At 40.2% G+C, this 144,179-nt stretch overlaps 4 protein-coding genes across 15 annotated transcripts; 1 reads left to right on the plus strand and 3 right to left on the minus strand.

Annotated features, from left to right (window-relative positions):
- Positions 1-5,521: 5,521 nt before the first annotated feature.
- On the minus strand, positions 5,522-21,207 carry TMEM267 (transmembrane protein 267). 4 transcript variants are annotated; one of them, XM_033086248.2, is made up of 5 exons: positions 21,081-21,207; positions 19,353-19,473; positions 18,616-18,805; positions 15,220-15,607; positions 5,522-9,369 (listed from the first exon to the last, which is right to left on the minus strand). In XM_033086248.2, the coding sequence occupies exons 4-5, from the start codon at positions 15,541-15,543 to the stop codon at positions 9,034-9,036; spliced, it is 660 nt and encodes a 219-aa protein (XP_032942139.1). In that variant the 5' UTR covers positions 15,544-15,607; positions 18,616-18,805; positions 19,353-19,473; positions 21,081-21,207; the 3' UTR covers positions 5,522-9,033. The 4 variants fall into 4 exon arrangements, with proteins under 4 accessions (XP_032942139.1, XP_032942141.1, XP_032942140.1 ...); XM_033086250.2 differs by having other exon boundaries at positions 19,290-19,473; XM_033086249.2 differs by lacking the exon at positions 19,353-19,473.
- A 273-nt stretch (positions 21,208-21,480) lies between these two features.
- CZH5orf34 (chromosome Z C5orf34 homolog) lies at positions 21,481-34,528 on the minus strand. 3 transcript variants are annotated; one of them, XM_033086243.2, is made up of 12 exons: positions 34,403-34,528; positions 33,949-34,038; positions 31,153-31,796; positions 28,714-28,809; positions 27,484-27,607; positions 26,556-26,647; positions 25,448-25,517; positions 24,994-25,164; positions 24,471-24,559; positions 23,660-23,752; positions 22,807-22,847; positions 21,481-22,062 (listed from the first exon to the last, which is right to left on the minus strand). In XM_033086243.2, the coding sequence occupies exons 1-12, from the start codon at positions 34,448-34,450 to the stop codon at positions 21,869-21,871; spliced, it is 1,752 nt and encodes a 583-aa protein (XP_032942134.1). In that variant the 5' UTR covers positions 34,451-34,528; the 3' UTR covers positions 21,481-21,868. The 3 variants fall into 3 exon arrangements, with proteins under 3 accessions (XP_032942134.1, XP_032942133.1, XP_032942135.1); XM_033086242.2 differs by having other exon boundaries at positions 34,256-34,528; XM_033086244.2 differs by lacking the exon at positions 22,807-22,847 and having other exon boundaries at positions 21,973-22,189; positions 34,256-34,528.
- Positions 34,529-37,758: 3,230 nt separating this feature from the next.
- Positions 37,759-65,388, minus strand: PAIP1 (poly(A) binding protein interacting protein 1). Of its 3 annotated transcripts, none has more exons than XM_033086247.1 (12): positions 65,251-65,388; positions 63,876-63,993; positions 60,438-60,619; positions 54,992-55,180; positions 50,894-51,006; positions 47,669-47,780; positions 45,981-46,106; positions 43,732-43,838; positions 41,648-41,765; positions 41,458-41,512; positions 40,793-40,886; positions 37,759-39,170 (listed from the first exon to the last, which is right to left on the minus strand). In XM_033086247.1, the coding sequence occupies exons 2-12, from the start codon at positions 63,904-63,906 to the stop codon at positions 39,077-39,079; spliced, it is 1,221 nt and encodes a 406-aa protein (XP_032942138.1). In that variant the 5' UTR covers positions 63,907-63,993; positions 65,251-65,388; the 3' UTR covers positions 37,759-39,076. The 3 variants fall into 3 exon arrangements, with proteins under 3 accessions (XP_032942138.1, XP_032942137.1, XP_032942136.1); XM_033086246.1 differs by having other exon boundaries at positions 65,209-65,388; XM_033086245.1 differs by lacking the exons at positions 63,876-63,993; positions 65,251-65,388 and adding an exon at positions 61,994-62,201.
- Positions 65,389-65,441: 53 nt separating this feature from the next.
- NNT (nicotinamide nucleotide transhydrogenase) lies at positions 65,442-107,349 on the plus strand. Of its 5 annotated transcripts, none has more exons than XM_033085805.2 (23): positions 65,442-65,515; positions 66,470-66,664; positions 71,068-71,100; positions 73,622-73,851; positions 74,930-75,147; positions 76,594-76,681; positions 77,286-77,374; positions 78,004-78,191; positions 78,947-79,080; positions 80,809-81,000; positions 81,928-82,081; positions 82,930-83,091; positions 83,841-83,951; positions 84,713-84,858; positions 86,393-86,588; positions 87,181-87,414; positions 89,253-89,413; positions 90,275-90,454; positions 94,468-94,627; positions 95,959-96,040; positions 103,528-103,646; positions 104,381-104,496; positions 106,251-107,349. In XM_033085805.2, the coding sequence occupies exons 2-23, from the start codon at positions 66,514-66,516 to the stop codon at positions 106,398-106,400; spliced, it is 3,294 nt and encodes a 1,097-aa protein (XP_032941696.1). In that variant the 5' UTR covers positions 65,442-65,515; positions 66,470-66,513; the 3' UTR covers positions 106,401-107,349. The 5 variants fall into 5 exon arrangements, with proteins under 5 accessions (XP_032941696.1, XP_032941695.1, XP_032941699.1 ...); XM_033085804.2 differs by lacking the exon at positions 65,442-65,515 and adding an exon at positions 65,520-65,578; XM_033085807.2 differs by lacking the exon at positions 65,442-65,515 and adding an exon at positions 65,527-65,546.
- The last annotated feature ends 36,830 nt before the right edge of the window (positions 107,350-144,179 follow it).

A 144,179-nucleotide genomic window follows, 5' to 3' on the forward strand; every position in this document is an offset into this window, starting at 1 on the left:
TTTTTTTGCAGTGAAGATCTGTGCAGCACGCAACAAAGTAACGAGTTAGTAACGGAATCCCGCAATCGTGGAGTTTACTGGCAGGCGCTTGATTTGCAAACATTTTTCACAGATTGGCATAGCTTTTAAACACAGCCCCAAGCGCCCTCCCCGTGCATGGACCCTGGCACTCCCACCCGCCCCTGGTTGGTGAGGCAGGGCTTGGGGCTCGGGGCGGCCGCGGCTTGCTGCTGCTGTGACTCGGGGCAGCCACGGCTCACACCTCGGGGTTGCTGCAGTTGAGGGCGGCTTGGCACCACCTGTGGCTTGGGACCATCCGTGGCTCGGGGTGGCGCGGCGCTGCCCGCTCCCTCTTTCCTTGTGCAGCTCCTGCTGGCTGAGGGCAGGCCATTCTCGCCCCACCTCGTGGCTCGGCTCACAGTTCACACTTTTTTTTTGCAGCGAGGAGCTGCGCCGCGTGCAACAAAGTAACAAATTACTGGCAGGTGCTCAATTTTCACATTTTTCACAGATTGGCGTAGCCTTAAACGCAGCTCCAGGTGCCCTCCCCGTGCCACGGACCCCGGCACTCCCACCTGCCCCCGGTACCAGTTGGAGCGGCTCGCTGCTCCTGGCTACCACCACGCGGCCGTGGGTCCTGGCTTCCCCTGCCCAGCGGCCGCAGCGGCCGCAGGCCCAGGCACTCCCGCCCAGCACTGGCTGGCGCAGCTCGGTTCGTGGCTCAGCCGCCACGGCTGCCAGTGGCTCCATCCCCCCTCACCCAGGCTGCGGCCACCAGCAGCTCATTCCCCCCGCGCCCAGGCCGGGACTGGCGGCAGCTCCCTCCCTCCCCGCACTGCTCCTGCCAGTTGCGGCTGCCCGCTCCCACCCCCGCTCGCGACTCGGCGCTCCTGCGGCACTGCCCCCCCATTGCAGCTCACACTTCCGGGTTGGCAAATGTCGCAACTTTGTCCATTATATAAGGCGCACCAGACTACAAGGTGCACTTCTGGGTTCGGGAAAAAATTTTAGTCAAAAGGGTGTGCCTGATAGTCATGAAATTACTGTAACTCCTGCCAGGTTCCCTGAAATATCACCAAAGCCAGGGAAATAATGTGTTCTCTACTTTCAATCAAAAGAAACCCTTTTGAGCTGTGCTTCCCACACCCCTCTTTGTACCAACTACCACCAACCAAGGAACAGAGCACTCTCCTATAATCAGGCAACTCATCTTCACCTGTGCATTTGAAACCTCTCCCCTTTCAAATAAGCTTGGCATTCCTGCACACTGTGTAGCAATGAGAAAAACCTCATTCAAAGGCCAGTGCTCCGGCAAGGCAGGGAGGTAGGACAACTGGGTGAAGAAAAAAGCCAGAGCAATGCAATTCTCTTCAATGCTTTTAGATGCAATAGATTTTTTCACACTAACAGTTACTTTCTTGCAGAGGAGATTCACCTGGAATATGTTTCACAAGCAGTCTGGACACGTTCTGATTAAGTATTCAGTGCATGCCTAGTCCAAGGTATTTTCCATCTTCTGTTGAATACCTTTCATAATAACAGTGACAGGTGACTGCTTGTGAATATGTGCCAAAGGGGAAAAAACTGTCCTCAGCACTTCCAAAGCTTTGTATCTGTTCACTAAAAAGAGAGGAAAACATGTCCTTTTTCTGCAAAGCTAATCCAGGCAACAGAGAACTACAGAAATGTGCCAACATTCCTCACTTTGCAACAGACAGCAGGAATATACTTACTTGTAAATCAAGTCACTGCCAAACTGGTTTTCTTATCTGAAATGAGTTTTCAAGAAATTTGATCATTCAACCAGACTTTCAGTGGCTGAAATTAATTGGGGAAAACCCTTTCTTTTTTTGAAACTCATAATTTTCTTTGTAACAGAAGCAGGTTTTAACACTCAGAGAAACCACCGAAGCATGGAGCCCCATACAGCACATGCTGAAGCCATGGTTTCCCTTCACTGACACGACAGGACTCGTCCTTTGCACTGAGTCTGCAGACAGCAGCAGCAAATACAGCCCACACTTCCCTCTGCAGAGCAGAGCAGGGGCTTCTAATTGCAATAAATACATATCACGGCACTATCAGGTGGTGAGCTTTTCTATATAACCACAGAGACAAGTAAACTAGACTACAAAATGCAAGCCCTCCTTTAGGAAACTTAAAAAGAGCCTCTTCCCGGTCAGGTTTCAAGGTAGAAAAGGTGCAAACTTTTAACAGATTTCATGTTCCTAGTCTAAGTCTCCATACACCGAATCTAGAGCAAATAGTAAACTGAAGCAAAGATTTAGCACTGAAAACTTCAGCCACAATAAATATTTGCATTGAAATTGTGAAATCTTTCAAAGAGAAACTCCTGTGTTTGGACAGGTTTTGAGAAAATTGTCTAACTTTACAACAAATGCTTCACCTGCATTTTAAAAGTTAAAATTAATTTTTAAAAGCTGGTCATCCCTTCACTGAATTATGCCAGTCTAGAAGCAACTACAGCATCAGTGCCTCTTGAGAACTGTCTCAAGTCGTTTCACTTTTTTAATGTTTACATTATTACATTACATGTCAAAGAACCCCTGGATAAAATAGCCTTTGACAAGATAGTTTCCTTCTCCAGCAAGGGGAAATCATGTAAAGGACAGTAAGACAAGCCCAATCTGCAATCCCAATTATAGCAGTGTACCAGCTAGTAAGAACAATCTGTGATGACTGGAATGCAGTTCAGGTCACCAGGAGTGTACATCTCTCTTAGGAAGAGATAAATCACATTTTAAACACTACTGAATAGACTGATCAGTCACACACTGAATAGAAAGGGTCTCTGTGATTTTTTACTACTGGACAGATGTCTACTACTTACATTTGCTACACATAGCAGAGGAATCTGGTACACTGAGGCAGGAGGATCATGCTTACCATTGAATCTGAGTTAAGTCAAGCACCAGGAGAGCAAATGAAACACTAAGTGTCTCTGTAGCCCTATAAAATTACTAGAAATACCATTTGGTCAACATTTATATAGATATTTAAATGCAAGATGGATGATGCTAAAGCATGTGGAATTATTTTCACCATGGGGAAAAATTACAAATAAATCATATGCACACGTTTTTATAGTATAAAGTTCTGAATGCCTCTGCTTTGGTTATTTATGTTGTACAAGGCATACAGAACACTCACACGAAAGATGCTGGCAAAGTACCCAAACTTTCACCTTGAAAAAACATATTAAATAGAAGGGAAGGTCTATCTCTGCATGACTAATGAAACAAAAATTACTTGAGCTAAAAGGTCATGCTAGCTAGAGCATTTTGTACCAAAACTCCCCAAGCCACAACCATGTTCCCATAGTAAGACCAGGAAATAAGTGAGAGTTTGTATCTACATATTGTATACAGCTACACGAACGAGAGGATACAGATAATTTTGTTGGAAATACATGCATAAAGCCTTAATACTTGAATCTTGCAGTATTCACTTGGCCCAGAAACACCTTAAATTTTTAGAGCAGTCACTACAAACTTTGCCTCCAAATTGCTGGCAGTAATACAAAAAAATAAGGTCGTTTTGGTTATCAGCAATTTGAATGGAAATGTGAAACTAGAAGCATTCTACCTTCTAAATTCCTTATGCCGGTATTATGTCCATTACCTTTGATTTCATTTCTTTTGCAGTTACTGTGCAAATAGTTTGCACACAGACAACATACTTTTGTATTGAACTCCTTTGGCTCAATTGTAAAAACTGATGTGAGTGACTGGACAGCAGTTTAAGGAAATTACCCCACACCAGCCAAGGAGCCCTTGCTCAATGTAATTTATAAAGGGAAAAATGAGATCAAAGTAAGACTGAATTCCCTTGGTAACATGAGGAAAGCTCCAGGAATATTACTGATATTCCTAGGCCAAAGGAGTTGTTTCTGTGGTGGATATAGCAACAGCAACTTGGCCGATCATCCCTGCAACAATTTCATTATACAAATCCATTTTCATGCACATTGTTCACTCATGTTTACTAGGAGAAATATTTTCAGTCTGTTAGTTTTGATTAAACAAGTATGTTTTAAAAAACGTCCCAGAAACCTACAGAATGCTTCCATCTAAAGGACAGTATCATCTCTTGTTTTCAAGATTCTGAAGATTTCCTTGCACATAAATGTTTCTGTTAGTTGCCGCATGCCTGTTTCTCCCCAGTCACCGAGACAAACACTTCTCCTCGCTCCAGGAAAAATCAATACAAAATTAGCTAAACAAATGCAAAATTATTACATGAACATAGAAGGGAAGATCAGTGTGATACATATACATATACATATACATATACATATACATATACATATACATATACATATACATATACATATACATATACATATACCAAATACTATTTAATAGGGGGTTTAAATAACAGGAAACAGTTCTATAATACAGCATTCAAATATACAATTTGAAAATATAAACTAAAAAATTCAATGCAGACAGTGTAAAAATTTGGGAAATTTTAATTACAATTTTGAGGAAAAACATTACTACCATGTTTTTGTGATGACCACAAAAGGTACTTCAACTTGAGAACTCTTCCTTCACTTCAATGCAAGGTCCGCCTGCAGCAGGGAAACAAAACCTAGTTTGTGGGCTCAGAATTGCCAGCCAATAAAAGCTCACGATGTGAGAATACAAAATTTCTTCTGCCCTGAATAAATTTGCATAATTGACAGAATTTAGATTGGCTCAATTACTCAAACAGACATGCACTGTTCTGATGCATTTCATCACTTAGCTTCATACTGACAGTGACAGAACAAAAATGTACGTGTCCAAAATTAACTATGCAATAACATTTCCTTCAGACTGAATTTTAACCCCTTCTCTCTTTTTCTGCAACTTGACTTCCATTAGCAAAGGAAATGTTCTTCTCATAATAAGTCGATATCAGTGGTCTGCTGTAAAAATTACCTCACTCTAATTCAAATTTAGCATCATTTTCCTTGGGACATGGGACCAATTAAGAATAATTCACTTACCAATAGCTTATTAAGGGCACCTGACATAATATATACTGCACTGTAGTAAAAAGTGATACCAGTAGTCAGGTGAAAAGATAAAGAATACAAAGTTATAGGAAACATGTTCACACATTCTGTTAAGGCAACTAGGTAATTAGGAGAAATTTCATCTTATTTCTCCAGGACTGGGGAGAAGAAAGACTCTAACATTTTTCTTTTAACTTGGCTATTAGTATCTACTTTTTGCAGCAGCAATCCATCAAAGCGAGAAAAAAAGCAGCACAGTTCTAATAAAGTAAGTCAGAAAAACCCTACACTTTCTTCAAATTTTTGAGTTCAACATGAAAATATATGGAAAATGTTTAGATTGGCATATTAAAAGAATCACTGGAAGACCTAATACTTGAGTGAAATGCATCATACGTTATTAGCTTAACTTTCCAAGCCATGTTTTGTGTAATTCACATGCTTTTTGTGTTTTACATTTACCCTTTACAGTAATGCATGCAGTAAAGCACAAAGTCATTATATTTTTAGTATCTTGGTTTATTTTTGTTACGATTTTGTTACACATGGCAGGTATCAATGCATAGTTGGAAACATCAGTGATTTGAAATGCACAAGAAATACTGGTAAGGAATTGCTGGGCAATCCATCTGTAGCAGGCAGGTGTTGGGTGAGGAGGTGTAGAAGGATGCTCTGCTTGGACTGAGAAGAACAGCTCGAGTAATGCCCTGTTAGCAAAGCTATCAGTGGTGAATGGAGGAGGGGGCTGTCCTGGTGCTCTTGGTGCTGAACAATGCTGAAACCAGCCTGACTCATCAACCCCAGAGTTAAACATACCTGAGAGAAACGTGAAGCTGTGGCAGACCTGGTAAAGTACCGGATAAATCGACAAACAAATGGTAATACTTACTACTACTAACTTATCTAAAGATGCTGAGCTGACACAGCTGGCCTGGAATCAGAGGACCCACACCCAATTTTTAAAGAGTGGGGAGGATCTTCCATCAATCCCCTTTCTGGAGCTCGTGTGGAGATTCCTTCCTTGAGCTGGGATTTGCCTCAATGTTACCCCTCGAAGTTCAGAGAAAGAGATTCGACCGCAGTCATTGTTACAGGTGAGCAAAATAAATCTCTACTTCATAGTTTCTTTTGCTACCTTTGATATTATTGCTTCAATATTGCTACAAAAATAGGGTACTGAACTAGACTACTAGTTACAGGTACTTAGACTGTGTAGTAAATAATTCTGATTAAGATCTTTTAGTCTCATTATTATCATAACAATGAATTCATTTTCATATAAATATCTCTGTTTTGTCATCCTTAATGCTGTGGGACAAAGCTGTGAAGAGTTTCAATAACACCTATTTAATCCATTAACATAAACCATTGACAGAGCCCGGGGCTAAGGCTGGATCCAGCTGCACCCAGAGGCCTCTGTGAGGAGTTTAGAAATCAAGAGGGTCCTGTCTATGCTTTGTGACTCAACGGGAGGGGTTCTCTATAATCTCTGTAGCTCCCACTCTGCCCACAACACACAGGCTGAGACAAACACCTAACCTGCCCTTTGTGCCCTACTCTGGCTACCCACAAATTACAGCAGTACATGTCATGTGTAAATTTACCTTGAAAAGCTGCTGATGGCCTCAGCTAAAGCTGCCAAAATGTCAGGTTGAGGTGTGAGATTGCCATGTCTGTCTGGAAGGAAAGAAGCCATGGTACAAAGTACTTGCTACTTTCCTTAATGCGTGTCTGAGTGGGGTTCACCTATTGCTGTGGTAGAACTTGGTAAGAACGTGGCTGGAAAAAACAGTGTTTTGAAATACAGCTCAAAGTTACTGTGAAAGCTCAGACAGAAATATCTAGACATAAAGAGAATTAAATATGTAGTTTTAAACTACTGAAGATGTACCCCTTAATGGATCCTTAAACATAGCTAGAACAGTAAAGTACTGATCTTAAGGACTGTGGGTAGACATACAGTTACCAGAAACGCTACAGCTACAGTCTGAAAGTGAGAAAGTGTAATTCTACACTTTGTTCCTATATACATTTCCCTTTGCAAAAAATCTGGATAAAGCACAAAATTATACAAATATTATACCATGAAACAAGAATACAGAAAACTTTCTACTTGGGTTTCAGTGTTCACCCCTTGCAGAAAATGTATTCATTACTGGCACATCATAGCCTGTAGTTTAAAATACAGGATAGAAGTAAATTAATGAGCAATGCTCCTCTAATAAAACAACCTGCCTTTGGAGAAAAGACAGTTTTGATCTGAGGGCTCTAAAGCAAGACATTTCTTATGCTGTTTCTGGAAAACTCTGAAGGACAGAAATCCACAGCATGAGGATAACCCTCTAAGGAATGTTTTTCTCTTCCAATCTCCTTTCCAAGAAAGACTCTTTTATTCATTTTTATAATAAAGGCTAGACAGGCCCACTGTACTATCAGACAAGTTTGCATTGGTGCACATTTCTAACATGAAAACAGGATAGGGACTATACTTTTGGTGCAAAGACATATTTTAAAGAGGTGCAACACTATCTGTGATTAGCATAGTGTGCTGCAAAGAGCCTTAAGTATTCTGCAGCCACAAAGTTTCTGGTACTCATTAAGACAGGCATCCCAGTTAATATTTTTTTAAACTTTATTCTAATATACATTTAATAATGTAAATGTACACATCACATAAACTCTTATACCCCTTGGTAACCTAAGTTAAGCACATGCTACCTTATACATGCAGTTCCATAAAAATGATCCCCTTTGACAGCTATTCATCACAAGCTGGAGTAGTTAAGGCCCCATCTCTTTAATGGGATGTGAATAAAAAATTTAAAAATTATTAACAGACATTCTCAGCTTGCACATAATAAACTACACAAGTCTAAACTGTCTTGTCTAGCTAGACAAGACCAGACAACTTATAATTTGGGACTCTTTCTGAGAGATGTCTGTAAATGAAAACTGAATAGTCCATAGTGCAAATTACTACCTCATAAACTGCAGCATAATAACACTTTTCCTTATGGAATCTCTTTATGAGGAAATCTCTATTTCTGTATAATAATAATAATAATAATAATAATAATAATAACAATGCATTTTATTTCACAATTATGAGGATGATATTGCACTTACTGGAAAATGCTTTACTGGGTAGTAATGTCTTTAAGCAAACTTGTGGTACAAGTAATTTTTATTTTCTTGTATCTCCCTGAATCTTCACACAATTCTTAAATATTTAATAAAATTCCTTGGTTCCAAATTAAATAGTGTTCATAAATAGTGTATTTTTAAAAACTAAACAATTTGGCCAACACACCATAATACTATAACAAAATTGTCTACTCCTTTCTAATTTTGAAGCTAGTAATTTTCTGGAAATTTAGTACCAAGCAACTACAGGGGGATATAGAATTTAGTAAAACACTGTGATTACAGGTTCAAAGAAGTGTGGATAGACAGTGTGACATCCAGGCAATATTTCTTTTAAAATGGTTGAATACAAGAGTCCAGCAGGACTCCTAACATATAAATAAATTCAAAAAGCTAACTGAGGGATTTTTTAGAAATGCCATATACTGCTAAATCCCCAGTAATAACTAGTATTTATATAGAACTTCATATTTTTAAAGTGCTACACAAATACCATCTGGATGAAATGTATTCTTGAAAGGCAGAATACAAATCCCAAGTGAATGGTGACCAGATGAATGGCACTGTGACAGTGAAATGTAATGTAATTACTATAGAGAGGAACTAAGTACTTTATAATCAGCTCACTATGCATGAACTATCATGGAAGACCACACACTCTGCAAGGGAAATGTACAGATATAAAATTATTATCATTCATTAAATAAGTTCTATGACCACAAGGAATTGACACAAGAGCTGTAATTGGCTCCGCAACCTTAAAATGCCTAGCTCAGAAGGTGTAGGAAACATAAGGAAACCCTTCAGTGACAGACAGGCAGGTTATTTCAAGTGCTAGCACAAACCACCTTTAAAAGCCATTATTCCTATACATCAATGCGGATTCCATGTTTTATAGACATTAATTCTCTAGTGCCCGTTAAATACATAATAAATGAACATAGATGAGGTAAAGATGCTGTAATTGCCACATACAGCCAATATGGCAAGGGAGGAGTTTTTCCAAATGGGCAGATCCAGAGGCCATGACGAATCCCGTCACGGACATGATGAGAAGTCCAGGATATGAACAACATCCAGGGAAGAAAGCACCAAGAGTCCTTAAGCCTGAAAAGCTGCATGATGAACTTTAATGTCAGAGCCACCACAGGAATCACAGTAGAACAATGAAGAAGTGGTCTCCGTGGAAGAGTTAGAGCAGCCTGTGAAAGAGAAAACAAGTTTCATGAGAGTCTACAGGTGCATTGTTAGGTGACTAAGTGGAAGCAGAAAGAAAACATACTGCTTCTTTCCACTGCAATTAATCTAAAGCCAATTTTATGCATGAGACTTGTGTGCTGCCCTGTCTCTCTATTGTGCGATATGAATCATGCATCCTACTAAGTACTATCATCAGCAAAACAGGGAGGGAGAGGGATGAGGAATCCTGTTTGTCACATAGTCATGTGGTACATAGGAACTTGTATAATCTGCAGCACTGATTATATGTATTTAACTTCAAGGTAATTAAAAGGAAAACAGCAATGCAATACACTTGAAATATTAAATATGTTTTACTTACAGTAAATCATGTGCTTTAATGGCTTTTACTTCCAAAAATACATCCTGTATTTTATTACAATTGTCACTGTAAAGTTGGTTCAGTTGCGCAGTGCTTAAAACAGAACAACAATTTTCAATAGGACAAAAATATGATCAAAGTTACATGTATTTTGATCGCCTTGAGACAGTACTCTTCATGGACAGGCAAAACAAAGTTCATAAGCCAAGATCTAACATATTTGTGACTGAGCTTTTTGTATCAACAACTTGTTTGACAGTAACTCAGTTGAAAGCCTGATATTTAGTTTTAATAAGGTGAATGCCCAGTTAATGAGATTAGATTTAGCCATTTTAAGAAGTGATAATGTCATTTAATATACATGTTTAAGAAGATATTCTGTGGGTGTATTCAGTAGCAACAGCCACAACCATCACCACAAATTCAAACATGATAAAAAATTGTAATGATATTTTGGATTTTTATTTGACAAGTAAGTAGATTCTTGTGTCTGTAAGCACAGGAGAAACAACAGCACATTACTAAAAGGTCTACAGAAGTGCTGATATGATATTCCTTGGCTGAATTCTGATACTGGTGAACACTCAGAAAACCTGTGACGAGGCACCAGAGAAGTAGTGTGCTGGTGTATCTTTGCTTTGTTGAGCACATCCCTTCCTGCACCTACTGCAGAAGGCAAACAAAGCATGTCTAACCTGTTCCTTCTTCAGTTGTGTTAATCCTTGCAGGATTCAACGGTCAGACTACCTGCCAGTGGGACTCTGGAATAGGTTCATCAAGTTCATGCACAATTTAGATAACTGCATGGAAACTTTGAAGTAGCCTTACCCAGATGATACAGAGACGGGAAGTTACGGACCACCTTGAAATATTACAGCTCATGCTTTAAACCACAGCCAACATTAAAAGGCCTGCAGAAAGCTCTACTCTATTAGCTTCCCACCACATGCTTGTCAGTGACTCTCCTCATCAGGTAATGGGATTAAAGAGCTCACAAGCTGCCTCAAGCATTTTTAACTCTAGTGTTGTGGAACCAATTCCTTTAAGCTGGAGCAAAAGGTGTATCTTCTTCAACTTCAGTTCTGTTTCACACAAGCAGATTGTTCACGGATTGAAGTAGAAGAATCTTGGGATGATGAAATTATTTAACATCTGCCTTACAAAGAGTCAGATTTTTGTTACAAGAGCCTCAAAAATGAAAAAACCTGAACAGTGATACGTTTCAGTAGATAATCTATTGACTGGCCTCTATTTCTGCACTTCAAAAAGACAGTAGCAAAGTCTAAATTAGTCTTTTCCCTGTCACCTGTTAAGGTTAGGTGCCAACAGCAACACAGGGAAAAAGGAAAATTTTAATGTTACTTATGTACACAATTTATCAGAATTGGTGCCATGGTGATGCTTAAATTCTTTTCATGTAAATTTCAGATGGCAGGGTTGTTCATATAGCAAACCTGCATGTTCAATTTTAGCAAGAGAAGGTCCTATTCCGTAACTGCAGGATAGCCATCAAGCTTCTGAGATGCTGTTGCCCAAGGTCTGAGAGTAGAACAGTCTGTTTCCTCTTTTACATTCTGTGACTAACAATTATATCCTTGAGTTGCTAAGCCCTGGAGACAGGTAGCTTTGTTTGCTAATATAAGCTGCTCTACTCTCTTTCTCCTAATAGGCAAATTTGTTTGCCTTTAGAAAGCACCAGATCTTTAAAAAAAACCAAACCACCACAAAAAACCCCAAAAAATCAAGCTTTTTCCATATTAAACCTCCTGGAAAAAAATGACCTTTTCCACTTGCCTACATGTTCAACCAGATGCAAATCATCTTGCAGTTGCTGCTCCTCTGGCCTCTCTCTCTACAATGAGCAGCTGCAGATTGGAGAATAATTGAATGCAGGAGAACCCACGCAAATTACCTGCTTTAGTGCTCATGATGACACCATGGATGGTTATGTAACAACAGATGTTCCCTCACTGATACTCTGTGGTGCTTCACAAACCTGAAGTCTTTAGTTCATAGTAACATATTCAATGTAACATATAATAGTAACAATATAATAATATATTCAATGTTATATTAATTGTGCTTGTGCAAAGCTTATTCTCCAGTTGCAGAAATGCTCCTGTACAGCCCAGGTCAGTCATGGGCAGCACACTTCCCAGCAGCGCTATGTATGTTTGCCACCGACTGCATGTTCTACACTTTCAGAATTTGTTGAGTCTTTAGCAGCAAGACACCAATTTCCACATGTCTGCTCTGCAACATGAGTGTCTGGGCTACAGTCCTGGTGGAGTCTGGGAGCAGCCCATCATGTCCTACTCCTGACTGATGACAGGCTGCAGGAACTGCCACCTTTGGAGTTGTTAGTGAGACAGGTTTTTCTGTACTTGTGTGCACAGTTAAAACCACATGGAACACAAAGAACTACAAAGTCCAAGTAGTGAAGTCACTGTAAACTTCATACTTGTTGCAAAAATAATGTGGGCAAAAGGTCAGATCGCAAGGTACTTGGTACACAAGTATCTATCAGAGTAAACATATAAATACCACAAGTGACTATTTACCCTGAATACTGCAGAAAAATAATCATGAAAAACAGACCAATGGCCAAACAATCCCAGCGCTGAGTAGTGTCAGCAGGAACAGAAGTAGGTGACTACAGTAGTGTGAAGGTAGCAATTGGAGGTGGAAGGCAGGACTGCCTTGTGCTGCATAAAAAGTTTACTCCAGAAAAATCAACTCGTCATCAGATTTAAAAGCGGTGATGACGAGCCTCAAAGGTGATTGTGTACAGTAACGTGAAATATACTATCAGTACAAATTAGTGGCGTGGTTAGCTAATCACATGTATTAATTTATTAGCTATTTAGTAATGTGTTGCAAAAGCAGTAAACATGTTAGTTTCTTGAAGCAGTTACTGTCAACCAGGCAATTCAAAGACCAAGAATGGCACTGTAACTACCAAATATGTTGTAAAAAAGTATCTAACAAATACACAGTAAAAAGTATCCCATGAAATAATAAATTATATAGGTGACAGCCTGAAATTATGCCAAGAAGCTGAGAGGCACATCATATTAAGCCAAGGAAAGAAAAATTACATATTACAATCACATCTAGCTGGCCAGACAGCACACAGAAGAAAAGTTTATGGGGATTACGTTACATCACAAACCAAAGGGATTCTGATGGCACTGCAAGAAGACAAAACCTGTAACAGATTATTATTTTTTCTTTAAAGGACAGAATCATTGTAATTTTGTGGCACTGAAAGGAATTAAACTACAATGTTTGGCTCAAATGAAGTCTCACCTAAAATACTACTTATAGTTTTGGACAGGACCCTTTAGAGGTAATTGAGGCAAAAAAGCAATACAGAGGAGAGGAGAAAAATAGTATGAGGTTTACAAAACACAAATTTATTCCTTTAAGATTTTTTTTTAAAAGTTATTTAGTTGAGAAGAGAGTCTTTGTAAAGAATACTTGAAAGTTGTAATGATGTTTTTGCCCTAAGACTCATGAAACCGACACTGGATTATTTCCTTTATTAGTCCAGTTAACATATGGAAAGTAGTAGGCAAATCACTTTGAAAAAGCTTTTGGGCACCTTGTCTTCTCCTCACCTCAGCTAAACACATTTGGCTGCTGGAAGGGCTATGATTCTACCTGCTGTGTTTTGTGTTTCTGATTTGAAAAACACTTTGGGGGAAAGCACAGAAATCAGCTTTTGCAAAATAAACCTTAAAGAACAAGAGAACTTGATCTAACCATCATCGACAATACTTTAGGCTGGATTAGACAAAGAACTGCTATCTGCTCGGGAATTGAAGCAACACAGGAAGAAATTAAGTCACAAAATTACAAAAATTTACTTGGTAGTATATAGCAGAGATAGGCTAGGCTACACAAACGTTCCCCATCATGGAAGGTGCAGGTATACTTAACCTTGCCTCACTGCCAAGGGGCAGGTCCCTTCCCAACTCCATGAAACAATTCAATAGTCAACTTCTCAAACAAACATCAGTGAAGTGTGACATCTAGTGGTTGTAATTAAGAAAAATACTGGTAATCATCCCAAATGCATGAAAAAGCAGCAATAAAATTTTAATATTTTCTAATAGCTAGCCATTCATTTAGTTGCATTCACTGATTTTAAAATAAGAAAAACCAGATGAGAATAATTAGAGATTTAAATTCTATTCCATATTGTTATTCAGTAATAATATTGTATGACCCATTAATCAACCAAACTAACTTCCCTTTTCTTTACCTAGTTTTATAATTGTACAACATTTCCACATGAAAGAAATGCAGATAAGGGGAGAAGTAGGGACTACTCAGGGAAGAATAATGTCGGCCACCAGGACATGCTGGAGCCTGACTGTCCACGTGGCAAAATGGTAGTCAGTGATATCCTGGGATGCACTGGGAATGTGGCTAGTTTGAAGGGCTTGGTTCTTCTCTTTCCCCTCCGCAGTGGTAAACCCAATAGACGGAACTGACCAAATGCACAAATAAAAGGCAGCTCTTCTCTAGTGATACTGTACCTAATCAAAAATTACTTTTCCATTGTAAATCTGATTTTTACATCTCTACTATAAGCAATATTTGCCTCTTACACTTAGCTGACATCTAAATATTTTTCAAAAATTGGTAAACCATTGTTCTTCTTTACTTACACGAATTTAAAGAACAGGATTTCCTTCCTTCCTTCCTTCCTGCCTTTTAGTTATTTCCCTGTGAATAGTGTAACAGTATTATGAGTAAACTAGAGGAGGAAAACTACTGGAAAAGAGTGCCACAATCTGGTAGTACTGATACTATTGAGAAACTCTGTCCTAACAAGCAGTTCTGCATTAAGTTAAGCATCCACTGCTTAACAGGAGCCAATTCAATTCACCTTTTTACTTTTATTAATAAGCTGATGCTTGCTTTCCTACTTCTTTTTTTGTTTCTTTTTTTTTTTCAATGAACTATATTTAAATGCAACTCAGGCTGCCTTTTTAAAGTGTCAGCTCACATATAGCTTGTTTGTGGGAGAAATATTTAGGGCTGGCTAAAACCAATGTATTACTCATAAAGACTGAAATAAACAGAAGCTCTATCATCTACATTTCAGATATTTCTACCCCACATTTCAGGTATTTCTAACCCTTACTGTAAAGAGAAGTGGAATAATCCATTTCATCCATAGAATTGTGCAAAGGAGCACTTAACTCCTTAGGCTGGATAACAAAGCAACTATGTGATACATGTAGAATAGCACATACATGTGCAAAACTCTCTTTTTTTCCTTCTAAGTAGCAGAAACTGAACAGTAGATGTAAAATATTTTTATGGCTTTTAAAATCATAACAACTGCATATAAACAATTCCGGTGTATCTATTAAATGTATTTAATTAAATTATCAGTGAAATTTTTTGGTCTACAACACAGTAGAGAAACAACAATGTAAAAGTGATAAATCAACAAATCACTGATCTACTGACTTACCTTTAATGACAGAGATCCAGCAAGAAAGAAGTGGTCCACATCAATGACAGAGGCAAGGAAGCCAGCCAGGGTGACCTCAGTGAAGTCACTTTTCTTCCTGAGTCCAATCACTATTGCCCAGGACCACATCCCCAGTATACCATGCACCGCATTATCAGATAAGGCTCGGAGCCAGTCATTTTGCTGAATGAAGGAAAACTGCAGAAGTCTATCTGCTACAAAGCAGAATATCCCCAAACCTAGACTGGAAATAACTGATGCTGTGCTGAAAGTCTGGAGAAGAGCGTGGGCCTTTTCAGTCTCAGATGCCATGACAAAAACCATGTTGCAGTACACAAAATGTCATCAGGATACACACTGCGCATTGTCCTTTGGATCGTCAGTTGTTCTGTAAATGTCAGAGATCAGAAAGGAAACTATTAAACAAAGAAAATCCATTTGAACAAGACATTCGTTACCACAGCTGCAACTGGGCATTAAGACCCAAATTCAGTGTTTGCATTCAATATTCCCAGGGAATTTTAAATTTCAATTAGTTTATTGACTTAAAAACTACAACTCTGAATTAAAACACCTGCCCTGTTTTAATTAGAACCAGCACAAGTAACACGGAGAGCTCTCATTCCACTTGTCAAAATGTTAAATATTACAAGATAACTTGAAACACATATGATAATACACGGAATATGTTTCAAGACTCCTTCTGATCATAAATACATTATTTAATCCAATTAAATACTTTACACTGTAATAACAAAAGAAGATTCAGTTTAAAGGATTTTTAGGAGTGATTCTCAAAATCCCAGATTTCTCAAAATAACTGTTAAAACTGAGTTTTCAATCTATAATCCAAACCACTGCTTTAATTTACATTCTTTACTAACATATTTAGTATTCCCTGGTACCCTTTCCTGAGTCCTTTCCTTGTTTAGTTTGGAGACTGGAACATAAGAAAACCAAACCCACTAAAATATCTTCACTATTTGTAATAAAGACAGACAACAACCATTTAGACAAGCAAAGTAATCAAAACCACCTCCTTACAGATCAAAGTTACCTAAGCTTTATCTCAGCATATGCTCCAGCAGAGAAGTTGGCTGTTACTTTCAGGCCTTATCTATTGTCTGCCACACTACCTTCATAAGTTCTCTTTTTGCAAGAGAAGTTCTAACTGTCCTAGCTCTTATGCTAGTCTTTTTGGGGAGATGTAGGGACAGACCACAATTTTAAAGCCTATATGCTGCCTAAAAATGGATTCTTCCCATGAGTTCAGCATTTTTGTGCAATACATTAAATCTTGACAACCCTTCTTCATTAGGTAAATTCTTATTGTGAAGGGCCTTTTTGAGCGTATTAAACTTCTTAAGTTGACACATAACTATTTATGATTTTAAACATATTGTAAGTCTCACAAGATATAAATGTTTCTTGCAGATTATTAACATGCCTGCCTGTTTTAGAATTATCTGCAAGACTACTGGTATCTCTGTAGGAGAAGAAAAAATCCCACTGAACCATTTATTTAGAAAACATTTTAAAAAGTACAGTAATTTCACGACTATAAGGCGCACCCTTTTGACTAAAACTTTCCCCCGAACCCAGAAGTGCGCCTTATAGTCCGGTGCGCCTTATATATGGACAAAGTTGTGAAATTTGCCAACGCGGAAATGTGAGCCGTGAGCCGGGCTGCGAGGGGGGCGGTGCCATGGGAGCGCCGAGCTGCAAGAGGGGGCAGGATCGGGCGGCCACGGCCAGCAGGAGCCACACGGGGTGGGTGGGACGGGGCAGCCCCCAGCCAGCAGCAGCCCCACAGGGAAAGAGGTAGCGGGAGGCCCTGCGCCGCCATGAGCCGTGGGTGGTCCCGAGCTGCCCTGAGCCCAGTGGGGGGGCGGGGGGCCGATCCGAGCCTGCATGGCCTCAGTGGAGGGGGGGAACGGGGCCAATCTGAGCTTGCCCAGTCCCAGCAGGGGAAAGGCAGACCAATCTAAGCCTGCCCGGCCCCGAGGCGCCTTGAGTCGTCTGCGGTCCCAAGCCATGGTGGCCTTAAGCCACCCTGAACCACAGCAACCCCGAGGTGTGAGCCGTGGCTGCCCTGAGCCCTGCCCCGAGCCCCGCCTTGCCAGCCAGGGGCGAGTGGGAGTGCCGGGCCCCACACATGGGGAGGGCACTTGGGGCTGCATTTAAAGGCTACACCAATCTGTGAAAAATGTTTGCAAATCGAGCACCTGCCAGTAAACTCCACGATCTCGGGATTCCGTTACTAATTCGTTACTTTGTTGCGTGTGGCATGGATCTTCGCAGCAAAAAAAGAGTGCACCTTATAGTCTGGTGCACCTTATATAATTTACAAAGTTGTGAAATTTGCCGACTCCTGGAGGTGCACCTTATAACCCGATGCGCCTTATGGTCGTGAAATTACTGTAAAAGAGAAGAAATCATTAATAATACATGGGCATTACACAGAGATGAAAAAAGTGGGTAGAGTCTGTTAACCATGACTGTGCCTCTTCTGAATGAATGCATAGACAGAAAGTACAGTAATTTCATGACTATGAGGCGCACCCTTTTGACTAAAATGTTGGTCCAAACCCGGAAGTGCGCCTTATAGTCCGGTGCGCCTTATATAATGGACAAAGTTCGGAAATTTGCCAACCCAGAACTGAAAGCCATGAGCCAAGCCACGACGGGGGGCAGGAGCGGGCAGCCCCCGGCCAGCAGGAGCTGCACGGGGAGGGAGGAAGCGAGCGGCCCCGTGCTGCCTCGAGCTGTGGACAGTCCTGAGCCGGCCCGAGCCGGCCCGAGCCACAGGCGGCCCTGAGCCACCCTGAACCACAGCAACCCCGAGGTGTGAGCCGTGGCCACCCCGAACTGTGGCAGCCGTGGGAGCCGGGGGCGAGTGGGAGTGCTGGGCCCCACACACAGGGAGGGCGCTTGGGGCTGCGTTTAAAGGCTACACCAATCTGTGAAAAATGTTTGAAAATTGAGCACCTGCCAGTAAACTCCATGATCACGGGATTCCGTTACTAATTCATTACTTTGTTGTGCGCAGCATGGATCTTCGCTGCAAAAAAAAAGTGCGCCTTATAGTCCGGTGTGCCTTGTATAATGCACAAAGTTGTGAAATTTGCCGACTCCCGGAGGTGCGCCTTATAATCCGGTGCGCTTTATGGTCGTGAAAGTACTGTATTTCCCAAAACAATGGAAGTACTGTTTTCTATTGGGTGACCTCATGGTACACAGAACATTGCTAAATAAATCCCACTTTAAGGAAAAAAATGGCAGTCTCCTCACAAATGCTTCTTCTATATGGACATCATGTCAGATTGGATTTCATTTAAAATTATAATAACAGCTATGTAAGAATCCAATCTGTGAAGAGGTAACGTAGCAACATACCTTTATAAAGCACACTGGCATGCAGACTCAAACCTCTCCTGGGAGTAGGAAAACATTTTTTTTTCCATCACAGATGCCCGACTCCAGTATGAAAAGCCTACGGTCTATGCCTCAGTGTTGAGCCTCTGTGCTTTCTGAATCCAGTCTGCCCAGCCCAGTGCAGGAAATACCAAACACTGTTTGTTCCATCCTAAAGAAAAACCAACCAGGCACCAGTAAACACCAACATAAGACAAAACATATAAATAAGACGCATCCATGAAATATGAACAACAGCAAAAAAATCCAGAAAGAATAAACAAACATTTAATTAATTTGTAAACTAATATAATTGAGCTAAGAGCAACTTCAGCTAAGCTTTGAAGCTCTGTAAAAGAAAGCAGAAAAAAAACGTAAACCAAGAGCAGAAATAAAAATGCAGCATGGTAGTAACTAAAAGATAATAAAACACAAAGTCCAAAAAGTACAGTTCCAATCTTCTACGTAATTGCATTTCAAGGGATAGAATTCATTTTTACAGATTTCTTCTTGTGCCTGGAAGACTCCCACCTAACGAAACATTTATGAGTACCATTCAGGGCTCTCTTTCTAAATTCCACCCCATCATTTAGTGACCTTGGAATAGACAGAGATCTGGAAATTAATTTAGCAACAGAGGTCTGTGTTAGGCTTACACTTTTGCTATGGGAAGTATTAGCACGTGTTCTGCGGGCCAAAATGAAGAACAGGATGCAAACCTGGCTTCAGGTTGACCACAGTCAAGAGCTGTGTCCAGCAGTTCTTTTTAAACTGTTTCAGCCTCCTTCTAGACAAAAGTGAGTGCTGCCTTTGTAAAAATCAGAACTTCCCAGAAATACCCTGCAGATCAAGAGAGAAATCAAACCACAAAAAGCAAAACTTTGGTCAACCAAAATAATCTCTGAAGGGATAATTTTAATTATTTTTCCTCCCTGAAAAATGATGCTTTTCAGGGTCTTTACAAAATGTCACAATAAAGAGTCAGTTTTTCCAGCCTACAGATCCCAGAAAGCAGTTGTGCAGCTTACATTCTGCTAAAACAGAAAAGTGGGGAATAATTCACACATTTAAGAATGCTTAAAACCATTGTCAGTGCAGTTAACATCCTGAAGAAAAGTTCTAGGTTGATTTTACACACAACAGCTGATAGAGTAACCCAGCTTTGAGTTGGTTTCCCATGACGTTTTACATGAGATAAAGCACTAAGCATAATCTCTGTCTATAGTCTCAAAATGGAATTTTGCAGATATGCTTAATTTGGTGGAATTGCCAAAGTAATTTTTATGAATGCATAGTTAACACTTTAAATCATTGACACAAGAAGATATTTAGATCAAAACTGTAAATATACTTTTGGGAGAACAACTGACACTAAGAGGCCATGGTGTACAAGCAAAACAAAAAAACAATGGCTAAAATTACCACTTAGAAATATTGCTGTGTGTAATTTTTGGTCCAGTTTTGCATGATGCTATCAGATATGCGAATACATACAGGAATTTAATGCATGAAGTTACAGAATCACAGAAGCAATTAGGTTGGGCAAGACACCTGAGATCAAGACCAAGCTACAACTGAAAAACACCCTGCCAAGTAATAGAATTATGCATTCTACACAAGAAGTTTAACGACTGTAATCCCTTACAATTCTAAAATCTCTTAAATCCCTCATTATTTGATATCGGATGTTAAATTATATTAAATACTGCATGAAGCAGAATTAAGACACCACATCAAACCTTTAGTTACAATCGCGTGGAAAAGGAGATCCCAGCCTATCTGTGAAAGAACTGACAACGCCAGCATTTTTGGGTCAGACAATTGTAATACACTATTGGAGTGATCACGCAAATATTTTTGGGCCAGATAATTACAATGCATTATGATGGTGATCTAGCAAATATTTATTTTTGGGCCGGATAATTATAACGCATTTTTGGGGTTGAAGAGGGCAAAAGCCCAGAAGGAAGTGGTAGGATTTTACCAAGACGCTGAAGAACAAGCTAAATTAAACCGAGCAGGAAATCAGCGTGGAAACCCGAGAAGCAGCAGCGTGAGGGAGGCGCGGAGCCCGGGCGGTGTGAGGGGGGCGCGGGGCTCGGGCGGTGTGAGGGGGGCGCGGGGCCCGGGCGGTGTGAGGGACGCCGGAGCCTGGCGGTGTGAGGGAGGCGCGGGGCCCGGGCGGTGTGAGGGGGGCGCGGGGCTCGGGCGGTGTGAGAGAGGCGCGGGGCTCGGGCGGTGTGAGGGGGGCGCGGAGCCCGGGCGGTGTGAGGGAGGCGCGGGGCTCGGGCGGTGTGAGGGGGGCGCGGGGCCCGGGCGGTGTGAGGGACGCCGGAGCCTGGCGGGATGAGGGACGCCGGAGCCTGGCGGTGTGAGGGAGGCGCGGGGCCCGGGCGGTGTGAGGGGCGCTGGAGCCGCCGCCGCCGCCCGCCCGCCGCGGAGCCCACCTGGAGCGCGGCCGCCGCCAGTCGCCCTTCAGCCCATGGGGCTCGGCTCCGACCCCGGCCGGAGCGGGCTGTGCAGCCCTCAGCTGCGGCCGCAGGGCGCCTCGGTAGCCGCCAAGGAAGCATGCGTGGCCGCGGAGCAGCCTGGGACCCGTGCCCACCCCGTCTCCTCCCAGCCCCGCCCGGCCGCGCGTGGTCGTGAGGGAGAAATGTTTCCGGGATTATTAAATGCCGGGTTTGGGTGTTCGCGCTTGGGCTGCTTGAAGTGCTGGTAGGGATATCGATGATGAGAGTTTGGTGTTTTGTCACTAAGGACATGGTGCACCTCTCACAGACCAAAGAGCAGAGCAGTGTCTTCTGCCCTGAAATTTGTACTTCCGTACTCACAGACAGCACTATAGAAAGCATTTGGAAAACATTTTATTCGGTATTACGACTTCTTGGTGCAAACATCTGAATAAAAGCACGTTTTTACAGTGAAAACTTCCCGTGTCAATGACGCTGGTCATTTCAGCAGCAATCCATCAATCAAATTGGTTCGAACACACATACATTAAAGCAGCACTGTCTGGTCAGGCCTGATCCATTTATACAGCAGTGCCCTATTATCTCAACTGTTCTCTTTGCCTACACCAAATATAGCACTGGCGTTACTGATACAACACTGGCACCTGACAGACTTCATCAGGAATATACCGGCAGTTTGTCCCTCTGGTTTCAGCCTTCTTTGCTCTCTCCCCCGAGCCCTCTCAGACTGGGACAGCTCCCGTGAGGATATGGAACGCAGGGCTTCACCTCCCAGAGGCAGCAAGCAGAGACTCAATATCCCGAATGGCTTTAGAAGTTTTTTCCAAAGCCTCCAAGACGCAATCTTCACTAAGTTCTTCTGTCTCACTCCCGTTTTCTATTTTTCTGACAGGGATACCAGATGGACTGGGTTTTGCAGCAGATGTCCTTTTCAGAATGTTGCTATTGTCTAATAAAACTAGTGTTACTTTGTTAAGAAAAAAATTCAGACTCTTCCTCCTAAAGAGAAAAATCAGTCTCTGCATTTGTATTCATCACTGTGCCTTGCGAAGTCTCACATTTTGTAGCATGGTAATTACAGACAGCTAAAAAAAGAAAAATACTGTATTACCTAAAATGCTTACAACATTTATAGAAAAATCTCTTTTAGACTTCAATTTATCCAAAAGTTACTCAGAAAAGAAAATGGGTGTTACACTTCAGTTTAACAGCATACACTTTTCATACTGATAGAACTGAACGCTGACTTAAAGACAATTAGAGAGAGGCTTTAGGCAGATTCAGCACAGTGCACATTTTGAGCTGGCTAAACACAATAGAACAATACTAAGGTAGCTGATAAACAGAAAGATAGTGCACTGCAACAACAAGCCCAAAGGCAACTGTATCCTCTTTCAAGAACAGATGACTCTTAGCAAAACTGATGCAATACATATTAAAGGGCTTTGTTTCTGGTGACTTTTCATTTTAGTTTTGTACTTCGACACTGTTTTTGTTTTGTTTTGTTTTTGTTTTCAATCTTTGCTACAAAGTAAGTGATAAAAAAGAAGATAAGTAAGAAAATTAGGTTTTAACAAGTGAGACAGTAGAAGGTAAGATCAGGATAGAGAGCCTTTGATGATCTAAAGTGCAGATTTGAACATGCAGATAAACAGCAGAATATAAAAGTGAAAATAAATCTTTACAGCTTTTAAAAGGATACAATTAAATCTCTGTATTTTTTCAAGCTCAGCATCAGCAGACCTGTGCAAGAAAATAAGGTTATTACATGGATTTAGTATCATAAAAGGTTCTCAAGGATATTTTCTGCTTCAGATTTTAATTTTTAACAGTTTTCAGCAATACTGAGAATTAGATCAGCAAAATCCAAGTGGGGAAAAAAAGCATTTTCTCTGTCTTTGATACTGCTATTCAATGGCTGACATTTGTCAATCATTTGTGCTTCCAAAAATTTGGTCGCTAAGAATAGCCTCTTTGCTGTATGTATAAATATAGACCGAATTTTCATTTCATCAGCTATAAAATGTATCAGCTGCATCTGCTACAATTCAAGTAACAAGTGCAAGTGTAATTGATTCACTTAGCACATTTTAAATATCCCAATATGCTTGCAGATGATGTCAGTAGATTTTTGGTCAGTAGCATGTATTCAAATAGACAAATATGTCAGCAAGAGATACAAGTGTCATTAGGCAGTTCAAAGTACTGTTTTGGACTGCTTGATGTTCTGTTAAAAGCTATCTTTCTTAGTTTGGTATCTTTTCACAGCAATACACTATCTTTGTAACATTAATTGTCCTTTGACAAAGTCACCATAATTCTGATTTTTAAGTAAGACAGGCAAACCTCAATGAAACAATCTTCACCTGAAACTCACTGAATATTTTAAACACTGAATGAAAAATATGAACACATACAAAATAAACGGACTTTTAAAATAAACTTTCATTTTTGACCATCAGTAAATACAAGATATGAAATTCAAAGCTTATAATACTTTGGAGCTTTGCTTTAAACATTATTTATAAGCAATTATTTGGGATAAAGATGAATACCAATTTTCTTCAGTTATAGAGTGTGCAGTATATTCAGCAATCTCTTTCCCTTCATTCAAACTTCTGCACCATTCTATTGCTGTTCTGATGTACCTGTGTTAATATGAAAATTCAAAAAAGTAGTTATTTATATGAGAAATAAACTCAATTTTCAAGAAAGAAACTGAAGGCACTAAGGAATACACCTGAATCTAAAAGAAAAAGCTATGACTGAAAATCTAGCTTTTTCTGCTAGGTTGCCTTGCCATTTTTTGTCTAGAATCTTCTTCATATTTAGATCTATACAGTTATTGTAAATTACTACAATCCTGTATGATTTGTAATTAATAGTGTACAAGTGTTAATTTTTGTTTTTGTGAGTATCTGTTTGCTAAAATGCAGCACAAAAAACTTTTGATGATTCCCATAATGAGGCTGTAATTAGAGCAAGCAGATTAGAAAAAGCAATCTGCAGGCAGATGTGAATATCTGTAATAAAGCAAAAATTGGATAAAGTGCTGTTCAACTCTATATATCAGCTCTATATAGGCTTTTGGTTTGTTTTTTATAATCCACTGAAGTAACTGCAGCTCTAGTTATTTTTCTAAAAAGACATTGCCATAACAGATATAATGGAATCACAGAATGCAGTGGCCCTGAGTCACACAGGTCTTGATTCTTTGCCAGAAGTAAGATGGAGCTTTTATCATTACATATTTGGTCCATCACTACCAGTATATTGTTAGTAAATACTGTTTTTTCATATAAGAGGATTTATAGAGAATAATTTTTATATTTAAATTGTTTAAATTATACAATTAATTTAAATTACCTTTCATAGACTCCAGCATGACTTATTTGTATTAGCTGCTGTTGTCCATCAGGAGTAGTTAACTTACACCAGCCTATATCTTCATTTATCTTAGAAGAAAAAAACCCAAAAACCAAATATTAATTTCCTGCTGCAATGCAAAGAGGACAAAAAAAAAAAAGCAATATGCCAATTTAAGAATGAAATACCTATGAACAATCCACCTTAAAAACTCGCAATTCTGTGTTTTGCTAGAGGCAGAATCTGCTATAGTCTGCTATGGCAGACTATAAATGCAGGCCAAAAACACCTGGCAAAGCCCCAACTCTTGCTTTGTGCTACTCAAGAATAAATTACTTCAAGAAGTAAGTAAAAATGTTTCCAAATCCATAGAATTTTCAATTCTTTTTTGTTTTTGTATTTTATTGTATTTTGTGTTGTGTTGTATTTATCAGAACTTTTATTTGGTATTCTCATTAGTTTCCTAGTAACACTTTTTCATGGAGAGTTGTAGGAATAGTCCTTCCTCCAAGTCACACATTACCTGGATCTCAGTACAGGAAGAGCTGAAATCCCAAACCATAGTCAGGGTCATCCTATCCCAAAAAACAGCATGGACTTTATGATCTGAGTACACAACCAGTCTTCCTATGCCGGGAGCAACCTTTTCATGTAGCAAAATTGGCAACATTTCTTGTCCAGCAGTCTCAGATACCTAGAAGAAAACAAATACATTAAAAGCTTGAAGAAAAGCTATTTACATCCTTCAAACTGTCTATATCTGTTACAGATTTTTAGTTCACTTGTTTTTCCAGATCACAACCAGCTCTCTTCATCATGCAATTGCTTCTTAAATACAACTTTTAAATTCATGCTATCTGCCTTCCAATCTCTGTGGATACACTCACCATTCTTCCCTCTAGATTAAGTCCTATTCCCTATAGCCTGTATAATCATCCTTATAACACTGCAAGATTTATAAGTTTTCAGCTACATACCACTTTCCAACAGCAGAGATAATAGTTATGGCTTAATGACAGTTTTGTTTTGCAGCAGTACTGAAGCATTCTGAGGAGAGAAAAAAAAAGTATTTAGCATTTAATTCCTACTATGTCTTCTAAGCACTTGCAAATTTTGTTTTGTAAGTTTAGATATGTCCTCAGTGCAAAGGTAACTTCCTTTAATTTTGGAGTGATAATGATGATGACAATAATAATAATAATAATAATAATAATAATAATAATAATAATAATAATAATAATAATAATAATAATAATAATAATAATTTTTGTGTACAGTAATTTCACGACTATAAGGCGCACCCTTTTGACTAAAATTTTCCCCCGAACCCGGAAGTGCGCCTTATAGTCCAGTGTGCCTTATCTGATGGACAAAGTGGCAAAATTTGCCAACCCGGAAGTGCGAGCCATGATGGGGAGTGGCCCCGCAGCAGGGCTGGGCTGTGAGGGGAGAGGTGTCCCGCGGGGCTGTGCCTGGCTGTGAGGGGCAGTGCCCCCGCGGGGCTGTGCCTGGCTGTGAGGGGAGAGGTGTCCCGCAGCAGCGTCAGGATGTGAGGGGAGAGGGGCTCTGCGGGGGGGGCCTGCCGGCATCAGGGTGGCCGCCACGCCGGGTGGGAAAGCCTCTGGAATCAGGGCAGTGGCGGCGCGGGGCGAGCCCGCCGGCATCGGGGCACCCGGAGCACCAGGGAACTCCCAGAGCAGTGGGGCCCCGGGGACACCGCACGTAGCGGCGGCAGGCATTTTCCGGCCCCGGGGATGCCGCACAAAGTGGTGGCGGGCTTTCTCCGGCCCTGGGGACGCTGCATGGAGCGGCGGATACAGGTGGGCCCGGGGGCCGATGGCCGCCGGGTTGAGGCGGGGCCTCGGCCAGCAACCGCACAGGGGGAGCTGGGGGCAGAGCCTCGCTGCAAAAAAAAGTGCACCTTATAGTCCGGGGCGCCTTATCTGATCTACAAAGTTGCGAATTTTGCTGACTCCTGGGGGGTGCACCTTATAGTCCGGTGCGCCTTATGGTCGTGAAATTACTGTAATTTTAACTCCTGTCCTTTCTAAATCAGCAGAATTAATGTAACAAAGGTAAAGTTACTTGGTTGCCTGAGTAATTATGGAGGATATAGAGTATGGATGTCCTGGCACATCTGGAGGGAGGCTGCTCACTGAATACATCTTTTCTTCCACCTGAGTAAAGAGTAGAAAGAAGATCATTACAGATACCCTAGCATGAAAATAGAATTAAGAGCAAGTTATGAAATTTCTAACCTCCTAGAATCCAATTATAATGACGTTTAAATCTGCCATAGAACACCGACAAATATCTCATTGAAAAGTGTACCCTTAAACCTATGTCTGTGTGAAGAAATATTCTGTTCAGCTTCTTTACACTCAGTAAGAACCAGGAAGTTCTCTTGTCAGACAGCAGACTACAGGTCATTACTGAGTGGCAATGTTTGACTACAAGATAAAATCTGATCCTTAATTCTGCTCTAAAAATACAAGGTGCTGCATTAGCACTTGAGAGGACCTCTCCTCTGGGGGTACTTAACAGACAGACAGAGAGGCAAAATCCTTTTTCTAGCACTGAACAGCTGGTCCACAGCAAAGCCAGAACAAAAGCTGCATCTGCTTTCCTATTGCAGAAAACACTTCCAAGTACAGAGATTAAGCTCTAATCAACACATTAGCTTCAAGACTAAACTTCTAAATTAGTGAGAAATGGTTGTTGCAGAATCCTACTCTCGAGTTTGATAAAATTAATGTTACAATAAGGAAGAATTTTCTTATTGTGTAAAATTTACAAAAATACCTTCTGAAACAGACGGAATAATCGCATCTTTTTGTATGACTGATGGCTTGATTGAGGCATTATAGTAATTACCAGTGTAGGGACTTCACTACACACTGCACTGCCAAGTGTCTTAAGGAAGCTGCTAACTTTTGGAAGCTAACAAACTCCTTCCTAACAAGGAATTTGGAACATCCTTTTAAATAGCTCTAGTTTTAAAATAGTTTTGTACCTTTTTTGTTCCTTTTTGGATTGCATAACGTACGAAATATTTTCCCAAAAATGCTCCCTCTGACTTGAAAAATGAGTCATCACCAGGATAAATTTCTGTGATGTTTGTCCTACCATGGATAAATCTAAGAAAAATAACAAGATTTTTAGCCAGTGTTTAAAATGCTGTGTCCCTGGACAAGCAAAACAGATTACACCTGAAGAAAACAATAAACAGAGACACATTTTCAGCAATTCACATATGAAAAATTTCTACTATTTCACAAACAGCAGAATGTACCAATAACCTCTTTTAGCACAGAATATTAACATTACCAGGCTCTTTGTTTGCACATGTGCATGGGATGGGATTTAAATAAGCTAAGGAAAGCTTTTTTTTGTATCAAGGTAAATATCTCTCATGAGTTGCTCATTCCACTGACCACAAAACATAGAGATCCTGAAAAGAAAAATCCAACTTTCTTAGTACACCAGCCTTATCAAGTGCACACAGAAAACTGACAGATTGAACAATACCTGAAAAATCTGAAGGTCTTAATTGAGAAAAAAGCTCTGAAAAAACTCTGAAGTGCTGCTAAACATTTTGTTTCGATGAGATGAAAATTTAGGAATTACAATGAGGGAAAAATGAAGAACACTCAGCAGAAAGGTTGACGGTTTAAACACCAGTGATGCTTCTATCAAAGACTTTTAGGCGCTAATAGCAGTTGTAGCAATTTTGATTTGAAAGTCTTACTATTGGGGCTTTTTTGGGGGGAGGTTTGTTTGTTTTTTCTTTTGTTTGTTTGTCTGTTTTGGTATTTTGTTAACCATATGGACAAGGTGACTTGCCAGGAAAATCCACACCTGAACATGTGAATTATGTAGGTCACCAAGACAAACACTTCTAAACTATGATATCTTCAGCAGCAAAAGGAGAAAACTAATTTTCAAAGAAACCAAATGCCATTATTGTAAGCGAAATCTGTGGGAACTCCAGCTGTCTAGTAAACCTTCAAGAAATCAGATAATCAGATCACTTAAACATGATTTCAGATTCAGACCTGATAATATACCGTGCTAGAAAATGTGGAGTCCAATGAAAAAACAGCAGAAACAAAGAGACTCTGACATGAAGATTGTGTTCCATTTCTCAAAGAGTGAGAAAGGGACAAGGTAAGATATTTCATCTTAGATTTTAATTCCCATACAAATAAAGTCTTCCAGATAACACAGATGATCTCCTACATACCTGTAGAAAATACCCTGGCACCACACAACTTGAATTAGCTGAGGGAATGAATATTTCTCCATATCTTCATTCTGAAAGAAGTCACAGAATGTCCACCTGTGTGTGTAAAATACAATTAAAGCCTATCTAAGTCCTGTGTGTGTGTGTTTGCTCGTAATAATTTCTGTAACTAGAACTGATGCAAGCACACTTACAGTAATTTCACGAATACAAGCCGCACCAATTTGACCAAAATTTTGGTGGAAACCCGGAAGTGCGGCTAATATTCCGGGGCGGCTAATCTATTAACAAAATTCTAAAAGCTGCCAACACGGAAGTGAGAGCCCGCGGCAGCCCCAAGCCAAGCTGGAGCCCGGCCGGCCCCGGCAGAGGTGGGAAAGCCTGGCAGAGGCGGGGCCAGCAGTGTCGGGGGCGGGCGGCAGAGCCTGAGCCAGCAGGGCGGAGGAGCCCGGGAGAACTGGGGCTAGCAGTGCAGGGGAGCATGGCAGAAGCAGGAAGGCCGGCGGGTGGGGCTGCCTGGCAGCGGGGGAAGCCCAGCATAATCGGGGCCAGCAGCGTGGGGGAGCCCGGCGGTGCGGGGGCCTGCAGTGCCGGCCAGGGCGAGGAAACGCGGCGGCGGTGCAGACGGGAGGGGGCGGCCGGCGAGCGTGGTGGCGGCGGCGGCAGCCCTGCCGGCGGGGCGAGCGAAAGCGGCGCTCGCGAAAGCGCCGCGCGGCGAGCGAAAGCGCCGCCGCGAGCCGCGAACCGCGAGCCGCGAACCGCGAACCGCGAGCCGCGAACCGCGAGCCGCGAACCGCGAGCCGCGAACCGCGAGCCGCGAGCCGCGAGCCGCGAGCCGCGAACCGCGAGCCGCGAGCCGCGAGCCGCGAGCCGCGAGCCGCGAACCGCGAGCCGCGAGCCGCGAACCGCGAACCGCGAAAGCGCCGCCGGGAGCCGCGAACCGCGAGCCGCGAAAGCGCCGCCGGGAGCCGCGAACCGCGAGCCGCGAAAGCGCCGCCGGGAGCCGCGAACCGCGAGCCGCGAAAGCGCCGCCGGGAGCCGCGAACCGCGAGCCGCGAAAGCGCCGCCGGGAGCCGCGAACCGCGAGCCGCGAAAGCGCCGCCGGGAGCCGCGAACCGCGAGCCGCGAAAGCGCCGCCGGGAGCCGCGAACCGCGAGCCGCGAACCGCGAGCCGCGAGCCGCGAACCGCGAGCCGCGAGCCGCGAGCCGCGAACCGCGAGCCGCGAACCGCGAGCCGCGAGCCGCGAACCGCGAGCCGCGAGCCGCGAACCGCGAGCCGCGAACCGCGAAAGCGCCGCCGCGAGCCGCGAACCGCGAGCCGCGAACCGCGAGCCGCGAACCGCGAGCCGCGAACCGCGAGCCGCGAACCGCGAGCCGCGAGCCGCGAGCCGCGAGCCGCGAGCCGCGAGCCGCGAGCCGCGAGCCGCGAACCGCGAGCCGCGAACCGCGAGCCGCGAACCGCGAGCCGCGAACCGCGAGCCGCGAAAGCGCCGCCGCGAGCCGCGAAAGCGCCGCGGGTCGGGCGCGGCGCGGGGCGGGCGAAAGCGGCAGCGGGGCGGACGGCGAGCCCGGCGGCGGCGGCGGCAGCCCTGCCAGCCGGGCGAGCGAACGCGGCAGCGGGGCGGTGCTGACGGGAGAGGGGGGCCAGCGAGCCCGGCGGCGGCGGCAGCACCACCCGGCCAGCCCCGCCGAGCCGTGGCGCTGAGCTGGGCCACCCGGCCCCGTCGGCAACCATGAGCGGGCCGAGCCTGCCTGGCCCCGCCCCGAGCCAGTAAAGCCCGCTATGCCGCGATCCTGTTACTAATTGGCCAATTTGTGAAAGCTGCGCACGGATTCTCGCGACGAACGAAAGTGCGGCTAATATTCGGGGTGCGGCTTATCTATTGACAAAGACAGCAACATTGTCGAGGCACCGGGGGTGCGGCTTATAATCCGTGCGGCTTGTATTCGTGAAACTACTGTATTCAAAAGATGTGACACATATTTTCAGAGTCCTCCAAATCCTTAGTAATCTACTTTAGTAAACAATTTTTTTTTATTATTTTTAGTGATGCTGCCAGAAACATATGCTACTGGCCCACCTCAGCAATACTATCTTTTCAAAACTGAAGAGGAAAAACCAACCCACCCCAATACAAAACCTGTGTTCTTTTCTCAATATTCTTTTTTTCATTTACATATTCATACAGCATGTCAGAAATTTTTTTTTTAATCTAAACTAATTCCTGTAGTTTCATTACAGTAAGCTACAGGATGCTGGGTTACAGAATATTGGATTGGGTACAATGTCACGTTTCAAGAAGTTCCTAAAAAAACCAATAGTAGTTTTAAACTTTATCTTTTATAGCTAGGATTCAATTATTTCTCTAGAGTTGAAGTTTCAAACTGCAGAATTGTAAAGCATATGTTAACAACTAGAAAGTAAAACTTTTAAATTACCTGTGTAGATGTGGGGCTCCGCAGCTGAGTGGCAAAGCTGTAGGTAAACAAGAAACTGTTTCATGTGTTTCCAGATCTGCTAAAACATCCCCTTCAACAGTTGTACAGCTGTTTCTCTCAGACATCTTCATTACATTTTCCACAGTATGTAAGTTACAACATTTTAATGCCAAGGACAAAGGGTATTTCCATTCTTCGGGGCACAAGGAAACAGTCCAATGCTGTGTAACCCATGTGTATTCATAAGAACAATTTGTGTGGAAGAAAGGGACTCCATCTCTATCTCTTAGGTCCTTTGGTTTGGTTGGGTCCCTGTATTTACCTTCAGGACAGCCATGTTTATTCCTATTCTCTATTCTTTTTTGTTTTGATAATACTTCTGCAGCAGAATTTTTACTTGGTTTTCCATGTTGATCTCTGCTTTGATAGTTGCTGTTCTCTTCAGAGGAGCATGAGCACGCTGCAGATGACTGGCTGACTTTGCATAAAAACTCCACTGTAAACTCTTGCTGCAATTCTGACAAGTAAAGGTGAGCATAGCCATCTACAGATGAGATCTTCACACTGCCATTGTCTAAACATCTTGTCAGATCAGTGGTCACAGGGTCAGGCCATTTAATTTCTAAAATATCACTGAGAAGAATCTAATAAAATAAAAAGAATTAGAATGTTCAACAAGATAAAAATGACCAGCCTCCCAGAAACTGCAGTGGAGCATTTACACTTAAATTACATTTAAAATACACCTTCAGAAAGGTGATGTATGGCAAGAAATGTATTTATCTGTATCTATCTGCATGTATGAATTCAGAGGAAGCAAAACACATAATTTTCACATCTGCTTCCTCCTATACTGACAGAGTTCTATCTAGCAATAATGTTTTAATTTAATCCAGTCATAAATCATTAAAGTACATGGGCAACTGACCAGGCACAACTGTACATGTTTATATTTCCAATGACTTCTTCAGAAATAAGGGAGAGAATAGCCAAATTAATTTGTTCATAGCAATTATAAGTGAATTTGATAAAGAATTGCAAAAGGATACTAAAATATAATCAATACCAGACAACCAGGCTGCAGGTAAAACTTCAGTAGAGATAAACATAATGTGATCTCAATGGGGAAAGGCAATCTCAATGATATATAGTTATATACACACATTTGTATATTTATATATTTCAGTATAGGAGGATGGGTTCCAAGCTAACTGCCCACAACTAGGATCCTCGTGTTGCAATTCTCAGTCCCATGAAAACACACTCAATGCTCATCAGCAGTTTAATTAGTATGAAATGTTTGAAAGTTCTAGGAATGGAACAAGAGCAAACGGAACATACAGTGATACCACTGAATATATATTCACAGTTAACTTGCATTTTGAATACTAGCTGCAGCTCTGAACAGGCCAGACCATTGACAAGATCTCCCTCATGAAGCTGTCTAGACATGTGGGTGGTTGGAGCGGCCAAAAGAGAGCCTGAGCACATCACAGGAACCAGCTGTTTTGAACTCAAGCATAAGGCAAGTAATGCAGTTTTGGTGTTTTTGTGCCCATCAAAGTATTGTCACTGGTAGCAACAGGCCTCAGGCCTTAGGTTAACTCTGCAAGGCCTCAGGCTGGCCTGTCAGGCTGGTCAACAATTTGTTATGAGAGCTGAAGCTTAGTAACTCTTACTTTATTATGGTGGACTGCTGGAGTGTGGGAAACAGCAAGGGCCTTGAAAACATGGGCACTGTTTGGTAATGGGCCACAGAACAATGAAGTGACAGTAAACTGCTGGAGAAGGACAATCTCCAGAGTTCTAAAAAGACTATTTTGGCTTTAAGAAAAGCAGGAGTTATTCTCAAACTGTGGGGCAAGAAACCAAAGCAACAAAAAAAGGGTGTGACGGAGAAGACAACCAACATAAGATGCTTGCTGTGGCCTAGGAAAGTTATTCTTCAGCATCCTGAAGCAGGTAGGCACAAGGGATGCTCTAAGTTAAAACCAGCCTCCAAAAGATCTTTCACGGGGTGAGAGAAGGTGGAACATACTCCTCAGTGATCAGAACAGAGCATCAGCTCTTTGCTGCTGTACTTTGCACTGAATGCACAACTGGTAAGGAACAATGAGTTTTAATAAAGTATATAGTGACACTGAGTGACAGTGTTTTAGGCAGCTAAACATCACCATGAAGGGTGTTACTAACAATGGATCAGTCAAAAAGCTTTAAAACTCACCCGATTAATCAGTTGTCTTAAGATTCCCACCACACTCCGCAGACACTCCTAACCAGTGGGAACACCTAAAGAGATGCTGATCTGGAGCAAAGTTTCCAGAAATGCTAAATTGGTCTCTGCAAGGATGTTCAGTCTAACCTGGAGTGGCCATTCCCACAGAGAGACACTTGGCTCCTTTCCCCTCGCAGACCCTAGCAGCATTTTCACACGGGTACTTCAATGGGGAGATCTGACAGCTCAGAAAACACCGTCCTGCTGCACTGTTACTTCCCTGAAAAGTTTCTACGGCTAAAATGCAACAATGTACAAAATTCTAGGTTTTACCCTTGCAAGGAATAAATTAACATTAGAGTTTCTTTCAAAAAGAAAATGCATTAACAGAGGTCTAAGCAACAGTTACAACTGTAATTTAAAATGCCAGTCATTTAAGAAAGATCACAGGTCAACTAGCCAAACTGCACTAGATAGATCTCCGCTGCCTGTACTCACAGACACACGCATGTGAAATTATATTAAATCCGCTAGAGAAGTTTGTTTTACGAAAGCATTACATGCATCATGTGCAATCCCACCTTTTTTCTTTCTGGAGGTAGTACACGGGAAGGCAAGTACGGGCGAGAAGAAAACGCGTTCCGGAAATCTAGCGCTCGTAGAAGTCGTTCCTGTTGAAGTGCAGAGAAAAACAAACCCTATTATGAGTTCTTACATTCAGTGATAAAAATTTTATGCTGATGTCATCCTTTTTGTGGAGCTGAGGCTATGAAAGCCCCTCCTTTTTTCACAGAGAGAAACAAGAACTCCTGCTGGGGCCGTAACGCCCGGGCAGGGAGGCAGCCGAGGGACAGCGCTGCCGTCCCCAAGGCAGTGCCCTCCGCATACCCGGTAGGCGCTGACGGCGAAGGCGACCCGCTGGCGGGTGGTCTCCGCCGGCTGGAGCGGGTGGGCGGCCGCAGGCAGCGCCGCTTCGTACAGGTACTCGGAGCCGCAAGGAGACAGCAGCAAGCGGGACCCCCCCGCGTAGTGCACCTCCACCGAGTCGTCCCCGAACAGCACCATCAGCCTTTCCGCCGCCATCGCACCGGAGACCGAGCCACAGCACCGGGAGCTGCTTGGGCCGAGACGGCCGCGCCGCCGCACGGCGGGAACCGCGGGGCGGGGCGAGCGCCCGAACTGCGGCCGAGCTCCGCCCGAACTCTGCCCATGTCCGCCCGAACTGCGGCCGAGCTCCGCCCGAACTCTGCCCGTGTTCCGCCTGAGCTCCGGCCGAGCTCCGCCCCAGCTCTGCTCGTGTTCCCCTCGAGCTCCCGCCGAGCTCCGCCCGAACTCTGCCGAGCTCCGCCCGAACTGCGGCCGAGTTCCTCCCCGACTCACACCCGAGCTCCGCCCGAACTTCTCCTGAGCTGTTCCCGACCCGCTCTCGAGCTCCTCCCCAGCTCCATAGGTCGGTGAGGTAACCACGCCTTCCTGCTCTCTCACAGGTGGGCTCTTTCGATACATCTGTAAACTACACACGGTGTCTTTGTACTTTTTTTTTTAAAGTATGTTTTAACATAAGTGTTCATTTGCTGAAAACGGGAGAGAGTCTCTTTTTTTGCTGCTCCGGAAATAAAAGTTATCAGTACACAAAGGCCTCCGCCCCCCTTACCTGTAACTGAGCCTCTCCAAGAGACCTCGTTGAGCAGGTGCCCCTGGCAGGGCAGGGCTCCCCCCTGGAACTGCTCCTCCCGCATCCCTACGCCAGCCCACAGCTCAGCAACTGGGCAGTCATTCCTCCCCTCCCCTCTGCGGCACCTCTGGAAAACCGGGATGCAGACTGACCCTCTATAGCCCGGGGACAGACTACAGGTAAATAATTCTCTGGTGACAGCTCTTTTTCACGCACTCATTCACAGTGAAACACGCAGCTGCTTTGTACCTAGAACTGCAGCAGAATCCCTCTCTGAACAGAAAGATCAAGATGCTAAAGAATGATTTTATGATGCCTAGTTGCCTTTTTTTTTTTTTCCCACATTATATACACCCTCCACCAATACTTACAGTTTAATCACAGCTGTTTTAAGTAGATTGACAGGTCGCAGCTAAGTGACAATTATTACCACCCCCCACTCCCAGCACCTACAAAATACAGCTGATTTGCACTAGTCCATATGGTCTCTCTCAGCTGCAAGGATCATCCCTTCCCTTCTTAGGGAAGCACAGGTTTCTCTGATCAGCGCAATCATGGCCTGAGTGCATTCAGTTCAACTTTCCATTCTCCACAGGGAGTAGATCAACACCCAGTAAAAAGCTCCTGACACAGCCATGCATCAAAATAACCTGGTTCTATTCACAAAACCACTTTTAAATGAGTACTATTCTGTTCAATACTTGCCTGAAGCAAGTTTCAAAGTATATATTGGGATTATGAATGAGTTATGAATATTATATATGGATGATGCATAGTATTTTGCTGGCAATCTCACTGCTTTGCTTGGAACCCTCAGCACAGGAACTCTGGAAGCAGGTCACACAGGCTGAAGTAGAGGTGGCAAATCAGCAGTTCAGGGTATAGTGTAGTATCTTCCCTGAGTTTTGGTTGGAATGTAATTTTCTGTTCCTCTATCAACTAATGATCCACAGGCATGAACTGTATAATTAGAACTATAGTTCAGCCAGAGAGAAGTTGCAAACCTGAGCTGTCAGTAATTCAGTGAGTTGTGTGTAGTGGAAAGGGAAGGCAAAATATGATAAGGAAGTAATGTCCCGAGTATCACTAACATTCAGTGTCACAACAGATTATTCCACTTAAAAGAAAAATCCTAGCTATGTGCAGTTTGTGATACCTGTGATGCCTGATTGGGCCAGTCTTGCTTCTCTCTAGTGGTACAATTATTCTAAAACCCAACAGTTAAAACCCATTGACCTCATCTGTTTAAAATAAAAAGGCCAAAGGCCAGTAGCAAGAACTTCTTAGCAGATTTTAAAGGAAAATTCTGAGAACAAGATGACTTAATTTCTGGATATGAATGTCACTCAACAGCAAAGCACATGCAAAGCAGCAAGTCTTGCAGCCCATTTGGAAATTACTTTAAACATAGTGTTAATTTTCAAATACTAAACATTTTTGCTAAATCATAATTAATTTGTTAAAGAGTGGGAAATGACGTGCATACTTTTACTGATCTGCAAAGCCTGGGTCTCATGCTCAAATTTGGATGTGAAGCCTGTTTCTTTTCAGAACCAGAGCTAAAGAGCCTTGCTTCACATCTCCCCCAAGTTTTGCTTTCCATGCTTCTGTGCCTTCACTAATTTACCATTATGCCATTAAGAAAATACATCTTTTTAAAAGGTTTTACATTTTCAAGGCATTATTCAGAAATCTGTAGATGAGAAACTCTTTTGCGCAGTGCCTTTGAAATTCGTAAATGCTAAAATTGAGGTGAAATAACCTTTAAACCTCTCATGACTCGTCTCTATCATACACAGAACAATGGGGATCCTGACCCACCTGCTGCTTGCTTTTGCTCTCTTACATTCACTAGCTTGTATTGAAGTTCTGTGAGATTCAAGACAAGTGGGAAAGACAAGAATTTAACTAAAAGTTTATCCTGTTTTCCTTTTGCAGCAGGACAGAGTTAAAACCAATTTTCCCCTGCTGCAGTAAAGACTGAAAGCACTTACAAAGTTCATGTGTACAGACCATAAACTTCTACACTAGATTGAACATTTGAAGAGAAGTCTCACTTCATGATTTTTTAGTATTTTCAGAGGAGGAAAAAATGTATTGCAAACTTGACCTGAGCTGCTCTCTAGATATACAATTTCTAGTTCCTGATTTTTTTTACCCAATGATTTGGCATGCTTTATCTCCTCATAAAATTACTGTTTCTATAAGCTAACAGTACATCTGGAGGTGACAGCTACCTTACAGAAAGACTCACCACAAATCATGCAAAACTAAAACAGGTAAAGTGTAGTCCCTTTCAGTCACTGTTGCTTTACCGTAAAGCATAGATGAATGCTTTTTGCTTGCAACTTTAAGTTCTGAATAAATATAATTTCCACAAGACATCTGCTTGTAAAGCCAGCAGAAAGACTGACCTGTATTCAGATTAAAAGCTTTGTATGAAAATTATGCTCAACTTAGAGAATACATATGTGAAAGTAATTTAGTTTTCACATTTCTAGTGTCTGAATTTTAGTCTAAAGACTTTGGAATGCTAATACAGTCTTTATGAACATACTGCATTTTGATACATTTTATTTTCGCAGCAAGAATAAAAAAGATAACTGTCTCTGCAACTGCGTACTTTGAAGAAGACAAAGGAGTGCTCAGTGAAGGAGAGATAGAAGAAGATAAAAAAAAATCGTTTTTGTTTTAAAGCAAGAAGACAAGGTAGTGATATTGTACCAAAGGAAATTAAGCTAGTTAAATTTTATTTTCCAAAACTTCAACCTAAATAAGTATGTTAAATAAACATCCAGAAAACAATCACTGCTTACTCTACTAGCAGATGCACAACTTATTTAACCAAACAAATAACAGTGAAATATTATCAGAATTATTTACATGCATATTTACAATGCGTGTTCTTTAGAGTAGCTAAATGTTGGGAAATACTTGTGTTTGTTTTTGGTAAGGATTTCTACTGAAGTCTAACCAGCAACAGGTAACAGGAAACAGTTCAGCCGAGTTTGGCAACAACAACAGTGGAGTATCCTAGGAAAACTAACATGATTATATGGAGTCAAAAAAAAAACCAGTTGGCTTCAGAATGTGAACATTTATGAAATATGTGAATTTACTCCAACTACAAAATTAAATCAAACTACATAAAATTAGAAGAATAAAAGAAAGTTACAAGGGTTGCAAAAGATTAGACATGTTAGATACACTACTAGGAAAAAAAAGCAAAAAAAAAAAAGCACTGCACATACTCTTGAGAAGCATGGTTTAGAACATAACTGTATTACTATTACCTTGAAGAACACAACAAATTACAGAATAGCTTTTTCTTGTAGATTTGAAAATAAGCTTATCTGAACCAAAGATCTTGAAAGCACCTCACTTCCAAAATACTGCTTGCTTTTTCACATATCAACATGTAACATATTTATTCCAGGAAAAAAGAAAAGTCCCGACCTCACCCAAGTGTGTTTTGAAAGAAGAAAAAGGAAATGAACAAAACAAAAACTCACACACAAAACTTTCACAAGCCACTTTTCATGATTGTGATATACAGAAAAAAAATTTCTTTCTTATTTGGATCATACTCTTCTTGGGGGGGAAGTGGAGGAAGTAAATGCAAGATATATTGTATATGGTAAATAGGATGAGTAAATCCCAATATATACTAAAGCAAACAAGCAAGCAAATTCAGATCATTATTCTTTCCCTTTCTTCCTCAAGGGAAGTTTTATGGGACAGATCCCCATTAAGTTTTAATTTCGATTATAACTTTTAAATAATTTTTATTGCAGCCAAAACGTTGTTCAAAAAACATTTTTTCACAAAATAAACTATGATATATACACAACATTTTAAGTTACAGGGCATAAGTTTACAATTTTTGGCAGATTCTGTTAAACAAAATGGAAATTGTGTAACTTTTGTACTTGGGAGAAACTCAAGTTTCTCATTTTGGTACAAATGTTTTGTGTCCCCCTTCACTCTATGCATACCTAAAGTAGTTAAATAAACTAACATTAATACATAACATCTCACTGTTTTCTCTTATGTTCTGATTCTAGACAGAATTTTTCAAATGCTTCTTCAATTTCTGGATCCATCTCATCATCAATCTCATCAAAATACCTGCAGGGGAAAAAAAAAATAATCACCAAAGTTGTTAAGTTTACACACGGATTTTCAGAGCCAGCAGAGTTTTAGAATTTGTGTAGATGTCAAGAATAAAACAAAGCTTTATAAATGACTGTTATTTATAACATTTTCTTAAAGGGAGTAAAAAGTAAAAAATAATGAGTACTAGGAAAACAAATAAACAGAAACCTCAAAGCAGCACATGTATGTACAAATACCTACAGTGTTTGCCACCTTTTTAGATCATCTTACACTGCTCAGTTTAAAAGACAGAAATAGCTCCCAAGATGATAGAAAATATAATCATGAAATCCAAGCTTCCCAAAATTTAATAATGCATCTGTACTGATCTACTTACAAAAAAACATAACTGCTAACCTATTACTGTAATTTTGATTGGTCAACATCCTTGTTCAAAGACAGAATACATTAAATACAGAACTCCTGCATTCCTGTTTGTTGATATGTAAAAGAAGGCCATGGAAAATGTTTAAGAAAAGTTTTTTTGCTTCAAAGTGTTGTGCATTGAGGGAGCAAGCTATGTATTTCTCATTTATTCCTTTGTTCCTGTAAAAGTGTAGTTTTTAGAAGAAAGAGCCCTCACACAAACCCTCCTTCCTCATGTCAGTCATGAGAAACAGCTGACAGAATCAGCAGATATTTGTCTAAGCTTTTCTTAAGCCTTCAACAAAGAAGGTTACAGTCACCTTGCTTGAAGGTTGACTCAGTGTTCTACATGTCACTCTTAGGATTTGCTGTGTTTTTTTAGTTGCTGTCTGTCTCCAATTTGCATTTTTCTTCTAAACATGGGTCTATTTTTTTCCCTTCAGTATGAGCTTGTTGATTTCTGATGGCGTCTCTAATGTATCTTCCAAAGGTCTGACATTCCCCTCAGCTAGGTACAAACTGAAAGTTTTGTAATTTACTAAAAAAATACTTATTCAGGCCTGCACTCTTATCACACATAAAAACAAGAAAATGTTCTTGTGTGTCAAATCATGGTCCAAAAGTCGTCCTTTGTGAGCATAAAGCTCAAAACAATTTATATTAGACCATATTTCTTCTACTTATTTTACATATTTCTTATAAACTGGTGCCAAAAAGTTAGACTATATTCCCACCTATTGCTTTCCCTTTTGCTATTAGGTTGCTTTTCTTGCTCTACAGGAATACTGAGTATCCCTTTAATTGAAGGGAATAGTACTTAGGCTGAGGAGAGAAAGTTAACATTTACTCCTTTTGAAAGACACTGGAAATTCAGTAATCATCTTTTGCTGGGATGTTCATGCACATCAAACAAATTTAGGTTGCCTCACTACAAACACTTGAAGGCTTGGTGCTTCATACTGCTTGCAAATTTTTTTTAAAATGCAGAAGTATGTTTGTACATGTGCATAAACATCTGAAATGTAATTACCATACTCAGTAGAATAAGCATGAAATAGATTTCAAACTTGTGTGATTAAAAACCAATTTAGACCCAAATATATCCACTGTAGAACTATGTAATAATTACATTTAGTTTCATTTTTGTCAACATTGAAATCCTAAGTCTGCACTATCACAGTAAAAATAACTATTATTAAAAAATTACATCAGTAAAAAAGAAAACATACAGCTCTCCAGGTCCTGACAGTTCAGCTCCATTTTCTTCATAATATGGAAACAAATCCTCTCTTTCAAGCAGCTCTTGGTATTTTTCTTGATAATCTGGCAAAGTAAAAATGAGATTGAGTAACAGACTAGTCCTCCAAATTAAAAGAAATATATAAAGTCTGAAAATTGGCTGGTTAACGAAACCATAAAATGCAGAAAATATTAACAGAAAAAGCTCCTTCTGCAATGTTTTCTGTAAAGGTAGTGACAGATGTCTTTACCTCAAATGATGTTATGTCACGTTGTACTTCGATTACAGATAACGAAACCAAGGACTTTGATTTTTGTTACTAACAATGGACAAACTAAAGAAAACTTGAATATTTCTGGCTTTTGGGGAAGACCAAATGCTGTGGACTACCGAACAGTTCTTCTGATGTATATGAACTCAAATGCATATTCTCCATTTCAAATATTCTTTAACATATTTGATTTAAGTTATTCTTTAACACAGAATAAATCATGTGTTCCCCCATAAACCAGAAATTCAGGTGGAATTTTGTCTTTTAAGTTGCATAGGTTTTAGATTCTTGAAGAATAACATTTTATGTTCTTCAACAAGCTGTAAATTAATTAACTTTTTAAAGAATATTGAGAAGACAGGTAAGCTAAACTTGTGCCATACCTGGGTCTGCTGCAGTGAAAGGAACACCATCAGAAGTGTAAAATGTTGGTTCATTCTAAAAAAGAAATAATACAGAATTTTTTTTGTTTTCAGAGAGAAAGGGATTTGTATGTGTTGAGTAATGCAATTGTCTATGAGTCAAACCAAATTCACATTAAATTAAGGAACTGAAATCTCCATATATTCTTACCATAAAATAATTTGGGTCATTTTCAGGAGTAGCTTCTGCATGTGGAGTTGTTCCATGAACTCTACCCCAGTTGCTAGATCGCAGTTCTACTAGTTTCAGAAGCATGTGTTTCACATCTCTGAAATAGAGAAGCACCACAAAAGTTTGAATGTTTTGTGCCAAGCAAGAAACTTGGCTTCTCTTATTGTGCAAATACAAGATAGTTAAATCCATCCAAAAAACAAATTCAAGAAGGACAAAATTTGGTCCAGTGTGTAGATAATTTCGAATTCAAATTTACAACTGCAAGACTAGTTTTTATGTGTCAATTATGAGATATTCACTCTCTCCACTTCCTCTGTTGTTAAATAAGGAGCTCATATGAAAAAGGAAATTGCTGTAGTTTTTACTGAGCTACCACACCTTGTGGTACAAGTTGAAGAACAAATTCCTTTTTGATAAAAGGATAATACTGGGTAAAAAAGGGAGATGATCTTCAAATTTTATTTTAATTATCTGTTCTATGCTCCTAACTTAAGTCCTCTTCATCATACTGAAATGTTTTAGTCAAAAGTAAGAAGTAATGCCCACAGTACATCAGACACCAACACCCACTTCATCCCTAAAATAAGAGAAAATGCCTTCTTTTTTTAAGCTAGTCTATGGAGAGGAGTATCATTAAAGAATACATAAATAAATACCATTTTCAGTTGTTTTCCACTGAAATTGATGCCAAATTGATTTTTGTCTTTCTAAAAAATATATTTTCTATATTCTTTTCACATATATTTGTGGTTCTGTAGCCTCTTACAGTATTTGCAGCTAGCATTTTATCTACTCTATTAGACAGCAAAACAAAAAATTCCTGAGCGGCTCCAAGCTGATGGTCCAAGGTTAGATTCTCTGGGAAGCCAAGGTTGAAACTGGCTCTCCCAGACAATTTTTATAAACAAAGTTTAGTTCCTATCTAAGGCAGGGGAGGAATTCAGAAAGGGTTTCTCTGGGGGGGAAATGACCTCACCACTTATGTCTCTACCTGGGGATCCCTGTCAGTTATGCAAATTTGCTAAACATACAGAAATTGTATACATGTTATGCTGGGTGTTCACCTTCAGTGCTTTTCCATCTAGTGAGTTGTATACCTACGAATCCTTAGGATAACCCCTTTTTATCACCTGTGTTTGGCTTGTGATTTTGGGACCAGCAAAAAGGCATCAAAATTAGTTTGTTGTTCTATATTTTTGAAGCCTCAGCTTGTGCCAGCTATTTTGATTCCTGAAGCAAAAATTTCTTCATCCTCCTTGGGGGCAGCTCAATTATAATCCACAGATGTTATGAGCTGCTCTTGGCCTCCCTCCATATGGCAAGAGATCAGTGTCTGAGCCCTCTACAGGTTTTTAGTAAGTTTGCAAGAAGCTGAGGATGAAGCACAATCGGATAACCTCACACACACAAACAGTTTTATGACGATTTTATGATTAGTACCACTAATATATTAGTAATACATTAGTCAACCATTCATTTTTTTTTTTCCGGATTAAGGCTAAGACCTTGCCAAAAAGGTGTGCTCTCGAGAAAAAAACAAAACAAAAAACCAGAAATCAAACAACAAAGTATATTTAATTTTGCCTTTACATTTATAGCAATTTGTATGTATTTAATACTGCTACATATTTAGTACTGTTTATATGTCCTTAATCCTGTTTGATTAAAAATTAAATGTATAAACTTTGAGATATTACCCCTATTTTCTCTTTGTATATACTTGCTTCAAGAGCCGAAAGCACTTATTGAAGATATCAAGGCATAATAGGTTAAAAAAACCCAGTCAAACAGTGGAATCTGAATCTCTATTAAAAACTAAAATACAAGAAAACCCACCCCAAAACAAAATCAACCCAACTGCCAAAAAAGGCACGTTACCTTTCAACTGAAAAACACCTTTCCTTTTTTTTTTTTACATGGAAAATTAACTACACATCACTTTAAAACTTTTATTTATGAAAATTAAAGATAATTTTTTGACCTGTTCAGTATAGTTGAAGATTTTTCAAGGTGTTCTTTTCGATGTAAACAAAACAGTACACATAAACTTATCTTCTCACCTGCTACAGTTGGCATCCAACACAATATTTTCAATTCTCTGAATAATTTCTTCCATATCATTCTTTCCTTTTTCTTTCCAGGCATCTTCTAAGACAGAACCTGTCAACTAAATGCAAGAGATTAGTATTTTTTTATAAAGAAAATTAGAAATCCTTAATAAATATTCCACTTAAGAGATTCTGTAACAATTCATGACACTTGGACTAACTAATGGCTGATGGTCCCAGCTGCCTGTTTCTCTTTGCTAGACAGATTAACAGACCTCATATATAGCTTATTTTAAACTACAGACAGTATAGGAGCTATATAGCCAATATTTTTGTTACCTAGAAGTTTACAGCCATTTGCTTCAGTTTTGAAATATGATTTCAAAACAACTCTTTAGTGACATTCGTTAGATCTTACTTGATTTAAGTACATGCTAGCATCCTTTATTTCCTTTAAATCTTATTTTTGCAGCTGTTTCTACCAGTTTACATGACAACAGTAAATACTTTATTTAACTTTAGAAACACTTTAGTCAACTTGGCCAGCATCATACATGCCAGAGAATTTTATCTGGGTATATATAAAGGAGATCAAAATAATCTGAAGAAGCCAACCTGAACTTTAATACTTGAAAGTCTATGAGGCTAAAGCTGCTGCTAGGAAAGCTTTAGCAGCAGTCAGTCTAGAGCAGCTATGCATGAAAGCCTTTTACTACAATAATAGGTACTTCATTGCCCAATAGTTGCACAGGAGGAGTTAAATCAGAAAAAAAATTAGTTTTCCACTAATAGCAATCTTCTCAGCATAAGTATTACATGATTTAAAAAAAAGCTTGTAATAGCACTAGATAATACAAAGAGATAAAAATCCCAAGAGAAAAGCAAGTATATTGGTCAGGATTTGCTTGGCATTCATAGTATTCCACAGTAGTCTTACCTTAATCCTGGATAATTAGGTAATAGCATCAAGATTAATTAAAAATAAACATATTGCACAGCAAACAGAGAAAATTCTGTATCTATCACTGTATTAAATGGAAAAGATAAAATGAGACATTTATTGCTTCAGTAGTGAAAACAATGTTTCATGAGGTAGCCCAGTGTAGCTACACATATACTCAACATTTGTAGATACTGTAAAACATTAGAAAACACTTGCATGACAAAACAAAGCATCTTTGTTTGTAAGACATTTTAGATATACCAGTGCATCATAAAATAATTTACATTTTCTTCTTTTCTTTTTACAGGTTTTCTTCTTTCTATTTTTACAGATTTTCTTCTTTACTGCACTGTAAAGCTTCCTGATCTGTGCACTGCTGCTTAAAAAGGTCCTTCAGTGGGCCTTGCCTCTGGGAAGAGCTGCCAACACAAGGACTGACCACAGAAGTGAATGTGCTCATTGAGCACAATCTCACACTTGCTGCGTGAGAAGCAACCTCCTTAAACATTCACACTTCAAATGAAGGTTTTAAATTACAAATCTCTCTTCCCTGCTCTCTATTCATGATATCAAAAGATGTGAGAAATTAAATTCAAGATAGAACAGTCTGAGAAGCAGGGGGATATGAGGAAGGGTAAAGAATGAGGAAAAACATAGAGGAAAATGAAAGCCAACCAAGAATCCTCAGAAAAAAATTGCTTAGCACTTAACCTTCATTTATAAATTAAACTGTTTTCTCGACTACAAGTATAATGATACCTAGTGAAGATAAGAGTTCCTCCTACATAGAGGCTAGTCATTTTACAAGAAAAGGTATGGGTTATGAGCAAAGAGGTTTATTTTCAACATGAAAGAGAAATCTATATATTTCTACAATAGTAATGACAGACAACACAGAATGAAGTAATGGATATTAAGAACCTTTTGCCACAAAATGTGGTGGACCTCAATGGCCAAGTGTCCTTCAGAACACAGAGTACACCTAAGATCTTACAATTCATTCAGGTTGGTTACAGTGGTTTACCAGTGGGAAGCAAAATGAGATCTAGAAGAAGCATTTACTCCTTTGCACCTTAACTTCTGCTCTATTGCTCATTTGTACACAAATGGCCTTGGATTTTTTTTGGAGCATCTTGTTACTTTTTTTGTTGGCTCAATTTCCTAATGGTACTAAGGAAAACAAAAAAAGTAGTTTGCTCTGCTAATGCTGTAATGCATAAACCCCTATAAATATTTACTCATTTGCAATTTACCCTACTATTCCCTATATTAAAGCTAAGGCAGTTTAACAAACTTGATTCTTTTAAAACTGTCTCACCTTCAGCAGTTTCACTGCACATATCAAATTACTGTCCACAGGATTAGAGAAGAGTGCATTCAGTAGTTCCCGAAGGCCTTCTTGAAGAATTTCTGCCCGTGTAACTTGTCCCTTTGTTCCTTTAATCTGCAAAACATATACAAAGCCCCCAACATTTAAAAGACTTAAGTTTTAGAAATTAACTTAGGTACAATTTCTCCCTTAAGTGCTGTATGATTTGGTTTGTGATCCACATAGTTGACTTCTATATGCCAAACACTGTAACCATTTTAAAACACAGACTTTAATGAAATAATAGAATGGTTTGGGTTGGAAGGAAACTTTAACATCATCTAGGTCATCATCTACCTCAATCTGCTGACCATACATCTTCTGCATGTTATGCTGAGGTCCTCATCCACCAACACACAAAAACCTTCCCAGCAGAGCTGCTCCTGACTGATTCTACACCCAGCCTGTACTTGCGCCTGGCCCAGATGAGTACCTTGCACTTGATCTTGTTTGCATGGTTCCACCTCCCAAGCCTGTCTGGGTCCCTCTGGATGGCATCCCTTCCCTCCAGCACATTGACTGCACCACACAGCTCAGTGTCAGCAGCAAACTGACTCTAAGTAATGTCCCTACTATTCTGGCATAACAATGCATGTCTAGAGTTTTGTTTCTCTGCTAACAAATTGCTGAGAAAAGCTACCAAAAGCCTGCCTAATGGTCAATAGATTCCCAGAACCTCATGCTCTTTTCCACACTGTGTTACATACTCTCTACAGCAGTGATAGCTTACTTTAGAAGACTGTTTATATTATTAAAAAAACTACAGAAAATTATTTAAAACCAAATGGTATACTCCAAGGACTATGGTATATTCCATAAATGGACAACTTCCCCTGTTCCAAAGTAACTGAAAATATTTTTTTCTTCTAGCAAGTGAAAAGCAGATTTCAAGGACCAATTATGGTCCACAAATGGAAGAGTCAGAGAAGGATTTTCCTCATGCCAGCAGAACATTTTTATAGTGTTTGTTTAAATCAAACCAGTGAAATAATCAAGTCAAACGTATATTTTTAACTACACTACAGCAGGAAGTAAACTTGGTGAATGCACAGGCATAAAAATAAAAAAAAGTCACATTTTTGTCCATATTACAGGTACAAAAAACAAATCTAAATCAAGATTGCATACTTCATGCATGAGCCAATGACCCAACCATCAGAAGAAATATCTTTCAAAGTATGCATTTTTAATTCCTTATTGTGAGGATTTTTACAGCTGCCTCAAGGGTTTGTTAACACCTCTTATTAGTACCTGAATACTGAATTACATGTGTTATTGATCCTGATCTGCTTCTGCTAGGCCTTTAATAACATTTAATATGTTGGTTAAGTATAGTCATCTGGAGGTTTTGCCAGTAAAAGAAAATGCCAAAAGCTTAATTTCAAAGATGTTTGTGGTTTATTCTTCCCACAAATCCTTACATTTCAATTTTATACATTTCTCTTCTAATGATCTTGTTGGTTTTTTTTTTTAATGTTTTTTGGACATGTGCATTATAATGAAACAGTTCTAAAGTTCTTTTACTTTACTACCCTCTGCCTTTAGAAAAACACCTCAAATTATAGTCCATTTCAGTGTTTACCTACACACAACAAAAAATTTATGAAAAAGCATGTGACACCCAACTTTCGTCTTACCTCTAGGTTAAGATAAAGTTCAGCTAAGAACAACACAAAGGCATGAAATTGTTTTCTAGTAGTCTCATCCCCTTTGGTAGCTTCATCTCTGTTTTCATACTCCGTTCGACACCTGTAAAAATTAAAACACAATTATACTACCTGTAGACATTCCAACATATGTAACATGCTACTCATATAGAACGCTGAGAACTTATGAACTGCATGAAAACTGTTACATGCTGAATGCTGGGATGTATGATTTCTGAAGGGAATGAGAGGTCTTCACAAAGAAACAGTGGATTTGCATCCTTTTAGAGGAACATGTATGATTTCATGATTATGTTTTTAAGCACTGAGATATCTGATGAAGCAAAATTAAACAGAACAACTTAGAACATGTAGAAATTAATGCAGTTACACAATTTATACAATTGAATATGGGTCCAGAATATGCAACAGTAACACAGGTAGCTAATGCCCAAAGAAATAAAGTAGATATGTTCCCCTCTTGAGGGTGCTTACCACGCTGTCTTAGATGCCTTTATGCTTATTTGATAAATTCTTTATCTTGCCATGTTAAGTGACAGTGATACATAATTCATGACACCGAGCTGGGCAGTATTACGTGACACTCGAGAGGGAAGGGACAGCACACAAGAGGGACACTGACAGGCTTGAGAGGTGGCCCTGTGCAACTCATGAAGTTCAGCAAGGCCTAGTGTAAGGTTCGGTATATGGATCAGGGCAATCCCAAGCATTAAGGATAGCTTAGGCAGGGAAGTGGTTGAGAACAGTCCTGCCAAGAAGGACTTAGGGTGTTGGTTGATGAGAAGATCAACGTGACAGTGCATGCTTGAAGCCCAGAAAGCCAGTTGTATTCTGCAACAGAGCAGTGTGGGCAGCAGGTGATGAGGGGATTCTGACCCTCTCTGCTTGGTGAGACCCACCTGGAGCACTGCATCCAGAGCTGGGGTCCTCTGAACAGGGAGAATACAGACTTTTTGAGTGAGACCAAAGGAGGCCACTAATGTGACCACAGGGCCTGAACACCTCTCCTATGGGCACAGGCTGTGAGAGCTGGGACTGCTCAGCTGGGAGAAGAGAAGGCATCAGTGACACCTTGTAGGCTCTTCCAGTACCTAAAAGGAGCCCACAAGAGGGTGGGAGAAGGACTTTTCACATGGGCAGGTACTGACAGGACAAAGGGGAATGGCTTCAAACTAACAGAGGACAGGTTTAGATTAGACATTAGGATGAAATTTTTAACTGTGAGTGTGGTAAGGCACTGAGACAGATTGCCCTTAGAAGCTGTGCATGCCCCATCCCTGTGTTTAGAGCCAGGCTGTATGGAGCTCTAAGCAATCTGGTCCAGCAGAAAGTCCCCTGCCCAGGGCAGAGGTATTTGAGACTAGATGATTCTTAAAGTCCCTTCCAACCCAAATAATTCTATGATTCTGTAATTTAAATATAAATACAAAAAACAGTATTAACATACTATAGCAGTGAAGTAATTTTTCTACTGTTTAGCAACTGTGCCAAAAATACACAAGTTTACATTACAGTACAAAACCAAAATTTAAAAATATTTGAGATAAAAAGAAACCCAGACAAATTTTAATGTATTCTGAATGATTGTGAAAAGGGTTGAGAAATAGTGGAGAAACTTAAAGACCGTAAGAACTGAAATACAAAATTTCAGGTAGAAACTTTGTTGAGAATCAGAAGAATGTGGTCACATTATTAGGTTGTTTATCTGCACACATGCTCCCCACTTCTAATTTTATCCATATTAGCAAGCAAAACATAAGCAACCTCAGGTTAATGGCTTCAGGGTATTAACACTAATGTTATGCATTGTATTTGCTTCAAAATCAAGAACCAGAAAATGTAACATTAACAGGAATTTCCTTTCATGTTCAAGTAACACACAGTTAAACAAAAATGCAATAACTTTGAAAGAAAAAAAACCCAACAAAACAACAACTACAACAAAAAACCTGAGATCAAAATGAGTATTTTCAGCTTCTGTATGCCCTGGTTTTAGCTGTCAATTCGCAGAGTTTGCACTACATTAAGGACTCTTCTGGTTCTCACCCCACCAGCGAGGAGGCTGGGGTGAAGATGAGAGACACAACTGACCCCAGGCTGACACACAGGTATTCCATCCCATGTGGCCTCATGCTCAGCATATAAACAGGGAGAAAGTGCCTGGGGGCCACTGCTCAGGAACTGTCTGGGCATCCTGAGTGGTGAGCAATTGCATGGTGTGTCCCTTGTTTTGTATATGCTAATTCTTTTATCACTGTTACTATTTTCCCATCCTTTTCTGTCCTAATAAGGTATCTTGATCTCAACCCATGAATTTTATTTTTTCTGTCCCCAGTTCTTCTGCCTATGTCATTGGTGGAGGAAGTGAGTGAGGGGCTGCAAACTGTTTAGCTGCCTGCCAAGTTAAACCACAACATTCCACTCATGATAAAAGATCATTGGAATGCACTACAGGAAAAGTTTACCACACTTCTGCTGGACTAGAGTAAAAACTTTTCAAGCAAGAGGCAAAGCAGACGCTTAGAAAGCCAAATGTCTTTAAACAAACAAAAAAAGAGGCAAATTTCAAAAGAATTCTGAAATGTCCAATTACAGCACTTCTTCAAATGTCATGCAGTAATATTTGAAAGGGTATATAACAATTTAAAAATGTCGCATTTTTGTCAACTACAAAGTCTAACAATTATTAAGCTAAGAAATCTCCAGTAACTTAAACTGAAGAAATTTATCCTTCTGGATTTAATACATCTATTTCATAGATACGAAGTCAGTTAGCCAATCAGTGAATAAACCTTACACAGCACTTCCAGGCAAAAAACAAAAGCCCTAAAGAAAAAAACACAATGAAGCAAGTGCAGGCAAGAGTCAAAGGACAAGGACAGTAACTATATGTTCATTTAGTAAACTTTTGAAGTAAATTAACTTTTCAATTTGCACTAATCTGGGGATCAGTTCTAATATACTCAGTTCAAAAGATCCCACAGAACTTCAAATGGAGCTCTATTTTTATATTTTAAAATATTAAAATATCTTAAAATGCATGTGTTTAATATACAGCATGTACCTGTGTTTTGATACTCTTCAATCTCTACTATTTTAAATTAATACCTCTTTGTAGGCAACAGAAAGAATTAACACACAAACCAGAAAAATGTAACTAAAGAGAATAACAGGCTTAAAGTAACTGATACCAACCTTTGAAGCAGAAGCTGTCGGAAGTTCCCACTTTGTGGACTAATGGTTAGATGGTGAGATAGATAGTTACACAACCGTGCTCCCATGTATGAAAAATTTGGGACAGATGTGGCCTTTTAAAATAAAAATGGAAAAATAAATTATTTCTAAAACTAATCAGGAAAAATTTTTAAAAGCTTTTTTGAAATCCATGCTTAATGTTGATCAGCCAACTCAAGAGCAGAACATTAATGATTAATAATTACTATTTGCCATGTTCACTTTTGTATTGCTCTGATTCTGTGGTTCTAAGAAAACAACCACCATTATGCCATGTATCTTCATTTAGCTCTACCTCTGCATTGTGATCTACAACTAAAGAGTGTCTCAAAGTCACTTACAGGCCGCTTATACAAAAAAATCAACAGTGGACATTAAGACACTTTTTCAAGAACAAATACTCGCTCAATGGACAATGAACACATTCAAACATCATAAAAAGTTGTCTTCTTTCAGTCTATAAGTTATTTATTCCATAATCTCTTTTTGCCATGGTTAATACCCAAGGAAAGAGTAAGAACATGGCAAGTAAAGAGAAATACTTTCTCCCATACAGGCTCCAGCAAGCTGCAGAAACACCACCATTACAATTAACAGCTCTTAATCCTTTTTTTTCAAAAACAAGTCCTGTTACTACTGAACATCTACACCTTTGTCATCTAAAAATGTGATGGGAATGATATTGTGTAAAAAAACCTTTTGTTTTAATCTGACAAAAATTCAAAATTTAAAGAGGTGGCAATTTTCAAGTCTCCTCTATCAACACCTGATTTTCAGATTGTTTCTAAAATGCAGTTTCAGTGAAAAGAGGTTCTGCTGCAAATAACTTCAGCAGCTCTGCTGGTAAAAAAGAAAATGAGGATAAGAACTCAGTAAACTTCTCCTTTGGCTTTATCATCTTTGAATTTTTTTTTTTTTACATCTTGATCATCTATCAGTGTTATACATATGTTTGCATGTTCCAACATATTTGAAAAAAAAAGTCCTGCTAATGCAATTATACCTAGCTACCTCTTACAGGTCAAGAAAAGTATGTACTTCTACTATGTGCATAGAGTTGCTGGGAAAAAAAATAAGTGTCTTTGGAAGATACAACAAGTTTAATTAATTAAGATAGACAAATGGAATTCACTTTCCAGTGAGAGGCACTACCCAAAAAGACTGGTGCTTTGGTTCAATCAGTTGCTCTAACTAGAAGAGGTATCCCTTTTTTATAAGGTGACCTTTTTTAATACTTTTTCCTAGCAAAAAAACCCCAACCCACTTTAACACTCAAACACCTACACAAATTCTTTAAACCTCATCTGTATTTTTAAAACATTCTCTTCCTTATTAGTTGGTCTGTAATTGTGGTCGCACCAAACATTGAAATAATTAAACTTTAGGTATTATGATCTGGTGTAGCACACACAGACCAAGAAAATACACCCTATAATCAATCATTACATTACCAAATCACATACCTGGAACAACTATTGCTGGTAACACCACTTCATCTCCAATTCAAAAAAGTCACAATCTAAGCATGAAGGCTAATCTACCAACACTTATCTTGAGAAACTCCAGTTGCTCTAACAGGAACAATCTGCTGCATTTACTAGACAGCAGTCAAAATTCTTAAACTATGAAGTCAGCATTCAACTTTTGGAAGACAAAAAGAACTCTCTTCAGACATAAATAAGAACATAAATACACAATTAGTATTTATAGATGGGCTAAGATACCTTATACAGAGGTGAAGGGAAGACCCCACAGAACTTGGGTCCATGTCATTTCACTATTTTTACAAATCTAACATCTGTAAAACTGCTTAGTTGGGTCAAATTTGTATCACTGAAGCAGATGCTTATAAATTTCAGCAATTTTAATTGTTTTGTGAGAAGCCAGGAGACAAATACTTGAGCATCTGCTCAAGACAGAGGAATAATAAGAGTGAAGTAATTTCACAATTACAAGCCGCAGCATTTTGACTAAAATTTTGCTCCCACCCCAGAAATGCAGCTTACACTCAGGGGCGCCTAATATGTGAATAATTTTCTGACATTTCCAACCCTGGAAGCGCAGTCGAGGTGCTGAGCGAGGCACCTGCCAGTAAAACCCAGCTTTACACGATTATTAAAAATTGGTTACTCTGTTGCACCGCAGGTGGAGCAGGGCTCCCAGCTGGCAGTGCAGGAGGGGGAGGGAAGCAGGGGAGCTCCCTCCTTCAGGCAGCGCAGCCCGGGGGAGGTGGGGGCTCTGTGCTGCCATCCCCACGGCTCAGGGGGAGGCAGAGGGCTCCCGTCCCCGCCTGCTGCCACCGCAGGAGCGGGAGGGCTCCTTCCCCTCCTGCCGCCACCGCCATGGGTGCCAGCAGGCTCCGTGCCCCCCTGCCAGCACGGGGCAGTGCTGGGCCAGGGTGAGCGAGCCCAGCAGCGGTGGCTGGCCCTGAGCGGCCCCGTCGAGCGGCAGCGCCGGGCTGGGCCACCTGGCCCCGTCGGCAGCCCCAGGTGGGCCGAGCCCTCACAGCCGGAGCCGAGCCAGTAAACCCCACCCCGATCCCGCGATTCTGTTACTATTTGGCAACTCTGTTGCACGCGGGTCCTCGCTGCGAACGACAGAGCGGCTTATACTCGGGTGCGGCTTGTGTATGGACAAAGAACAAAATGTTGCCGACACCCGGAGATGCGGCTTATAGTCAGTGTGGCTTGTAATCGTGAAATTACTGTAGTTGGCTTTGCTTAAATGCTATGCTAGCCTGACATACAACATATCTAAAATTAGGTGCTTTTGGATAGTAGCATAGTTTTTTGGCATTAAGCTTTATTTTTCATGTAATTTCAGACTAACACTGAACTTCTCAGTTGAGGAAGTCACAGTAAACCCTAATGCTGAACTTGCTTTTAAAGTGGAGCAGAGAGAAAGAGGAAACATTAAAGACTTCTGTTAAATGAGAATCAAAGTATTTAAAATACAGGAAGTTAAAAATAACGTAAAATCCTCTTTTTTTTTCCTTCCAATAAAGTTATGTGGAATATTTTAATCTCTTTGTAAACTATCCTCCATGGGTTCAAATAAAGAATGGGAAAATGATGCTGCCAAATGTAGCACAAGTGATCATCATGTCTAACTAAACTGGTCTCAATTAAATTTGCATTAATTCTGTATAATAATGAGAAACCTGAGACTCTACAGTACTGTACAATGACCAACCAGTCATTCCACTTTTACATACCAGATAAAAACATTCTGCAGGTATGTGCACTTGTGTAAAAGTCTGCATTCAAGGTAGAACTTGAAAGAACAAACCTGTGAAATGGTGAGACACCCAACATAATAAAGAGCAAGCCAGAAGCATGGCTTCATTCTCTGCAGCGAGCCCAAAAGACAGTAACAGCAGCTCATTTGCTAAGCAACACATATTAAGCTGTTCTTTCCAGTGGCTCCCCCAATTAGTGCAGAGTTCAGCTCAAGGTCTCTGTCCTCATTATCATGGCCATCAATGGGACTGGACCTAGTTACCCTTAGAAGAGCTTTCCTTTTCTCCAATTATGTTGTTCTGAAATAGGTATATTTCAAATAAAGAAGAAAAACTGGCAATAAAGAAGCATTTCCCAAAGGGTGGTGTGTATAGTAGGTATGAATTTAACTATTTTAAACACCTAGGAATTAAAATATCTTAGGACTATGAATAATTATTTTTTTCACAAGAGAATAAAAGTGTTCAACATTGTATAAGTTTCTTCAGTCTTTACTATATGAATACAGAAATTAAAATATTGCTTCCTTTAATTAAGTACCCTAATTTCAAAGGTAGTAAGTTACCCAGGAGATACAAACACACAACAAAGAAAACAGAGGAAACTGGGAAAATCTATACAAGTCAAGCATCCCAAATCTGAGCTACCATTTCAATTTACTGAGCAAAATCCTTCCCTATATATTTTAGCCTAAAAGGAAAAAAAATCCAAATAATTAAAATACAACATTGATACAATCATGTAACACATACTGGAATGCCTATCTTGGATACCAAGTAAGAGAAGCATAATGTCCATCTTGTAAGACAGAACATATTACCTGCTGATAGATGAGTTCAACAAGTTCTTGCAAAGCTTCATCTGCAATAACCCAGCCATTCAGTGTTTCAGCAAACTGCTCTATTTCCGTTTCAAAACAGCCTGGTTGCGCTGTGAGGTGATTTAGGAAGTCTTGTACATATTCTGCCAGAGTCAAATAGCCATCACATCTATCTTCAAAGGAGGAATCCTACAGAAGTAAAGAATACGCCAACTACTTAAAAACAACCTTGAATAATTGTTACACCTTCTGTGTTCAGAAATAACCACACAGCCCTTAGTTTTGAGTCTGAATTCTTCATAGAGATCTTTATTACACAGTTTACTGCAACATTTTTACAGAGCACAGCCTCAACACCTCCTGGAGTGTAGACCTCAGAAACCTCTGTAGTCCAACCACCTTAAGAACCAGGCAAAGTATTTTTACAAACACTAAGGGTCGCACAGTAAAATATGTAAAAAGAAATAAGTTTCCCAAGTTCATTGTCAAATTAACTAAAAAACAAAGTAAGCTTATCTGCTAAGAGTAGAACTACTAAACTGAGGCTCAACACCCATTCATAGTGTGGACACTAACCGTACTGTGGATTTATGAGCCGTAAAAGGAAAAATAATGGAAAATTTGAAACTGTATTTTGTGCTTAGACAGTGTGTATGGTGCTCTAAAAATACGCAGAAGGGAGAGTAATTAAGAAATAAAATAAATACATAGAATTGTTCCCATGTAAGAAGTATAATCAGAAAAAATGATATTTTAAAGTCAGTGTATTAGCATCTCTTCGCAAAATATGAAAGATTACAAGGCGTGAAATGAAACTATTCAAATGAAATTGCATTAATTTACAGACACTAAGGTTTAAAACCAGACAAGACAGTAAACACATTAGCTCTCTAAAGAGAGGAGGGGCTACCCAGTATCACTTAATTGATATTTATGCTCCCAACGATGGAACATAAGAGCACTGATTTTGTCCATTCAGAAATGAATCTATGTGAGAATATCTAAAGTCAATACTGTTCCAGATGATTATAATGCTGGTATATGAAGAGAATAGCAAAGAAAGCAGCATACTTTGTGATGCCACTAGTAGGAACACAGTACAAATAAATCACTTTGTCACACCACACAAAAGATTGTGTAAAGCACCTCATAGATTTCAGAAATGCAAGAAGGAGCCTGGAGAGGCACTTGTAAAAAAATTACCTATGATTAGCATTTCAAGACATAAGAGTAACAAAGAGAATCAGAATTCTCAACTGTTCTACCATTTAAAAATGTTTAAAGGATATCTACAGTAAAGCTAAGCTAAAATGATAAAGCACTTTTTCTTTACTTAGTGCACATAAATATATTGACAAGGATTATAACTATATTTTCCCCATCTCCCTTTGACTTCCTTAACAGGGATTTTTCATTACTTTGTCTTCAAAATGCCTGTCTCTCTATTGAGAGGCAACATGGATCTGTGAAAGTTTTCTAGCTGGGTATGGACTATGAGAAAGACAGATACACATTGTTGAAAATCACATCCTGATATTAATTTCATGACTTATGAAGAATCTATGGGTAAAAAAAGCAGACCTTCCAAAACCATTCAGACATGTCATAAGTTAGTGAGGTGGAACATAGATCAGTGTAACAGAAATAAAACTAGAAAGATTTCCTATGATATTTAATGAAGTAGAAGATATGCATGTTCATAACACTAAAGTCTAAATAACTCAACATTGCCCATCAGAAACAGAAATAGAGGCAAATTATTACTCCATAAAGCCTTTGACAGTTTGAGGATTGAAGAATGGGAACTTCAGGTCTTTTCTGACAAAGTTTTTTATGATTCTAATGGTTTGGAGCTTACAAATTGAAAAAATAAAGGTTAACAGGCCTATGTATGACTTGCTACATATTTTGCTTCACTAAAGGAAATTAACATTTATAAGGCAATAGCAAATGGCCGAGTAGGAGTTCTGTACAATAAATTTAAAACCAGTTTGTTTCACAGAGCTATTACATTACTGTGCAGCTACTGCAGCTTAATCACATACAGCTGAACTAGCATCTCTCCAAACAACCTGTCTGAAAACTCTCCAGCCAGGCTGCAGAGCACGCAACTGCTGTAGCTAGTAAAAGCTGCTCCTTCTGACAGCCATCAGATTGTTACAAGATCCTCCTGCAGCAGAGAGGAAGGTATCTTCCTCTCACACTCACTTGGCAAGAATCCAGTCTTAGAGAACATCCTTGTTTTGCAAGGGATTTGCAATTTAGTGTAATTTGGCAATTACACCATTTGGTGTACTGGTGCTCCTGTTGTGTACTCTTACTTCCAGTTTGTAATTAAGAGGCTAAACACAGAAGACTAAACTCTATACCATATTAATCTACCCATACTAAACATGCAACTTCAAAAGAAGTCTAGGTTTCAGTAAGTATGCCGGGAACTGAACAAATGGGAGAGAAAAATGCGTAATTTAAAAATTCAGAAATACACAACTTTATTAAAATTATTTATACTTGATACCTTAAAAACTAACTAAATTTAGCCCAATACTTTCTAGACATAAAGTACTTGCATATTTCATTGTCAGATTTTAAAATTTAACATAAAGGTAGAACCATGCAATGTACCAACCCAAGAAAAACAAAGTAAATGGTTCTTGATTATTTTTCAAGAGGAGTTGGCTAACAGAAGCCTGTAAGATTACACATCCCCACAAAGTTATAATTTAAAGCCACAAAAGTCAACTAGAAATTTTCTGTTAATTTCAATAATTACTCCAAGCCAGCGCTCCAATTTCTTTCTCTAACCTTTGACAGCCACAGGATGGGATCCTGGATTATTCACAACAGAAGAGTAACTGATGAAAAGATCATAGATTTGCCTCTCTTTTATTATATGTCAGTTCATGACTTTACATATATAAGAGTAGAAGGCTAAATAGGTACCAAAACTCCTCTGTTTTACATAATGATAAACCAGAACGTGTACAGCAAAGATTCACGAGACAAATCTGCTCTTAAGACTCAGTTTCTGTGTATGTACTGATAGCTGTTTTCCTTTATCTAGTAAATTCACATTTCCACTTATGAACATAGTCACTAATAACATCATTGATTTGATTTTTCTTCAGATTTCTTAGGAACAAGCTTTTTTTCCCTTCAGTTATATCAACTCAACAAGTTTTCAACGAAGTTATTGCAAATTCAAATACAAAAAGACTGTTGCATATACAAAACCACCTATGCGTGCTGAATGAGGTAAAGTGGCACTTTTCTTGCTTGGTTTTCTGATGGAAATTTCTGAAGTTGAAAGAGAAAAAAGCAGGAGCAAAGGATTATGGAACCCTAAAATAACAAAACTCTCACCTGTAAAGCTATGAAGTAAAAACATCATTATGCCCATCTGATGGAATTATGACCATATTACTATCACACAGCTTTTCCAAGGAACAAATCTGATGCTTCCTACCAGCAATTCAAACCTATCTAGTCACCAGTTCTGCTGCAGACATCTACAATTTCCCATGGGTTGGACTCTGTATGCAAACAGAGAATTCCATGAAGGCCTTTCTTCAATGTCCTGTAAAAGTTTTTCAGAAAAATTCTAGTAAACCTTGTAAGCTGTACTCCTTAAACCATCTTCACGGGTAATTGAGAGTTTTGAGCATCAAAAACTGGAAAGACTGGAAATTAACTGACGCAATATCAAATGTTACATGCACAGACAGTAATTATAATGGTGCACAAACAAACAAGAAATCAACACTACTTTTAAAATAATAAAGGTTTTTTGCTATTGCAAAACAACTGTATGTTTTATGAGAGAAATACAATATTTCAGAAGTAAAATTCAGGGATCTCAATAAATGAAAGCTGAAAAGTATTATTTTAAGTAAAAAAAAAGTTTCTCAAAATTTTTGTTTTGATTCAAATTTTAAAACTTATGGTCAAAATCAGTCTAACTGTAGAGTGTGCTAAATTTCTTATTTTTATTGCATGTGAGCCCTGTTTATAAAGTCCCTTCAGTTACTAAACTAAAAAAAAAACCAACAGATTTTGTAATAGTGAAGTATGAAAGAAAAATACCACTGTTTTATGTCTATAATATTCTGATTAGATTAAAGTCCCTGCAACATGTTTTCAGTGGTATTTTTATTAATAGCTGAGTCACATTCATAGCTTATTCCAACAACACAGCAACCAGGAACTCCCACGCGCTTATCTGTTTTTGCAAAACATCTGAAAAGCAACATTGTCTTGGCATTGAAACTTCGCAGTTTTAAGAGTGCACTATGTATGCTATTGGAAAGGTTGTTTGGGTTTTCTCTTTGTCTTGAAACTGAAACACTTTATTTATGGAAAACATGTAACCAGTGCTGGGGCAAAGTAGTTTTTTTCCCCCCCACTAGATTATCAATCTCCCAAAGCACGTTCATATTGGCATTGTTAACAGTTACATATTGGCTGTGGGCTTTACTATACAGGAGAATAATTACATTCGCTAAACAGGCAAAGCTAGTAACACTAAGGTAACATCAATTTTACTGGTGAGGGAAAGATTTCAAAATGCCAAACCACCACATTTAGCATTCTAATGAAGTATTTTTCTACCAGTTATTAAAAATCTATTTGATTCAGCATTGCTTTTTTTTTTTTAATCACTTGATTGTATTTGTAAAAGTTCACACCTGTTTAGATATAGTACCAGAGTCTGACTGCAGGCAAAACAAAAGGATATTCCAAGAATTCACAGAGATCTTCCCGGGAGTAGAATTACTGAAACAGTAACACGGAAGACAATGGAGCAGAAAATAAAAGTACCAGCTTTTATTACATGATGCATCTACAAATGGCTGGAAATATATTTCTTATTAGATGTGTGGGTGGTAACTACAAGGAATGAGTGTAACACTTTGGTGATACCATACCACTGAAGGAATTAAGACACATGATGGTACACTAGCTTAGGCAGTCATGACGAATAGTACCTGTGGCACAGGAAATTCAGGAAAGGCAAAGCCTGTGCTCAGAAAAGCTAAAGTTCAAGCTGTCTCCCATGCTTTCTTAAAAAACCTGTGAATTTTGCATAAAAGTGAAGCTACACTTTCACTTAAAATACAATATAGATGTAGCTGTAACAGGGATAGTCACCAAAAAACCAGCTTACTCTCATGTTGGATGTAACCAATGCCTGGTGTAGTCAAAAAGAAATTATCTGCTGCAAGCTTTGGCCAAATATCCCGCAGCAGAGGCTCTCATGTACATCATAATATTCATCCATTACCACTTAACATCCTGGCTGCAACTCTGGAGGTTATCATCAGAATTTTTGCATCTTTTCAGCAAATACAGAATTCAAATTATCTGACATAAAAGATATCAAGAAAATATTATTAATTTGAATACAAGTAAATTGGCACATACTAAGGAATAAAGTTAAAACACTCACCGTAAAATTCTGATTGAAGTTCTGGTTGTATCCTGGTGGATAAAATTCAGGTGCTTTAACAGACAAGTTTGACTTTGCTACAGGATCCACAACTGACTGTGGCTCAGCCATTTCTGGTCCAGAATCAAGAACTGAAACTTTTTCTTGAGATCCAGATGGAATTCCTGTCTTTTGCAGGTGATCTGAAAAATTTTTGTCAACAGCTTGTCTTAGAAATCACTAAATTAGTATGTACTCACACAAAGTAAACACAAAATATATATATGTATATGTTTTTATTCTTTTACTTAAACTATGTTTTACTATAAATATACTTACTTGAAATACATAGGCTTACTTTAAATACATAGGTTTTATTGTTTATCCTTAGGTATGGATATTCATTTAAGCACACTCTAGATGTCTTTCTACATGATAGAAAATAAACAGTGTGCCTGTGCAGGTGAGCAAAAAAATGGAAGAAGGGTAAAACACTTCTTTTCCATGTAAATACATTTTCTAAGAGTTAACTTAAGTAACTAGTACATCTGCTTATAGAACATTTGATTATCAAGTGATTTTTCACAGATTTTGGATACAAATACAAGACACATTTGGAAGGTCAATAAATGACAGACATCACTCATGTTTTACCAACACTTATTTTCAAAAAAATGCTCATAGATAGTTGGATATCGTTGTTCTTACATACTATTTGCCAAAACATCCAGTTGAAGTGTTTTTAAAACACTATTTTCCAAACTTCTCTTTATAGACTAGCTCACAAGTTTATTGAAAACAGAACCCGATACCTACCTGAAAAGCTGACCAACAAACATTGCTTTGTGTAACTGTTGGGTTAGATTTTTTTTTTTTTTTTTGCAAATAGGCTTGAATTCTTCAGTAGGGGAAAGGCTGAGACCATCTGCAGTCAGATTAACAGATGGATAAAAAGCATACTCAGATGTGCGGGCACAAAAGGGGAGAAAAGACCAAGAGTATTGCAAGCAGCCGCAATATAACATCACACCTTTACCTGGTCCAGGCCCACAACCCTGTATGCTGATTTCAGCTGGGATAGAGTTAATGTTCTTCTTGCTAGCTGGTACAGCACTATGTTTTGGATTCACTATGAGGCAAGTGCTGCTAACATGGGTTTCCCCATGCTCTGATGGTGAGCAGATGCACAAGAAGCAGAGAGGCAACAAAGACTGGACAGCTGACCCGAACCGGCCAAAAGGATAATCCATACGGTAGAACGCAATATATATATATATACTGGGGGGAGTTGGCCAGGAGTTGACAATTGTTGCTGGAGGACAGGCTGGGCATCGGTCAGCAGGTGGTGAGCGACTGCACGGCGCATCACATGATTCTCTTTGGTTTTCCTCCTCTTACCCCTCCCTAGTCCCCCAGGTGTCCGCGGCCCCCAGGGCTCGCCACGCGGACCCGGCCCCAGCGCGGCGCCCAACCCGCACAGCCGGGGACGGCACCGCGCTCCCGAGGGCAGCTGCGGGGGGCGCGGGGAGCCGGGCAGGGGCTCCGCGGAAAGAAAGAGCGGCGAGAGCAGCCCGTACCTGCCATCCCGGTGCCCAGCGGCGCCGTCTTGGGAGGCCGCAATGGTTCCTGCTGCGGGAAGAGGCCGCCCGGCTGGTGCTGCTGCTCCTCGGCCGAGCCCGAGCCGCGGGACGCGCTCCCCGCGGGGCAGGCCCCGCCGCCGCTCTCCGGCGCGCCGCACCCGCGGCCCCGACCGGCACCCGGCGTTCGGTCGAAACTCTCCGACATGCTGAGGCCGGGCGGCTCGGGCGCTCATGGGAGGGAGGAGCGGGGCGGAGCGGGGCGGGCGGGCCGCGGGGGGCGGGCGGAGCGCGGGCCCGCCCCAGCCCCGCACTTTCGGTTTCACCCCCGCGCCCGCCCCGATGGCCGCGCCCGCCCCGAGCCCGCGGCAACCTGGAAACGGCGTTTCCAAAGGCACCGTATTCCCTGCGCCTGCATCTCCACGGAAACCAGCGGGGCGAGATGACCGTGGCAGGGCCAAGGCTTCAGCCACAATGGAAGAGCTGCAGCCACAGGTGCATCGCGCCACGCTGTGCATACACAGCTGTTTCCACCAGAAAGGGATGGAAAAGCTGCACGCGAAATTCTAAATGTAACCCCATAAAGTTAAGCCTCCATATTATTGTACAGTTAGGGCTACCTAATAAAAATGTATTTGTTCAGAGTGATATATTTTCATGTATAATTTACGCGTGATTTGACAACCAATGCTCTTGTCCTTCAATGTTTAACAATCACCTTCCATGCCAATAGGAACCAACTGTAGAACATGGTCGTGTAATGCCTAATATTATCACATAAACTGTGAATGGTTCAACTCACATGTCCATTTACAATTGAATTCATCTATTCTTCCTCAATTTCAGTCCAAAGTCTTGCTCTACTTGTTTTGCAAACTCTGTGTCACAATCAGCTTTCGAGATGAGGAGGGCAAGTGTGATTTGGTGAGGAAGTTTATATTTTATCTCCCTGAACAGTCTGGTCTGTGCTGCCCTCGCCACTTATTCCTGCCACAGACAAAATCAAAAGATTGTATGGCATTGGGCCAATGTTCACCACTCATGAAGGGGTGAAAAAAGTATGTATGAAGCATTATTAAAAAAAATCAGAATAGTGCTGTCTTATATTTAAAAAAAAATCCAATTGGATTGTAAAATGGTGCCTTTAGAAGTCAAGTTCCTATTGGGTTTATTATTACATGTTACCATTTTCAATTATTAACAGGGAAGGGGCAGGGTATAAAATATTTGTTAGTTCCCCAAGGCATGAATTGGACAGATTTTTGGCAAGATAAAAAGGTGGCCAGACATTAAAGGTGTCACAAGTTAAAATTAATGAGGCTCATGGGGAAACTGTTCCTAGGCAACCCTTCTGGAAATATAGAATGGTAAACTAATAAATCTATACAACTGGAATGAGAGCTGATGCAGGATGTTTTGAATGAGTCTTTTAAAAAATTATAATACTTCACTTTGTGTAAACCATTGTCAAAACTATTTTAAGCAGTATTACCAATTCTTTAAAGATCACAAATTAGCGACTAAATTTCTACACTAAAAATACTCAGTGTTCTTGTGTTATTTCAGCTCCAGTGCCAATGCCTATATTGTGACCTCTGTCCACATTTGTAGACTTTGCCTTCCCAGGAGGAGAATGGAAAGCTCACATTAATGTAAAGATGAAAGATGAAATTCTCTATCATTATATACTGGGACCACTTTTGAATATGCCAATCTTTCAAGTTAGTATATGTCATTCTTTAAGGTATACATCTAAGAGGAACTGAGTGCCTTAAGTTACTGAACAGGACAAGTTTTCACCTTAGGACATAAATGTGAATTCTTTTCACTTTGCAGACATTTTATATTATATTAATTTAATGACTGTTTGGCAACTACTTACCATTTAAAGTGGAATGTGATCCCAAATCCATATTTTTCTTACAAACGCACTACTTAAATTTGCATGAACGCCGTTGTGTTTGGTTGGGAACCCAGTTTCCTCTCCCTAGTGTAGACACCTAAAACAAAATTAAGAAAAATAATCAGGTAGTTAATTCCAAAATGACAATCCCCAAATACTACCTACAACAGTACACCCCTTTACAATGCTTAATATTTTGCTTAAATATTTTGGCCTGAGTAGCTGAATCCTGTGAATTACTTCAAGCTTCTGAGACGACACAGCAGAACCCCTGAGATCACTAAACTAGACAGACCTATCCTAAGCACACAATGAATGAATGGATTAAAACTTTCACCAGTCACAATTACGAACACTTCTGGGCAGCCACTAGGAGATATCTGCTTTGTCCTAAGCAAATAACCTAAAATAATCTAAAACTTAGTTCAGAACCAAATCCACACACACCTTTGGTGCCTCGTGCTGAGAAGTCACACAGCCTAACCTTGTCACTATTCAGAACACGACATTTTCACATGCTCTATTTTTTTTAAAATGCTGATAAGGTATTTCTAATTAGAAAAAAATGAGATGGCTGGTTCTAGCTTTTGAAGTGGAATTTATTGTTAATAGCTGGAGTTATTCCAATTGCTACCATACTGATGTGGCATGTTGTTGTAGGAGTCAATGGTTATTGAGCCTATTTAAATGCACTGTAATGAACATTTAGTAGTAGAGTATCCCATTAATTACTCTCAGGGTAACTCTGATGTTTTCAGTGCTTAATTTTACTTGCTAAGTCACCATTTACAAGTGTGGAAGCTGTGTGACACCTCCAGCAACACGTAGTTTGCATGAGCAGCTACACAGACTTAAGTAAATTAAAAAAAAAAACAAATCAAAATGTGCCTAACTCGTACATGGAACCCACAGATTATGTGAAGTAAGACAAAATCTGCAGGAACGTGTGAAGACAATATATGGAGGCAATGGGCAGTGCAGCTGCTGTCCTCTGGAACAGCCTCTCCAACCCCATGCGCTCTTCATCCAGCCATGCATTATCTCAGCAGCTAAGCAATCACAGAAGCACAGAATCGATTAAGTTGGAAAAGACCGCTGAGATCATCGAGTCCAGCCTATGAGGGAACATCACCACGACAACCAGACCATGATGGCACTGAGTGCCACGTTCAGTCTTTCCTTAAAAACCGCCAGGGACGGTGACTCCGCCACCTCCCGGGACAGCCCATCCCAATTTCTTTCTGCCAAGAAATTCTTCCCAACGCCCAAAGTTGACACAGCTCCCCATTTTCTGATCCCGTACTGCACCTACCACTCCGACAGAAGTAACAATAACGAAGAGGACACCACCTACGCGCTATGGCGCTAGCCCCACGTCCAACACGCACGTTTCGGCACGTCTCCTCGCCGGCCCCGACCTTCTGCTCCCCGCCGAGCCAGCCAGGGGCGGTGCGGGGCGGTCACCGCGCTCTGCCGCTGCCGGCGCCGCGGGCTCGGCCGGGACCGCGCACCGCGCGCCGCCGCCCCTCAGACGCCGCGTGACGCGGCCGCCCGACCCCCGCGTGCCCCTCAGTCCTTCCGGGTTGGCGGGCGCGGGCCCACCCCCTCCCCGCCCCAAGGTCGGTCGGAGCCGCGGCGGCGGCACCGCGGGTGGGAGCGCGGCGTCGTGTGGGGTTGCGGCGGTGCGTGTGCGGGGCTGTGTGCGGGACTCCGTGCAGGGCTGTGTGCGGGCTCGGCGCGGGGCTGCGGGAGGAGCGTGTGAGGGACTCCGTGTGGGGTTGTACCCCGCGTCGTGTAGGGCTGCACCGGCTCCGCCTCGTTCTCCCGGTGCGCGCGGGGGCCAGCCGCTGGTGGGGAGCAGGCAGCGGTGTCCCGCTGTCGGGGGAGGGGAGGGAGGGAAGGAGCGTGGCAGCACGGAAGCGCGGGAGGAGGCAGGGGGCTCGGGAAGGGGCGCGGAGCGGGGAGGGGGCGGCTGCGGGGTGTCCCCCGAGCGGGACAGTGTGTGGCGGGGGACGGGCCGCCCGCCCAAGGTCATTCGGTGGCCGCGGGCTGTAAATAGCGGCGGGAGAGAGAAGGGGCCGCTGCCTCGGGGGCTCGACGGGATTCCGGGCGAGGAGCACATTCCCAGCTCCTCTTCCCGCTGCCCAGCGTGTCCTGCCCCGAGTGCGTGCTCTGCTGAGCCTCCGGGGCGCCTGCAAGCTGTGTCCCACCCAGGGTGACTCCCGAAGGAATTGTGGCAGCGATTGGAGTCGTTTGTTTGGTGCCTTGGGGCGCCGCGGTTTTCCCGTACTACAGTTCCTGTTTTAAAGCAACGGTGTAAAGAGAAAATGGCCTTGAGTTGCAGAAATGCGATTCCTCAGGTCGGGTGGTCAAGCCAGTTGCTTTAGTTAAGAGCTATCTTGCTTAATTTGGAAAAAAAAAAGAGATTTTGTTTTCTAGCCAGAAAGATAAAGGTGGTGAGGAATGATTGTCTCGTGGCTATTGGCAGTCGTCTGGTTCTAAACCTGCTGCGTTTACATGCCTTCTGTGCCATGTCATTAATAACTCTTGATTTGTTTTCACATTTGCTGTAGGGGTTCCATACGTGGCAAGGAATTTGTTGTGAGGTCTGGGCGCAATGGCGAGCCTCCTGCGTGTTGCTGTCAATGGGTGCTCAGCTCCTGTTTTTGGCAATGTGTTCCCACCGAGGGTGCGTTCTGCAAAGATGCCGTGCTTGCAAATGTTCAGAACCCACCAAGTGCTTGGGTCTCAGGCGGCTCCAAAGCCAGGTAAATAGATTGAAGTACTGTAAATAATCTTTTATTTTAAAACATGAATATAAATGGTTTCTTTTTTCTTCTTTCTTTCAGATCTGCATTAGTACAGAAAAGACTTAAAATAGAACACTTAAATCATGTCTACGGCATACTTGAGTCAGTTGCAGCACAATTTTAGACTAACTTTATAGGGCAGAAGCTGTTTCTGTTTATTATGGATGCTGTGGATCCACACAGTTTTTGTGGCTAGAGGGTCTGAGCTCCTGCTAATACTTTCCTTGCTTGAAGAAAGTATTTAAATAAATGCTTTTCATAGTTAAAACCTGAGTTTTGGTAATGCAGATCTCTGTGTGCATGTGAGAAAAAATACAGACCTCACAAAGACACATCTACTAGCATATGTATATGTGGATATTATTATCCCATCTAAAAGAAAAAAGTCTTAACTTTTTTAGGAAACACATTGTATCACTTTGAAAAACTATTGATCTGTATCTTCATGTGTAGGGTTGGTTAGTAAATTTCCACAAACTGCATTTCAGCAGATAACGAACAAGTTCAGGTATTTTCAGGGGAAAGAGGGCACCTTGTTTCCAGTTTTTAATATGAGACTGTTATATGAGGATCAGAACTGACAATTTTTTTTCTCTATTCTATGCTGTATATAATCTGAGTGTTGGAAGACTAAAGAATACCTAATGCAGGTTTAACACTATTTTTTCCCATTATTACTGCATGGGTCATGTTTCCTTTGGAATTCAGAGACCCTGCTTCTGTGCAGATGTAGGGTCTTAGTCTGCAAAAAGATTAATGTGGAGAGTTGAACTGATTGCACACATGTTTAGGTCTTCCAAATGGTGATAGTAGGTAACTGCATTAGGTACTTGAGAGTGTTACGAAAATAGTGCTGTTGGAAACAGAAGTGTCTGATTGTGAAAACATGGGACACAAATTAGCATCTAATAGCTCTGAGAAGCCTGTGTTGCCTAGAATTTGTGGCAGTGCTAGCAAAGAATGGTGCATTTTGTGGTCCTTTCAACCTGGTGACTGAAGATTTTGGAACTTCCGAAGAAATGTCTGAGAGGAGGTTTCTTTACTCTGGGGGCTCCTGATAAATAACTATCACAGTTGTGTGATGAAACCAGAATTTCTTTGATAGATTTGAGATGCTCCAATTTTTTTTCCATGTTAAATATCTGAATGATAGAGACATCTGTCAGTCTTCATGTGGCAGATTGTCCCTTGGTTGGGAGCATAAACTGGAACACAGGAAATTAGGTTCAAAGTTCTTTCTCAAATATCCCAGGTAAGTGTCCTTGTTTGAGTTTGAATCAATTTTGTATTTGACTTTGACCACAAATTTCATCATGAAACTGAAGAATCTCTTCTGTTTTACTGAAATTGGTATCCTACTCTGTGTGTGTGAATTTTCTCATTTTTAAGAATAACTCTTGAAAAATCTTCCCACAGGGATGGAGAATTCTGATTAGTGTCATGTGTTTAGACGTTCATTGCTGCCCCTTGAAATCTGTTGTGTGGAAGCTCTTACTTAAGGATTAGTAGTATTCATGAAATGCAATTATTTGATATGGAGAATTACAAGTTTAGTAGTCTTTTGGTTGATAATTAAGCTGTCCTTGTGGTATGCTTTGGTAACATGTGATTTGTCATTCAGTAGAGGACAAGTCAAGGATAAAATAGCAATTTAATGACAAATTAGAAGCAGGGCTATTGCTTGTATTTTCTTTCTAAGTGTTCTTGGATCAAAATGTAACAGATACAGAATAACTGTGTTTTATTCTTTCAGAAATTAACTTTCATTATAGTAACACGTGGCAAAATCACTGTATCACTAAGAAGAGTAAGTTTTCTGAAGACTAATGTCACAGTTATTCCTCCTAAGGCTGTAGATATAATTTACCTTGTCTCAGTTTAGCTTTCATTCCATCCAGGCTACGTTATGTACCAGAGTTAATAGCTGTTTGAAAAGAAGAAATACAGAGTCAGCTGAAAAGTAAACTCAGAGCATGGATAATTTTCTTACTGCCGGCTATTATGCTACTGCTTGCTTATTAGAAACATAGAAACTTTCATTCAGGTGTAAACAAGTATTCTTATAATCTGTGCCAGATAGTCACTTAAGACTAGCTGCTTCAGAAAAAGATGTAAAACTTTCTGAAGCCCTGGGAAAGGTGCATATGGAGTGATGGACTCTGAGCTTCCCAATACACTTCCAGATTCGTTTGTCCTACAGCTCTGTGACTTTTACCCCTCCCTATTTTAGGATTTATATATCCTTTTTATTTCGATGCTTATTTCTTAAAATTTCCTGGGTTTTTTTCTAAACTTGTAGCAGTTTGTTTTCAATTAGTTCTCTAGGTAAGTTTTATTTTATTTCTAAACAAGAAATAGTCTCCTTTAATTTCCTTTTTAAATTTTTTAAAAAATTCCTTTTTTATATAATAGGAGGGATCAGGTGTTCCTTCAATATTCTGTACCATTTTTTTTTCTTTTTGCCAACATCATATTGCTGTTCTTCGGAATATGTCCTCATCTTCAGAACAGGTGAGATGGTTTGTTTAAAGGTTGTTAGAGTAACATAAAAAATAGGCATCCTGTTTTCAATCCCAGAACATGTGGCATATAGGCAAAACTTCTTTATCTTTTCCCTGAGTCACTGTCTATTGGTTGATACTATTTTGTTGCAGACTACTTCCCAAAGTCAGGTTAAGGAGATCAAAAATCTGTATTTTATGCTATAGTTTTGACTTAGAATCTCCTCTAAGATGCTTGTAGATAGAAGTTACATGGAGAAAGTCACTGTTATAGTTTTGTTTACTTGAAGTTTGAATATTTCTTCATTACAGAGTTAGGATTATGGTAAGAAAATGAGAGAGTGGCTTCTTACTAGCTTTTCAAAGTTCTAAGTTATGTATATGCCACAGCATTTCACTGGAATGTATATTCCATTCTAAGACCTGTGGAATCTAATGATTCTACTTCTGATAGTGGCAGAATCTAAGTACTGTGTATCTTAATATATTACAAAACCTCATTACTCAAAAAGGTGCTCCGGGTACATGTATGTCAGTCAGTATTTGGAAGACATCCATGATGTTGTAAAGCAGTTAGTCACTTTAACATACTCAAGGCAGTTCTTAAAGCGATTATTTGACATGAGGGATTAGAGAGACAGCTTGTAGGCTTCACACTCTCACATAACTTTAAACCCCTGGCGTGGATATAGATGAACTTCCTCAAAATAAAACCTAAATCAAAGTCCTAAATTTATAATCCTAGGTTTCAACCTTTTGAAACACTTGACTTTGATGAAATTGCTCAATTCAACAAACCAGATCTGTGTTAATTACACAGCATCCTCCAGCCAGAGCACAAATTGTACCCTGTTTTGTGTGTCAGCACAGACAGGCAGCTGGGACAGCCACAAACTCGTGTCTGGAATCCAAAGGGTAAATTTATTTCCATTACTTCGCTAACGAGGTATTGCTGAAGTGGCACCAGGGCAGAGGAAAACAAGTGGAGACACAGGCCAGTAAATCATCACAGACCTGCTGTTCACATGGGCTTATCAAGAGTTATTTCCAGCTGAAAGGGAGCTTTGCAATCCTCCTTGCCAGTATTTTGCTTTTTAACCCTTTCTTCCCAAGACTTGTTCTGCAGTTTTTCAGTAGACATCTGCTCAAGTTTGGTGCTGAATCATGTGGAGGCTCAGGGCAGACTACTTGAAGAATGTCCTATACCTACTCTAGCTAAAAGCTGGCAAGCTGGCAGTTTGCTTATGTATTCATTTGCTTTTGTATTTATTGCTTACTGGTGTTCTGATAGTGGGGCAGAGAAGAAAAGTAGATGAGGCAAATGAGACTTGTTGAATATTTATCTTGGATTTGATCTCCCAAAATTCTGGAGAGGAGCAGTTCCTCAGTGTTGGTCTGTGATCACTCTGTTTACTAAATAAGGTACAAATACTTTTTATCTGAAGAGGTTGTACTAATTTTTATTGCATGCAAGATATACCAATAAAGAAAGAAGTGAGGAATAAGGAAACACATCTGATATCTAGTGAATGTATACTTCTGTCCTATTACTCCTAACCATTTTTCTATTCTGGTACTCCACACAGAAGCAAGTGAGCTAAAGGAAATCAGGAGCATCTATTGTCATTTGAGCCTTAGGAGGTAAAAGAAGATTTGTTTGAGAAAAAGAAAAAATTTAGTCAGATATTTTTGTGCCTTTGAATTTGTAGTTATTTATTTCCTTTATACTATAATTTATTCCTTCCCCCTTTTGCTCCCTTTCTCCTCCCTTTTTTCTTCCTCATTTTCCCCTTGTTTTTTTCCCTTCCCCTCTTTTCCCCCATGTTTTCCCACCTCCTTTCTTCCCCTTCACCATTCTAGTGCTACAAAATCTTCCAAAAGGAGGAAGGGAAGGTAGGACTCTAGTTCTTAACTTTTCCCAGTGCTTTTTCAAAAGCTTTTTGCATCCTATCCCATGCTAGAGCTACTTCCTCTCTGAAATTCTGATTGGTCTCTGTTATCCTAACAAATTTCAATCTTCTAGGTTTCATTCCTGCTTCTGAAAGACAAGAGAACTCATTTCCACCGAGTTGATTTAGTGAAAATCAGAAGCAGGACTTTATTGTGTAGGAATTAGAAGAGATGGGGAGAAAAGTCTCTTCAAATGACAAGGTTAATTTGAGTGACAGCAACATTTACCACAGCTGGTAACAAGTGGTTAGTGCTGCTGTGGTAGGTATGGCCTGAGCTGCACGGTGATGTTTAGATTTGGTGTATGTTGGTGGAACAAATCATTGCAAAGCTCTTTGTGGGTCTGTTGTTCTAGATGTGCATTTTTGTTGTGACTTTATGTTCTATTAATGTTTTTCTGAATTTGAGTGTTGTCTTGTGTTTTAAAAATTTCAAGTGTTCTCCAACATATAGAACATCAAAACACTTCTATCTTCAAATTATTTTTTACCATTTCATTAGTCAAATTTTGAAGACAAAGCTAAAATAATAAAAGAAAAGTAAAAGTTAGAAGTAAAAGTTTTTCTAAAAAAATTAGAATCACAGAATCATTAAGGTTGGAGAAGACCTCTAAGATCAAATCCAAACTTTGACTGGACACCACCTTGTCAACTAAACCGTAGTACCAAGTGCCATATCCAGTAATTTCGTGAACAATTCCAGGGGTGGTGGCTTGACCATCTCCCTTTAGCAACCCATTCCAGTGCTAAACCATACTTTCAGTGAAGTTCTTTCTGGTGTCCAACCTGAACCTCCTGTGGCTCAATAAAACCTACCCTGGTGCAGCAATTAGTAATGAACTTCTTTGTCTGGTGAACTTTCATTCTGTCTTGTTGGATGCATTGTTTTTGGTTTTTTTTAATGAGTTAGTAGGCTGAGAAGTATAAGTGGGCATTTAAGTACCAGTTCTTAGCAGCTCTGTACTGTTTTTTCCAGAACATAATAAGTTGACAGTATCTTCAAAGTTTCTAGCTGAGAACATTTTCAGATTGTCAACTTTAAGCACATTGTAGTCCAGGCTCAATTCCATAGGTAATTTTGATATTTTAAATCTAAACCTAGTTCCTCAAAGCTCTTATATTGTAGTATGTTTTTAGCTTTTTTTTTTTTCTTGTTTCTTAAAGTCAAAAGGAGGCCTTTATAAAATTTGCCTTCTTTGCCTGGTACAATTTTTTGTAGCATAGTACATAGTATTGTTGGACAATTTAAAAAGAAATTTGTAATTTTAAATGAGCCTCTCATGCACTTCCTCCCCTTTTTTACCTTTGGGGTTTCTTTGGTGGGTTTTGTTGTTGGTGTTGTTGTTGCTTGATCATTAATATGAGTGACCGCTTAGACTGCTGAAATTATAGTTCATTAATAGTCACGTGATGTAAATGTCTTGCATAGTAATGTCACAATCCAGGTTTAAATTCTGGATAGAAGTCAGTGAAAGCTGGTAGAGGATTCAGCGTATGTGTTGAACTGCATGCTATCAGTGTAATTGAAGTAATATAATAATTTTATGTATGATTACTTTGCTTGAGCCTGTGTATTCATAAATAATGTATTTAAACACTTGTTTGGATCAGAGAAGTTTACCTTCCAGATATGAGACTGAAACCCCCCAAATTGTACTTAAATGAAGTTAGATGTTTGTAATTTGAAAACTTTAACTAAAACATAAATTTCAGCTTCTCGAGTTTCCTGGTGTTACTTAGTGGAGCTTTGAACAAGCTAAGACAAGAAAATAGCTTTGAAGAGAAATATTTTCAAAGAAACTAGTAGCTGGGTATTCCATTATTCTTCAACTACATCTGAATTCACATTTTTCATTTCTGTGGCAACTTTTAGCTTAGTTACTCCTTTCAATGTACTTTGTGGTGCGTATGTTGCATTCAGTAATAGTGATTTGCTATAATATGATATACATTACAAACTGTAATGTATATTACAGCTGTAATTTGATATATGTTACAAAGATATTCAGTTAAAATACAGTTCCACTGTTCAAGCTCATTTATTTCTTTCTTCACAATAACTTGGAAGTGTTATTGAAGAAAGCGGTTTAAATTCTGGCCTGAGGCAGAATGTGTTATCACCAGTACACCAGGTATTGTGTAAATCAGAATGCCAGTTACACAATCAGAACTATGTAAATGCCAATGGGTATGAACTGCACCAAACACTTGTTACTGCTTGTGTGGCTGATTGTGCTCACTTCCTGATTGCTGAGAGAACAAGGATCTCTAGGAAGATGGTGTAATTTAAGGAAGTGTAAATGATGTTCCTAGAAAATAGCATTCTGCTTCCTCCTCCCTTAGGAGGGAGAACTGCTAACTGTGACATATGTCTGCATGTGTCTGTACAACATTGAAGAGTGTCCCTTATATCAGTTAATTAGTGTTTAGTACAACTAATGCTGTCTTATCTGCCACTTTTACAGGAATTCCTTATAAACAGCTGACTGTAGGTGTCCCCAAGGAAATATTTGAGAATGAGAAGAGAGTGGCTCTGTCACCAGCTGGAGTTCAAGCCTTGGTTAAGCAAGGCTTCAATGTTGTGGTGGAATCTGGTGCTGGAGAAGCTTCCAAATTTTCTGATGACCATTACAGAGAAGTTGGAGCAAAGATCCAGGGGACTAAGGAAGTCCTGGCATCTGATTTGATTGTGAAAGTAATTGCTTTATTAGTATATTTCTGATTGCATTGTTTTTAGAGAAATGTTTTTCTGATAATCTATGGAAAGTTCAGTAAATAAGATCCTTTAAATTAGTGTTTTCCATTTTGAGTTCAAGTTCTGTGGGTTTTTTTAATAGCTCAAGTGTGCACCTGCATTAAAAAAATAGTAAATGACGGTGTTGAAAAAAATGTGTATAATTTCTTAGCAAGTTTTTAACTATCTAAGAATTGTGTTTTCTAGAGTGAGGTAGACTGTTCTGGAATCTAATCAGATGAGAACCCTGCTCTAAGAAATCTTTTATCCAAAATTGGTAACATATAACTCTAGTTACTCTTTATTAAAAGAGTGATTTTGGATTTTGAAAAGATGATTGTGTAATTTTTCTGAGTTCCACAGCAAAAGTGTGTTTAAAAATTTGAGAAACCAGCTAAAAGCAATCTTACTTGAGAGGTCTTAGGTTGCGCAGAATCTTAAAAAAAAAAAAGGAAAAAGACCTTTACGTTATTGAGGCTTCCTTCAGTTGCTCTATTTAAAATTATCCCATCAGCATTGAACATAGGATTTCTGTGAGATGCTTTGTGAACTACCCTTTTATGTAGGCTTTTCTTTGGAGAAAATTGAGAAACTCAGAAGTGAGTATAGATGAAGATCAGTATCTGCTGGACATCTGGCATGAAATGCTTTGTATGTAGTCATGCACTGCAACCTAGTTAGTGTTTCTTACTCTGTAGAGCTTATTGTCATATCTGTTGAGTAATCATTTTGCTTAAAATGGTGGGTTTGAGGGTGGCTGTTGTAAGAGCCAGTGACTGCTAGTTAGAAATCATCACATCTTTCTGAAGGTGTGTGCTGACAAGTTTTACCCTGTCACTAATCCACCTACAGCCAGTTTCATGTTGGGGAGTGCAGCTGAGAAGTGCAGTTACTCAGTACAGTTGTATAAATAACCTTTGATATACTTTCTTCCTTCCATACTTTTTGGATGGGAATGGACAGACTGCAACCTGGGAGAAAGGAAGTGAATGTGTTCTGATTTCTTTCCTCTGATTAACTTAGAAATTTCTCTTTTCAGGTGAGAGCTCCTATATATAACTCATCTCTAGGTGTACATGAGGCAGATCTTTTCAAGACGGCAGCAACCCTGATTAGCTTTATCTACCCAGCACAAAATCCCGACCTCCTGAAAAAACTTGCAGAAAAAAAAGCTACTGTCTTGGCTATGGATCAGGTTCCACGGGTCACCATTGCTCAGGGATATGATGCACTTAGTTCCATGGCCAACATTGCTGGGTATGTTTTGTGTTTTGTGGTTTTTTCAGCTTCAATAAGTGTAGCTGGTTTAAAATCATGTGCTTTGATATTAGATATATCTGAAATGATTCTACATCTCTATTTTACTGCAGAGCTGTTTCAAGCCAGGGTGGTATTAAAGTTTCTAATGGTTAGCTTTACAGCTCAAAACAATGCTTTTAAAATAAGCAAAACTGAACAGAATTCTTCTAATTCCTTGACTGTTTTGTCTAGTGCCTTTTCGCTCTGAACTAGATTATCTTGAACACAAATTGTCTGTCATGGGTATCTCATGTTGCTATGAGCTAACTAACCCAAACAACACTCAGCAATTGCCCTGGCAGTTACAAACAAAAGATCAAATATTGTCAGACCATCTCCATGCTTTGCAACTAGCATTTTAGGTATTGCAGTGAATGAAAATGTTGTTGTACAACATTTCTTTTATTGGCTTCCATTTTTTTTAATTTAAGGTTTTTATTTTTCAGACTTTTTACTTAGGTGATGTCTGAGGCATAATAAACCATTGTGAAGGCTGTCAGATTTTGTGCACACAAACATTGTACATCCACATGTTAACTTATTCCCCATGTTTTAATTTGGTGTAATTTTACTAAAATACAGAAATTCATAATGTATTTGAAGGTATAGAATATACAAGGTGTATTCCAAATTTGAGCTAATTTTATTGCATACAGACCTGTATATCCCTCTGCTAGAGATAGTAACAAGAGTGGAATGGGACTGTTGAACCACAACACTGTCAGTAAAAATGCAGGAAAATATGCCCTGTTGTTAAGAAAAGGCAAAATTACACATTTAATCTTTATTTTCAGGTAGCTCTAGTGGTGTTAACCTGGTGTTCAGCTACTGATTCTTGGATGGGGCAAATGAAGTAGCAAGGTTAAGCTGTTTGCCCTAGGCTGTTTAGCTCTGTGAATTTTGGGTCAGAGTATCTTTCCTGAATGTGCCGTTGCTGGCCTAAGTGAGCCCACTACAAAGTTACTCTGGATTTTGCAGTTACTTCTTCATGCTCCCTTCCACAACAAGTCTTAGGTTACAGCCTTGAAAAGTAGTTTTCTGGACTAGAGAGTTAAGTTTTGGCAAGTTAGGCATTTATTTTTCAGATAAAATTTTATTAGTGAGAGTGAATAATTGTAGATATCCAGTATGCTGCAGTACAAAAATTATGTCTGAAAATGCATTCTGTGATTTAAAAAACAAACAAACAAACAAACAAAAACAAACAAACAAACGAAAAAAACCCCCAAAAAAGAGGCATGAAATATGAACAAAGACTGTTAAGCTTGTGTTCAATGGTAAAATACTAAGCTCGCTTTATCATACACATGCTCTGGTCAAATGTTTGTCTTTTAGATTGATGTAATGAATGGAATTTTTCCAAATCTCAGAAAATACTAATGTATGTTCATCCTTGATTGACAGTTACAAGGCTGTGGTCCTGGCAGCAAATCACTTTGGTCGATTTTTCACGGGTCAAATCACAGCTGCTGGTAAAGTTCCTCCAGCGAAGGTATGTGCAATTAAACACATACTGTGGCAAAATAATATGTGGATTTCTAAGCAGACGTAGCTGTTGCTGAAACTGTGTTAAAAGACTTTTTCTGCCTTGGGCTGTTTCTAGAGATTTTAGAAATCACTATAATTATTCTCATAACCACTTTTTGTTAACATGTGTTCTGAGTTCTGGTTTGGTTTTGGAAATAATAGAATAATTTGAGCTTTGTTTAAGTTTGCTTAAACATCAGATTAGCTATATAGGGTTGGATTTATGTTTTTTCAAAATAGGAGAAGGTAAGGAAGTGGTTAAGAAAATTCGGAGATACTGGTATTTCTAGTGCATTGAGGAGTGCAATGGAAAGGTTTGCTTGATTGGAATTACAGGTGGATTGGATTGAAGGGAACAGTAGAATTAGGGAAGGGAAAAAGGAAGTTAAATTAAGGAGAAAACCTCTGTTTACTTAGCTAAACAATTAGCTAAGTGTAAACAATTAGATATGTGTAATTAGGAATTATGATTTTGAAACTGTTCGATGGGGCAACTCTGCCAAAGTAAATTTGGTTTTATCCTAAGGTATCTTGTTTAAACAACAGGTTAATGAGACTTATCATTCTAGGTACTGATCATTGGAGGAGGAGTTGCTGGCCTGGCTTCTGCAGGAGCAGCAAAATCAATGGGTGCAGTGGTTCGTGGATTTGATACTAGGTAATTCTCTTCTTAACACCGTAGATGCTTTTATCTTGAGATGCAAGAACATTTCTGTTTAATTCTCTGAATGTTGTGACTCTTCACCTAACACTGAAATTTAGTCTCATTATTTAATGTGATGTCATATGATGCAAAATAAATTACAGAATATTAACAGGCCATAACTCCAAACACCCACTCCCTGGCAATTTTCCCTGTGAAAATAAGAGTTACTAGTTCTTCTCATCCCACAGTTTAAAGACGAGGTCACAGGTTCTATGCTTATCTGCCATTTTAGGCACTTCAGTTTGGGCTGTAGATTTATAAAGTCATGACAACAGAAGTACATGAGGACAGTTAATCAGCAAACCTCAACTTTGAGACTTTTCTTTGAGTAACTCTGCTGACTGTTCAGGAAACCATAGGCTACCTTCATTCCTTAGTCAAATCTGTCTGGAACCTAAATTTATCAATGCAATTATTTTTTGCAGTGAGTACAGAAAGCTGAGGACTTTTGTTACAGTCCCCTTAATACTAGAATAAGTTTTACATCTCTTGTCTAAGGATTGGTGCTAAAACCACTGGTGAAGTAATGATGTATTTTTAAAGTAGTGATTTTTGTCTCACCTACAATTTTCTTTTTCTAGAGCTGCAGCCCTGGAACAGTTCAAGTCTCTTGGTGCTGAGCCTTTGGAAGTAGACTTAAAGGAATCTGGAGAGGGACAAGGTGGTTATGCTAAAGAAATGTCCAAAGAATTTATTGAAGCTGAAATGAAACTTTTTGCCAAACAGTGCCAGGATGTTGACATTATCATCACTACAGCACTTATTCCAGGTATGTTTTAAGTTAAAAATGCTAGTTTTCATTCTTCCAGGTAAGTTGTTATATTTTGAAGTTGCATCTGCATGAAAACAGAGGGGTTAGTGAATTATGTCTGTGTGAGCATGTACCCTTATACTTCTGTGATAAAGGCCTTTTTAAAGTGTGTCCTTTTTTTTTAAACAACTGTTGTTTTCATAGACTAGTATGACTCAAATACCATCATATTTTTCTTACTAAAAAAGGAGTACATAGTAATAAAGTAAGACTATATAATTCTCTTGCCTATCTATTGCATCACTGCTACTTCTGGTGTACAACTTGTACACTGGAACATGTCTGATTGAAATGGTACTGTGCTTTGTAATTGAAACATAGTGAGGTACAGCTTAGATTTTAGTGCTTCGTGTAGCACGTCTGCATTTTAATAACTTAAATGTGGTGGGGTTTTTTTTGTTATGACTGGAATTGTAACACTGGATGTTAAGACTTGGTTTGCTGTCAGAATTGAATTTACCTTTGGTAGATAACCATGCATAGCTTTCTTGTATGCTTTGGGATCAGAATGTTCTAGCACCTCTTCTGTCTTTATTAAAAAAAAAAAAACAACAAACTTTCATGGTTTTTTTTAATCCTAGGCACTGATTACTTGAAAATTTTGCTTACAAAATTCAAGCTTATATATGGAGCAAAGGAGAGAAGTCATCTCCTGAGCTCAAGAGATAGAAAACTGTATTTTGTGTTTAACTTGTTATACCTTGTTTTGTCAGGCAAAAAAGCTCCAATCTTGTTTAAGAAAGATATGATTGAATCAATGAAGGAAGGTTCAGTTGTTGTGGATTTAGCCGCAGAAGCGGGGGGAAATATTGAGACTACAAAGCCTGGAGAAATGTATGTTCATAAGGTGAGCATTTTAATCTGCAGTTCATTCTCAGTTTACCTGAACTTCCCCAGTGTTTTGTAAACTGCTGAAAATGAGCAGCTGAATTTTCAACAGTCTTTTAACTGCTTTAGGCTGAAGTAATCCTTTAGGTTTGCCTTTGGTCATATTTATATACATCAATTTGAATATTTTTACTAACATCTTTGTATAGTGTTAATTTGGTTGTTAATGGGTATTACAGATTTCTTGCTACTTCACCACACAAGTCTAGTGTTTGTCTCTTCTGAGTTGAAGCTGGGATTTGATATCTATTTCTTGGTCTATCTGAAAAACACAGCAGTAGCAATAGGTTCTTTGACTTGCTTATCACCTCCCGTGACTGGAGGTTTAACATTCCTGTCATTAAAGCTAAGCAAGTTCAGACTCTGTGTTTGCTTCAGTACAAAGTCTCTGGCTTTCTCAGTACTGTTTCAGCTTCAGGATGGTTCTGGCTTTGCTTGTCATTGTCTTCAGCAACATGAGTGTGTCTCCCATAAAGTGTATAAAGCACTTGAAACCCAAAGTAGATATAACATAAATTGTTCATTAAAGTAAGCAGTTTTGGTCTGGACTGAGCTACTTTGGTTTTGCTGCAATTGTCATTTGCTCAGTTGAGAACTCATCTTTCTGCTTTTTGGGTTTTGTTTTTGGTACTTTTGGGAAGTCTGCTAACAGTTGCAGAAATCTGAGTGATGAGATTTATAGTAGCAGATTTCTTAGGCTGTAATTTGGTAATGGATAGGATATAATATCTTTATTTGGGAAGCCTGTAGGACACTGCTGCCATGGTTATCATTGACTTAAGCAGAATTCTGTTTATATATCAAAGAATCACACGTTGCATTTGTCTTTGTAGCTTTCTAGGACTTTTAATGTCATTGCTTAAAACCTGAAACTAGAGAATGTAGAAGAGAAGTAAGCAGATACTTGCATGAAGAGTTTGTATGGAGCACTTTCAGTCAGAGGAGTATTACCCCTGGATTTAGTGTACTGGCTTGTGCTATGGAAAATAGCAGCAGTGCAGAACTACTAGGATTGTGCCAGAGCATTGCATTAGGAGGCCAGAGTTCTGGAAGCATGGAACTTAGCTGTAAGCTGTGGGAGCAGTGTTTTAACACAAGCCTGCTTTTGAACACCTAAGAGTATATGCCAGCCTCAGCTTCCTATCCCTTCCTAAAGCCTGATATGCTTTAGTTCTCATTAGTTCTTTAAGCAGTGAGGATATATTGGGTTACATTTTTGCATACTTGTGAACTCAGATGTATTACTTGCACAGCTCTGAGGAAGCTTCCTGCACTCCACTGGCATACAGAAACTTGTCTCCAGTTCTTGCCTTCCAGAAAAACTGAGAAGATGCCAAACATTAGTCAGATTAATCTTTTACCTGATTGCTTAAAGACGTTAGGTTCTGAGAGAATGTAGGATTTAGAGAAGACAAGCTCTTGCACCAATATGTTTTCTTCTCTGCTAAATATTGTTGCTGATAGAATTTAAGGTGTTGGATTTGATCATGTTGTATTCTATAGCTATTGTGAGTGATCTGTCCCTGACTCAGTAGTGTCAGAGCTGCAGGTAGCCAATTTAGTTGGGCTTATAAACAGAGATAAGTGAAACAGTTTAGATATCTATTTCCAGAAGGGTGTACTGGGAGAGATAATGCTTTTTCTGAGATTGTACAAATCCTTATTATTGTACTTGGATTTTTTTCAGGGTGTTACACACATTGGGTACACAGATTTGCCTAGCAGAATGGCTACTCAGGCCAGTACCCTGTATTCTAATAATATTATCAAACTTCTAAAGGCTATTAGTCCTGACAAAGAGAACTTCTACTTTGATCCAAAAGATGACTTTGACTATGGGACTCTGGATCATGTTATTAGAGGAACTGTAGTAATGAAGGTAAGCCAGTAAATACTCTTTTCTTCATTTGTGAGTACAGACCTAAAATTTATCATTTCTGTCTCTTCAAAATGTGTTCAGAGGTACTGCATGCCAACAGACTTCAGAGGTGGCTTGGTGGAGCATGTGGGTAACTGTGTGTTTATTCAGCTGAAAATTCCTCTGTCTCTTTTTAGTCTTGTCTTCTTGTCAAGGTTAAACCTAATGTGTTCACTAATGAAAAATAGGAAAAAGATAAAGTTTGCATGTTTCATGTGATAAAAACATAGCTACTTAAAACATATTTGAGGCATTACCAGACCAAAACATTCTTCCAGGAAAACATTCTTCCTTTAAAAAAATAAAAAGTGTTCTTTTTATAGTAAGAGAAAAAATGGTGAAACTGGAATATCTAATATGTTTAAAGTTTTTATCAGAAAATAATAAAATAAAAACTCAAGACTTCAGCTCTCCCAGGCCATTGAAGTGGCGTGTACAGCTCAGTGTGATAGCTCCATGGAGAAATGAAGAATAGCAAGAAATGTGGGATATCATTGTTACTTCCTATTTGAGGTCTGGAAAGGCTGTGATTACAGTTCACATCTGTAGCAGATTTTGTTATTTCCAACACTTTATTTTGCATGGATGTTTTTCAGTTAAGGATCTTTATTTCTTTGCTTTTCTCTTGTTTCTGCTCTGGAACCCTATGCTGTGTCTTCACCAGTTGTGCTTGGACACTACTACCAAATCTTGTCTGAAGAATGTGTAAACCAGTGTGATTAACTTGGTCGTACCTTGCAAACTTCTGCTGATGCAGAAAAGGAGCCCGTTCCTGGGCATGGGTGTAGGATGTTAGCACTTGCCTGAATTGCAGGATTAAGAAGAAAAGACTTCTCTAAGTAGTAAGCATCTGCCGTGTTAGGCATAACTGTAAATATCTCTTGTCAGGATGGCAAAGTGATTTTCCCAGCACCTCCACCAAATAACATTCCTCAAGGAGCACCAAAGAAGCAGAAGACTGTAGCAGAGCTGGAAGCAGAAAAAGCAGCTACTATTACACCTTTTAGAAAAACCATGACTACTGCATCTGTATACACAGCAGGTAGGCAACTTCCATAGCTGGAGAGTCAGTATAGAGTACTTCTCATTTGGCTAATACTTTTGAATGACCCATCATCTAGCTCATTCAACTGAATAACTGTTTGGGAGAGTAGTTTATTGGCTGGTGTATCGTGGTGCAAAAGCAGTGTATTGTAATAATTGCTTGAGAGGGAAAATAAAATTCTGAATTTTACCAAAAGTATTTGACATTTCAGCAAGTGCTGATTCATTCTCTGTGCATATATGTGTTTGGCTCTACTTAAATATTAGTAAAATGCTTAAAATTCTGAAGGACTCCTGCCAGGGACTGTGCCCATAATTTGCAGCAGAATCAGTTCAATGTCTGCTTTCTTCAGATTTTACTGTGTTTTGTGAGACTTAGGTGACCACAATCTACTGAAATACTGGAAACCAGACATTTGCTTGGACAAATAATGATTGCCTCTTCATTTCATTTGTTACTTTCAGTGCATCAGAACTTCTGCATGAAGTAATTAATGAATTCAGTAGTCTTAATTTTAATCCCTGTTCTTCATAAATATGCTTTGATACATCTAAGTAATATCTCAAGATCATTGTGACTTCTACAGTTTTTTCTGTGGAACAGGAGAGTGACAGCATAACAAATATTTGTGGATTATACTTATGGCTTTATTTTCTGTTACAAAAGAAACACTAGCACTGAAAGAACTTTGTGTATTTGACAAAATGATCTCCCTGATTTTGAAACCAGTCCATCCAGAGAACTCCATTTTCCTTTTATGTCAGTGCTAGGCTATAAACTGTTGTATAGAGTTTAACTGTAAGAAGTAATTGAAAAGTTACAGTTTTCCTGTGCTTTCTTCCTAGGTTTAGCTGGTATGTTAGGGCTGGGTATTGTAGCACCTAATGCTGCTTTCACACAAATGGTGACGACGTTTGGCCTCTCTGGAATAGTGGGGTACCACACAGTGTGGGGTGTGACTCCTGCTCTGCACTCCCCACTCATGTCTGTGACTAACGCTATCTCAGGTAAGTAGCCGTCACACAGCTGCTTGTTTTCTGCTTGAAGCAGGCACAACTCCTTTTACCTGAATTAGTACTGCTGTGCATATCGAAGTTTACTTTCATAAACAGCAAGGACATCTGAAATGTATTTCTGAGAGTATGATTTTTTTCAAAAGGAAGGCAAATTTGATGTTGTATCCTTTTAATTTTCAAAAGTAATTTTTTACACTTGACCTATTTTCTTCAAAGTTTGTTTTACTTGGAGTGCTACAGTCTTCTTTCATTGACCACATCTTTCCTCCCATCTCTCCAAAAGATTGCCCTGAAAATAACTTATCTTTTCTAGTTTTTGCATTATTTTATTCATCTCCTCAAACTGTGTCTTTTGAGAGGTGGGGGAAAAAGAAAATAAATCCTAAAATACCCATAAGATTCATAATGCTTATAAATAATATTTTAGGTATCTGCGTTTGGCTATGTGTGGCAGGTCACAAGTAATCTGCTTTGGTTGTTGAAAACAAAATTTCTTTAATTGGCTAAGTCTGTGCTTAAGGCACTGTTCTTCAAAACTACATTCATATGCTATTTTTTTTTCTTTTGAAACATATTTGTTTTCCTGAAGAAGACTCTGATAGTCTTCCTTTAAGCATTGATGTGTGCAATAGGAGTCAAAATTTGAGTTGACTGGTATTGTCCAGCAGTTGAAATGTAACTTCCTATAGGTATAGAATCTTTTAAGGTTACACAGTAACACTTTTTTCTCTTTTAAACAGGTCTGACTGCAGTTGGTGGGCTGGTTCTGATGGGAGGACACTATTTCCCTGGAAACATTTCCCAAAGCCTAGCAGTGCTTTCAGCTTTTATATCTTCAGTCAATATTGCAGGTATGAATGCTAGGTTTGCTCCCAACAATAGCTTCAAGTACTAGTGTAATTTAAAAATTTCTTCTATTTCTTTAATTGTATAATTCCAGAAATACTAGAGGAGTTCTACTCAGAAATACAGATTCTGAGAATAGAATCTGAGAGCACTTATCAATAAAAGCCCATCACCCCTCCAATTTTCACAGTAGTTATTGTAGGTATTTTACATATCCTGTGGAGTAACCTTTTTTAGGAAATATTTAAATGTGCATTTTTCTTTCATAGTATCCTTTGGGTGATGATTATATACAGTGTATTTTCCTGTATAACCCAAGAGGATAGTTGTGGAGAATTTGTACTTGTATTAATTTTCCTACTTGAAATATATACTAGTGACATAGAACAAAATTTTGTTTCCTTGAGTTTCAGATGTCCCAGCTTCAATAATGAAAAAGACAAGAAAGTGAGCAATGTGACTTAGAAATGCTGCCTTTTCTAGAATAGGTTGGGAAAAGAACACAGTCATAAACTAAGCTGTATCCTACAGTCATGTAGAGTATGGAACCAATGCAAGTCCTCCTTTTCTTCTGAATTTGTTCCAAGGCTAAAAGAGACATAGGATCTAACCCTGATGATACCTTTGTTTCCTGGTGGTTTTCTAGGTTACTAGCTTTATTGGTTGCTGAATTGTGTGGTAATGTGGTATTATTACATATTTCTCTTATAACTTGGCATGTGCTTGATTTCAGATTTTTTTATGATTGCTCCTTTACTTTGTCCAGGTGGCTTTTTAGTTACACAGAGAATGCTGGATATGTTCAAACGTCCCACAGACCCTCCTGAGTACAACTACTTGTACCTACTCCCTGGTGGTGTGTTTGTAGGAGGCTATGCAGCTGCTCTCAGCGGTGGCTATAACATTGAACAAGTAAGAAGATAACTTTATGGCTCTTAGCCCAGTGCTCAGTGTTGTGTTTCTTCATGCCTGTTCTGTTGAGGAGTAAATAACAAATAATCAAGGTCTTTCCATCAGCTGCATGTTCCCACAAGGCCAATCTGATGCTGATTAACTGTAAGCTTGCAGTCCCACAGCTAACATACTTTAAAAGCTCTTGTTTGGTTTTGTGTTAATGTAGCAGGTGCTTTATATTTATTAGACTGTTTTCCTAAATTGCAGTCTAAATAATTCAGTAGCTACAGAAATAAGCCTTTGTTTTAAATGTTTCTGAAAGTTCAGCTTGGCATGGCAGTTAAAAAAGGATGGGATCAGTTTTCATCATAGAGGGATATACAGGGATTTTACCTATAGCACCTTTTATGGTAAACTTTCATTTGCATTTGTTTTAATACTAAGAAATTCAATCTGTATTGCCTTGTGCATTTGGAAAAAGTGAATCCAAACATGACCCTGTTATGGCAGAGGCTTGTAATGTATTTGTGGTTTTCCAATTATCTGAACATACATAGCTCATATATATTTGTTTATACTTTTTGCAAACAACAGTTACAGAATGCCACAAACACATTAATGTAGGAAACGACCTTTAAGATCATCAAGTCCGGCTGTCAGCCTTGCACCACCACCATGGTCACCACTAGACCATGTCCTCAAGTACCACATCCACAAGGTGTTTTTGAACAATTCCAGGGATGGTGACTCCACCAATTTCCAGGGCAGCCTGTTCTAAAGTTCTGCCATGCTTCCTATGAAAAAAAGAAGTCTTAATATCTAATGTAACCTTCCCCAGGAGCAACCTGGGGCTATTTCCTCTTGTCCTCTCCTGTTACCTGGAAGATGAAACCAATTGTTACATGGCTGCAACCTCCTTTTGAGGAGTTGTAGGGAATTTCCTTTTCTCCAGACTGAACACTCCCAACTCCTTTCTCCCCAGCTCCAGATGCTTCACCAGCTCTGTTGCCCTTCTCTGGACTTGCTCCAGTGTCTTTATTGGAGTGAGGGATCCAAAACTGGACATAAGATTCAAGATGTGGCCTCTCCGGTGCTGACTACAGGGGCATGATTACAGTTTTACTCCTTCTGGCCACACTATTTCTGGTAGTTCAGAACTATCTAAACTATTTATTAGTTCAAATTTGCCATAAACAAATTCTGAAAATATTCCTGTAATGAACAGGACCCTATAGCTTTGGGTTTAAGAAACCCAAACCTTTAGCTTTGGGTGCTAAAGAAAAGGTTGCTTCTAAACTGATGAGGAAAATTGGTTTGGCTCTAGTTAATATTCATTCTGCAGATAAAAAAACGGTCATCAAGTGAGGGAGAAGATAGATATCACATTTTAATTGGCCAAAAACACATCCTGGATCACAGTTTCTCAACTCCAATTAAGCACTATGACTTAAACAGATTCTGGAGAAATCAGCCCATTTGTGTAATAATCAGATGTTTTTATAGCAATGCAATTTTTCACTACTTCATACTGATGGTTTTCTTATTTTTAAAGGTGATGTATCTGGGCTCAGGACTGTGCTGTGTTGGTGCTCTGGCTGGTTTGTCTACCCAAGGAACAGCTCGTCTTGGAAATGCGTTGGGTATGATTGGTGTTGCAGGAGGTTTAGCTGCAACCCTTGGAAGCCTTAATCCCTCACCTGAATTGTTGGCACAGATGTCAGGTGCAATGGCACTTGGTGGGACCATAGGTATGTATATGATGAACTAACAATCTGTGTTCCATGCTGCATATGTGCGACCTGTATATTCATAAAATACTGTTTGCAGGTGAATTGACTGACTGATATTTGTGGCTTGTGCAAAATAATTTTTCAAATGTGTGAACAAAATATCATAACTTTCAGGGCTTTTATTAATACTTCAGAATGTGATAAAGAATGGGCTGACTGGTGGAAAAACGGGAGCACATCAACTCTGATAGGGAAACTGTGTGTCCAGAGGTAAATGATCTTGCCCAACTTCATACTTCTGTTCAGTTCCTGACTGAATACTGCCAAATTCCCTCTTTCACACTGTGCCTTTGTCACAGAAAACAGTGAATTTCTCAATATTTAGTGATGCTTCTTAGCACGTGATATGCTTTAATCTTTCTATTTTTCATTATGTCCCCCTTGCACAAAATCAACATGTGCAGCCTTCTGTTCAATGCCATAGCAATTTCTAGCTGGAACAGGCTTGTGTGTGTGTAATCATGGCACACTGAACCATCCTGTACTAATTTCTAGCTGAAGAGGTGGGTTGTGTTTTCTAAGACTTCCCTTTGTCTTCAACTCTCAATAGGTTTGACAATCGCTAAACGCATCCAGATTACAGATCTGCCTCAGCTAGTGGCTGCTTTCCACAGTTTGGTTGGTTTGGCTGCTGTGCTCACCTGTGTAGCAGAGTACATGATTGAATATCCTCACTTTGCCACCGATCCTGCTGCAAACCTCACCAAGATTGTGGCATATCTTGGCACATACATTGGTGGAGTGACTTTCAGTGGCTCTCTTGTTGCATATGGAAAACTGCAAGGTGAGACCTTCTATTCAGAATTAAATCTTTGGTAAAAGGTTTTTCTTCCCCCAGGATTTAGCTCTGTTTTTAGACTGCTGTGTAATTGGAAGGGATCATTGTATTTTTGCACCAGGTAAAAGTTTAATTTTTATGAGTGTACTTTTTTGTTTCTAATTCTGTTTCATTTGTGTACAGCTTTAGTTATGAAAGGTTGTCTTCAGCGCGTGGGCATATTACTACTGTTCATCTTGTTCTAGAAATCAGTGTTGTTTTCGTATTAAGACACTACCTGATGCTTTTTCTCAAATTGATTGTATTGAACTTTTATAATGACAACTTTGTATTTCTGAGCAGACATTTTAATTGAAACTCTCATGTTGCTAGATTCACTGAGTAATCTTCTAGGATTTTGTTCTTAACACTGCAAACTTCATTAAGGTAGGCAGCTTGCAGTATTGAGGCTGCCTCACTTTAAACCATTCAGTTCACTGTTTAACTACTGTGCAAACTCTGTGCTCCATGCCTCTTGCTGTTTTAGCAAATATGCTTTCTAAGTTAAATACTCACTAATTCCTGATTCTTATGCATGTGAAGGTTTCTTTATTGCATTTATTTTTGGTTTTGTAAGTGCACGGCTTTTGAGAAGCTGAGGTAATACTTATACTAAGAATTTCAGGCTAAGAGCTTCCTATTACTAATCCTGTTGTTAACTTTGCAATAGTTCCTTTGGGAAACATCTGTTTGCTTTCTTCAGTGTTTGAGACACCAGCCAATGAAGGAGGAAATATGACAAGGATGGGAAGCTGTCTTCTCTAATAATCTTTTGAAGGATTTGTCAGTAGTATGTATTTCTCATGTATCTCTGCTAAGTTGTTATTCATTTATTTCTTCTTGGTTATATTTTCTCTCTCCATTGTACCCCCCTCAGTGATTTGTGCGCATGTCTCTGGTGAACTTCACTGCCTATTTGAGCCTGCTGTCCTATTTCTGTTTACGTTTTTCTCCCTTGCATTTTATATCATGATTTGAACGATGACGCTTGTCTATACCAGTGAACTACTGATCCTATGGTATGGAAAAGGGTAATAAGTCACACAGATTGACTTTCCTGCCTGAGACCATCAGTTCATTCTTTCCCTTGAATTCAGCTAAATTGAAATGAGACACTTCTATTTCTGATATAATTAATTACTGGGAAACTTGTATTGTTTGTCAGGTGGTTTGGAAAAAAAGAAACCCTAGTATAGAATAAATGTGACTGTCTTTTTAAACAGAATCACTCAAATACTGGACCCCCTTTTCCCCTCAGGTTCTGCAGGTGTGGGAAGCTGTGGGAGTTCTGGGTGATTGAGGGTAGTTGTGAAATTAATGCATTTGAAAACAGGAGTGTTTTGTACTTGGTGTTATTTGTATAGTCATATTTTTCTAAGCTCATAGTTTTTTGAGAGACTGAGATAATTCTTGTGTAGAAGTTCCAGCTAAAAGCTTCCTTCTACTGTGTGTCATATTCAACATACAAAGACCTGGAGACAAAGTGGAAGGACTGTCTTGAAGGAAAAATAAAAAGACTTTTCAAAAGGAAAAGAGATTTTTCTGACTATTCTGCAACACTTTAATGAAATTAGGAAGTAAACAGAGTTTAAACAAGAGTATTCGAGAATCTAGAAGAAGTTTGAATGTCTTGCAATTCTGAGTCAGCTGAAGATCTCAGCTTCAACTAACTTGTTTTATCTTCTGCCCCTCCCTTTTTCTTTTTTTAAATATTTCTTTTGCTGAGTTATTCAGTCTTCTCTGAAGGTAAGAAACAGGCTTCCCTAAACGTACATGTTCATGTCTGAAAATGCATTTGATTGCAGGCATCCTGAATTCTGCACCTCTGCTCTTGCCTGGTCGACATGCATTGAATGCAGGATTGCTGGCTGCCAGCATTGGTGGGATGATTCCCTACATGATGGATCCTTCTTATGCCACAGGAATTACTTGCCTGGGTTCTGTGTCAGCGCTCTCAGCCATAATGGTAAGCTGAGGAATTGTAGAAAGTGAAACACGTTACACAAGGAATTTATTCTCCAGTTTTGCAAGTTTCCACTTTATGGATTATATTTTACCTTGCAGTAGCAAACAACAACTGACTTTTCTAGATCTAGCAATAAACGAGAACTGTTCCAGAGAACTGGAATGCATTTTTATAGTTATGTTTTGCAGCTATTGATCAATGAAACTTTTTATATGACAAAGTGATTCTTGAGAAGACTTTTTGGAAAGGTAATCCCTAAAATATTTAAAAGAGCTCTGGATCTACAGATTATTATGATGACTTCTTAATATGACTTTCATGTGTAACTTCCCCCATTCACTTACAGCATTGTGTGCCAGTGTTGCAAAATTTACCTTGAATATTGCCATTCTGTAAACTAAGTCTTGCAAAGACTGCTCAATATGAATGCCTTAATGGTATGAATAGTTCCATTGGGGTGGTAGGATAATTTTGCAAGTTAAAAAATAAGAGCTTGATTATGGTGTGATACCTTTCTGTCCTCTCTGAAAAGGCTGGTTTGGTAGGACCAATCCTCAGGCCATAGCCTAAATACCTGAAAATACTTGAATAGGTTCTAAGTAACTTGATAGTTGCCTGGAAAGATTGTGGATACCCCATTCCTGGAAGTGTCCCTGATCAGGTTGGATGGGGCCTTGAGCAACATGTTTTAGTGGGTAGCATCCCTGCCCAAGGCAGGGCAATTGGAGCTGGCTGATCTTTAAGGTCCCTTCCAACACAAACCATTCCATGATTCTATATTTATTTTTCAGTGCTGAGTGTCTTCTGTGGGTGTTCTCCTTAGTCATGGCTGTCACTGAAGTATTTTCTTTCCCTCTCCAGGGTGTCACTTTAACAGCAGCTATTGGAGGTGCTGACATGCCTGTAGTTATTACTGTCCTGAACAGTTACTCTGGATGGGCTCTGTGTGCCGAGGGCTTTCTTCTGAACAACAACTTGCTGACCATTGTTGGTGCACTCATTGGCTCCTCTGGGGCCATCCTCTCTTACATCATGTGTGTGGTAAGAAGTCAACAGAAACTGTGCTTGTTTGCTGAGTAATTAAAAAACTTTTTTAACCATGTTTTCTTGGAAAGTAAGCCGTTGGATCTCAAACTGTTAGATGTTTACAGACTAGAAAATTCTCGATTGAAACTGTTGGACTAGATGTCCAGTCATTTTTCTTTAGTTTGGTGACAGACTTATCTCAAAACTGAGGAAAGCCCTTGCATTGACTTAAGCATTAAGTTTGAATCTGGCCTTAAAGAAGAATGATTACTTGTGGTCAGCTACTTATGTTTTAGTCATACAGCTTTTGAAATGTGGTTAAATTTAAGCTAGATTTAATATGTAGCAGGAGATACTTAAACTAGTGCGTTCATTTAAAAGCTATTGGTTAGGCAGTGATTTACATTTTGGTTTTTGGAGTGCAGAAAGGTGTGCTCTTTTCTTCAGAGCAGTTCCTTTGGAGTACCACGGGGTGGCAGCAGGCCTGCACGAGTTCAGTGCTGATGTCCCTGTGTGTCAGCAAACTTGAGCATCAGCTCGGTGTGAGAGTTGTATGCCATCATTAGTAATGACCTCCTTTTCTCTGGAACATTTGTATAAAAGTATTGTATTCAAAGATGGAGAGGCAATGGTTTAAAGAAAACTGTTTGCAGTGAAAAAGCTGCCAACCTCCTCATTCTCTGTTGTGGTAATTCTACTTAATTTCTGTCCTTGTGCTCTTGTGTGATCAGTGCCACTGTTCTCCTGTCTGATGTTTTCCTCTAGTCAGCTCTGGCAATTATCTTTTACTTCATCTCCACTGATAAATAATGTTGTTACTGTGTTAGGAATGTTCAGTATAATTCTTTTTCATCATTCTTGAGGAAGAATTTCAGAAAAGCTTAAAAAGGTATTCTTGTGTAGCTACATGAAAGTGAGTTCAAGTAAACAACTTCAGGTATGAATTTCAAAGAATCTTGTTCTTTCTTGAACGATTTCTGTCTCCTTATCAAATTATGTAGCTCATATATTTAGTTTATAAATTCAGGAATTTAGTCCATATCAGTGGAAAAATGGTGCTTATGGGTAACATAGGTATGAAAACTCTGTTCTTTAAGGATCAAATTCTTGTAAACCTTAGTGAAGATGTGAACTGCTTGGTATGTATTTAACAATAATCTATCTATACCTTCATTTTTCTTCTGTGGTCTCCTTCCTTACTTACTATTGCTCACTCACAAGAGAGTTTTGAAATACTTAGAGAGTTGGTTGAAAGAACCCAGGTAAATAGGAAGCCTGGGGGAGTAGTTAGCAAAATAGTTAGGCAGTGACAGAGTGACTTTCCTCTGTGCTTCTCTGATTACAGGAAATTTAGTTTTTGAGGTAGTGTCTATAAATCTCGTGCTGCTTTGTATAAGCTTAGACAACTGAAGTTCATCAACCAGTAAAATGAAAATTGTTTTGTATGATTTCTGCACAATAAGCATAGTAACACGCTCTTAGCCCAGAATTTTTCTTTTCTGTTTTACTTTCTTTTATAGAAATCATTACTTTATAACACATTGTTATAATCAGGGGATTCAGTATCATTGTCTTGAAGCTGCATTTCAGGAGAAGGAAATGCTGAAGAGTTTCAATAAATTCTGCTTTTGGTGTTTTAACCTGTGCTAATGAAGCAAGAGTTTTCCCTTCCCCTTTTTTTGTCCTTTTTTGGGTATTGTTTTAGTTTTTTTGTTTACTTGTTTGTTTTGTTTTGTTTTTCCCCCTACTCTTTAGTATGATTTCTGTCAAAACCAGTGTATTTATTGATACTCACCTGGTACAGATGAGAAGGTATTTGTGGAAACATCTTAATAGTTGAAACCTTATTTTTACCACATTTTTCAATTAATTTTTGTGATAAAACTGTGGCTTAATCATCCAAAGGCATTTCAGCTATCTCTCAAAGCTTCAGTTGATAACTGAGATAAGGACAGAGAATTTAACTTCAAAAAGCAAAGGCCTGTACTGTTTGCTTATCCTGTGAATTGTGACTCTTCTAAGCACCAACAGAGTACATCTTCTTCAAAACATTTGATTGTTAGCATGTCCTTGTCCCTCCTTTTTTCCCCCAGAGGGAATACTTGATGATTGCAATTCTGGTATTAGAATCATTATGGGATGCAGAGGATACTTAAGGTTGAAGAGGGACCACTAATTGGGTTGATGAGAGGGGACAAACTGTGTTAGGCTTACAAATTGTATACTGGCCACTCATGTGTACTAGCTGTGTAATTACTATGGGCACAGTGGGAGCACTTGCAGTTCTCAGGATTCAGGTATTTGATTTTCCCTGGACTGTGAGCTCTTGACCATTGTTACTCGTCTATGCACAGCACAGAGGGCTTTTTACCCGTTGTTATGTTATCAGTGAGTGATGAAGTCTGCACTTTATAGCTCTGTATTTGTGGTCTGTGGTGGTAAAGAAGGTGGAAGAAGCTATAGAAGAGTTTTCACACTGTCCCAGCTATGTTGGTGAACCATTACTTGATAAGGTCTTGGCTCTTCTGTGCCTTCCACATTTTCTCAAGAAAGGGAAGTTCTTCTTGGCTCTTTGCAGTGGAGCTAGGCAAAGTTGCTTCAATCTCATGGCTGCTTTTAGCTGACTCTTGGATTTCTAATAATATTTTATTTCTTTTTTTCTTTCCCTTTGATGTGGTCTAACTGTTGTTTTTTTGGTTTAGCTATGTGTAGAAACTGCTCTGCTTCCTGTAAGCTTGTCATGTGCAACATCTTAGGAGGATATTCTTCTGTCTAGGCTCTCTTACCTGACACAACTGCTGTAGTGTTGAGATAGATGCCAAAGGCATTGTGTTCTTAGGACATGCGAACTACTGGGTGCTGCAGATAGTAAAAGACATTGATTTCACTGTGGATTTGTGTATCCCTTACAGTATCTGAAAAAGTGATGACTTACCAGGAAAAACAAAAGTTCTAACATCATTGTTCTACTTATCTGCTAGGTGATAAATTTCAAAGATGGCACATCTTCTGAGGCTATAGCAAAAAACCTGTGGAACTGCGTGATTTGAAATGTCAGTGGAGAATGAACATCTGGAAGCATAATTTTGTGGGGGTGATACCTCCAACTTATATGTGTATCTCTCCAGATCCATTCCTAAATTTTGTCGTAGTTTCTCAGCTAGTACAAAAGATGTATGTAATCAAAGAAGCATTTTATCCTCTTCCCTTCCTGCTTCTAAAGTTTTTTTATCCCCTGCAGTTACAAGTTTTGCCTATTTCTACTTATAGACAGATATTGCTTTGGGACCACAGTCACAAGTAGATGTGCCAAAAAAAGCATTTAGCCAATGGCTTTTCCTGGCTATGTGTCTAATGGAGCCAGATTTTCAGGGTGTGTTTTTCTCTTAAACCTTCTATTTAAAATCTCTTGTTTTGCTTTGGTGGTCAGCCAGTAAGTTAATGGCCCCCTTCAGTTCTTTACAATGTGACTGGTTTTGTGTGGCTGATTAGCTGCTTTTGTGTTTTCCTGTCTTGTTTCTGTAGGAGTTTTGCTGCAGTACTACCTGTAAGAGCTTTGTGGATTCCATGCTGTCATGGAGCAGTGCTATGTTTACATGTTGAATTGCTTAAAAACTATGGAAAGTATCTTTCAAATATGTGTGTGTGTTTACACCAATGTAAAAACATTTTTAGAAACTTTGTCATCAAACATGCATTCTTTCATATTCCTCCCTTTTAAGAACAAAAAGAGACCAATATTTGCTATTTGTGTAGTTTTGTTTGTTTTGGAGAAATATTGGTGCTCTCTCACTACATGTGTAATGCAATGTGTTTGAAGATAATATTTGGTGATTGCTGTAGTAAACTGTTTTAAAGAGCCTGTTTTAAAAGTCTTTGAGTTATAAGAAGGCAAAACCAGCTTATAAAGTCTATTATCAGGAAACCTTTAATATTTTCAGAAAAAATTTTCAGACATTTCCTTTGTGATCTGTCACGTTTATTTTTAGATTTCATCTTCATATGATCCAAACCATCCTGTCTTTCAGGCTATGAACCGTTCCCTTGCAAATGTGATCCTTGGGGGCTATGGCACTGCATCAACAGCTGGTGGGAAACCCATGGAAATTACTGGAACTCACACAGAAATCAATGTGGACAATGCAGTTGAAATGATAAAAGAAGCCAATAGTATTATTATTACTCCAGGTAAGACTCTCTTGACTTATACAGCAAGATGTTCAGAGGATGTAATTTAAAAATAAAGACCCCAACCAAACAAAAACACAAAACAATCCAAAAAAATGTAGCCTGAGGTTGCAGCATGGCAGCAGCATATCAAATGTTGACTGGGTCCATGTGATTTGTTTTTGTTCTCTGGTCAGGTATCATTCCCCAGTGCAGAGATGTGTGCCACTTCATTTTTCTTTGTGTAATGTGTCTTTAAAGTTTGTCCTTTTTGTTTGCATTTTAAATTCTTCAGAACAAAGACTTATCTTTGTAAATTAAGCTTACACCAGAACAGCTCTACACAAAATTAACTGAATTTCCAAGCACAACTGCAGTACCAGTGGTACCAATATATCTGTCTGTTAAATCCTGAAAGACAGGATTTTATTTGCACTTCTCATATACTTGCTCAATTCTGCATTGGTTTACCCAAAAAAAGGCCAAAAACACGCATCCAAAATGTAAGTTATTATAAATACTGTAAATAAAGTAAAAAAACCTAACCTGAAAATCAAAACCTGAATTGTCTGAAATGATTATGTTGACTGTTCATGTTGTTCAGTAGCATGTTCTCTGAAAGGAAAACTCAGGCAGGGGACAGTCCAAGACTACTTCTTCAACTGAAACTCATTTCAGCACTGGAATGTGAAAAATGCTAACATACAAAGTCATCTTTCATTTTGCTTCAACTTTAATGAGATCATCAATGAGGCAGGGTTCCAATTTGGGAAGCTACCTTTGTTTCTAATGAAAGGTTGCAATCATCTTCAAGGAGTTTGTCTCTTTCTCCTGTGGTCCAACCTTGAGGACACCATTAATAACCATATGCTTTTTGTTTTGCTCCGAGGTATAGTTGCTCTGATAAATGAGCTCAGAGAGACCGAAAACATTATTTGCAGTTAAAAGTCATCTCCAGCTGTTAGATTTGCATTATGCAGATTGAAATTCTATTGAGGATAATAGTTGTGAAGTAACCTGGCAATTGTCCTTTTATCAATTTTTCGAAGTACCTGTCTGAAACATGCTTTCTTGATAAGAGAAAGGAACATGTCTTTTTGTGAAGGCGAAATAAGTGCTTTTGTAGTTTGACTGTCAAGTCAGTGCACTATAAGTGGTCAGGAGAACAAAAAAGAGATTAATTGCAATAGTCAGGCTGGGAATAGATGAGGATCTGTAGTGTGTGTTTTTATTTCTTTCATATATTTTTAATTATGAGACCATCTCTTTGTGTGGAATGTACACTTACTGTTTGCAACTAGTCTTTCTGCACTAAAACATGAAAATAGGTTAAAATTTTGAAATTCTTTCAGGTTATGGTTTGTGTGCAGCGAAAGCTCAGTACCCAATAGCTGATCTGGTGAAGATGTTGAGAGAACAAGGGAAAAATGTCAGGTAAGTCCTTTCTTGATGAAAAGTATTACAGCTGGTTTGGTTTGGTTTTTTCATTCCATCAAAAAACCTAAAAAGTCTTAGTTAACATCTTTTTCAGCATTGACAGAGGCACAGAATAGCAAAGTTAAAGAGATCTCTGGAGATTGTCTAGCTCATCCAGCCCTCTTTCTCAGACCAGAATTAACTGGAGAACTTGCCTAGAATCTTGTCCAATTGGATTTTGAATATCATGTCTCCAGAGATGGAGACTGACAGCCTCTTTGGGTAGTTTCTTATGATGTTCAGTCATCCTTAGAGTAAAAACAGTTTTTTCTGTGTTGCAATTTGCAGCTGTTGCCTCTTGCCCATTCCCTGGATACCCCTGAGAAGAATCTGGCTCTCTTTTTACAGCCCACCATCTCTATTTATACACAATGATAAGATTCTCTTGATCCTACTCTTCTGCAGGCAGAAGAATCCCAGTTTTCAGCCTCTCCTCTTAGGGGAGATACTCCAAACCATTAAGCAACTTAGATCTACGCTTAGGAGGTTCCTGTAAGATTTTGCTGTTTCAGGCAAGACTTCTATTACAGTTCGAGTATCTTATGAAAGGATTACGGGACTGCGTGTCTCTAGTCTCACGAATTTATTCTGCTGGAGTACTGCTCCAAAAAGCAGAGATAATTCTTAGGTTGCCAGTATTGCCCTCAAGTCCTTTCCTCCTTCAGTTTTTCTGTAAACCTTACAGATTCTGAAAGTACTGGAAGGCAGACATTATGTCTTTCTTGCTGATTGTTTGAAACTTTGCTTGTTTTCTAATTATGACAACTTAATATTTTAAAATCAATTGAGGCTCAGGTTTCATTTCAAACAAAGTATTTTGGCAGATGCTGATTAGCCAAACTCATTCTCTGATTTCCATATGTTTATTTCAGTTAGATGGTGACTGCCCTTTGGAATCAGTCCTCTAGTAATTCATGTTTTTTGGTTTTCTTTTTCTTCTTCCACTACTTTTCCAACCTTATTAAAAAGTTGCATGTAAGCTTTTGCAGCATATTACAGCATTGTTTTGGATAACAGCAGAGTTCTAGGGTTTAGCAGCAGTAACTTGCTAGTGTTTAAGCAGGATTTTGCAATTTTGCATATAAAATTGCTTTATGGATGTATTTGTTTGTGCATACATGAGAAATAAGTGTGTGTGGTGATGTATTTGCTTCCTGAAGCAGTCTTCACACCTTGTTTCTCCATGTTTAGCAACATCTCTGTGTGTGTCCAGATTGCATTAAAACATTTGAAGATGCCTTAGTTGTGCAACAAAAAAACCCTTTCATGGCTAATGTGATGACAGTCTTGTATACTTCTGGCTTTCCCTTCAGTGCTTCTGTGGGGGGTTAGCAATTTTTTTGACCAACCTTGGTGAAATTAAAAAAAATATTGTTTTTGCCTTTTATGTTGGCTTTGCAGGGGAGAAAAGTGAATGAGTCTTGGAAATAAATGGCTTATACTTGAAATGAGTCAATTTCAGGAAGGGATCACTGCAGTGGTTACCTAGTATTTTAATGAAATAAATCTGTATTTACAGTTTGTGGTAATTCAGGCCTTTCATCACTTTGCTGAGCTCCCATGGTGTTCATTGAGTGCAGCTGTTGTCCTCTGGTTTCAGTAGGCCTGCAGTGCCTCGGGACCCTAATGCACTCACCATCCAGATGTAGTGACACTCTCACACACACGCTGTGGAGGGCTGCCAGCATGGACACAGGATTGCATCAGTCTGTAATGCCCATCGTGTGCCAAGAAAAATTGTGACTGTCATATGGTCTGGTTTTTTGCTTCATGGCTCACCACTGATCCAGAGAAGCTGTTGTTTTAATTTGTTTTGCCTATAGCCATAACATTCTCAGTGAAGACCGCAGATTATATAACATGATGCATAACCTTTGACTAGGATATAAATTTAGAAATACAGGAGAGGTTTTGGAAACTTTAGACCGTTTTAGTTACTCAGTTGCATAGCGAACATCATTGCTCACTTGAGATGGTCTTGCAGCAGATCACATCTTTAACGCATTAGTAAAGTCACGGAGAAAGTTGGATATTACTGAGCCTTGAGTATAGCTTTCCCTTGTCATGGATGGATAAACAACAAAACTTTTATAGGCTAAATCCCATAGCCCCCAGAATCTATTGGCCTTGGAGAGGAAATGGCTGTTCTACAACTGGTGTTGTATTTCTGCAAAGTTAGAAGTAAGTAAATTGTTGAAAGTTCTTGTCTTACTAAAGTTCATCAGCCACAAGTTATGTTGGTTGTAGAACCCTGGTTGTGAAATTCTGATTTTTTTCTAGATAATAAAATTATATTCTGTAGTAATTTTGTATATAGAGACATAATTACAGTCTAAAACTGTATGTTCTCATATATACAAGGATTGTTGATGCTCTCCATATTCACATCCAGTTAACTGTCCTAGTTTTTACCACAGTGTGAACTTTTCTGAGACATTTTCTATCAGTATATTTTGTTCTCCTGCCTAGTGAAATATTCTTGATAAGAAAAATGCATTTTGGTGTGGAAGGACTCTTAAAATTGTGCTTCGCGTAGAGTTTCTAAATAGTTACATAGTTAATAAGTTGACTTTCTGGGAATTCGTAGTGGAGAGACATGCACATCACCTCTTTAACAGCCTTTCAAAAATAGTTGCTGCTAAGTGTTCTGGTTTGGTTTTTTTAACCTTTTTATAGATAGATATCTTGGAGGACTTGGATTTCTGTCTTTTGATGCTGGAGAATTGTAATTGTAATTTTGAACACATGAAAACAAGAGTTGTCTACATTTTTGAAAATATGATAGTACTGATTTAGTTGTACCGGTGTTTTAAATCTTTTTTTTGATACCTCAATGGTTGAACTCTAATCAAATGTGCTTAGTGTGCTGATTTTTTCCTCCACACTTTAATTCTTTCAAGTAATAGAACACATGCATGAGCATCAGTTACGTATTTATCTGCAAAATAACAAATAGGACTGATTGCCTATAACTGTTCATGGTATCGCTTTAAAGCCATCATCTCTTGTGGCTTTACAAGAAAATCTAGAAGAATTTTAAAGGAGCTGTTAAGATGCTGTCCCAAGCAGCCTTAACACACTGTGTAGCTCACACGTACAAGATGGAAATCACTCTCACTGATGAGTGGCAGCATAAGAACAATGTGTATAAGGTGCAGGTTTCTGGGAAGCTGAGTTCTACACAGCAGGAAAACACGAAGTGTGTATTTGTGTGTCAGTTCTTGGTTTGTCGTAATCAACTGTAGTGTGTGGATTCTGAGTTATTAATGCTGCAGATGAAGGGACAGCTGGAGTCCAACAGGTCTGTTTAGCTCCAGTGCTTTATTGCTATAGTTAGAACTTGCAAACCCTGCAATGCCTTATGGCTTCTGCAAGGATTCAGCTGTAGCTGTGTGTTCCTGGGGGAGTGTTGTAGGTGTGCTGTTGTTCCGTATGGGTCAGCTCACCTCTGGATGACCTTACTAGGTCTGTATATGATGCTTTGTGGAAACTGGCTGTTGTTTTTTGCCTGTAGTTGGTTTCTCAGGAAGGCTGTTGCACAGGGCTAAGATTCATCTGGATCTTTCCCCTGCTATCATAAACTGTAGCCATTGGAAATAGGGAGCCAGTATCCGCTCTCATTTAAGTATGTGTAATTTAGCTGTCTAACTAAACTTTAATTTAATTGACTTGACTGCAGCAGAACCACCGAGCTTGGTCCATGCTGATGCTGTAGGACTGGTTTTGGGGGCGTTTGTTGCCTTCAGCATGACAACAGGTCTAAGCTAGCTGGGCTAGCTCTGTGTCTTGATGCTTGCCACCATCATTGATACATGTGATAAACACTATACTCTGAGTCATGCTGCACTGCAGCTATTGCATGGCAGGATTCAAACTGTGGAATACCGGAATGATGCCCTTCTCTAGTTCATCTAGTTTGGTGGTTTTCTCCCCTTCCTGTTACCTAGAATAATGGATTGTTTTCCTGAAAACAGAGCCGCAGAGAGGTGTCTAAATAAAGTGAATGAGATGCGAGGAGCTGTAAGCAAGGCAAAACCCTTGAGCAAATACAACATTTAAGTGTTGAGTAAGCTAAATTAGATGCCAGTCATGTTGTTTTGCTCTGCCCAGCTTTGGTATAATGACAGGAGCCCTATCTTCCCAAGTTATCCTGAAACACTTCTGCACTAGGTTAGGTGCTGCTCTTGTGAGCCACCTCTTTCAGTATCGATTACAAGAATGTTATTTAGCTAACTGTAATAAAGATAGATACTGACTTTATGAGCTATATGAAATGTAATTTCTATTCTGAGATTTTTTAGTCATTTCTCATGCTATAGTTGTCTTTTTGATACTACTAACTTCATACTAATTTGTCCACCTTCACTCCTGTCCATCTTCGCCAACTCCAGATGAAGTGTTTTCTGTGCTGAAGGTGCTAGATATGTGTATATCAGGAGTTTTAGATATTTAGTCTAAATTTAAAATAAAATGCTGCACTTCTTGAATTACTTGAAAATGTAAACTTGTATGCTGTGTTATCTTTATAAAACTAAAAGGTACCTAGTAGAGGCTGGTTAAAAAAGTTGAATATCCTTGCCTTGAGCAATTTGCCTATGAAGTGTGGGTAGCACTTATTCAGTATTTGACAACTATTGGTGGTAAGCAAGCCCCACATTATTCTGTCAGGGTCAAAATAAAAAATTCTTCAGTGAAATACCAGAAATAATGTTTCAAGTCATACACAATATAATTGTGGCTGTATGTTGTGGTTTAAGATATTTTCTTGATTCATAAACAAACCAGTCGACCTAAGGGAGTTCCTGCAAACTAATATCAAAGACACTTAGCAATTTTTCACTTGAAAGTATTTTTGCCAAAAATATGTTTTCCTTTCAAAATAATTTCTGCGTTAAATTTTTGAATATGAATGAGGTTCATGTTATGAACATCTGAAACAGCATATGTGACAAAATTTTCCTGCTGAAATGCACACAGCTTTGAAGAACTGTTGCTATTGTGAGCTGGAGGCAAGATTGCTGCTTTTGTTAGACATGTTGTGAGATGTCAGGGATTTTTGGTATCTATTTTGCACAGTTACCTGAATTCTGACTCCTGCTTTTTATTGAACAGGCTGATTTCACTCCAGAGGTGTGAATGTTACCTTGTGATATAATTAGAGCCTTAGAGAAGCTGTAATTCTTAATTATTCTTTTTGACAATCTTGCGCATCCAATTTTGATGGAATTTGATGAAATCTACTTTCCTATTTGGTTAGCAGACTCTTACAAGCAGACTTTTGGGAGTCAGTTCAATATTTGGCCAAAAAAGCTTTTGTATGAGCAACTTTCTCAAACTTTGTGAATACACAGTATGTGGTGTCAAGCAGAGTCTGTCAGAAGTCTCTAACTACTGATGGTTCATGCCATAACTCTTCCTGCATGAAAAAAATTTGTCCCTTTCTTTTCTTCTTTCCTTGCCTCTTGCCAGGAATGGTAAAGTCAAAGGTGAAATTCATTCTCTTGGCAGCTTAAATTTTGGCTTTCCAACCCTTGAAATAAGATTGTATGTGTATATAGTACTTAATAGAAGCCTCACAAGTATTTTGTTTTGTGTATTGCCAAAGCAGCTTTGGTCACAAAGGCAGTCCAATAATTTTATTAGACACAAAAGAGAATTTTGTTGGAAAATCTATTTTCACTGCCAGGGGAGTGATGAGTTTTCTCAAGGGTACTTCAGAATAAGAGTTCTCTTACTGTACTGTTAGTGATCGAATTTAGTACACTTAAAATATATCTGCAGTACTACACATGGCTTGTATTACTGAGTGAGTGGTGTGAAACATAAGTTGTTAGTAATTTGTGCTGTATATTTGCTGTCCTTCAGATTCTAGGTATTAGCCTTTGCAACAGGGTCCCAAATGTTAACTAGCTGAATACAATCTATTCCTGCTCTTCTTTAAAAGCATTTCTTTTAAAACTAGCTTTTATCCTACTGTTCAACCAGAGCTTGAAGTTGTAGTATATCTAGTATTATGTGGATTAATCATATGTCCTTAATTTTGTTGCTGGGGTTGCAATTATCTCATTTTTTGTTGTATTAATGTTGCCTTGATGATGGAGTGCTTGGTTGCCCATTTAAGGATGTATTTGTACAGTCTTCAATTCACCAGTGATCTGTATTCATTGGACTGTGGCTTGTGGTCCATCAGTGTTGTGTTATCCATTCCCATCGCAGTGGAGTTGAAAATAGAAGTATATGACAATCCATCTGTCATTGCAAGTTGATTTATTAGTAATTGTCTCCTTTCTGAAGAATTCTGAATTACTTTCGTTTAATTCCAGACTTACTTGGATTTTTGTTCAGAAATTTCTCTTCCAAAATCCAAGAATTCAAAAATCCATGTTTTTTCTTGACTATTTTCCTTCTCTTCCAAAGCATCTGTAGGCTTCTGAATTAAACATTTTTCTTCAACCCCATACAATATTAATCTAATGCACTTCCGGTGTTCATGAGTCAGCATTCCATCTGGTGAAAAGATTCAGAGATGGAAAGACAGAAAGTGTACAGGACACTAGACATGGATATACCTTGCTTGTAAGGGCCAGTAGATGATCAGAAGAGTACCAACAGAAATCAGATTTGCTTCTAACCAAATATGTCTTTGGTGGTTGCAGCTAAACCAGTTTAACATTTCCATTCTGACTTTTTCAGGTTTTTACTCTAAGGGAACTGCATGCATGCCTGAGCACCCCAGCTGCCACCCTGTTGGTCTGTCTGAAATTTTAGTAACTCATGAGCAGTGTATTTTCTCTAAGTTGTTTGTGAGCTGTTCTGAAAACATTTTAAAAAATGTTTATGCTTAAACTTAGTTTATTAGCTGTCTACCTTTTCACTCCCCATCCTTTTTTTGGTCCCCTTTTCATTTCCTCCTAAGGTCAATTCTGAAAAGAAAGTGGCATGTTAACCTAATTCAGCAAGGCATTCTCTTGTGGTTGAAGTAGATTCCCTGTTAATTTTTTTTTGATTGAAAGCATTCATACAAGTGTTTCTTGTTCATACTCTAGACATACCTGAGTCAAAAAAGTCATTTGCTAAGGGCATCTCTAGGTCTTGGAGTAGTTTTGCTTCAGAAAGGTGGCATGGTCTCTTGCCTTTTTCATGGCAATTTTATTTTGTCTGTGGTGTTTTCAGTGATGTAAGGGACCTTTTATTAAAAACGTATTAATATGAATGGTAGTTTTAGAATCAAAAGGTTAATTTGTAAAAGTCTGAAAGAATCTGTCACAAGGCTTGAAATATGGTACTGCTTGGAAGGTGAGCTGTTAAAGTTTAACAGTTTCATTTTATTAATTGCCATTTGTGCTTATACTTTGGAACTTCTCAGCCTTGTAGGTCACAGGTGTCAATTTTAATGTATGAAACACAGTGGTCCAAACTTACTAAATGGGTTTCTTCCCTTTTAGGTTTGGTATTCACCCTGTGGCTGGCCGTATGCCTGGTCAGCTGAATGTACTGCTAGCAGAGGCTGGCGTTCCCTATGATATTGTACTGGAGATGGATGAAATCAATGAAGACTTCCCAGGTTAGCACATGAGCCATAAGTTTCCAGTGGATTGGATGATTTATTTGATTCTGTTTTCACACTGCATGGGTATTTTTAACAGTATAAAGTCAGGAAGTCAAGCCATCCAGTTTCTCTTTGTAGAGGACTAGAGGTCTTCTTTGGGGCGGAAGTGGGGGGGAGCTTTTTTTTTAAAATTGCTTGTAGCTGTGAAGTAAATGGCAAATGCTGTATCTTAATTATGTCTGCTACTACCCAGTCCCCACACGGAAAAATTATTGTTACTTCTTTAGGTCAGGTATGTGGATGACTTGACCCTGTCATGTACTGCAAACCTGTATGGCATTATACTGGCAACTTCCTTCTTTCTTACATCTTTATTTAAAAGGCAGAAGGTTGCTGGTAAAAGTTTTTTTCAGAAGAATATTCAAAAGAAAAGCCACAAAGGCACAAAAAATTTTGAAGTGGTGATACTTTGTGTGTATTCAACCACATTTAAGTATCAAAAGGATTGAAATTTTGTGTGGCAGGGTGGTCTAATGAGTCCCTTGGAACTGGGTTGTAGATGTGTGCAGTTTGTTAGAAGTAGCTGACAGCACATTTGAACTCTGACATATCATTTGCCTGAGAAGTCTGTAAAATACTTGTGTGCATGCTTAACCATTAGGGGTTCTTCTGCCTAGAATGTGCATCAACCTCAGTGTTCCAATTTCAGATAATTTTTCATTAGTGTTATTTTCTTTTTCTTGCTGCAGAAACTGACTTAGTCCTTGTAATTGGTGCAAATGATACAGTTAATTCAGCAGCTCAGGAAGATCCAAACTCTATCATAGCTGGAATGCCAGTTCTTGAGGTCTGGAAGTCTAAACAGGTGAGATTAACAGATTTGAGTTATCACCTACTTTTAGCAAGCTTTTAAAAACATGGTTTGTAAGATAAGCTAACAAGATTCTTCCACTATTCTGGTTTCCAGAAGCTTTTCTCCAAGTTGTCCAAGAAAATGGTCAGTGGTTTGCAAGTGTGACAGACATACTGTTCATGATTTTATAATCATTATCAAGTGCTTTCGTGAGACTAATGACAACTGCAATAGAAAAGATCAATTGGAATGCTTCTACTAGAATGTGATTTGAATAAATGGTGGTCTGCTTACATCCACAGCCCTACAACATTTCTGTACAAATACCTGTTTTTTGAAGTTTATTTAAGTTAAGACAGCTTTCATACTGAGGTGGAAATAAAAGAATGAATAATATGCTTAAATAAAGCTAAAAATAATAATTGAAAAACAACAAATATTCCCTCCCCGCAAAAAACCAAACAAACTCCAAAACAATGCGTGACTGAGTCAAGTACTGCACTTAGACTGTCCAAGTTGAACCAACAGTTTAGTTACCTTAACAGTTTTGCTCTGATTAAAAGTACAGTAATTTCACGAGTATAAGGTGTGCCGGAGTATAAGACGCACTTCTGGGTGTCGGCAAATTCCCAAACTTTGTCCATATATAAGGTGCACCATACAATAAGGAGCACTTGTTTTTGCAGCGAGGATCCGTGCACAACAAAGTAACGAATTAGTAACGGAATCGCACGATCGCGGGGTTTACTGGCTCAGCTCAGTGCTGAGTGGGCTCGGCTCGGTGCTGCCCCCTGCTGGGGCTGGAGCTCGGCTCAGCTCGGCACTGCCCCGCCTCCGCCAGGCTTGCCCCGGCCCGATGCTGCCCCGCTGCCACCAGGGCTGGGTGGGCTTGGCTCAGCTCAGGGCTGCTGCGGACTCGCACTTGCGGGTTGGCAAATTTCCAAACTTTGTCCATACATAAGGCATTCCGGGGTATAAGGCGCACTTCCAGGTTCAGACCAAAATTTTAGTCAAAAGGGTGCACCTTATACACGTGAAATTACTGTACGTATACTTGTGTTTCCTTGGTGTGAACTCTTTGATACATTGTTCTGAATACAGTTGTGGCCTCAGTTGTTCTGTGGGTTACCTGTTCAAGTACTCAGTCACAGGCATATACATTTATCAGCAGTGTGTGTAGCTATATATTGCAATTTGAGAAATATATTGCAATTTGAGAAATAAACACTGACGCAGTTAAGGTTAAGCTTCTCAGTTTCTCTGCTGAAGGTGCCATGGTTAACTAATTTAACACTTAATAGCTAAAACTGGCTGTATTTTTTTTCATGTCCCATGTGTGAAGTAATACGGATCAGTAGTAAAGAGACTATTGCATCAAGTATTTATGTGAACACTTACCTGAATTTTGTTCCTATCAGGGAATTGAACACTTCAAAATTGAAGTCTCAAAACCCTTCAATGTTATGGTCGTCAGTGGATATCTTGCTTTGACTTTATTACTTGGAATAGATAAATGCATGTGTAATGTCCACAATCTCTTAATCTGAAATATAACATTAATTTCAACAACAAAACGTTTCTGAAATTGGGCTGGATATCAATTAATCTGCTATATGTTTTGAAATACAGTTTCATAGCTGTGAGCACTCTGTTTTGGTTAGAGGTTTCTCTTCCTTTATCTGTGGAGGCTGGTTTTGTGTTGCCTTTATTTGAGGAAGGGTGGTAGCTGTGCTTTGCTGTTTCAAACATGAACTCTTTATGTGCAGGTCATTGTAATGAAGAGATCTCTAGGAGTTGGTTATGCAGCGGTGGACAATCCCATCTTCTACAAGCCCAATACTGCCATGTTGCTGGGAGATGCTAAGAAGACCTGTGATGCCCTGCAGGCCAAAGTCAGGGAATCATACCAAAGCTAAATAGTGATCTGTATTCTGCTCATATTTCCGACTACAGTTTTGTCACAGAGGCCACAGAAAATGAGAGGTGAAAGAATCTCTCACTGTCATAAAGCAGTTGGCTTTTGGAGAAGACTGCATTGACTCCTAGGAGATGTTGTTTGGTCAGGGGATATAAACTTTTATAAAAAAATGGGCAGATTAGCCCTTCAAACTAAATCTCCGATGAGACAATGCATAAAAGAATGAAAATGTTCTTTTCAAGGTCAACATTGTGCTGTTAGATAAAGGAACTAGTAACTCATGGCCATCTTTAAGTAGTTACTGACTTCCTTCTCCTTACTGTCTGTACTTCTGTCATGGAAATTCACCAAAAAATACTGTGCCAAAACTGTACTCAGTCTTATCATCAAAGCTGTTTTTTGGCTGGTATGGACAATGCAACTGTTGATTTCATCAAAACTTAAATTTCAAACAGATGCAAGCGGAAGCAAACCCTTGTATGTCCCTTCAAACTCAGGACATTCTCTGAAATAGATGCTTGCATGATTTGAGTTCTAAGCATAATGTTCTTTTTCTTTTGGGGATTGTGTGGGTGCTGTGAATCAGGAACATTTTAGGAAAATAGAGTTCCACTTTTTTTATGATGCACGCTTATGTTAAATGAAACACAGGATATCAGGCACTTGCCAAGTAATCTTCAAGCCTGACAAGGAAATGTACATTTGCTTACTCTACTTCCCTATTTTAAGCAGCTGCTAAATTCTCCATCTTTTCTAGTCAATTCCTTTTAAAGTATCTGAGAAAAAATATGGTCCAGTTCTGCACAGGTAGAATATCTTACATACCTCATCTATTCACAGAATTTGGACCACATTGTGTTTCAGTTTTTCCACTTTGACTTTTAATTGTACTTAATGCTTTGGTAGTAGTGATGCTTTCTCAATTAAAAAAACACATTTGAACTCTCCTTCTCTATTCTGCTCCTGTGAGATCCCACTTGGATTGCGTCTTCAGCTCTGGGGCCGCCAGCACGAGAAAGATGTTGACCTGTCCAGAGGAGGCCACCAATGTGACCACAGGGCCTGAACATCTCTCCTATGGGCACAGGGTGAGAGAGTTGGGACTGCTCAGCTGGGAGAAGGCATCAGTGACACCTTGTAGGCTCTTCCAGTACCTAAAAGGGGCCCACAAGAGAGTGGGAGAAGGACTTCTCACATGGGCAGGTAGTGGCAGGACAAAGGGGAATGGCTTCAAACTAAGAGATGACAGGTTTAGATTAGACATTAAGAAATTTTTTGCTGTGAGGGTGGTGAGGCACTGGAACAGGTTGCCCAGAGAAGTTGTGGATTCTCCATCTCTTTAATTGCTTATGACCAGGCTGTATGGGGCTCTGAGCAGCCAGGTCTAGTGGAAGGTTCCCTGCCCATGGGGTTCCAGTTGGACCTGGATGATCTTTAGGGTCACTTACAACCCAAACCATTCTATGCTTCTATATTTAGAGTTCATTAGAATTTTTCTAATTAAATCCATTGTTTGGACAGCACAGAAACATACTAAACTTAAAATCAAATGTTTTTACTATTTCACTTTTCATTAATCTAATTAAAAGCACTGTTTAATTTCCATAATAGATCACAGAATCACTAGGTTGGAAGAGACCTTCAAGATCATCAAGTCTAACCCATGCCCTAACACCTCAACTAAACCATGGCAAAATAGAAATAGAAAATAGAAATCACTGTCCTTATGTTAGAAAGAATTAATTTCTAGACGAGTGTGCTGGTTTGAAAGCAGACCATTGGGAGGTCTTAAATCAGAATTACAATTTAATAGAAAAATTAAAATAAAATGCAGTAGTACAAAAAACACTGAGAATACAACCTGGCACCCTGTTGGTCCAGGTGTTGGTAGCAGTCAGATTACAGTAAATTCACGAATACAAGCTGCACTGAGTATAAGCCGCATCTCTGGGTGTTGGCAAATATTTCAGTTTTTGTCCGTAAATAAGCCGCATCTGAATATAAGCCGCTCTGTCGTTTGCAGCAAGGACCCGCATGCAGCAAAGTTGCCAAATACTAACAGAACCACGGCATGGCAGGGTTTACTGGCTCAACTAAGGCTGTGCAGGCTCAGCCCGCTAGGGGCTGCTGACGGGGCCAGGTGGCCCAGGCTGGCACTGCCACCCAGGGCTGGCCACCGCCTCTGGGTTCGCTCGCCCTGGCCCCGCTCCCACCGCGGCGCCGGCTGGGCACAGAGAGCATGCCCCGCTCATGCCGCGGTGCTGGCCGGGCACGGAGCACCCCCTGCTCCCACCACGGCGGCAGAGGGCGGGGGCAGAGCACCCGCCCTCCTCCCCGGGCCGCGGCAATGGCGGCGCAGGGCCCCCGTCGGCTCCCCGGGCCGCGGCAATGACGGCGCAGGGCCCCCGTCGGCTCCCCAAGCCGTGGCAATGGTGGCGCGCCCGCCCCCCCCGCTCCTCTCCGAACCGCGGCAATGGCGGCGCAGGGTCCCCCCATCTCTCCCCTGGGCTGTGGCAGAGGAGGGAAGAAGGAGCTCTCCCGCCTCTCTCCCCGCCTCCCGTGCTGCCTGCAGGGAGCCAGGGCAACACAGTAACACTGTAACGATTGCGGAATGCTGACTTTTACTGGCAGGTGCTTGACTCGGCGCCCTGGCTGGCACGTCTGGGGTTGTAAATGTCAGAAAATTATTCACATATTAGCCGCCCCCGACTATTAACCGCACTTCTGGGTTCCCACGAAAATTTTTGTCAAATTGCTGCGGCTTGTATTCGTGAAATTACTGTAAATGGTCGCTGCAGTTCTTCTGGAGTGACACAAGTGGAGCGTGGTTCTGTTGAAGCAGTGATTCTGTAGAGAGGTGTAGGTTTTTTTTCTGAAGGTCTAGTGGTGGTGTGGAAGGTTTTGGTTTTCTTCTGGCAATTTAGTGGGAAAAGCCTGCCCTGCAGTGCTCTTAAATTTTAGATTCTATTTAGGTAGGAAACGTGTGGCTCCTCCTCATGGGTGGATGATGTGATTTTATCAGTCATGTAGTGAGACTCAATGGCTTATTAACAGAAAATATTTTCCTGGAGGGGAGGATGGGTTATGGAAGAGATAAAGAGCACTGCCTTACCTGGTTTTAACAGATGGTTATAGAATACATATTTTTGTTTTTATCATGCATTACAACCCAAGACAACAAAACAAACTATTATGAAGAAAATCTTGAGAAATTAATCCATCTTGTTTGACAGAACAAACTTTTTTTTTTAATACACCATGCATAGAGATCTCATCTAAAATATAGCATTTCTTCTTGGCTACCTCTCTTTCTATGTGAAGATCACTTAACAATATAATACAATAACAATAATGCAATACAATACAATAACAGTACATAACAATATATAGCAGATCTATCATTTTTTGCAGATCTCTTCTGTGATTTGACATAAAAATTGTAATCATACAAGCACTAATATGCTGTATGCTGCAGGAAAAGGCTTGTAATTGAATTTCAGTTTAAAACACTGTGACAGCTATATTTGAATGTAGCATATATGGCCTCTCAGTTTCATTGTATTCAACCTTCCTTCAGGTCTGTAAATAATAGGAGGGAAATGGGAGAAGAGGGAAGACAAAGAATTAATTTTCCATCTCTCTCCCTCCCAACCAAGCAAAAGAGAAAAAGGAGATTTGAAGGGATCTAACGTACTAAAGCATTAATTTTTGTCTAGTCACACTTGAAGCATCTGGCTGCAGTATGCATCATATCTCTGCTCATAGATAGCTAATAAAATATCTAGCTTTTCTTTAAAAAATAGCAAATAGGAGGGGAACACTTTTTCATTTGTACTCAGAAAAAAACCCATTCTGTTACTTTGGATCAGTAGTACCAGGGTTCTCTTTAACATGTGCTTTACCATGACCTTTACTAGGTAATTGTTGAAGTGCTAATAAAAAGTCAGTTATTTTTCTCTGTTTATCACTGTCTTTGTTTTCTCCTGTTGTTTTTCCTGAGTAGTTAACTAGTCCAAGATTACTTTTGAAAGTTAAGAGAATCAAGCTGCCGCCAAAGGATGTTGAGACTGAAGGCTGTAGAGAATGGAAATCATTATAAAATAATATTTTTCTTTTTTCTTTTGCATTGGGTCTTTAATTTATTTTATTCTAGGTATGACTGTCACCTGACTGTAGCAACTTCACTTAACTTTTCTAGTAGATGAAGAAGGTTAGACAACTGAGAGTGATCAAACAAGATATGTGTTGCTTTTTTGACAAAGAGAAAAGAAAAGCTGTAATAACTGACTGGACTGAGTAGTAAATTTTCCAGTGGCTGAGGTATGAGATGAATCCTATCCCTTTGAACCAGGTACCGTATAGATTTGCTTCAGTTGTTTTTCAGTTCTACAAGACTGTTGAATTGATTGGTGTGATGATTTCAGTTTCTACCTCCAAAGTGAGTGGTAAGTGAATAATTTTAGCCATCTGACAGTCTGTTCAGTAGTATCACTGTCATGCAGCTTTTGTGTTTTCCTCAAGCTTTGGTGAAACCTGGACTGGAGGTCTCTTACAGAGGCTGCAGCATGGCGTTGGCTCATGAAGTAACCTGTCTTCCCTCTGGATGGAAAGAGGGAAGCATATACACAGAGCCTGTGGATTTGTAGTTGTGACAGAGGTAAAGATCTAGCCTATGTCCTGTGGAGCTGACTGCTGCTTTGAAGATTTTTCTCTCTCTATCTCTAGCTTTTTATTATCACCAAAGAGGTGTTTGCTATAGCCTGACTCAAGCAGGCTAGAAAATCTGATGAGGTCACGGCAACGCAGTGCAGCAAGAACAAATGTATGCAGGACATTCAACACTGTTCAGCTATGGAGCTTTTGCAGTGTATGTCCATGACTCACTGAGACAACTTTAATCTTTGCTGTGGGGTTTTTTTTTTGTTTTTTGTTTTTTGGTTTTTTTGTTTTGTTTTGTTTTGTTTCAAATTTATTTATTTTAATACAAATTACTGCATTACTAAACTTACAGAGAAATTTATTTTGGAAAGATCCACTAATTTGTCCTAGTTCTCTGCTGAAAACAGATCCAATTTGATTAGATTGGTACAGGTTTTCATTTGAACTTCTTGATGGAGATGTCAGCCTCCTTGTTGTTACAGTGTTCAGTTCTTCCAGTTGGGAACAAATGATTTTTAAAAAAATTGTAATTAGAATGTACTTTTCAACTGTAATTAAATTTTCCTTTACTGGAATTGTGTGCTACCTAAGGAGACCAGTTTGCCCAGTTGTCCCAGTCTCCAGCAGCACTTCATACTCTTTAGCAGGCTGATGTGCGCCCTCATCTCTGGAATGCGTTAATAGTGCAAGCTTGCAGACCGCTTTGTGATACCCACCTGGTGTTCTTATCTTAGACAAACCACATTGAACATCAGAGGTGGCTGAAAGGGAGAGGATGCGTGGGGGGGAAGATGGACTGAAAACAAAACTGAAGTCCAACTATATTCCATCATTTTTCCACTCTTCTTGAGCCAGAGACTTATTTAGATCAGAAATTACATTTATAAAATATGGTATTTCACACTTCTTACTTTCTGTACTGAGAAGGACGAAGTTTTTTGTGCTGTTAAATTGGCTTTGAAGGGAATTTTGCTATTTACAAAATGACGAGGTTTCTGTTATGTGATCTGTCAATCTGTCTCTCACATTCTTGCTTTAGTCTATGATGTGGTTTCTGAAATTCCAATTTAATGAGTCATATGTATCCCACTATATTGGTTAAATGCAGCAAGCATGTAATTCTGGTCCATTCATGTAGAAAGATTGGGGACTGAACCTACTTCTGTATTTAAGTTTGAATAAAACCCCCAGCATTTGGAGTTTTATCCACTTGCTAAGTTTTGGTTTCTGTTGCAGAGTACTCTTGGACCATAAAAATGTGGATGTTTTTGAAACTAAGCTAGAAGATGTATTAGCACCATGAAGGAACATTTAGTCCATAGGACTTAGATTAGAGGTCATTCATAGTAAACAATCTCAAACAACTAGGAATGAATTTCATTCCTCAGCACAAAAGACCATATTTGCTAGGTTTGTTTCTAGAGTGCCAAAATAGCTTCTGAGGTAGTCCAGATCTGCAGTGCATGAGAGACAGTGAGGGACTATGTTTCAGTTTCTTCCATCATAAGGCTCAGTTATTTGTAGTAAGTAAACTTAACATTTACTTAACATTTATATTTAAAGAAACACACCAAAAGTGTTTTGCACCACCAGCACATGCGAGCTTTTGTGTAAGCTTTAAATTCTGCAGGAAAATTTACAGAAGGGCATTTGAGTAGTAAGAGATCTGAGTCCTCTGGTCTGTACCTAAGAAGTGCAGTTCAAATACTCATTTCATAAGACTTGCAATGAGTATTGTTCTATCAATATGATTAGTGTGGGGTGGTTTACAAGTAAACAAATTACAAATGGTAATAGGTTACTTGCATAATCCAACTTTGCAGCTGTCCAGAGGATATATTGCATTGCTGTCTTAGGCTGTTGTGATACATGGCTCTTCCCAAGAGGAAGATGCATACTTAGATGTTTCCATTTCCATGAAGCCTGTTTCCAAATGCACTTAATAGTATTTCAAGCTCCAAGTTCTCAAAAAGGTGATGTTTTGGAGCAGCAGAAGCAATCCTAGAATACTAATTGAAAGTATTATTTGAGAAATTAAGGGACTAAATTATAGCCCTTGTTCCAGGGTGATCACCCTAATGGCTTCTACGGAAAGAGCATTTACTCCTGTTGCAAAGATAGCAAGGAATGTTAGCTAATGGGAAGACATCAATCAAGAAAAACTCCTAGAGGAAATAACTATTCTACTTTCTCTTTTTCATTTCTGCCTGGAGACATTTTTTCCTTGAGAATGAGTGGGATCATATTCTTCAACTGAACATATGTAGAGGTAGTTTAGTGTTCTTCCTTTAATGACAGTTCATCAGTTTTGTTTTACCCCATACACTGCAGGGATGAAGGCCTCTACATCACTTCAAAATCTGGCACTTCAAGTTACTGAAGTCTTCAAAACTTTGGCACCTCAGAGTCCAATTTTCTGCACAGCATATATAAATTACAGTAATTTCACAACTATAAGGCGCACCCTTTTGACTAAAATTTTCCCTCGAACCTGGAAGTGCGCCTTATAGTCCAGTGCGCCTTATCTGTTGCGAAATTTGCCAAACTGGAAGTGTGAGCTGTGAGCCGTGGGGGGAGCTGGCAGTGCCACGGCAACCGGCTGGAGGCGGGCCCAGGGGCCTGCGGCACCGCCCTTGCTGGGTGGAGGTGGGCCTGGGGGCCCATGGCTGCTGGGTGAAGGCGGGCCAGGGGGCCCGCAGCACCCCCCCTCCTGGGTCCAGGCAGTCCCGGGGGCCAATGGCTGCCGGATAAAGGCGGGCCAGGGGGCCCGCGGCACCGCCCCTGCCGGGTGGAGGCGGGCCTGGGGGCCAATGGCTGCCGGGTTGAGGCGGGGCCTCGGCCAGAAACCGCGTTGGGGGAGCTGGGGGCGGAGCCTCGCTGCAAAAAAAAAGTGCACCTTATAGTCCGGGGCGCCTTATGTGATCTACAAAGTTGCGAATTTTGCCGACTCCCGGGGGGTGCGCCTTATAGTCCAGTGCGCCTTATGGTTGTGAAATTACTGTACATGTAAATACCCATTTTTATGCACTTATTAGAGAACTAATTGTGTAAATTCTACATCACTAATATTTAAATTCACACCTCTTGACACTTTTTTGAACTCTGTAGACTGTACTTCTGCAAAGAAGTTTTAATTGGAAAAGGCTATGGAAAATAGCTATTAAGCCTTATTTACCAACTACAACTGGTTTTAGAATATTATATAAACAAGGTACAATATATATCTATTATTTGTTTTGATAATAGGGTCAAAATGGGCCAGAAAAGTGGGGGGAAAGAATTGTATGTCAGAGAATTAAAGGAATCATACTGTAAATATCATAGCTTTACACATGTAAGTATGGCTTTAAAATAAGATTATACATGATGCAGTTCTGTTAGATGTGCTAAGGGTGACATTTATTAAGCGTGATGTTTTGCAATGAGACATGATACTGTGAAAAAGACCCTGTCTGTCTCCTCACCATTTTTTCCTGTCCCTTGTTGACAAAACCCCATAAAACTGGTTATTATCCAACCATTTCCCTATTAAAAGAAACAACAAAGGAACTGGAGGACAGAAAGACTGAAGGGGCTTCACACTCAGTAAGAAGTGTCTTCTGAAAGAAGATTGAGGACAAACTCTAGCCCAGCATGAAATTAAGTTATTCTATTACATGATCAGTCTAACCCATAATTTTAAAAAATCCCTAACAGAATGGAAACTAACAGCTAATGAACATAAAAAACTCAAGCAGATGTTAAAGCTGTCTCATGCAGTAATAACTAGCAGTTGCCTATTCCTCTATTAAAATACTACAGATGTGGGTAAGAAAAGCCATTTAATTTTCTGATTTTACGTTCTCAGAAGCTCATTTTTGTTATGGACTATGGAACAATGGATTTCAGTTTTCAAGAGTTTTATGGTGGATTTGTTAATATATGGACACAACACAGGAAGTCTCTAATCAACATCAACAATCCTTATTTTTCACAAGCATTTTGTCCCCCAAAATAGCCATTGAATGTTAGTTTAGTGAACCATATAATTTGATGTGATTGAATTATATCTGAATTTTGAAACCTGAAAAAAATTAAAAGATACCAACAAATGGAGTGTACTATGTATTGCTATAATTGTCATAATTGTGATATTGCTGATGCAAGACAGAATTTTTAAATTTTCAGAGATATCATAAGGCATACTTTATACCTGGTTACTTTGATCTGTGAAAAGTTTTAAGCTGCTCTATGGAACTGCTGAACTTTGGCTGTAGACCTTTTTTTCCCTGCAGAATGGTATAGCAATAGCATCTGTTACCTTTTTACCTACTCATTCCATTTTGTGTTTTGGGAAGAATTATCATGACATTTGGAACTTCAATGCTAAGTCTTTCTGAGGCATCTAGTTTCTAGTTTATGGAGTTGATCTTACAGGAAACTCTACTACAGCCCCACCTTACTGCCTTGTATCTCTAACTCTGCTGCCAGGTTTAGAAAAGAGAGGGAGCTTCCCACTTCTGCTGGACCAGCTGTTGTGGTTGTTCCTAAAATGTTACTTGCCTGGTCCTAATTTGTCTTTACAGTGAGGGTGGTGAGCCACTGGCACAGGTAAGACCCTTATGTTCATTACAGATCTGAAGAGAATAAATGCAGCCTGGATGGGAGGTGATATGAGGGAGAAGCTGCAGTTTTAATGTGGAAACATGCCCTAGTGGAACTACATAGTCTTCATGTTAGACATACTTTGTAATTCCTCAGGTTTGTTGAAATTAATTTTATTAAAGTTTAAGTGAAACAATGTTGGGATGAAGTTGAGGTGTCTGAAGACCAAAATACAGTTTGAAAATGTTGGTGTAATAAATGGTGTAACACTGCACATAAAAAGCCTTGCTTTGGTTGTCCTGCAGATGTGTTGGGTTGATCTTCCTAATGAATTGCAGTGCACCCCTCTGAATAAGACGGAGACATCTGAAATTTTATGTCTTTTGTTGATGACATGAGAAATGAGAAAATTTTCAAGAGGGGGTGATTTTGACTTTTGTAACAGTCAATTTTCTTTCATTCTATTCAGGGACCAGTTCTGTGGCTTTGGGCTGAACAGTTAAATCTCAGTGTTTGGAGGGGCGTGATATCCTTCCATCTCAGAAAATGTACAATGGCTTACAAACAGCAACCATTTTTTAAATAAAGGAAGTAGTAGCCTTAGCAACACATTGTTTCTGTGCATGCATTCTTCTCAAAATAATTGTCTTCAAAATTGTCAGCTCTTAAAAAGAGAAAGAAGAAAGCTGGATCTTTTGCCAGCCAGAACCCAGAACACATATAGTCTACAGACTGGTCCCGTGCTGGTTTTGTGTTTGTAAGGTGGTATTCCACCCTTAGACCTTAGTAAACCTGTAGCACAGGTTTCCAAGGATAAGGTAACTTCTCACTCCAAATAGCCGTAAAGCTTTTTAGCCTACTTGTCTCATCAATTTAGGAGTAAGTTCTAACATATTAAAGACATGTATTTGAGAATATGTTTTGTTAGAATTGTTCCTGCAGACAATGCTTTTTCTTTCCTCAAAAAATCCCACCAGTGAGGTGCAAAAGTTAGTATTTGAGACTTAATTTTCAACCAAATATCTTTTTTATTCTATCTTCAAAATATACTGATTTGACTCTCATCCAGACTTACCTAATATATTACAAAGTTAGGACAGGCAAGTAGCTCAGGTTTTGATCAGTTTGACATTAGGTTTACCATACCTGAAGACTTATGTTCTTTGCAGGAAATACCGAAGCATTCTGCCAGAGTTTAAATTCATTAATATTCTTCCATTTCCAAGCAGAGTTATATCAACTTGCTTTTGTCTACCTAGGTCCAAAGATTGCTTCCCTCATGCCTTTTACTTTTAAGACTAGTTGTAGTTGCCTTGGGAATTACTCTGATGATCTTGCAGTGTAAATTTTAATGTGCTCATTTTGTGGGTGAAAATTAGTTTTGGTAATTTTCTTAATTGTCTGCGTTTTGTGTTGGAGGAGGTGGCCATAGTTTGTAGGAATAAAAAAATGGGAAAGAATTACCATGCTTTGCAAGCAATTAAATTGTGTTGAATACAAATATAATAGGAAGAGGACAGAGACAAATAGGAGTTGGGTATCTAAAACACCTTTTTTCCCAAAAAATATTTGGTGTTTATTGTTTTTATAATAAAGTTTCCATAAAATAAAGAAGGAACCTTATTCAGCCTGAATTTGAAAAACAAACCAAAAAAAATTAAAACAGCAAAAAAAAGACATTGACATTCATGTTTTCTGATTAATGAGCAGATAAACCCCTATCCCCTTACTGGATTGTATTTTCTGTTAGAAAATATTTTCAGGATCCCAAAACAAGGGATGATGGAAAAGAGAGACCCTTTATAACACACCTTTCTGCCCCAGGGCTGATACTCTCAGCAGGGGAGAGTCCCAGTTTGCCCCATGTCTGCTCTGTGATGGTAGCGCTACTTTACAAGAGGACTTAGACCTTTGTCATCCCAGCCACTACTTCAGTATTCAGGGTGTGGAACATGAGTTCCCACAAAATAAGAAGACCTTTAAAGGCAAGTGTTTTGCCATCATTTATTAAAATCTTGTAGAAATAAGTATTGTTGAGGTCTGAACAGTGGTGGTAGAGTGCTCTGCACGTGTGTTGCAGTATGTTGTCAAAAACCTCTATTTCAGCACCTGTGTACCTCTACAAGCACATTTTGTTCAAGTATCCAAGATTTTATGTTGCTGCCTGGTTGCATGTTAAGAGAGTTTTTTTGAAAGCTTGTTCCAGAAACATCAGCTAGGTCTTTTTGGCTTAGTTTGTATTTGCATTACCACTGAGAATTAACCTTGTGCAGAATGTGTAATGGAGCAGCTATGGCATTGTCTCCTGAAAAAGACCTTTCCCTCTTGGTGGGTTGGTTGTTGCTATTGTTTGGTGGTCTGCTGTTGTCATAACAGACTAAAAATGAAAGGGAGAGTTGACATCTTTTATTAGGCAACTGCTGTAGTTGGGAAAAGAATAGACACATTTTTTCAGCCTTCATTTTCTTCCTCTAGTCAGAAATGGCCTTGTACTTAGCTTTGAAATGTGCTTAGCTTGAAATATTTTGGTCCTTTTCCAAGCTATATTGTTAGGTTCTACATTATTACTTTTTACAGAACTTACTTTCCACAGCATGTTCAGGCAAACCTTTATAAAATTTCTTATTGCTGTGGGTTCTAAAATTATTGAACATTAATATGGTACTAAATATATCTAGTGTGATTTTTAGCAGAAATATTTGTTAATCTTATTGCAAATCCTAATGTCTTGAAAATTCTTATATAAAAATTTGAAATGGAGTGCACATGTTTCTATTGACACAGCAAAAATGAATCATGTTTCTGTAAGTAAGCAACAGAAAATAGAAGAGTATGTGCATGTGTGGTAAATAGGTATAGATGATATTTCAAGATAGGGAAAAAAGGGAAAAAAATTTAAATGCGTATGGTGGCCTTTGATGTCTTTCACACTTGAGTACTTGATTTGAACATTTTATTAAATATGTCTTTAAAGCTAACTGAAACACTTCAGCCTCTTACGGAATTATATATCTTGTAGCATTTTGTCATTACTTAACTGAATTGCTGTGTCCAACCATAAAGCTGACACTCACCCATGTCCCTAAGTGACATGTAGTAGTTTTCATGGTACTAATGGTCAACAGCTACCTTCTGGTAGGACCTAGCCTGCTTTTCTGTGCTGTGTCCTTTTCCACTGAGTTCTGGTGGTAAGAACAAAAGCAAGGCCTAAGTCCCTGATGCTGTGAGTGGGCCTTGTGCTTGTGACTGTCACAGGAATCACTCCAGAGTGCCCAGGTGGAAGATACGTCTATTGCCATCTTCTCTGGTGTCTGTATTCTGCCCATGTGATACTATTGTGAGTAATGTTCAGGAAAATAAATTAATGAGATGATATCCTAGGTCTTCATGAAACTGTCTCTTCTGAGAAAGTTGGTATGGAAATGCCTGATTTTTGTGCTCATAAAGATGAAGTTGAATTTAGTTTATAAATATGAAAATACACTATCACAGAATACAGAATACCCAGGAAAAATGCCTAATGAGGCTTCTGTGCTCCATTTCCTAGTCCTAGAATAGTCTTGCTGGGATTTTTTAGACACAGTCTCTAATATGCCTTCTCAATTCAGCTGGTCAGCTGTGTTTCTTGAGAATATTCTATACAGCACTTTGACAATTGATGAGTATCATAGACAGGTAGCAAATTTCATCAGACTGCCCTTGGGAAATCAATTTTCATTCTACCTTTCTGAGGATTAAAACAAGCTGCAAAATAAATAGCCTTGCAATCAAATTCCGCTGCAAACCTGAACATCAAAATCCTCATTTAAATGTGATCTGGGCTACCTCTGTGCCTCCCTAATCCTTGTGTCAGTCTCCCATGTGCTTTTTCTAGTAATGGCCTTGAAGAAGTTATTTTCAGTCAGAAAAACTGGTTTGGGCACTTGGAGTAAAGAGGGAGCAGAACAAAAGAAGAAGAAAAATATGGATGCTGGAGCACCTGGCTTGAGAGCTGAATGGTAATTGACTGTACCGACCACTGGATGTCACTTGTTCCACATAAATATGTGTAAGAAGCGAATCGTCTGGCAGCAGGGACAATAGTTTGTATGTCTGCTGGGAACATGCAAATGGTGTCTAAGTGAGCATAGGCAGCAGAATTTTTCTTTCCCTGCTTTATGTTTTTTCATCTGAAAAACCAAGAGGGCTGAATTTGAAGTGACATTTTGTTGCTTTGGAGCACAAGATGCTTGTGGCTGACTTTTGTCTGTGCTACCCTTAGTTCTGGATGAAGGCTTTTCCTGGAACGTGGAACCACAAGGCAGCCATCAGGAAGGTCCTATTTCTGCCTAATGCTGTTCTCCATCCCCTTTTGTAGCATTAACAGTGACTTGCACCATGAGTTAACAGAAACGTGGTTTTCACAACAGTGCTTTTGATCTTCTCTGCGTAGGTTTGCCTTAAAGATTAAAACATGGGTGTAGAGAAAGATATATCAAAGTCAGAAAAGGAAAAAAGCAGAAAAAAACCCCTCAAAACGAACAAGGGGAAAAAAAACCTTAAAAAAGCCCAAACAACAACAAAACACACCAAAAAGAGAGAAAATATAGAAAAAACAGAAAGGAACAAAGCCCAAGAAGAAATATTCTAGTCTTGAGGTAGTGGCCATTCACTGCAGAAAAGCTAACTCAGGAAATTCACATCTTGGAAAAAACATATGTGGGCAATATCAACACCAGTCAAATATTTAGCATCCTTTTGTGTATTGGCTTATGTAATTATACTTGATCATGTGCTGCACAAACAGAATTGTGCCTGTCTGTCCTCTCCTGAGAGGAGGATGTAGCCCAGGTGGGGCTGGTCTCTTCTCCCAATTAACCAGTGACAGGACAAGAGTCTTAAGCTGTGACAGGGAAGGCTCAAGTTGGACATTAGGAATAATTTCATCACAGAAGGGTTGGTCAGACATTGGGTTTGACAGTGCAGGGAGGTGGTGGAGTCACTGTTCCTAGAGGTGTTCAGGGAAAAACTGGACATGGCACTCATTACTGTGGTTTAGTTCACAAGGTGGTGGTGAGTCATAGGCTGGGCTCAATACCTCAAAGATCATTTCCAGCCTAATTGATTCTGTGTGATTCAGTAACTGCATCATGTATCTGATAGCAAAGAACTATAAAGGGAGGAAAGGCCTTTTCCTGGCTGATCCACAGATAACCATGTCAATTCTTTCACTTAGATATCAATGCACATGCAGGTAACCCTCAGCCAGAGCATTTTTCCATCACTTCTTTTCCTGGCTAAATTTCCGTCATTCTAGTAAGTATGTAAACTACATAAAAATTTGTATAATATGTAAAAAAAATTTTAAAAAATCCAAATATATTCATTAAATGCAATATGAAGACTTGTAAAATAATAAAAAGATATAGAATCCATAATATTAGTTATATGTATATATAATATATATAGATATATATATATAATATCCCATAGTTAGTGAGTTTGCGTCAATACAAACTTTCTGTAGCGTCAGAATGTTATTTTCTACTGAAATGCTTTCTGTCTAGGTGTCAGCTCTTAAAATTTTCCTGGTGTTTCAGATGTAGAATGATATTTTGTCCTTAGTGAGGTGAGATCTGCCTATTCAAATTACTTTAGGCTGAACATGTTCTTCTCATGTGAGCTGAACTGTCCTGAAGTGTTACTGCATTCTTGGAAATAAAAAACAAACAACCAGACAAAACAGTTCCCCACCATATGGGAAAAAAACATTTAAAAAATCATCCAGTGAAAAATCAATTCTGATTTTTACTTCTAACCAAAACTTGTTAAAAACAAAAATACCTGTTGCATCTTACAAAGTTCTATGCATTTGACCTGAAGAATGAGAGTTCAGTTGTGGATCCTATCTCAAAACCAGTAATTATTGTTAAAAATTTCCTCCTACTTGTCATTCCCTTGAAGCTTATGCATAAGTTTACTTATGTTTTGTGCAGTGCATAGTGTCTTTTCAAGGTACATGAATATGCTTTTAATATGATTGTGTTTGTATGTTGTGTTTTTAGTAAATTGCTATCCTGAAGTTTTATTTACTGCTTTGTACAACTTTTAGGTTTTTTACAGCAATGTTTTCAAATATCACAGGTGTTCAAAACTGAAATAGGGATTGTTTCCCTTGTATTTGTATTTTCTGCATCTGATGTCATCTATCATTAAAACTGAAGTAAGGCTCACTGCATTGTAGAGTCTCAGGTAGCTGCTGCTTAGCAACTCTACTGTTGTTAGAGAATTATTTGTTAGAGAATTGTCACTTTCCAAGGGTTTTTCAGTGATCACATCTTTTACAAATGACTTTTGTCTCCTCAGACCTGTTGTGTCTTAGTACTCTACAGTGAGGACTGAAGTCCCAGTTTTTCATCTCTATAGTATAAATTTCCCAACAGCAAAGGTTGTCTCTGTCTGGTTATTACAACGCCATATTAGATACCAATGGAAATAACAGAGCTTGTTTACTCTTAATTACAGTAATTTCACGACTATAAGGCGCACCCTTATGACTAAAATTTTTCCCTAAACCCGGAAGTGCGCCTTATAGTCCGGTGCGCCTTATCTGATCTACAAAGTTGCAAAATTTTCCACCCCGGAAGTGAGAGCCACGAGGGGGGGCGGCGCCGCGGGAGCGCCGAGTAGCCATGGTGGGGCAGCCGCGGGCAGTCCCAGGCACAGGGAGCAGCGCGGGCTGGAAGGCGGGGCATGGCCCCGGGCAGCCCCAGGCACGGGGAGCAGCGCGGGCTGGAAGGCGGGGCGTGGCCCCGGCGGCTCCAGGCACAGGGAGCAGCGTGGACTGGAAGGCGGGGCGTGGCCCCGGGCAGCCCCGGGCATGGGGAGCAGTGCGGGCTGGAAGGCGGGGCGTGGCCCCGGCGGCTCCAGGCACAGGGAGCAGCGTGGACTGGAAGGCGGGGCGTGGCCCCGGGCAGCCCCGGGCACGGGGAGCAGTGCGGGCTGGAAGGCGGGGGACGGCCCCCGGCGGCTCCAGGCACAGGGAGCAGCGTGGACTGGAAGGCGGGGCGTGGCCCCGGGCAGCCCCAGGCACAGGGAGCAGCGTGGACTGGAAGGCGGGGCGTGGCCCCGGGCAGCCCCGGGCACGGGGAGCAGCGCGGGCTGGAAGGCGGGGCGTGGCCCCGGCGGCTCCAGGCACAGGGAGCAGCGTGGACTGGAAGGCGGGACGTGGCCCCGGGCAGCCCCGGGCACGGGGAGCAGTGCGGGCTGGAAGGCGGGGGACGGCCCCCGGCGGCTCCAGGCACAGGGAGCAGCGTGGACTGGAAGGCGGGGCGTGGCCCCGGGCAGCCCCAGGCACAGGGAGCAGCGTGGACTGGAAGGCGGGGCGTGGCCCCGGGCAGCCCCGGGCACGGGGAGCAGCGTGGACTGGAAGGCGGGGCGTGGCCCCGGCGGCTCCAGGCACAGGGAGCAGCGTGGACTGGAAGGCGGGGCGTGGCCCCGGGCAGCCCCGGGCACGGGGAGCAGCGCGGGCTGGAAGGCGGGGGACGGCCCCGGGCAGCCCCGGGCACGGGGAGCAGCGCGGGCTGGAAGGCGGGGGACGGCCCCGGGCAGCCCCGGGCACGGGGAGCAGCGTGGACTGGAAGGCGGGGCGTGGCCCCGGGCAACCCCAGGCACAGGGAGCAGCGTGGACTGGAAGGCGGGGCGTGGCCCCGGGCAGCCCCAGGCACAGGGAGCAGCATGGACTGGAAGGCGGGGCGTGGCCCTGGGCAGCCCCGGGCACGGGGAGCAGTGCGGGCTGGAAGGCGGGGCGTGGCCCCGGCGGCTCCAGGCACAGGGAGCAGCGTGGACTGGAAGGCGGGGCGTGGCCCCGGGCAGCCCCGGGCACGGGGAGCAGCGTGGACTGGAAGGCGGGGCGTGGCCCCGGCGGCTCCAGGCACAGGGAGCAGCGTGGACTGGAAGGCGGGGCGTGGCCCCGGGCAGCCCCGGGCACGGGGAGCAGCGCGGGCTGGAAGGCGGGGGACGGCCCCGGGCAGCCCCGGGCACGGGGAGCAGCGTGGACTGGAAGGCAGGGGGCGGCCCTGGGTGCCCCAGGTACCGGGAGCAGCGCGGGCAGGGAGGTGTTACTACTTTGTAACTTTGTTGTGCGCAGCGGCCTGAGCCGACGGGACCACAGTGCTGGGGGCAGCGGCGCCACAGCTGATAGGGGCAGGCGCAGCCAGCGGGGCTGCGGTGCTGGCGGCAGCGGGGCCACAGGCCGATAGGGGCCGATGGGACCACAGTGCTGGGGGCGGCGGCACCACAGCTGATAGGGGCAGGCGCAGCCAGGGGGGCTGCGGTGCTGGCGGCAGCGGGGCCACAGGCCAATAGGGGCCGACGGGACCACAGTGCTGGGGGCAGCGGCGCCACAGCTGATAGGGGCAGGCGCAGCCAGCGGGGCTGCGGTGCTGGCGGCAGCGGGGCCACAGGCCGATAGGGGCCGACGGGGCCGCAGTGCGCCGAGCCGAGCGAGGGATGGGAGGCAGGGCAGTGGCGGCACGGGGCAAGCCCGCCGACATGGGGGCACCCGTAGCACCAGGGAACTCTGGAGCAGCGGGGCCCTGGGGACGCCGCACGGAGCGGCGGAGGGCTTTCTCCGGCCCCGGGGACGCCACACGGAGTGGCGGCGGGCATTTTCCGGCCCTGGGGACACCGCACGGAGCGGCGGCAGGCATTTTCCGGCCCTGGGGACACCGCACGGAGCGGCGGCGGGCATTTTCCGGCCCCGGGGACGCCGCACGGAGCGGCGGGCATTTTCCGGCCCCGGGGACGCCGCACGGAGCGGCGGCAGGCGTTCCCTGGCCCCGGGGATGCCGCACGGAATGGCGGATACAGGCAGGCCCGGGGACCAATGGCTGCCGGGTTGGGGCGGGGCCTTGGCCAGCAACCGCGCGGGGGGAGCTGGGGGCGGAGCCTCTCTAAAAAAAAAAAAAAAAAAAAAAAAAAAGTGCGCCTTATGGTCCGGTGCGCCTTCTCTGATCTGCAAAGTTGCAAAATTTACCGACTCCCGGGGGGTGCGCCTTATAGTCCGGTGCGCCTTATGGTCGTGAAATTACTGTACATACAATTCAAGCAGTGTATAATACAAACCTTTGCTAATTTTGTTTTAACAGTTGAACATATTGGTCAAATTTGGTAAATTATGCCCTAAAGCACTGTGCTACAGATTACAAGAGCTGTAGGAGTTTGTAAGCTGCTTTCTGGCACTGAATTTTAATTAAAATATGAGGGGACCTTTTGTAATCACACACATGTGAGGACTGGAAGGAAAAATAAATATTAAAAAATTGTCCTTTAGCTTATAGTTGTTCACTTCAACATATTTTTTTCTTCTAGCAGCTATGCTGTGCTATTTCAAATGTTCCCAATGTAATTCAGATAAGGAAGGAGACTGCTAGCTATATTTGCATGACAGCTGTTCATGGAGGAAGGTTTCCATGTGCGAGGTCTCCCTCCCTACTTTCAGAAGGATCCACATTCAGTTTGTCACTTCCTGTGATGGCTCTACTGGTATTGAGTTTGTGTCTTATTTCACATTTGGGGAAGGGCAAGGCACTGCAGGTAATTGGTGACATGTATTATGACTTCACATCCTCTATCCCCGCATGCCTTTCTTCCTCTGAGCAGTGTGGATTTCACCACAAGCAAGCTATTCCAAATAGTTTTATTTTGGCTGGGGCTTTTCTGTGCAGCTTTCTACTTCACATAATAAAGAATTTTGGGAACAAGAACAAAAAGGTGTCAGGGTTAGTGTGTTGTGTGTGTGTGTTCTACTTCTCCCTTCCTTTGCTGGATAACTGAGGGATACCTTGCTGGATTTTTATTACAGTAATTTCATGATTATAAGCCGCACTGATTATAAGCCGCACTTCCGGGTGCCAGCAACTTCTCATTCTTTGTCCATACATAAGCTGCACCTGATTATAAGCTGCACGTTACAATACAGAGTGTGATAAAAGGTATCTATTCTATCACCATCTGTTGAGGGTGGGGGCAGTGATCCTTATCTCCCTGGGAGATATTCTGCTAATGGGTCATCCATTGAAACCAGGCAGGGCATTGTTCTTTATCTTTTCACAACCCATCCTTCCTCCAGCCAGTCATTTTCTGCCAATGGCCCATTGAGTCCCACTGTGTGACTGATAAAATTACTGCATCCCATTGGGAGTTGCTCCAGCCAGGGGGAAGAGCCCAACATTTCTTACCAAGATAAAAACAGAGGTTTGGGACACTAAGGTAGCCCCTCTCTCCACTGGACTCCAGAGGAAAACCGGATTTCTCCACATCTGTCCTCGACCTCTAGAGGGAAACTGCACATTCTGCAGGAGCACTGCTTCAACTGAATCACATCTGTCACTGCAGGAGGATGCAGCCACCATTTAATGGGACTGCTACCAACACCCTGCCTGATGGGGTGTCAGGTTGTACTCTGACTTTGTCAGGGTTTGGAGTTTGTCTCTTTGTAGTACTGTATTTCTACTTTAATTTCCCTAGAAAAGAACTGTTATTCCTAATTCCCATATCTTTGCCTGAAAGCCCCTTGATTTAAAAATTATAATAATTTGGAGGGAGGGGGTTTACATTCTCCATTTCAAAGAGAAGTTCCTGCCTTTCTCAGCAGACACCTGTCCTCCAAACTAAAACAGCAACTTTTTGTTCTTTGTCTGTATATAAGCCACACCTGATTATAAGCCGCACTTTGGGTTCAGACCAAAATTTTAGTCAAAACGGTGCGGCTTATAATAATGAAATTACTGTAATTTACTTGTCTAGCAGTCCTATAGGTCTTTTTGTTTTGGGGAGTTAACAAGTTTTAAATTACAGATAAGTAGATGACTAGCAACTTGCTAGTCTTGATTTGTATCAGCTAGTTCCAAAGGAGCTCTTCCACAAATTTCACAGATTATCTCCTATATCTGATCCATAATATTGAAAACATTATTTATGGAAATATTTCCCAGCTTTAAATTCACATTATGTGAAATCATAGATATCCCAACAGAAACTCATGTAGTGGTACCAAAAATACAGCAGATCCTTAGGGTAGTAGTATTTTAGTCATACAAGAGCCCAGAGCTGTAAATTTTACTACAGTCAGGTCACAGACACTGTAAGTGATGAAATGAAGCAGTACCTACTTGAGTTCCTCTTCATACAAACATTTCAAACAAGCTGAGGTAAAATGAGTAATGCATGCATTAGTGTTCTGCAGGGTGATATATTCATTAATTCTTTTAAAGTGTGTGGTGGATCTCCATGTGAATCCATGAGAAAATACCAAGTACTTCCAACCTGCTGAGTGTCAAAAATGGTAAGAAAATATTATTTAGGTTTTGTTTTGTTCACTCTTTTTAAAGTGTGTGTATCTCTGTACTTCAAGCTCCTGATAGGCTATTAATTAAAACAGACTTTTTTCCCTTTTTCTTTTTTTTTTTTTTTTCTTTTTGTACAGCAAATAATGAAGCAGTTCTGCCACTGGCAACTCAGAAAAGAAATAGAAAGAAGAAAAGTTCAGGCAAAGTAAAGTAACTAAAAGTCATTTTTCCAAAGAAAACAGGCAGGGAGATGAGTCTATTTTTTTTGAGTTCTGGCAAGTATCAAAATGACTCATGTTGTAACAGTGGGTGCATTTAGGCTCCATGCTAACACCCAGGAAAGCTATGAGTTCCGTGTCCCAACAGACTCACCATTAAATTGGGAAAAAAAAGTCTCTGCATGGAGTGTGAACATCCTCTGTCAGAGGATCCAGGCTGGTGAAGTGACCATAGCTTAGAGGCAAAAGGTATCTTCTTGACTCAGCTGAGCAGAACTCACTTCTCCCACCCTTCTCCCTCCAGTGAGGCAAACGTCGGCATCAGATCTGTTATGCTTGTGTGAACAATCCCTTTGCAGCAGAAAACGTTTTTGGCTGTGGGCTCAGGAGGGCAGGTCCAGCTGAGAGCTCCAGCCTGGTGTTAACAGAGCTGGTGCACCTCATCATTCACATGGTCTGGGTGGGTGTCTAGCAGGTAATGCTGGATTTCACACTGCACCTCTGTGGGCACAGACCTCTCAGGGCTTGAGCCCACGAGGAATCTCTGCCTATAGAGTTGCAAGGGTTGGAGAGGTTTCAGTCCCCTCAAATCAGGCAGTAGGAAAGGACCCACTTGGACACAGTTTGTGAAAGGCAGGCATTCCTTCCAGTGAAACTGCGCAAATGGACATTTGAATGCATTTCAATAGGCAAAGTCACATGTAGTGCTTTCTCTAATTAAAAAATGTTTATGTGAATAATCTCTTAGGAAAATGAGGGAAAAACTATCATTTTTCCCACATTTTGAACTCTAGAATGTGACCCCAATAGGAGAATTACTTTTGCCAGCAGATTTTTTTTCATGAGCAATACTCTTTGGTCTGTACTCTTTGGTCTGACATTTGAAACTTGTGCCAAAACCACTGAGGTCAAAAGGTAGAATTAAAGTGATTCCAAAACTCCTTAAACTCCTTTTTCCTTTCTTTCCTTTTCCTTTTTTTTTTTTTTTTTTCTTTAAGGAACAGGTATGTCAGTCTATACAGAAATTAAAGAGATGGAATGTTTTTGCCTTTCAAAAAGTTACTTATTCACTAGAAGTTTTACAGAATAAAAAGTTATTTACACACTGGGCAAATATGTTCTGTTTATCTGCCAAGACAATTCTTGCACCACAGTAATTCCTTCTGAAGAAACAAATGTCCCCTTTCACATTACAGCTATGCACAGTTTACATGAGTTTTTCCAGGACTCCACTTTAGAAAACTGCAGCAACACTTACATGTTTTTCTTTTCCTTTATGTGTAAACTGTGACCTTTTTATCATGGTCCCATGCTTATACAAGCCAAAGCACTGGTAGGTGATAACCTGTAGGTGTTATGAAAAGTACTTTGCAAAACAGGAGCACTGCAAATTTTGTCAGAGCAAATAGTTTTACCACATCCGTGTTAGAAAGGCAAACCAGAACAGGACTTAGGAGCTCAGACTCAGCAAATGTAGGACTATGTGATCCATGATAGACACCCTTGATTTTTTCCTTTCTTTGGGTTCCTTTCTATCAATGTTAAGAAGCCCATTATATCTAAAGCAAGTCTCCTAATATTTGTTGTGCCAACAATTGTGGTATTGCCTATCTGAGAATTCTTTAAATAAAATCTTGAGCCTGGGCTGACTGATGCCCTTGGGATGTTAGTCCACTGGGAACTCTCCCAGGACACTTAACCTTAGTGGTCGAGTGAAACTGTATTCCTTTCAAAATAGAATTATACAGATGCTTTATCTTAAAACAGGATTGACACACAAAATGTCAGCAAATAAACTCCTCCTCAGGGCAGGCTCTGGAAGTCGAGTGTGTAAGCCATGAGAAGACATCTACCTCCTCAGAGGATTAAGACGTCTCCAAGGAAGTCCTTAAAGAATGGACTTTAAAAACATCTCATACTTTTATTATATTTCAAACCATTCTTGCGTTTTGGTTTGAAAGACAGGTGTCTGCGAAGGAAGGTGGAAACATCCCTTGGAATGGAGACTATGACCCCCTTCCCTGTGAATTATTATAACTTTGAAATTAAAAGCCTTTCAGGCAAAGATGTGGGGGAAAGAATAACAGTTTTTTACTATTGTGTGTACAGATAACAAGACAAACAAGCAAGAATAAGGGTAACAACAGAACAAAAAACATGGAGGTCTCTTTGCTGTCCAAGCCCTTTCCCCTGGGTGCAATTCTGGGCATGGCCAGCAAGGGCGCTGCTGGCTCCTGGCCGGGCAGGGCGGGGCCATGATTCCTCCACACATGCAGGGGGCACTGTGGTACAGCTCAGTCACCCTCAGGTGGCAATGGTGGGCAGGCTGGGCGGTGAAAATGGGCTGTGGCAGGAACCGCAGAGCAGTGGCTGGAACAGCAGGGGTGGGCTCACCCAGGGCAGTGAGAGGCCGCAGGATCTTGGCAGCTGTGGTAGGAATACTGGTGTGTGTAGCTACAGTGTAGCAAAAAACCCAGAGCAGTGGCAAAGAAACTGCAAGGGGTTGGGCAGTGGCAGCCCACCTCAGGAACAGGGTGGGGAGAGGCTCCCTTGGAGGAGGAGGGGGCTTGGGAATGCTGGGGTTTGCCCTGAGGCACCCCAGCAGACGGTGAGGGGTCCCCTGTTTGGTGAGGTCCATGTTGGTAAGGTGCCAGGCTGCTCTTGTGAGCAGAGCTCCACTCATGGGAGGAGAAAGACAGCGGGCGATGGAGCCTTGCAGTGGGGGAGAATCCTTCCCACAGCCATGGCAGCCTGTGTGCCCCTGAAAGCCGAGAGAGCAGGAGCGAGCTGGGAGCTGCACCCAAGCCCTTTCCCCAGCCCAAACCTCGCTGGATGTCTACCCCTCCAAGAGAAACACCTCAGATAAGACAAGTGCAGCCAGGTGCAAACCTCCTTCGTGGGTACATGTCTTTTGTCTCTCTTAAGTAGTGGTCATTATTGTCTCTTTTATCAACATATGGGACAAAATTCCCTGAGAGAAAGAAACAAAAGGAAAAATCCCAACCCCTAACAATTGGGATTTTAATTGTAACAGGTACACTTTTAGAAAAGGGATGCACAAATATGAGTTGTGAGAGGAGAGCTGGTTCATCTCCATCTTTGGTGAATTTAGAGCTGTAATCAAATGTATTGCTCCAGCTGGCCATATCTGTAGCTATCCAAAACTGATTGTGCACAAACAAACATCTGTAACGTAAGCCTTTCATGGGCTGGAGGTCTCTGACCATTATGAGTGACCAAAGTAAAACAGGTTTTGCTGGACTAACACCCTGCAGGTATATTGCCTCCACCAAGAATTCTCAATAAAACCCAAGAAACATTTTTTAAAACTCATAACTGCTCAGATATTCCCAATTGCATATCTTCAAAATACTTTGCATATCACTAGGATTAAGCATTATTTGGTTTGAGTCACCTGTGCCTTGGAGGCCAGCAGTTACAGATTTGCCTTTACTCTTGATAGAGCCTTACTTTAGTGAAAAAATAATGGTTTTCCTTGCTAGCAAGCTCCTTTTCTATTGGCACTGAAGTATCATGTCATTCACAAAAGACCAGTACATTATTTATGTGATTCACAGAAAATCTTCATTGATTTTAACTGCGCAGAGTGATGTTGTCTTCAAAAGTGGCATTTTTCCAAACACCTTGTGGAATTTGTAACTTTCTTATGTCATCCTGCATTTTAAAATGAAGGTAAAAATTATCAGAAATTAAATGTGCAACACAGGTTTTATATAGTAAATTCAAATGGAGATATTTCCTGTAAGAAATGATTCACTTTATAAACATATTTCCTTTTTTTGGGGGAGAAGAATTTGATCAGCATTTCCTGTGTTTTAATACTCTTGACGTATTTGTTATGATTGGTCACAGGAAAAGTAGCTAGACATTTGACTAGTGGAAATGGAAGATATATTATTGTTTTCATTACCAATGGTAGCTTCACTCTTAGGACAAAGGAATATATTTTCTCTTAAAGGATGAGAGGTTTCTAGATTATAGGTGCTTTAATGAAAATCAATATTGATATGGTGTGTGATTAATATAAGATAAAACATTATTCTGAAAATATTTTAGTTAGGTTTCTTTTTTGTGCATTTTTTCCTGCCTGTGATGTGAGAACAGGCCTGTGTGTTGGACTTAAGAAAAAAAAATCTATTTGGTTTCAATTACCAGTTTTTATGGAGTAAAATGTTTCTTAGCATTGCAAAAACATTAGGGAACACTTAAAATTTGAACTGTTCTTTTTGCCGAGGCAGTTTAAAATCACCTTAGATTTTGTATTAACTTTACATTTTTGTTTAAAATTTTATTATTAAATTCAAAATTTAAGCCTAAGCTATTCTGACACTGTTTCTTTAAGGGAATGTCATCATATAGTAAGCACTCTGGATATACTTTAAATTTTATTATTGTAGAGGGTTTTTTTGTGGGGGAGGGGAAGGCAGGAGGGATATTGGACAATTCAGAGCAAAGGGGAAGAAAACCCAACAAATTCTTGGGTATTGTCCAATTCCTGAGCTAAGCCATGAACTCCCTATTTGGCTTGAAATAAGGAATTTTCTCCTCAACAGCTGTCCCTGGAGTCAATATAAACTATTCTAAAATATTTAGTTACCAGAAGAGAGATACTAGAGGAGATACAACCAAACTGTTGTGAAGCACTGGCCATTGCAAGGGAGACTTGATTCACAGACTGACATTGCATAATGGTGCAGCTATTCCCCAGCGTACTTCTGATGTTGTGACGTTACATAATGAGAGGGCCTCCGAGATGCCCAAGCCATTCCTTTGGGAGGAATGACACAGGGATTGATAAAGGTGTTTGTAAGAAAGGAATGCAGATCCAGGCATGATGGCAGAGGCTGAATTGTGTTTCCTTTATTCCTAAGAAAACTCCGAAAAAGAAAAGATGGTGTTCACCTCTTGGCCTGTCTTGGTACTTTTTAAGGACTTGCTGCTCTAATAAATGATGATTTCTGGAAGGAATACTTTCTGACAATGGAAGAAAGCCAAAATCCTATTAAAACCTAAATGGAGCAATAGAACTGAAAGAACCCTTCGAGTAAAATTTTACCATTTTGGATGAATTATGTATTCAATCAAAGTCTCAAATGAAGCCTTAAGAAAGACAGCGCTTTTCTTCTTCCACTTGTAAATCTTCATAAAATCAGGACAAAAAGTTATTTGTAATATGCTGCTTGAATCCTCAGCTGCTGAACTGAAACCTTATGCTAATTCATTATTCAGCTGAATAAGGAATTGAGACGGAGATTACCTACTCTAGGTTGTATATTTATACTGCTAGAGAAGCAGCAACCTTACTATATATTTAAACAATGTGTGAAATAGGGTGCATGCAAATAAAGAATGTCACAAAGATATAAACCAGAACTGGCTGGAGGAAGGAGACTCTGGAGCTGCGTCTTCTCTTTCTGAACATTTTGCAGTCTGCTAAAACCTGTGTGTATTTTATTGTCATCAAGGATGGTGACTATTGTTGAAACCTGAAATATTGACATAGAAGGCTTGGATGTAACTTCTGCAAAGCAAGTATTACCAGAACGCATCATGGAAAAAATGGCTTTTGCAAGATTTCTCCCCTTAAGGGCAGTTAGAAAGAATGTAATAAAATGGGTTAATTTTGAACTGAAACACATCAACTGGCAAGAGCTGTTTTGCAACCAGTGCAAAAGATTAAACTTGTCTTGAGGTTGAATGTTGTTCAACCAAGAGGTGAAACTAAACTCTTCAGCTCACAGGTATTATATAAAGATTACTGCAAACAAACTCATTCATGTTTTGGATGGTGTTGTTCCAAATGTTGTTAGCCTCATTCTGTTAAACTGGAGGACTGTCTATACTGTTACTGGAAAGAGCACAGCATAAAAACCCCCAAATCAGAAGCTTAACTTTTCTTGCAGAGAACAGAAATGTTGTGGGAAGATGATGGTAAAGCACAGCAAAACACAGACAAAGTACGCATATAAAATGTGCAATATAGAAGAACACAAATAATGTGGGTTCTGAAAAGATTATGGCTTTTCTTGTATTGCCTATAGTATCTAGGGACTAAGAAGTTCCATATCATCATTAAATTTTATATTTTCTAAACTGAGGCAAAAATTGGTATATATTTCTGTACATAATTGCCGTCTTCCGCAGCAAAACTATTGCCTTGAATGAATGACAGTGTAATCTTAAAATGATACCAAAATATAAGAAACAATTTTTTGCATAAAATGGATAATATGTTTTGGTGTGCAATAATGAAAAGAAGCTACTTCCTAGGGACAGTGTTCAAGAATGGTTTTCTTGAAGCCATGGCGCTACTTGAGACAGCTGGAACGTGCAGTCTGGCTCTCGCCTCTTCCCAGCAGCCACCTGTCAGATTCCTGTGACAGGCTGATGGAGAGCCCACAGAAATGTTTTAAATCCCTCCTAAAGCTGAATGCTTATCAGCCTGGGACAGCTAAGGTAACATATAGGCAAAAGCAAAAAGGGCAGCATTATATTTGCTTACCTTTGCTGCCTGTAGCTGGTTTGGCCAGCTTGCAAAAGATGCCTTTCACTTCTGCCACTTGTAGAAAAATTGCCTTTGCCTCTCCAACTTCCAACTCTACATGGAGAAGAAATTAAATGGCGTTCAAAAGAGATTCAGTTAAATTTAGGATGGATGTAGAACTGTAATGCATGCTTATGCTGTCAGGGAAAAACCTGCTAGAGAGCAGAAAACTGAAGTCAGAAATGTTTAAATTCATACAACTGGATCTCTGTTGTAACCCCTAAAAGAAGTTCATTCCCTGGAGATAAATCAATTTTTTTATGTGTGTGCATATTCTTCTAGTAAAAGGCTGACATTTTCTTCATCTGCTTGCATGATCTGGTGCTGTAAGAATTCACGCAGCACAAGAATACCCAACATTTTAAAAGAAATCTCCTTGCAGAATTTGTTGTCTTCAAATTTTATTTTGTGTAATATAAATTGGACTGTTGACACTTATACTAACAATGACACTTATAATAACAAATAATATTTTAAAGAGTGTGATAACTTAATTAAAAAAATAAATGGAGGTCCGTTCTGAAAAGTTCTGAATTCAGGTTTTTAATTTAATTATATTACTCAATATATAATTCAGCTTTTCTATACAAGTTTCACATTAATAATGTGTGGTTTTCAAGTTCCAGACAATTGTTGATTTGTTTTGTTATGGGACCTCTGCAATATAAGAGGTTGTTTAAAGCTGTCAATCTGCAGTCCATAGTAAATCACATCTTATTTCTGTGAATTTTACTGAACATACAAATAAAAAATAACTCTCAGCTATCAAATGTTGATAATTCATATTTGCTGAAGTAACTGATTTTATAAAAATATAGAATATATACTTGGTACTTGTGCACAACCTGTACTCAATATGGAAGCAGGTTTATAAGTATTAATGCAATAAAATTTATTATGCCAATAACCTTTCATTTCTGTGAATGTAAAACCTTGAGTTTTAAAATTGTTTCTTGTTAGAAACAAAATGAACTGGATGGAATTCTGCTTCAGACCCAGAAAAGCATTTTATGGGAGGGTTAGGGGGATTTTTTTATTTTCCTCTGAGGACAACACTGTGACCATAAGCATCAAGGTCTTAAAAAGATCTGGTTTACCTTCATTTGGTCCAAGCTTGCTCTAAGTGGCTACAGATATATTAATGAGATGTATAGCTGTGCTAATAAAACAGCTCTCATAGTTCCTGGCTGAGGCGCAAACCAGCTGGTACACTCACAGAGGACACCCAGCTGTGGGGCCTTCCAGGAACCATTCCCAGGAGCTGTTTTCAGCTGTTTTCATGTGGGGGATAGGGAAGGGGATGCATGTTGTGTGCACTGTGCATGGCTGTTGCCCTCAGGGTCAGCAAACTGTACCAGTCCTTCTGTGAATATGGCCAAAAACATCCAGCAAGGCTGGATGGAGCCCCCTCCCTCTTGCTTATAAAAATCTTTTGTGAGTAGGAACAATTTATCAGTACCTTCTTGAAAAACACAGAATAGGAAACTTTTTGTTGTGCCCCAGAAAAAAAATATGTGCACAGCATTTTAGTAGGGAAGTGTATTTTGTAGGGGTCTGCTCCTTAGGAGCTTATTTTCTACCTGCTCTGCCCAAAACTTCCTGTCTGAGAAACTGTGGTGTATCTTTCCTTTGTCATTCTGGGCCTTATTTCACTCCTGACATTAGCTGGGACTGTTTCTTTGGACATCATGCAGAGCTAACACATCCCAGGGTATTACCCTGCAGAGTCTTCCATAAATGCATGCGGACATACAACTCAATTTATCTCTTCAGCAGATGTCTCCTCTTAGTAGCTCATCCTACTGAAAAACACTTTCTTACCCACTTTTCATAATTTTCAGAAGAAAGAGTAAAAAAAACCCAAACTTTAAATCTTATGACAGTTGAACTGTAGTGAGAAAGAGAATGTATAACCATGAATTTTGCACATAAAATATTTATGGTGAAATCTAAGATTCTTTCTCCTGAGCTTGATTTCACATTAATGTGTGCCAAAAGCAGGACCCACAACACAGTTTATTGATGATTTCAGTCTCCCAGACAGAGGTGGGTCCCCAGGACACCAATTATTTGAGGTATAAGACATTTGGCATTCCAATATCACCATCTGAAATTTGTAATCTCTGGGACTAAGAGGTAAAAAAAAACATTTGGAAGCAACCGACAAAGGCATTTTTTGTTGTTATTGTGTCTGGGATTAGTGTTGGAGACATTTGTCTTCTGCAAACTTTAGTTCAAAATGTTCTGCTGCTGCATCTCTAGTCCAAATCTTCATGTGAAGACACTAGTATCTCTTGACCAGACCATAAAATCGAGACCATTCATGGCCTCACCACCTTCTTTTGGGATCTTCCCAAAGCTGACAGGCTACGTAGGGTAGGGCACATTGGGAAACTTCTGGGGAGAGGCTGGAGTTGAAACTGGGCAAGCAGCAAGTTGCTTTTGTCATAGCTTTCCTGGGCTTACACTTAGTTTTCATGCAGCTTCTCGTTTCTCAGTGTGACTGAGGCAGTGCCTGGTCACACACCCAAGTTCAGCTGCCAGGTTTTTGGGGTGTCAAAATGCTTTGCATCCACTTTGGTGGATCACCAAAGTATGGGTGCTAGGACTGTCCTAAGCTGCTACACAATGATGTGGTTGTATATGTCTGAGATACATATGCTCTGCTTTTAGGGGCCTGCATGGGCATCTCAAACAGGCAAGTGTGTTCATCACGCTCCTGCTTGAACTACTATGGGTTATGACTACAGCCTTGAGGGACTGCAGGGAGCCCCTTTAGTGTAGAAGAGTGATCACATGTTTCTACTGGTTCTACAAAGCTGGGCATCTTTCCAAATCTGTTGTTTCATGCCTTGGTTTCCCAGTGATTTAAAACATCATACTCTTAGAGAGGAGCACTGACAAAGGTACCAATGAGGGCAATATTCTAGGGTACCATTGCAATAGAGGCCATTAATGTGTTTCCTTTCTTCTATGTGAAAAGTCTAAAATTTCAGATGTCTTTTATTAATTTCTTGGCTTTTAAGTGTTTCACTTTGGAAATTATGTGATAAGTAAGTACATGGTCGTTTAGCAACATTCACGTTAGAAAAACACCAGCTACAACCTGGTAAGAAATTATGGAAGGCCTAGTTTGTTCTGGTGTGTAGGTTACACACCAAACAACATATGTCCATAAGACAAATAGTTTTTCACTTGTTGAATATTTTTTTCAACACCATCAACACTGTGTAAATTTTGTTAAATAAAAGTTTTGCATCTGTCTGTGCTTGTATTTTCCCAGGCTCTTTTAATGCCTGAGGGAATAATTTATAGGGCTATAATTTTGTGGGTTACTGTGTTAGGACCATTTACAAATGTCTCCTTAGGGCACTAAAAAGGCCATTTGTATGTAAATACAAACACAAAACAGAAACAAATACCTGCAACATGAAGAAACCTACAAGGAGAGAGACCATATGGTCTAACAATTCAACTCCACTTAATGGCTCCATTCACCTCCAATTGAAATAAAAGCATGTTTTACTATTGACCATGGTGAAAGTAGAATTGAATGCTAAAACCTCATCTGTAATATGACAAACATCTAACTCTGCATTTGATAGTATTCATACTGATGTATATATTTTAAAAATTATTTGGCATCAGTTTTTTACTACCAAATATAACTCCTTGTTCCCCTTCCCTCCAAGTTTAATAATGAATATTTTGCAATACTCCTCTAGCTTTGGGCTGGTCTGATTAATGAGCTCTGTATGATTTTTTATGTTGAAGCAGCTAAAGGGAACTCTTGGCTGGGAAACCTGATGGGAGTGAGGCACTGTGGTTCCTGTTCAGCGTTTATGGGGATAGCTGCGTGCTCCCACATGGAGAAATGGGAGCTTTGCTGGGATGACTTTGTAGAAGCACACACCTTATTGTCCAGAGCAACCAAGAATCAGTCATGGGCAAAACATTTCTTCTCAGGGCATTTTTACTTAATCTATGTCCAGTTTACATCAACTTCTGAATGCTGATATGGCTAGAGAGGAAAAAAAAGAGAAAAGTGACAATAAAGAAACCATGTGCTAAAAGCTTTTCCCTCCCTCTTTCCCAGGCTTGACTTCCCCTATATTTGTTTGGGTTAAATTCTGTCTGTCCCATTTACTCTGGTCAGATGATAGGTGACACAGGAGGTCTCGGGTTGTGTGCATAACTGTTTTTTCTCCTGTGCTATTCACTTATTTATTTTGTTCTGTTGCTCTGTGCTTCTTGCAGCATTTCCTCTGCTGCTGTTTGGTTCTTAATGTTTTTGTTTGCTGCAATTTGCTTCTTCACTGTTGGTTTTTATTTGGGCTTGTTTTGGGTTGTTTTTTGCTACACTACTCCTTAGTGTCTTTCATATGGGTTCCTGTTGGTCATAGTATCTCAGGTGTGTCTCTGTCTTGTGGAACACCTGGGCCTTTTGGTCCCACAGAGATGTCCCTGCTGCAGCGTGGGTCCCCTGTGAGTGGGGTGTCCCTGATGCAGCTCTGGTCACCTGCAGGCCGCTGTCCCTCAGGGGAGTGAAAGGTTCCATGTCCTCAAAGAGCTGACTAATCGCAAAGCCTCTCTTGAGGATTGATTTTTGAACCATCTTGGGAATCTGGAGAGGTTCCAACTGACTGCAAGCTGGTTGTCCTGATCTTCATGAAGGGCAAGAAGAGGGACTGTGGAAACTACAGACCTGTCAGTCTTATTTCAGTGCCCAGTGAAATAATGGAAAAGATTATTCTGGGAGTCATTGAAAAACACCTGGAGGACAACACAGTCATTGGTCACAACCAGCACAGCTTCATGAGAGGAAAGTCCTGCTTATCAAATCTAATTTCCGTTTATGGCAAGGTAACCCACCCAGTTGGTCTAGGAAAGCAAGTTGATGTAATCTTTTTGGACATCATCAGAGCTTTTGATACTGTCTCTTACTGTATCCTTCTGGACAGAATGTTCATCTCACAACTGGACAAACACATCATGTGATGGGTGAGCAGCTGGTGCATGGGTCAGGCACAAAGGATTACAGCGACTGGGGTGACATCAGATTGGCGACCTGTCACTGGTGGGGCTCCACAGGGCTCCTCTATATCTTCATAAATAACTTGGATGTAGGACTCAAAGGAATACGAAGTAAATTTGCTGACAGCACTAAATTGCGAGGAATGGTTGACCCTCTTGAGGGCAGGAAGGCCCCGCAGAGACACCTCAACAAATTACAAGACTAAGCAATCACTAACCATAAAGGAAAGTGCCAGATTCTGCACCTGGAATGGGACAACCCTGATTGTGTATGTAGACTGATAATAGGATGCTGGAGAGCAGTGTTGTAGAGAGGAGCCTGGGGGTGCTGGTTGATGGCAAGTTGAACATGAGCCAGCAGTGCCCTGGCAAGGGAGGGGATTGTCCTACTCTGCTCTGCACTGGGGCAGGCTCACCTCGAATGCTGGGGCAATTTTGGGAGCCACAATATAAAAAAACATCCTATAAAGCTATTAGAGAGTGTCCAAAGGAGGGCCATGAGGTTGGTGAAAGGACTGGAGGAGGTGCTGGATGAGGAGTGGCTGAAGTTACTCGCTCCATTCAACCTAGAGAACAGAAGACTGAGGGGGAAGACCATGTTGTGGTCTTCAACATCCTCACGAGGGATAATCTCTTCACTCTTGTGACCACTGACAGGACCTAAGGGAGTGGCCTGAACCTGAGTCAGAGGAAGTTTAGCTTAGATGTCAGGAGAAGGTTTTTCACCCAGAGGATTGGAACAGGTTCCCCAGAGAGTGGGTTGCAACACCAGACTCTTTGAATTCAAGAAGCGGTTGGACTACACTCTCAGGCATGTGGTGTGACACTTGGGGTGTCCTGTGCAGGCCAGAAGTTGGACTGGATGATCTTGATGGGTCTCTTCCAACTCAGTGTATGCTATGATTTATAGTTCTATGTGAGCATCTTGCTTCAGATCATACCTTGTGAAGTTTTTCTCCAATGTGAAGTGAAAATTTCTGCTCTGCTTCTAATCACTTCGGAATTAAATCCCTGAAAATACATGGAAAGGTATTCCTTTGCTCTTTAATTCTCCACTTATTGAGTAGACCATATGTATGTATAACATGCATTTACAACCTATAGACTCTGAGGTACTCCTGAGGCTGAGGCTGTATAGACAAATATGTGTGAAAAGAAGATGTCTTCCTTTATTCCATGATAAGATTTCATTAACAATAACCTGCAAAAGTCATATGGGCCAAATCATGGGCAGTAATCCTGCGCAGGACTAACTTCCTGGCTTTATAGACAAAAATGTTGGATGAGTTAAGCTCTGTGATTAATGATTTAGGACAGTGTTTTTCTATGAGGGTTCTGTGAAAGACAGTTAATGAAATCAAGGCTTTGCTTAGCTTATGTTTACCATACATGTCTCCCATCTATTCTGCAGAAACTTTGAACATCCAGAAATGCAAAAGGCCAAAAATCACTGCTTTGGGCCATTTTTCCTCCTATTACATCTGAGTTCTTCAAATAAATCTATTTGAACTGGGGCAGGAGAAACTGTGTGAGAAAGTTTAATAGGGCTGACGCAAACAATCCTACTTTTTCCCCACCAGAGAAAACTTTTACTAAATGGTATGAAAATGAAAAGAAGTGATGTAATCAGGAAGCTTTTTCAGCCACACTGATGGTTTGCAGAAGGGTAGGTGCCATATGAACACTGCTGCATGAGCCTTGAAACCTTCTGGCAAGGAAATCAGTTCTAAATGAAAAATCCTTGCCAAATGCACCCTGTCATGTTTTCCATCACTAGAACTGGATATTTGTGTATAATTCCTGTGGGATTGGAAGATGGTAATGTATACACACAGAAAAAGTTCAATTTCAAGTAGCTGCTAACATCCAGTAAACAATATGTTCCAAATTCCTTTCAAAGAATATACCAGATGGCCTTGTGACAGTCCATTTTCAACATTATAAAAATGGGGAGAATCTAGGTCCTTGTTCTATGGGGCATTGTGACCAAGGCAGGCAAAACTCATAAAACTGATGTTGGTACTGGAGAGGAATGGAGTGGCAAGGGTGCTCTCAGAAGTGCTTGAGATGCACCTGTAAATTCACTGACTTTTAAAAAAGAAAATAAAATCCCTGCTCAAGGTTTTTGCAAAGTTTGTCATGCTTGTGCTTGTGTTTATGCATATTCACAGTGAGCAGAACTTTTGGTCAGCCACATGGCAGCACTGAAATCCCTATCATCAACACTGAACTTACAGAAGAAAATTCCTCTGTGTTTAACTCACATTTTGTTTCTCAACACAGCACATGCCATAAACATCAGCCACCAAACACACTGCAGCTCATCCAAACACACTGAATTCCCTCTGACTTCGAAAGTGTATGGAAGCATGTGGCCAGCCCTTAGACAGCCTTTTGCTCCCTTGCCATTAATGTCATCAAGGAAAGGAACTGCTCAGTCTTCATTTAAAGAGAAAGACATGTGATGGGTCATACTTGAGAGCCGAAATATTTATCCAAGAGCTTATGCACTACTTCTGGATGTTAAATAAACAGACTTCAAAAATAATGAGACTAACTTAAAAATCATGACTTGATGCATCATAAAATGCTCCATGCTTTTCCCCTTGTACTTTGAAAGTTTTTTAGACATAAGGGACATTTAGGCATTTTTTAAACCTCAGCATGAGAAACTTCATGTTGTGCCCAGGTCACCAAACCTGTGGCTTCTTTTTAACCACATCAGGACTTCCAGGGTATCTTTCCCATGAAGGAGCGTCTTTGGAGGCATGTAGAGGGAGATTCTGTCTGCTTAAATTCTGTAGAAAGGATTAATTTCTTGGGGATACAAGAGGAGTGTTTAAGGTAAGCACTGAATGGCCCTATTGTAAGACACAAGCTAAGATTCTTCATGAGATATGATTTTGAGAAAATGATAATGTACTGGAATATTCTTGATAAAAACTTGTGAGTTGCTAACACTATGAAAGAGAAGATGAGAATAACCATACAGTTCTGTTTGGATTACTTAGGGCCTTTAAATTTTTACAGCTGTAAGTAGACTTACCTTACCTTCTCCTGACCTTCTTACTTTTTCCTTTCCTCCTCCTTACCTTCTTCCCCAATCAAAAATGATGACTAAAAGTTTTCTTATATTATGATTAAACACTACTAATTGTTAAGTACTAATGGTACTCCATAGTAGTTGCATATATGGCTACCCAGTGTTTGTAAGTTGACTTTCCAATACTTTCTCAAAGTGCAAATGGTGACCCTGTTTGCATTATTGCAATGTGTCTATAGAGCAGCAAGATTGTTACTGACTGCACCTACCACACTGGATGGACACACTGGATTATGCGTATTCACATGCCTTTGGATAACCTTGCTATTGAGAATCTTAGGGAGCTCCTGCTAGGAATTGGCAATGCAGTTTTCACCCTTATTTGGCCCTTATACAGGCAAAACAGGAACTCAGCCTTCTGAGTCCCATCAGTTAACTTCACTAGGTGCTTCTCCACTCTGCATGGAGGCTAAGATGATCTTTTTAATGATGTGATTTTTTATTATGAGATGAATGTGTGTGACAGATGTTGTTTAGCTTTCTTCAGTAAGAAAAGAAATTTTCCCATCTACCCTGGTTTGGGGAACAGGTACTGCCAAGAAAAAGGCAGGAGCTTTTCCTAAAATGGAGAGTGAAAATCCCCTCCCTCCAATTTATAATAATTTGGAAATTAAGGGGCTCTCAGGCAAAGATGTGGGTTTAGGAATAACAGTTCTGTACTGATATATCTACAAGACAAACAAGAACAACATCAGCTATGAAAATCACCGAAAAAACAGAACAAAACTCAGTCCTAGTCCCTTTTCCAGTCGCACACACTCTTTTCCTTTGCATGGTCCCAGTGAGGACCAGGGCAGTGCCCTTGCAGCTGCAGCAGCGTAGGAGCAGCAGGTGGGAGCAGGGAGGTGGAGGTGGCAGGGCCGTGTCCCAGGTGGGAGAAGGGTGAAGGAAGAACTCCCCGCTCACCATTTGGGTCCTGGTTCTCAGCACTGTTTCTCAGAGCAGGAGGCTGTAGCAGGGCAGGGTGCAGGGCAAATTGACCACAGAGAAACCTCTCTCCTCAGTGTTTGGACTGGCAAGTGTTCCAAGGAAGAAAAAAAAAAAAATCACCAGCCACTCAGACCCCTCAAACCCCGCCAGCCCAGCGATTGATAGAGGGAGACGGTCCTCACCCATCCCTTTGTCTTGAGCAATCAAAAGCTGAGGGAACCATCGGCAGACTTCCTTAGCATGATAATGGAAAAAATTCTCCACAGAGGAGGAAGAGTAAAACCCCTCCAACCCCCAACAAATGGCCAACCTTGAGGTCTGTGAAGAGAGATCATCACTTTTTTTTTTGTTTTGTTTGTTTCTTTGCTTTATGGTTAGTAATCTTTTCAGGTTGAAAATGAATCATTTGCATGGCATTACTGCTTTCAGTCCCTGACTATCTAGGCAATGCTGGAGGCAAGCACCTTCAGTGATTGGACTTGCTCTTTCAAATAGGAAATAATTTCTGTAGGGGGGATATAGTTTATTTTACAAAAGCTGTCTGTAATATTAATTACTCTATCACTGCTAACATTGCATACAATCACAGAATCATGCATGATCGAAAAGACATCTGAAATCATCAAGCCCAGCCTTTGACTGAACACAACCTGGTGTCTTCACAGACACGATCATCGACAGCACTAATTGTCATGTCCAATTTTTGCTTGAACACTTCAAGAGATGGTGACTCCACCATGTCCGTGAGGCAGCCCATTCCAATACGTGACAACCCTTTCTCTGAAGAGATTAATCCTGATGTCCAACCTGAATCTCCCTTGGCACAGCTTGAGGTAATTTCCTCTTGTTTTGCCACTGGTTGCCTGGAGAAGAGGCTGACACCCACCTGACTATAACCTCCTTTCATTCAGTTCTGAAGACTGATAAGAGCTCCCCTGAGCCTCCTTTTCTACAAGATAAACACCCCCAGCTCCCTCAGCTGCCCTTCTCAAGACTTATCCTCCAGACCCTACCCCAACTCTAGTCCTTCACTCCAGTGCCTCAATGTCTTTTTTGTTCTGTACACTAGTACTTGTTCTCACTAGTGCAAACAGACAATTTGTGCTTGTTCTGCTATCAGCACTATTGCTGATGCAGGCCAGGATGCCATTGGCCTTCTTGGCCACCTGGGCACACCCTGGCTCATGTTCAGCTGCTGGCACCAGCACCCCCAGGCCCTTCCCATCCACTCTGTCCCAGCCTGTGGCACTGCCTGGGGTTGTTGTGACCCAAGGGCAGGACCTGGCACTTGGCCTTGTTGCACCTCACACCATTGGCCTTGGCCATGATCCAGCCTGTCCAGATCCCTCTGCAG

This window comes from Catharus ustulatus, chromosome Z (genome assembly GCF_009819885.2).
Source record: "Catharus ustulatus isolate bCatUst1 chromosome Z, bCatUst1.pri.v2, whole genome shotgun sequence".
NCBI lineage: Eukaryota > Metazoa > Chordata > Aves > Passeriformes > Turdidae > Catharus > Catharus ustulatus.

Coding starts and splice junctions, on each gene's coding strand:
- TMEM267 (XM_033086249.2), bottom strand. CDS start 15,543: ATGGTTTTTGTCATGGCATCTGAGACTGAAAAGGCCCACGCTCTTCTC. Junction 9,370..15,219: donor CTGGATCTCTGTCATTAAAG/GTAAGTCAGTAG, acceptor TCTCTTTCACAG/GCTGCTCTAACTCTTCCACG.
- CZH5orf34 (XM_033086242.2), bottom strand. CDS start 34,450: ATGGCGGCGGAAAGGCTGATGGTGCTGTTCGGGGACGACTCGGTGGAG. Junction 22,848..23,659: donor TCTATAACTGAAGAAAATTG/GTATTCATCTTT, acceptor TTTCTTGCACAG/GTCTGCTGATGCTGAGCTTG. Junction 22,063..22,806: donor AAAAATACAGAGATTTAATT/GTATCCTTTTAA, acceptor AAGTAACACTAG/TTTTATTAGACAATAGCAAC.
- PAIP1 (XM_033086245.1), bottom strand. CDS start 62,201: ATGTCGGAGAGTTTCGACCGAACGCCGGGTGCCGGTCGGGGCCGCGGG. Junction 47,781..50,893: donor CGACAGCTTCTGCTTCAAAG/GTTGGTATCAGT, acceptor TAATTTTTACAG/GTGTCGAACGGAGTATGAAA. Junction 39,171..40,792: donor CTGTCAGGACCTGGAGAGCT/GTATGTTTTCTT, acceptor TTTCCCCTGCAG/GTATTTTGATGAGATTGATG.
- NNT (XM_033085805.2), top strand. CDS start 66,514: ATGGCGAGCCTCCTGCGTGTTGCTGTCAATGGGTGCTCAGCTCCTGTT. Junction 71,101..73,621: donor TCCAAAAGGAGGAAGGGAAG/GTAGGACTCTAG, acceptor CCACTTTTACAG/GAATTCCTTATAAACAGCTG. Junction 76,682..77,285: donor GTAAAGTTCCTCCAGCGAAG/GTATGTGCAATT, acceptor TTATCATTCTAG/GTACTGATCATTGGAGGAGG.